The sequence below is a fragment of the Pantherophis guttatus genome, chromosome 13 (assembly GCF_059756535.1).
Source record: "Pantherophis guttatus breed Tessera chromosome 13, ASM5975653v1, whole genome shotgun sequence".
Taxonomy (NCBI): Eukaryota; Metazoa; Chordata; class Lepidosauria; order Squamata; family Colubridae; genus Pantherophis; species Pantherophis guttatus.
The window spans coordinates 9,270,784-9,412,733 of record NC_142075.1 but is presented as its reverse complement, the minus strand read 5'-3'; the positions used below and the strand labels follow the sequence as shown (position 1 = coordinate 9,412,733).

At 43.5% G+C, this 141,950-nt stretch overlaps 6 protein-coding genes across 12 annotated transcripts; 3 read left to right on the top strand and 3 right to left on the bottom strand.

Annotated features, from left to right (window-relative positions):
- Positions 1–20: 20 nt before the first annotated feature.
- Positions 21–26,590, top strand: UBAP1L (ubiquitin associated protein 1 like). The gene is made up of 6 exons (XM_034424747.3): positions 21–207; positions 1,957–2,110; positions 6,588–7,376; positions 14,940–15,149; positions 23,193–23,294; positions 25,105–26,590. The coding sequence occupies exons 2-6, from the start codon at positions 1,979–1,981 to the stop codon at positions 25,237–25,239; spliced, it is 1,368 nt and encodes a 455-aa protein (XP_034280638.2). The 5' UTR covers positions 21–207; positions 1,957–1,978; the 3' UTR covers positions 25,240–26,590.
- A 3,240-nt stretch (positions 26,591–29,830) lies between these two features.
- KBTBD13 (kelch repeat and BTB domain containing 13) lies at positions 29,831–31,569 on the bottom strand. Its single transcript, XM_034424644.2, has one exon. The coding sequence runs from the start codon at positions 31,450–31,452 to the stop codon at positions 30,091–30,093; it is 1,362 nt and encodes a 453-aa protein (XP_034280535.2). The 5' UTR covers positions 31,453–31,569; the 3' UTR covers positions 29,831–30,090.
- Positions 31,570–35,882: 4,313 nt separating this feature from the next.
- On the top strand, positions 35,883–65,939 carry RASL12 (RAS like family 12). 3 transcript variants are annotated; one of them, XM_087878315.1, is made up of 6 exons: positions 35,883–35,983; positions 48,998–49,124; positions 50,435–50,491; positions 57,778–57,851; positions 60,374–60,564; positions 64,466–65,939. In XM_087878315.1, exons 2-6 carry the CDS (start codon positions 49,007–49,009, stop codon positions 64,827–64,829), a joined length of 804 nt encoding a protein of 267 aa, XP_087734441.1. In that variant the 5' UTR covers positions 35,883–35,983; positions 48,998–49,006; the 3' UTR covers positions 64,830–65,939. The 3 variants fall into 3 exon arrangements, with proteins under 3 accessions (XP_087734441.1, XP_034280641.2, XP_034280640.2); XM_034424750.3 differs by lacking the exon at positions 35,883–35,983 and adding an exon at positions 40,387–40,750; XM_034424749.3 differs by lacking the exons at positions 35,883–35,983; positions 48,998–49,124 and adding an exon at positions 49,147–49,339.
- A 2,771-nt stretch (positions 65,940–68,710) lies between these two features.
- On the bottom strand, positions 68,711–80,920 carry SLC51B (SLC51 subunit beta). 3 transcript variants are annotated; one of them, XM_034424752.3, is made up of 6 exons: positions 80,763–80,920; positions 79,598–79,622; positions 75,411–75,510; positions 73,095–73,235; positions 71,417–71,507; positions 68,711–70,415 (listed from the first exon to the last, which is right to left on the bottom strand). In XM_034424752.3, exons 3-6 carry the CDS (start codon positions 75,448–75,450, stop codon positions 70,196–70,198), a joined length of 492 nt encoding a protein of 163 aa, XP_034280643.2. In that variant the 5' UTR covers positions 75,451–75,510; positions 79,598–79,622; positions 80,763–80,920; the 3' UTR covers positions 68,711–70,195. The 3 variants fall into 3 exon arrangements, with proteins under 3 accessions (XP_034280643.2, XP_034280644.2, XP_087734440.1); XM_034424753.3 differs by lacking the exon at positions 79,598–79,622; XM_087878314.1 differs by lacking the exons at positions 75,411–75,510; positions 79,598–79,622; positions 80,763–80,920 and having other exon boundaries at positions 73,095–73,305.
- A 3,495-nt stretch (positions 80,921–84,415) lies between these two features.
- On the top strand, positions 84,416–96,203 carry MTFMT (mitochondrial methionyl-tRNA formyltransferase). Of its 2 annotated transcripts, none has more exons than XM_087877940.1 (9): positions 84,416–84,687; positions 87,380–87,597; positions 88,498–88,620; positions 89,859–89,961; positions 91,709–91,784; positions 92,136–92,227; positions 93,350–93,431; positions 94,495–94,577; positions 95,655–96,203. In XM_087877940.1, exons 1-9 carry the CDS (start codon positions 84,436–84,438, stop codon positions 95,868–95,870), a joined length of 1,245 nt encoding a protein of 414 aa, XP_087734066.1. In that variant the 5' UTR covers positions 84,416–84,435; the 3' UTR covers positions 95,871–96,203. The 2 variants fall into 2 exon arrangements, with proteins under 2 accessions (XP_087734066.1, XP_060550762.2); XM_060694779.2 differs by having other exon boundaries at positions 84,493–84,687; positions 87,385–87,597.
- Positions 96,020–128,912, bottom strand: CILP (cartilage intermediate layer protein). Of its 2 annotated transcripts, XM_087877938.1 has the most exons (9): positions 128,746–128,912; positions 126,288–126,471; positions 121,032–121,115; positions 111,219–111,488; positions 109,800–109,985; positions 107,581–107,895; positions 105,072–105,180; positions 103,336–103,493; positions 96,020–101,995 (listed from the first exon to the last, which is right to left on the bottom strand). In XM_087877938.1, the coding sequence occupies exons 1-9, from the start codon at positions 128,806–128,808 to the stop codon at positions 99,681–99,683; spliced, it is 3,684 nt and encodes a 1,227-aa protein (XP_087734064.1). In that variant the 5' UTR covers positions 128,809–128,912; the 3' UTR covers positions 96,020–99,680. The 2 variants fall into 2 exon arrangements, with proteins under 2 accessions (XP_087734064.1, XP_087734065.1); XM_087877939.1 differs by lacking the exon at positions 111,219–111,488 and having other exon boundaries at positions 128,746–128,879.
- Between the last annotated feature and the right edge of the window lie 13,038 nt (positions 128,913–141,950).

Genomic DNA, 141,950 nt, shown 5'->3' with positions numbered 1-141,950 from the left:
TGAGACAGTCGTTTTCACAGGGCACAGTGACCTATATATGGATTTTAGAGCTGATTAGGCTGCTTACCCCATTGGAAAACCTGACGACAAACGCTTATTCAACCAGCTCTAATCACTAGGCTTGGCCAGGGCTCCCTCTGCAACAGCAGAGGTGACTGCCAGCAAGACGTCTTCCACTGGCAAGTGCCTTTCTAATTCCTTGCTAAGGTGAGTTTACCTAAGAAATAAATGTGTGTAACCTGGAGAGTTAAGTGTTAAGCTGAAGAAATAGTTAAAAGGTTCGTAGGTGGGTTTCTTGTTTACAGACAGAGATATAAATCTAACATTTCTTTAAAGAATATTTTTTTTAGCTCAGGGATTCCAGTCCTTACAAAAGAATTTAATGTACTTCTTTTTTTATCAATAGTTCATGTACTGAGCACTAGGACCCTTAGTAATTCCTTTCTCCATTTAATAGATTTCTTTCTAATTTTTTTGCTTGTATGTTCCTTGTTTTTTAAAAAAATATTAATATTTTTTTAATTAAAAATAATTGTAGCTGTGATAACACTTAAAGTTGGCATTTTAAATTGCAACCAGAGATAAATATCTCATGCCTAATATTCCAGTTGTGATCAATTCTGGGATCATAAACTTTCTAGACAGTATTGGTACCAGACAGTTCATGAACTCTTATCTTTTTCCATCTAGGAGTTGCTAATTCAGATTTTCATCTTATATCCTTAATTCAAACTGGCAGAACAAAAGGATTGTATTGCCGTCATCATTTTAATTGGCACTTTTAAATTACCCATATTCAGCTGTTAAAATTACTTTGGGGCAGCTTTTTCTTAACTTGATGCCTTCCGCATCGCTCGTTAGGTGTTATGGGAACTGTAGTGCTGAATTGGGAGGAAATATGACGAATTCTGTTCTATGTTGCTTTACAGATCAGAGCTGAAAATACTACTTGTTAAATGTTTTACAAAGGAAAGTTGTCAGTTGTAAAACAATTATAATATTTAATAGATACCTGGAAACAGATTTCTGGAAATCGACAGTTTGGTTTCATTGCCTTGAATCTTCTATAACTTCCATCTGAAGTCATTAATTATCTTAACTGATTTTAATGCCTAAAAGATTCCTTAAGATGACTGTCGATTAACTCAAGACAGATCTTGCGCACCATGTGCATCTGAATTAGATCAATATATGGAGTTCTCTGGACTTAAGAAGAACAGGTTTCCTTGTCTTAGTTTCTCTTTGTGTTGCAGAAATGACTGCAGAGTGTGGCACATTAGTGTCTCTACTCTGGAATTGTATGCCAGGAGCCTAGAATTTGGGAATGTCTAATCTTGGCTTGTTAACAAATACAGATAACTTGCAGATGGGAAGGAGCTTGTACACAATTTCCTTTTCCAACTTTTACACAAACCAAATCGAGAAGGCAGAAACGTTAAGTAATAGATGATCTGGAATACAGTTGTGCTTGTACTTTCAGTTCCATATTTCTGATGGGAAGCAGACCCCGATACCATAAAATACGTATTTTTTTAATTTCACGTCTATATTGAAATTTACAATTAAACTCCTGGCGAAAGCAAGCAGATTGATGGTGGCTGTCCTCCCTTAGCTGACTCTTAAGACAGGGCAAAATAAGAACGTGATTCATCACTTCCTGCTTAGTTTGTTCAGTTCCTCACCTTCCCATGACACTCGGGCTTAATAAGCTTTTTGTGTTAGAGCAACACATGGCTAATGTTCTGGGAACGCAACAGTGCCACATACGGAACGAGTTAACAAAAATATACGTGCAGCACATGGTAGCTGGCTACGGTCCCCCTGGCTTTCACGTTAGGACTAAGTGATTTAATCTCTGCATTAGGCATCTGGCAGTAAGTCCTTCGAAATACCCCATAGCAATTAAACAGGGTCTTAAAAAGTCCTGAGAACACCTTTTGGTTTCTTTTTTATTAGAATAACATAAGTCGGGGACGTAATGAGCTCCTTGGAAGGTGTACCGTTCAGAGTGACCGTAAGCTTTGTGGACGATCCTGTGGGAGATGCCAACTTAGCCGACCAGCCGGAGATTGAGCTGCCCGAGTGTGCAGAGGTCTTAACGTGCACAATGGTAAACAGATTAATTGCTGTAATACCTTTCAATTACTACACTGATGGGCCATTCACCCTCTTCCTACACCCGAGCAACAAATATTCGCCATTATTACAAACAAATTTTTTTCCCCTATACTAACTAGAAGTGGAAATCTCAGTGGGTGTCTGGATTCTCGCTGTAATTTGCAGAACAAGCTTGAGTCACAGTTTGTGGGGTTGAAAAAGCTAGTTGGTGTTGGCTTGCCTTAAAATCAAGGAAAGAGAACTGAATTACCAGAGGGGGAATTGGACACGAATCTGTGCAAAAATATATTATTCACTTAGCAGAAATATTGTATTTCGGCTAATCCTAAAAATGCAATTGCTAGATCACTATCAACGCAGTACGTTTTCTTGTTTTTTCTCTATTGTACATGCAAGTCCATCTGCAAAGGATTAACTGTCTCCTGAGCCTTTTTGAAGTGTATTTCCATAACAATCCCCATAGCAGTTTCAAAATAAAATGCCTTTATATCTATTTGTCTCTCTCTCCATCCATCCACCCATCCTAGCCTACAGTTATTCTCAAAAGATTTCTGACACAGTACAAATAAACCTCGACTTATGACCATAATTGAGCCCAAAATTCCTGTTGCTAAGGAAGACAGTTGTTCAGTGACTTTTGCCCCATTTTACGACATTTCTTGCCGCAGTTGTTAAGTGAATCACTGCAGTTGTTAGCTTAATAACATGGTTGTTAAGTGAAGCTGGCTTCCCCATTGACTTTGCTTGTCAGAAGGTTGCAAAAGGGGATCACTGACTCCAGGACACTGCAACTATCATAAATATGAGCCAGTTGCCAAGCATCCAAATTTTGATCACAAAACCATGGATTGTAAGTGTGAAAGTAGTCATAAGTCACTTTTTTCAGTGCAGCTCTAAGTTTGAACAATCACTAAATGATTGTTGTAAGTTGAGGGCTACCTTTAGCAATAGCACTTAGTACGTAGACTTATATATCACTTCCTAGTGTTTTACAGCCCTCTCTAAGCGGTTTACAGAGTCAGCATCTAGCCTCCAAGAATCTGGGTCCTCATTTTACCAACTTTGGAAGGATGGAAGGCTGAGTCAACCTTGAACCGGTCAGAATCGAACTGCTGGCTGTCGGCAGACTTAGCCTGCATTACTGCATCCTAACCACTGCGCCACCATGGCTCCTATATAGAGGCAATCTTCAGTAACTTAGAACTTTGGGTTTGGACATTTCAATATATTTATTTATTTATTTATTTATTTATTTATTTATTTATTTATTTATTTATTTATTTATTATATTTCTATACCGCCTTTCTCCCGTAGGACTCAAGGCGGTGTACAGTCAAGAAAAATATAGACACACAAACATCATAAAATTGCTAATTAAAATTATTACTTAGTTTGGTCAATTAAATAAAACCCAGAATTAGATCACATTTAAAAAATCATTTTTCTTTCTCCTATTGTGTTGTGCAGGGGTGAAATGCTCCCGGTTCGGACCGGATTGCCCGATCCGGTAGCAATGGCGGCGGGTGATTCAGAGAACCGGTAGCAAAATCCCTGCCCACCCCCATGCCGAGCTGAGCCGCGTGATCATCAGAGGCTTTTTTTTTTTTTACTTTTAAAAGCATTTTTTCTAAAACCTCCTCGGCCGAAGAAGTTGTAGAAAAAATGCTTTTAAAAGTTTTTTTAAAAAAAGCATCTGATGATCGCGCAGCTCAGCTGGGATCGTCAGAGCCCTTTTAAAAGCATTTTTTCTACAACCTCTTGGGCCAAAGAGGTTGTAGAAAAAATGCTTTTAAACGTAAAAAAAAAAAAAAAAAGTTGGCAACGCCCACCCAGTCACATTATTCCCCACCAAACCATGCCCACAGAACCGGTAGTAACAAATTTTACATTTCACCACTGGTGTTGTGTCTTCAGGGCATTCCCACCAGCAGAGAGCATCATTGCATTTTTGGAATATGACTTCTTCAGAAATCATCTAAACAGCCTTTTTTGCTGCTATACGGCAGCGTACATTTTCAGAACGCCTCTCCTTATTGTCACTTTGTGTGTGCATTTGCTTAGGTTTCTCAAGCTTCCTATTTAAAACACTCAAATCGATAGATGCCCAAACTAGGGAAAGAACTGGCGTTTTGCGTGGCCCAATCTATTTTGTGTGTTGAACTATGCAGGTGAATTTGCAGCTGGAAAATGTTTATTTATCTTCAAAGCCCCAACCCAAAGAAATTAATCATCAGTTCAAGTTAAAAATCGACGTTGAAAGTATCGAGTGAGACTTTATTTGAAGGCAGAATTGAAACATTTGGGATTTGCTTCTCTATAATAAACTGCAGTCAGATGAGCAAAATTTGACTAAAACAGTACAAAGAAGAAACCAAAGTGGTTAAAGTTCAGTGATAACAGCTGGAACCCTTATTAATATTAATTTACCATACATAGCTTTCCTGAAGAAAAAGCCACCTTCTTTTTTGAAAGAAGGTTGAGTAAAGTTGGAAGGGGGGAAAATTACGTAGCTGCGTTAATATTCAAATTCTGGGAGCTTGGCAACGATGGGGGGAAAACTGACAGGTTTCTAAATGAAGCAGATTTATTTATTATCATAAAAATGCAGTGTCAGTATGATGATTTGATCCTGTGTTAGTGTTTTGGTTTTTCATATCTACAGTATTGGTTTTCCGCTAACAGAATTTAATTTAGTCCACCTTAAATTAGGTTATGATTTGTTTACAATCATTTGCTTTAAGTTTGACTTAGGTGGGACATACCCTACAGTTCAACATTCATTTAACTCATTTGATTCCTACCTACTTAAGACATATACATACAGAAAGAATCATTTTCAGATTGATTTTAGATATCTCCTCTACACTGAAGTGGTGGATTATTAGTTTTTGTTTTCTCCACTATTGATTAATTGCATTATTTTACTGTTTTTTTTATTTTTAATGTCTTTAGAAAGTTTTAATATTTTCAGTAACATTCTAATCTGCCAAAAGAATTTAAGATATTGGATGAATTAGAACCATCATCATCTAAAGGCTCGACTTACAACAATTAATTTACTGTAAATTCAGATTTACAACAGTGTGTAATTTATGACCGTTTTTCGCACGAGCGACCCTTGCAAGATCTCCATGGCCACATGATCAAACTTCAGATGCTTGGCAACCGACTCTGATATTTATGACAGCTGCAGTATCCCAGGATCATGTGATCCTTTTTTGTGACCTTCTGGCAAGCAAAATCCATGGGGAAGCCAGAGTCATTTAACAACCGTGTTACTAATCAACTGCAGTGATTCACTTAACTGTGGCAAGAAAGATTGGGGGCAAAATTCACTTAACAAATGTCTCACTAAGAAACATAAATTTTGGGCTCAATTATGGTCGTACGTCGAGGATTACCTGTACTTGTAAGCAGGGGTGGGATACTACCGGTTTGGACCGGTTCTGGCGAACCGGTAGCTCCGACGATCAGCTGGGAGCGAACGGGTTCCCCCCGATGATCAGATGGGCCAGTGATGAAATGTAAAATTTGTTACTACCGGTTTTGTGTGTGTGGCTTGGTGGTGGTGGTGAGGGGTTTAATGTGCGTGGGCATGGCCAACTTTTTTTTTAAAAAAACTTTTAAATCCATTTTTTCTACAACCTCTTCAGCTGAAGAGGTTGTAAAAAAACGCTTTTAAAAGCCTCTGATGATCAGGCAACTCAGCTGGGATCGTCAAAGCCTTTTAAAAGCATTTTTTCTACAGCCTCTTTGGCCGAAGAGGTTGCAGAAAAAATGCTTTTAAAAGCCTCTGACGATCCTAGCTGAGCTGCACGATCATCAAAGGCTTTTTTTTTTTACTTTTAAAAGCATTTTTAAATTTTTTTAAAAAGCCTCTGATGATCGCGCGGCTCAGCTGGGCATGGGCGGGGAGGGCAGGGATTTTTGCTACCGGTTCTCCAAACCACCCGCCACCATCGCTACCAGATCAGGTGATCCAGTTTGAACTGGAAGAATTTCACCCCTGAGATAGGCCCGCCCACCCACGCTATTTTCCTACCTTTATCTTCTCAGCTGATTCACATGGCAGAGCAGATTGCCGCGCCTCAGCTTTGTTTTTCCTCCGAAGAAATGCGGAAGTGAAGATTTCTTCAAACTGTACATGTGTGTGCGGTGCGTGTCAGGCTTGCACGCGAAGCGCGCGATCACTGAACCGGTTGATAGTAGAATGTAAGGTACATTTTGGTCTCAGCCAAAATGGTTCCTTTAAGGTGTTTTTTTTTTTTTCTTATCAAAGTCATATTTTCAAGATGACCCCAATGGGTTTGATGGACATAGGATAGTTTAGGATTTGGCTCAAGGAAAGAGAAGCTCCAGACGTTGTGACATTGGATATCGGAATGACATGATATATTCTGTCTCATCTTCTCTACGTCCTTAGCTTGGCTGGGAAGATGCTAACATTTCATCTTCTTGCCTTTCAACAGCATGATTTTTCACTCGAGAAAAAGGTCCTTTACTGGATCGACTCGGCCTCACGGCAAGAGATTCCCTGGTTTAACGTGACCGCCAATACGTACCCCACGGCCCCTCCTTGTTGGCTTCTGTTGGTGGACACTAAAGAAAACGTGGCTGGAAGCCACAAGGCCACCAATTGCAAAACCAAAGAAAGAACACGTGTCCGAAGCTGTCTGAATCTGGGCACCAGCTTTGAGAGGCGCCACTTCCCTGGCAGCAGAGAGAAGACGATGAAAAGCGAGGATTTAGACCAGGGTCCTGAGGAGCAGAAAGGTTCAGACGGCAAGGAGTCTTCCTCAGCCACCTCTGAAGAACCTGACAATGAAGAGCCTTTAGCGCCAATGCCCAGCGTTCTACCTCAGCATTTTGATCTTCCCCAAAACAGGCCAAAGACTTCCCCAGGGCATCTAACTGCCGCGTCGGAAAGCAGCTGCCCGAGGTCCCTTTTGGGCAAGCAGAGGCAATCCACACATTTTTTAAACAACATGAAGAACGAGTTGGAAGGTGCCAAGAAGAAGCTCTTGGCCGTCATGCATCCCTTAAACCGAACGTCCGTGGACTCTGCCTTGGTTTCGAACGCTTTCTCTCTCCACCAGCACTCCAGAAGCAGCAGGAAGTTCCGATTCGGAGCCGGTTCCCCTCCTCGCTTAGCACAAACTTTAATCCCATCCCCACCACCTACTTCCTGTGGTAAGCCAAGTCGGCTTCATTCCGCAGGGCTTGTCCGTCCCATCCAACACCATAAACCTACCGTGGCAGTAAGTAACAATCTTTCCTTTCTTTTCTCCCCCCCCTTCTTCCTGAGTCATGGTGTTATACAATCACAGGATCTGGGAGCCAAACATCAGAACCTGGAAGGTCTTTTAGTCCAACCCCCTGCTCAAACAGGAGAACCTGTACCAGTGATGGCTAAACTTTTTGCTGTCGCGTGCCAAAAGTGGGGGGAGCACGGGGGTCACGTGCATCTGCCCACACCCATAATGCAATTCCCCCCGCGTGCCCTGCTCCATGTGCATGCATGCATCACCTCCCCACTCCCCCTCGCGCATGCATGCATGACCCAGGGGTGGGTTCTAAATTTTTTAATACCGGTTCTGTGGGCATGGCTTGATAGTCATGTGACAATTCTTTAGGATTTAGCAGAGGTACTGGTCTACCAGGCTTTTAACTGCTTGCAGAGCTGTACCGATCTACCCATTTATTTTTGCAGGCACTGATCTACTCATGTATTTTTGCAGGCACCGGTCTACTCTTTTGTTTTCTTTTAACACTGATCAGCTGTAGGGCGGCCCTTTGAAGCCCTGCCGCAAGAGTTTAAACCGTTTTTTTCCCTCTAGCCATCAGCTGGGGCTCAGGAGGCAGCAATAGATTGGGGGCCTGGCAGGCCTCTCTGAAGCCTCCTGGGAACAAAAACAGGCCATGAGGGGGCTGCTCCGCTTCCCCCCACGCTCCCCCACCCCCTGAGCATGCATACGTGCCCCCAAGCACATGTGTCAAGCCCCCACGCCTGAGATCTGAAAATCAGCTGGCCACCAGGAGACGTGTGCACATGCGCGGTGGAGCTGAGCTGGTCGATGGCTCGCATGTCAGCAGAGAGGGCTCCGCGTGTGGCATGCGTGCCATAGGTTTGCCATCACAGACCTATACCATTTCAGACAAGCAGCTGTCCAGTCTCTTCTTAAAAACCTTCAGTGATGGAGCACCCATGATTTCTGGTGGCAAGCTGTTCCACTGGTTAATTGTCCTCCCTGTTAGGAAGTTTCTTCTCAATTCCAGGTTGCTTCTCTCCTTGATTAGTTTCCGACCATTGTTTCTTGTCTTGCCTTCTGGTGCTTTTGAAAAAATCAGTTGATCCCCACCCCCCACCCCCTTCTTTGTGGCAGCCTCTCAAATATTGCAATACTGTTATCATGTCGCCCCAATTCTTCTTTTCTCTAGACTAGCAAAACCCAAATGCATTAACGTTTCAAAACAATGCTTTAAAGCATTGCTTTAAATGCTTGACCCCATCCTTGCAGTTTTAAATTTATAATTGGTTTTAACTGGGTTATTTTAAATTGATGGCCAACATTATTTAATGTTTTTTAAATTGCTTTTAAATTTTATATGTTGTGTTTTTACCGTGGCTGTTCACCGCCCTGAGTCCTGTTGGAGAAGGGCGGTATACAAATTAAATAAATAAATAAATAAATAAATAAATAAATAAATAAATAAATAAATAAATAACATACATACATACATACATACATACATACATACATACATACATACATACACACACACACACACACACACACATACATACATACATACGATGTGAGAGAAATGTATAGGGCATTCTGGATTACATCCAGTGTTCATAAACACTGTGTGCATGAATGAGCCAGCTCATAATCCAGATACTAGGTTGAGACTGTGGCTAAATCACAGCCTGATTTAGCATCGCTCCTGTTGTGCAAAGACATGGTTAACTAGAATCAAAACATCTGCTTCAGAGGTGGGTTTCATCAGGTTCTGACCAATTCTGGAGAACCGGTAGCGGAAATTTTGAGTAGTTCGGAGAACCAGTAAATACCACCTCTGACTGGCCCCGCCCCCATCTGTTCTCTGCCTCCCAAGTCCCAGCTGATCGGGAGGAAATGGGGATTTTGCCAGTAACCTTCCCCTGGAGTGGGATGGGAATGGAGATTTTACAGTATCCTTCCCCTGCCATGCCCACCAAGCCATGCCACGCCCACCAAGCCACGCCCACAGAACCGGTAGTAAAAAAATTTGAAACCCACCACTGGTTTGTTTGTACTAAAAATGGACCTGCTTAAAACTGAAAGTGCCAATGTGAAAACCAGTGATTCCCAGGCTAGAGAGGATCATTGCTTAAACATCTCAGCTGCCCAAGGGAGACACCAAATGTCCATGAACTTGGCAGCGCAGGAGGAAGAAACTTAAAAGCTGCAGGGGAGACACATGAAAATTCTGCTCTCTTTGCACTGATATGGGCCATCAGCCACTGGGTTATGGCTTCATTCTTCTCTGCGATATAATTTTTTTTTTTTTAAAGTGATGTATGGGAGCTTTCTGAAAAGTCTAGCCAAGAGCTGAGTAAGGATTAAGTGTCTGAAGATCTATAGTTTACTGCCTAGCTTGAATATGGTATCTGTATTGTATTGTACTAAAAAGGGTTCAGTGTTAACTGACTTGGATGTAGCTTAAAGGCAGAGATGGGCAACCTTTGTGGACCAGTGGGCAACTAGAGCATTTCAATCTCACAAAATGACTGTTGGGTGTGACTGATCACAAAATACCCATTTAATAAAAATGAACCAGTCAGTGGTAGGTTTCAAAATTTTTTACTACCGGTTCTGTGGGTGTGGCTTGGTGGGCATGGCTTGGCTTGGTGGGTGTGGCTTGATGGGTGTAGCATGGGAAGGATACTGTAAAATCTCCATTCCCACCCCACTCCAGGGGAAGGATACTGTAAAATCTCCATTCCCTCCCCAATCCACAGGATGGTTACTGCAAAATCCCCATTTCCTCCTGACCAGCTGGGACTCAGGAGGCAGAGAATAGATGGGGGCGGGGCCAGTCAGAATTTTTACTATTGGTTCTCCGAACTACTCAAAATTTCCACTACCGATTCTCCAGAACTGGTCAGAACCTGCTGAAACCCACCTCTGGACTAGATAGGATACATTACAAATTTTTGTCTTTTCCTACTGTGTGATAATCAACCCACAATATGCATATATGATGAAGCATATAAAATGAAGCAGTCTGAATTATATATTGAAGTCATATATAGGCCACCCAAGGCCAGGTGGTGCTCACTTGGGATCTGACTTTAATTTCTTTTCATTTATTTTAAGAAATAATAAAACGAAACAAAGCAAAACAAATCAGGAACTTGGTATGCTGGAAAGCAAGAGACCATTCTCAAGCAACATTTGTACAGATAGTCCTCAACTTATGACCACAATTGAACCCATACAGTATCCTTCCCCTGCCATACCCACCATGCCATGCCATGCCCGCCAAACCACGTTCACAGAACCGGAATTTTGAAACCCACCACTGATCTAGTCCCTATTAATGTCATTCAAGAAGAATCTTCCCCAGGGAAGGAATATCGTTTCTTGGTCTTTTCCTTCCTGTTTTTTAAGCCGTTAATGAAGAGTTGATACTGCTGATGAGTCATCTTTATCCCTGAGCCTTTATCCTTCTCAATTTCCAAAACTCCATAAACAAGATCAGTTCCAAAGCTTCAAAGAGGCTTTGCATTTGGATGACTTTTTCAGCATCTTGAAAAAGAAATGAAGAGCTGATTCGGCAACAGCTTCCTTGTTGACTTATCCTTATCTCCTTGGTTCCTCCAACCCAGATAACAAGGCTTATTCTTAAATTATGCCCGGAAACTATTCATGCAACACATCAAATAGGAATTGGCTTGACAACCTTAAGATGGTCTTGATTTTAGCTCCATCTACCTTAACATCTGTATAACATTTGAGACTTTTACCCAACTCACCCAACCCAACCAACTCACCCAAAAACTCTCTCTATACACTAAACATTATTTTGGAACTTAGAATAATAGGGTTGGAAGGTACTTTGGAGGTCTTAACCTATATTATTCCAGACAAATGGCTGTCCAATCTCTTCTTGAAAGCCTCCAGTGATAAAGCACCCACAACTTCCACTGATTAATTGTTCTCTCTATCAGGAAATTTCTCCTTAGTTCTAGGTTGGATCCAGGGGTGAAATGCTACTGGATCAGACCGGATCAGCCGATCCGGTAGTGATGATGGCCGATAGTTCGGAGAACCGGTAGCAATGGCAGCTGGAGGCTCCGCCTACCCTGGAGCCGCCGCCTGCTCGCCACCTGCCTCAACCAGGTTGGGGAATGCACCATTCCCTGATACCAGCCTTGCCCTGGAGCCGCTGCCTGCTCACCCTTCGCCACGCGGTGTATCCTACTGCTCACCTTTCTCCCGCGGCTGGCTGTCAGGGAAGGCAAGCGCCCAAAAGTTACCGGAGTCGCTCACTCTCCTTGAATGTGCCGCCACCATCGCCACTCTGGTCCATGCGCCGGCTGTGCAAGTGCACACCGTTTATTTAATTCACTCATGAGCAGCAGGTTGGGTGTGTGCTTGCGCAGCCGGCGCGTGGACCAGGGCAGCGATGATGGCGGCACATTCAAGAAGGAGATTGAGTGACTCCGGTAACTTTTGGGCACTTGCCTTCCCTGACAGCCAGCCGCGGGAGAAAGGTAAGGACAAACCGCTTGGCGATGAAAGAGCGGGCAGGGGCTCCGGGGCAAGGCTGGTATCAGGGAATGGTGCATTCCCCGACCTAGTTGAGGCAGGCGGCAAGCAGGTGGCGGCTCCAGGGCCCCAGGGAATGGCGCATCCCTGGGCCCACGGCCCAAAGTGAAGAGAGAGCGGGTGGCGAGTGGGTGGCAGAATAGAAATTTAAAAAGTTTTCCTAAGGGGTTCTGTGGGCGTGGCTTGGTGGGAGGGGGTCTTGTGACTGAATGGGCGTGGCTGTGTGACATCGAGTTGGCCATGCCCACTCAGTCACAGGACACCCCACACACACCAAGCCACGCCCACAGAACCGGTAGGGGAAAATTTTAGATTTCACCCCTGGTTGGATCTCTCTTTACTGATCTTCCACTCGTTACTTCTTGTCCTGTCCTCAGATGCTCTGGAGAATAAGTCAACCCCCCACTCTTCTCTGGGACAGCCTCTCAACTATTGGAAGATTGCTACGATATCACCCCTAGTCCTTCTCTTCGTTAGACTGGACATAGCGAGTTTCCTATTTTTCTGCTCATATTATTATGACATTTAATATCCCCAAGGAAAATAGCTTATTTCTCTGTAGGATAGTTGGAAGGAGGCAAGAATTAAACTAGGGTGACTTAAGGTAATATAAACATCACTCGTGTGTGCCAAACTATATGATGAAATTCTTTTGGACTCTTTATCAGTTTAGCATGGAGAATGAACGGAATGGAATGTTTTAATTCTCTGTAAGCCCCATCATTCAGAAGTTTTTGTTTTTCGTTTTGTCGAGGTTTTGTTTTGTGTGGTTTTATTTGATGAGGGTTTGGCTGCATTGCTTGTTGTTACTTCGAAACGTGGGGCTGTATAAGATTTACAGAAAAGTCCTGTACATCTTGAAATGCGACAGCTGAAGCCCAGTTAAACCCAACTTATAAATAAACATAAACGAATGAATGTTTCGGTCCTATAATGTAAATAATATATATGAAATGTATTTGAGAGAGAGGGAAGGAGGGAGAGAATCCAAACTCTTGTAGAGTGTTTGCATTTTAAGGTTTGATTTGTGCAAAGGTCCTTGGCCTGCCTTTCTTCGACCAACGCTGTTTTGCAAATAGTTGCTCTCTGTAAAATTCTTCCACTGCTTTATCCCTAGTGAGTGTTAGAAATTTGAAATATGTTATCAAGGAAATCCATTTGGCTGTGTGTGTTTCTGATCATATAGACAGAAAAGGGGAAAAGCTTGGGAATTTATCTCATCCACAAAATTACTCTTAGATGTTGGTTGAATTGCTTATTCCTCTTTCTTGCCCCTTTTTCATATCAAAATCAAAGTACTGTATTTTTCGCAGTATAAGATGCGCCTTTTCCCCCCAAAAAAGAGGGTGAAAATCTGGGTGCATCTTACACTCTGAATGTAGCCCCGCCCAGCTTCCCAAACGGAGGTTTCGGAGGCTGAAAAAAGCATCAGAAACGAAGCTTCAGAAAAGAAGCCCCCAAACAGAGCTTCAGAGGCTTTTTTTCTGAAGCTGTTTTGGAGGCTTTCAGAGGCAGAGAAAAAAGCAAAAAAAGGCAAGGCACAGAGCTCACAACCAAGGAACCTGTTGCTAAAATTCACCTCTGAGCTGATTGGGGATATTCCGGGAGGCCGATCTAATGCCAATCAGCTTTTTTCTTATTTTCCTCCCCAAAAACTAAGGTGCCTCCTATACTCTGAAAAATACAGTACTCTTAACTCAAATCCACATGTCAGCAACCCATTGCTGCAAATCAGGTACATATTTGTCCTTCCAATATTTTAAAATAATTATTTTTGGCTGTCTCCCATGCGTAAAAGAACCGTATTTCTCAATGTCTTGACAGATTCCAAATGCTGAGGGGGTACAGCCAAGCAAAACATTGCCATTCTTTAATCAACCCAGATCAATCTAAATTCGTGTTAGCAATCCTATGGATCGAAGTCCAAAATGTAACAATAATCAGACAAATCCGACTATATCAGTTAATGTTCCAGATGTCTCCATTGCAATTCCAGCAATAACTCTTAAACATTTTTAGAGGTATTCATATCAAATGAAATAGAGTTTACTATTATATTACCTGCATGTTTTATAACCGGGGTGAAATCCAGCAGGTTCTGACAGGTTCTGGAGAACCGGTAGTGGAAATTTTGAGCAGTTTGGAGAACTGGCAAATACCACCTCTGGCTGGCCCCAGAGTGGGGTGGGAATGGAGATTTTGCAGTGTCCTTCTCCTGGAGTGGGGTAGGAATGGAGATTTTGCAGTATCTTTCCTTTGCCATGCCCACCAAGCCACGCCCACCAAGCCACGCCCCCAGAACCGGTAGTAAAAAAAATTGGATTTCACCACTGTTTATAACCCTTGCCGTATAAAATTCAGCAACGATGGGGACCCAATTTGTTCTTTGGGCTCGGGTCAAGTCAGTTTGATGGGGTTTAGGAGCATGTGAGAAGGGTTCCTAAAAAGAGCTTGGATGAAATTAGATTAATGGGTGTAGAAAAAAAAAAACAGTTACGGAAGGATTTCACCCCCGTCTGAAAACTGCACCAAGGGAAAAGTTTTCCAAAACCACATCAACCATATCTTTGAATGATATGAAGATGTTGTTTTAAGTTAAAAGCGTCAGTGTTTTATTTCCCAAGACTCAGATTCCCTGTCTTCATTATTGTTTTACCAACCTTTGTCATCTCCATGGAAACAAAATAATCTTTATTCCAAATCAGGATAGTTCTGAATCAGCTTCAGAAAAACAGAAATGAAAACAGGATGTTAATAGGTGTGGGGGTGGGGGGAAGATCATTCTAACTGTGGGAATTTTCCTGGCTCGCTTTATGGCTGGGGCTACATTAATTTTAATATGACAAAAAGACTTGAAGCGTTTTCTTGGCGTCCCCACAATGGCTGCACATATTCCAGAGGGGAACAACATCCTTCTGAAAAGTCTCGTGAAAGAGCAGATGGCTCATAAAGATTTCTCCAAGTTAACTGATGTTAAACGCTCTGTTTTGTTTTATTTTTCAGTCTCTCAGTCCGTATTCCTGCCTCCCACCCCCACCAGAGACCCGGCAACCTCTTAGTCCCCACAGAGCTCACCGGGACTCCAACGCCGACCTGCTCTCGGTGCTGAGCCAAGAGGAACGCGAACTGATTGAACCGATGGTCGCCTTGGGTTATCCGATCCGCCGAGCGATCCTCGCTCTCCAGAAGACCGGGAGGCAAAGCTTAGGACAGGTCAGGCAGAGCTAGGAACTGGTTCTCTTCCCAAACAGGGGACATCTTTGTTGGTGCCAGAGAAGAGGTGTCCTCTCCAGGTGATACAACACGATTTCCAGAGCTCTGTCCTGGGTGCACCTGATTGCCAAACGTGGAAAGAACCATGAAGATCAGAGGATTTGGGGTTCAGTTTCCCCTCTCCAAATAAGATGGGGCCAAATTCTGCTCCCCCCCAAAAGCTGAAGGTGTTTCCAACTCTCTAGGTCTAGGTAAAGAACTTCCTCAGAAAGTATTGAAGCGGGAAAACCCACTTTCCCAAATGCAGGAGACAAGACCACAAAAGTTGGAGAACACAGGTTTATTTGCTAGCAAAGGTTCGGAGCTTTCACATGTCAGATTCCGAACCCCGGGCTATGCCCAAGGTGTACCTTTTATACATTTTGCAATTCTAGCCACGCCAGAGGCGTTACGCTTCTGGCTCTATTTCCATATATATGGATACTATCTTACACAGTCTGTTACTTTCCGTGAACACTTCTGCTAATATGTTTCTTAATATAAGTTCGTTACAGGGATGATATAGAACAGAGGTCATTAAGCTCATCGGTACATTTAACAAGTTCCTTATTTCTGTTCCTTGTACTTTCCTGAGGTTTGCAACATAACTTCTGCTCCAACATCAGTATCTCAGAAAACAATATAATACTGTGCATGATACAATACTTAGATTAATATAGGTATAATATAAGACTCTTCTGTCTCAGTATGACTATACCAGGGGTCGGCAACCTTAAATACTCAAAGAGCCACAAAGGTCCTAACTGGAAGCCCCCATTCAATTCTGGAGCCGACCAGAAGTCCGGTTCCCCCATCATAGAGTCTCCTCCTAGCACAGCGTCCTTTTTTCCTCTGCTGACCGGAACTCCAATTCCCCCACCATAGAGTCTCCTCCTAGCGTGGCGTCCTTTTTCCTCTACCTGTCCTAACCGAAAGCCCTATCAATTGTGGAGCCAACCAGTGACAGGGAGCTGCAGCAGAGGGATGAAAGAGCCACATGCGGCTCCAGAGCCACGGGTTGCTGACCTCTGAACTATACATTATGTGCTAGTACGGTGGGCCCATCGGTTTCATGTATTTTCTCTCTCTGGTACCTCCTTCCTTGCCAACTCAAATTCTGGAGAGACAGATGGCTCTCTCTTTTTTTCTTACAAACTGGAGTTTTACTGCAGACTCTTGAAATTGAGCTGAGGTTTGTGCATGGCTTTAGGGCAGAGGGGAGAATGTTGTTTATTTTTCCCCTATGGTGCCATAATTTGGAGGGGGGGAGAGCTCTGAAGTCCCATGGGAGTATGGCTTCTGTTGTGATAACCCTAAAGACTCCAGGAACAACAGTCGCTGGCTCCTTGTTGAAAGATTTGATGGAGCAGTTCTTAGCCACGGAAACGCAACTTGGGTTAGTCGAGTTTTCTTCAGCCTTGTGCTAAAATACAACCTGAGCTGCTTCGAAATAACAGCAGCACCCCATGCATGGTAGAGATGTAACGCAACTGGGAGTAGGGAAGATAGTCAACAAAGTTAAGATGGCAACCACACAATTCAAGCTCTGCCCCCTTTTACATCCCCTCCGTGTAAAGAAAAAAAACAAAGAGTGGGGCTTTGATTGTGTGATCATGGCCAACATCTTGACTTTTTTGACACCTTCCCACAGCCGTTTCTGGTTTGCCACTCAAAGCATAGCAAACCAGAGTCATTGGCTGGGACGGGTGGCTATAGAAATTGAATGAATGAATGAATGAATGAATGAATGAATGAATGAATGAATGCCTCGAGATCGAAAAAAATCAGTAGGTCATTACATTCTGGTAGTGCAGCTTTATGTACATCTGTATTTGCCAGGCATGCGTACTGCACAACCCCCAGTCAGGGGTGAAATGCTCCCGGTTCGGATCGGATCACCCGATCCGGTAGTGATTGTGGCGGGTGGTTTGGAGAACCGGTAGTGATTGCGGCACGAGGCTCCGCCCACCTGCCCCGTTGTCGTTACTTCCTGGTTTTAACCAGAAAGTAATGTGTTTTGTACCCTCTGCGCAGAAGGCTTTGCTTTTTTTTTTGCTTTTAAAAGGTAAAAAAAAAAAAGGCTCTGACGATCACAGCTGAGCTGCGCGATCGTCAGAGCCTTTTTTTTTTACCTTTTAAAAGCATTTTTTTACAACCTATTCACCCGAATAGGTGGTAAAAAAAATGCTTTTAAAAGTAAAAAAAAAAAAAGATTGTGCGCCACAGCTGATCACCACCACCACCACCCCCGCACGCTGTTCTGTTTACCCCATGCCTCCTTTTGGTGTGCACCGCCTGCGCCCGCACACCTCGCATTTGGTGCATGGTGCACACCGCACACATGCAGTGCGTGTTTGGCGCAAAGCAAGTGTGCGTAGCCAGCGAACCGGTAGTAAACCGGTTCAGATTTCACCACTGCAGTGGTGGGTTCCTCCCGGTTCGGCAGAGCCAGTAGCGGTGACGATATGATGTCACCGAACCGGTTCTCTTTGTTCGAGAGCTGCCCGCCCCGTGTTACCTTTTATTTGGCCCCGCCCCCAATCTATTCGCTGCCTCCCAAGTCCCAGCTGATTGGCTAGAAGAAAAAAAACTGTTTAAACTCTTGCCGCGGGGCTTCAAAGGGCTGCCCTACAGCTGATCAGTGTTAAAAGGCAGTGGTGGTAGACCAGTGCACTCAAAAAACAAATAGGTAGACCGGTGCCTCCAAAAACAAATGGGTAGACCGGTGCCTCCAAGAACAAATGAGTAGACCGGTACAGCTCTGCAAGCAGTTAAAAGCCTGGTAGACCAGTAGCTCTGCTAAATCCCAAAGAATTGTCACATGACCATCAAACCACACCCACAAAATAAGCCACGCCCACAGAACCAGTAGTAAAAAAAATTAGAACCCACCCCTGCATCACTGGTTAGGGTAGTTTGCAACAATCAATATATGACCAACAATAAAATAAGCAACATTAGACAAATAACATAGTCAGAAGCATAACCATTAAACGTTTTGAAAGGCTCTGGGTCTGGGAATTGAGAGTAGGTGAAGACTATCAATGATCTTTCATTCAAGGGAGCAGCTTTTATTTACAAATAAATACTTACTTACAAATACTAACTTGTAAATAAACCTGCATCTAAAAGTCAGCTTCCCCAAATCTTGCCTTCACCAGGGTCATCGTTGCGATTGCATGATTTACGTTTATGCTTATTGTTCGTGTTAACAACTTCTAATTTTTCGTGTAGAAATTTCACCCAGCATGTCATTATAGAACTGAAAGTTTCATTTTTCCTTCTGCTGCCACTGCAACAAAAGGAAAATGATTCAAGGTTAAAACATTTTGACCCTCTCACCATTTGCACGCCCCTCAAAAGGATACCCATCCCTCTTAATGAAAAACAAATATGAAAGCAAGGTTGCGATTAAACGGATAAAAGCCAAGCTAACTGAATAGTTGTATGCTTTAGCTGTATTAAAATTTCTCCTTAGCCTTCGAATAATTATTCCTCTCCAACATCAACATCATTTATTTTCCACGGTTCATAACTGGAAACTCTTTATTTTTATTAGCTTCCATTTGAACTCCATGTTTATCCCTCTCGACAGCCATTGAGTTTAAGGCTGATTTTTAATCCCCAATTCCCAAAATGAGACCCTTGTGCACTTGCTCCCAATTTGGGACTGAGGGCAGAATTGTGATCTCGGGGCCTATTGCTGGGTCCCTTCACTAGCTGTACCCATTTCAGACCTGGAAGAACGTACTGTTTCCACGAAAATGGGTTTTTAAAAATAGGACGGAGGCTTTCGCTGGCCAATCACGGATTCCCAAGGGATCAAAGGCTGCTGTGGTATTTAAAATGCTTTGGAGAACTATGCAGTCAGTTCTCCAAGAATAAAGTCAAAAATAATTCTAGGCTTTTCCATGACAGAGTCCATTTCTCAGACTCGTAAGAAGGGGACTTTTGTGTCTCCCGAGATGCTGAGTTAAGCTATCTTAGATCTGGAGAGTCATCTAATCAGCCAAGCAGTCTTAGTCCCAAAGGTGCTTTTTCAAGAGGCAACTGGACTTTCTTTGTTTTTTCCTTGAAGACGTTTCGCTTCTCATCCAAGAAGCTTCTTCAGCTCTGACTGGACGGTGGGAAACGGAAGGATTTATACTCCTTGCAGACAGCTGGTCATTTGCATCCTTTTTAGAAAGTCATTGAGGACACTTGGAGATTTGACCAGCTGTCTGTAAGGAGTATAAATCCTTCTGTTCCCCATCATCCAGTCAGAGCTGAAGAAGCTTCTTGGATGAGAAGCAAAACGTCTTCAAGGAAAAACCAGAAAGTCCAGTTGCCTCTTGAAAAAGCACCTTTGGGACAACCATGACCTGGATGACTGAGAATCTCCATAGACAAACAGCCTTAGCTTTCTCCAAGATCTTCGCCCTGAAAAACTGGACAAAATCTGTAAAGATTTTGCATGTGCATTACAGGAAGCAGTGATTAGATTTATATCTGCAAATATGCCAGTCTTCAGATTCCCCACACTTCAGTAGACATATTTTAGACCTTAGTCCATGTGGGTGAACCTTGCCAAACATGGCTTATTCAACAACTGAAGATTAATTTGACAGATGAGCACAGCCTGTAATGTATGAATAGCCAAGCTCTTTCAGCTATTGTGATACAACTGGACCACTAAAAGTTGTATTAGAAAGCTTCTGCATGCATCTTCCTATGGTTGCTTTAGTTTTCCCCCACCCCCACCTGTTAAAATTTTACACAAAGGCCAAATGTTTACTTTACATGACCCCCGATGGTGAAATCCTGGAGCTTTGCTTCAGAAATTCAAGGCTTAGAAATTTTTTCTCCCATTGCCAGCCGTGAATTGTATAACCCTGATTCTGCCTGTTCGGATATTCTGCATTCAAGATATATAATACCCTGTTTTCCCCCCAAAATAAGACATCCCCTGATAATAAGCCCAATCGGGTTTTTGAGAGCATGGCAATAAAGCCAAGCGCTTATTTCAGGGTTCAAAAAAATATAAGACAGGGTCTTATTTTCGGGGAAACACAGGAATTTCAAAGATATAATGCACTTCATGGTTTTTTTTTTCCTGCTAAAACAAGATGAAAGAGACTGATAACACCTTAAAGTCTAGAAAGAAATTTATTAGTTGACCGTTGCAATGGTATGCATGAACTCTTGCTCTAAATCTTGTTTCAAGTTATTCTCTTAATCCGAGGAAGAAGCCAAGGGCAACTCACTCCCAAAATGATTGCCAACAAAACCGTAGGGCATAGCCAAGCAGTCCACACAGTCTTGAAGGCCAAAAAAAAAAGAGGAAAGACGTGTTTTATATACATAATATACATTCTATATACCGTATTTTTCAGAGTATAAGACGCACCGGAGTATAGGACGCGCCTACCTTTTTTGGTGATGAAAAGAAGAAAAAGAAATCTCCCTCTGCCTCTGAGCAATTTTGCCTCGTTGCAGCAAACAGCAAACAGCCTGCTTTACTTTCATTTTCATTTTCAGCATAGCTCGATTAGCACAAGGAAAAAAAAAATCTGCTCCAGCAATTTACCTCCTTGCAGCAAGCAGCCGAGCCCTGCGCAAAACAGCTGAGAACAAATCAGCTGAGAGTGGGGAGGCCGATCCAATCAACTTGTGCTAATTAGGCTGTGCTGAAGCTGAAAGGAGCTGTTTCTACTTGCTGTTTGCTTGCAAGGAGGTAACTGCTACGAGGCAGAGGCCAAAGGGTGGGGGCCAGTGGGTGAGCGGGGCTATATTCGGTGTATAAGATGCACCTAAATTTTCATCCCCTTTTAAGGGGGGGAAAGGTGCATCTTATACTCCGAAAAATACGGTACATTCTATATACAATAGAAGCATGGGTGAAATCCACTTACCTTCGCTACCGTTTCACAAATGTGAGCGCGCCTCCTCCGCGCATGCGCAGAGGGTCAAAAACAGGACTTGATGATGACATGGGGGTGGGTGAGTAGAGCCTCCCACCGCCGGCGCTACCAGTTCACTCGAACCAGATAGAACCAGCTGAATTTCACCACTGAATAGAAGAGAAGATTTGTAGCACGAGGTTGAATTGTGGGGTCCTTGGTGCTCTCTGAACCTTTTTTTTTTTTGCAGACATTTAATTACCAAACTAGGTAATATCATCAGTGCTAAAATAGACAGCAAACCTCAATCCCCTTCTAGTAGTGATGATATTATCTAGTTTGGTAATAAAATATCTGCAAGGGAAGACACCAAGCTTATAGAGCACCAAGGATCCTACAATACATATAGACTCCAGCACTGTTGCATAGGAACTAATCAGAAATATTTTTAAAATGTGAAAGTGATCACTAGTGACACTAGAAAAGAGCTGTTGAGTGTGACATAGGGGGTTCTGCATCTGTGCTCCCCAAATTCTTGATTGCCACATGATGGACTCTTCTTTCTCCACAGTGGTGGCTTTGAATGCAGTCTCACCTTTTCAGAGTTAGTCTTAAAAAGACAATTCCCTTTTTTTTAAAAGAAAAAACCTTCTATGTGCACCAGTGGAAGAGAATTTATTTTGCAGAGAAAGTGGTTACCCCACATTTTCTTGAGAAGAGCTCAGCGCAGCCCATCTAGTTCTCCCTTTCTCATTTTGTATTCATAAAAAATATCCCAAGGGAAGTGACGCTGCCATGAAGCAGATTTCTGGAAAGTGAGGAATTTTGATGACATTGTAATTGAAACGAAACTATAATGGAGGAGAATTCTGCTTATTGGAAGAATCGGAATTCAAATAATCTTAAAAAGATACGCAGGCAGAAAAGGGGACCTTACCATTCCCCCAGGTCAATGCTTCAACTGCTTTTAGACTCGGGAAGTTTGTTCTTAATTCAACTGGAATCTGCTTTCCTATGGCTGCAATCGTGGTCACCTTTTACCTACTTCCTAAGCTTGGTCAACCGGTCAGCTTGGAATTCTCCAAATATGTTGGGCTGTGATTCCCATTATTTTCATCATGCAACCGATATAATTACTTGGGTTGGGAAGTGTCAATCACAAGGAATCGGGACCATAGTTAAGTTGCATTTCAGAAGATAAGGGGTCAACAGAATTCAAGAGGGGTTGGATGTAGATCATTTCTAGGAACGTAAGGACTCTAAGCTAATGACTCATTTAACTTCATCTCCCTCCTGTTCTGCCCCAGCTACAGACCCCAAAGAACGCAGCACACACAGAGTCCATTCAAACTTTAGTTTACTAAATAAACCAGTTTTTTTACAACAACGGCTGTTAATTAACTGCATTAACAGCCCCCAAGAATTCAAAGAATAATACTGAAAGCTTACTGTGGTTGGCAGAATGCCCAGAAGCAATTTGCAGGAAGCTGATAAGCAAGACAAGACTGGAAGGTATGTGAACTAAGTTGTTCCCTGCAAATTGCTTCAGTCGGCGTTCCTCCTTAAATAGGCTAAGGGAGTAGCCAATTAGCCCCAAGCCTTACTCTCGGGGAGACCTCCTCCTGAGGAGCCACTCCTGCCTTTTGGCAGCTCTGCGTGCCCGTGCATCGAGAAGAGGCGCCTCCTCTTCATCCTCTTCACTTATGGGAGCTTCTGGAGGTTCTGAAGGCCCTGGCTGAATCCCCACTTCTGGCACCAACTCTTCTCCAGACTCCTCATTGTCCGTCTTGAGTGCCAGCTGCACAGGCTGCTGGCGCAGCACCACACCAGCCTCCTCGCTGTCCGAATCAGCTACTAGCTGCACAGGCCACGTACGGGCCACAACACCTCCAGCTCTGTCTGCTATTCTGTAGGAAGGCTGCCATCACTAGTTTGCTTGCATGGATCTGGTTGCCCTTTGCAAGTGATGATCCCAGGGTTCCAGATCATATTACTGGTTCTACAAAGTAAGGGAGGGGTTGTGTTGGGAAAGGTCCTGGTTTAGGAAGTTGGATTGGTGCCTTTTTGCTGAAATCGTGCTCGGTTAATTAACAGCACTTCAATGTCTTCTGCTTTCCCGTAACAGTTTCTCAGTTATCTCAGTGCCTGCGACAGACTTCTGAAACAGGGTTACGACGAGGCCCAGGTTATAGAAGCCATGGAAATGTTCCAGAACTCAGAGAAAAAGGTGAGAGCCCAACTTCTGTTGAAAAGTTAACCAAATGAATGAGGGGAAAAAATAGCTGTCTCCACCTGCGTTGGGTTTTTTTTTTTGTATGTGTGTGAATGTTATTAGCAGTTGATAGAGAGCATTAAAAACTAATATGAAGAGGAAACAGAGAGCGAGAGAAATAAAGACAGGAGGGAGGAAGGGAAAGAAAGGGAAGGGAAGGGAAGGAAGGAAGGAAAGAAGGAAGATCAGAAGAACTGAAGAAGCTTCTCAGATGAGAAGTGAAATGTTTTCAACATTTCAACCTAAGAAAATCCACTTAGCTTTTGGCTCAAAACACCTTTGAGAACAACCCTGACCTGGATGATTGAGTATCTACAGGACAACTACCATATTTTTCAGACTATAAGGCACACCTAAATTTAGAAGAGGAAAACCACAACAAAAAAAATTTTGGCCTCTGCGCACCCCATTTTTGGGTCATTTTTTGGCCCTTTTGCAGCCTTTTTTCAGCCTCCTTTCAAGGCTTTTTTCGGCCTGTTTTCGGCCCATTTTTTAGACTTTTTTGGCCTGTTTTTGAGGCTTTTTTCAGCCCATTTTCAAGGCTTTTTTCGGCCCGTTTTTAAGGCTTTTTGGGCCATTTTCGAGGCTTTTTTTTGGCTCTTTTTTTTTTTTTTTTAGAAAAAACTGGTCAAAAAAGCCTCAAAACGGGCTGAAAAAAGCCTCAAAAATGGCCCCAAAAGCCTCAAAAACGACCCCAAAAAAGCCTCGAATACAGCCTGGAAAAAGCCTCAAAAACAGCCTGAAAAAAAGCCTCAAAATGGGCTGAAAAAAGGCTTGAAAATGGCCCGGAAAAAGCCTCAAAAATGGCCCGAAAAAAGCCCCAAAAACGGCCCAAAAACAGGCCTGAAAAAGGCTGAAAAAAGGTCTGAAAACAGGGCATGCGGAGGCCAAAAAACAGCTAGCGGGTGAGCGCGGCTTTGGCAATATTCGGTCTATGAAAAATACGGTACTTCCAAATGTAATGAAGCCAAGGAGGCTGCAGGTGGTTGGAGAAATAACAGTCTGGAGATGTCCCCGCGTTTAAAGCAGGTTCTTTTTTTAAGGGAATGCTAGAAACATAATGCAGGAATTTGGAAGTAGGGGAAGGGAAACACAACGCAACTTGCTGAAAGCCAATTGCCAGCATCTCTTCCTTTTAGCCATGATGTGGCTTATGCTTTTCCATGTTTGCTTATTGATGGTTCACTGATGTTAGAGATCAGTTCCCTGCTCAAAAAAAAAAATATGGTTGTCATTTAGCAACTGGTCTTTCAATACAGATTGGTATTCTGGGAGAGATACAGTCTCCTGTGTAATATTCGATTTTTGTGTTGTTGTTTTTTATAAGAAAAAGCTCCTTTTTATTGAACCATTCCTGGATAAGCATGGGGACATACAAGCCAGCATGAATGACTTGTTTAGAATCCTGAAGGCTCTAGTCCTCATGATTTTATAAAACTGGGTTTCTCTCTTATGGGGGTTTCACAGCACTCGTGGAAATGCACACTTCATTCCCACAGTGGTTTCACCAGTAGTGAAATACATTTTTTTTTAACTACCGGTTCTGTGGGCGTGGCTTGGTGGGCGTGGCGTGGCTTGGTGGGGGTGGCAGGGGAAGGATATTGCAAAATCTCCATTCCCACCCCACTCTGGTGCCAGACAGAGGTGGTATTTGCCGGTTCTCCGAACTACTCAAAATTTCTGCTACCGGTTCTCCAGAACCTGTCAGAACCTGCTGGATTTCATCCCTGGGTCTCACACTTCCTGTGCTTCCTTCCCATCGCAGGCATCAGAATTCCTTCGCCTCTTAGCCCAATTCAACGACATGGGTTTCCAACAAGCTGACATCAAAGAAGTCCTCCTGTTGTGTGAAAACCACCGAGATAGGGCCCTGGAGGAGCTCATGACACAAAACCAATGAAAACGGCCCAGCATCCTCCCCTTCCCTCCCTGCCTCTCTCCTCCCCTTCCCAAACAAGCCTTTAAATATTGTACTTTCTCAAACCTTTATCTTATGATTCTCTTTAATCACCATTTGGAAAGCTCACCTTTGTGATTTGTTCTAATCTTTTTTTTTTTTTTAAAGCTCCTTGTTATCCCTGGATAAACATGGGGATGTACAAGCCAGCATGAACGACTTGATTCTAGTTGGTTCATATGGTGCCTGAAAGGCTTTGTTTATTATTATTATTATTTACTTTATTCATTAAACATGAAACTCGGTCAAATGAACATTAAAAAATGCATCACAAATACCAAATACAATGACTGGTGCTAATGGTTGATACAGGTTGCTGCCAGCATCCTAGGTATCAACCAAGTACCTTCTTAAGATGTACGATGTTCCAAGTAGCGCAGTTTTTTGCAGTTCCGCTGGTGTTATTGCAGGAAGCTGCAATTTCTTGATGTGTTTTGTAAAATTCTTGGACATCAGTGCCCCGATGACAATGGGTATCACTGTGACATGTTTCACCCATAGCCGTGTAGTTTCGATGGCCAGGTCGCGATATTTCATGATTTTTTTCCACTTCTTTTTCTTCGACTCTGGCGTCTCCTGGTACCGCGATGTCAGTAAATTGTACGTTTCGGTTTTCGACAACTGTGATATCTGGCGTGTTGTGTTCCAAGTGACGATCTGTCTGTATTCGAAAGTCCCACAAGATCTTCACCTTCTCATTTTCTATAACTTTTTCCACTTTATGTTCCCATGACTTTTTGGATATGACTTCATCATCATCATCATCATCATCATCATTACAATAGCAATAGCAGTAGCACTTAGACTTATATACCACTTTACAGTGCTTTACAGCCTTCTCTAAGCAGTTTACAGAGTCAGCCTATTACCCCCAACAATTTTGGGTCCTCATTTTACCCACCTCGGAAGGAGGGAAGGCTGAGTCAATCTTGAGCCTTTATCAAACATTTTATCAAACATTTCAAGCTGACACTTTAACATTTTAAATTTTTTTTTAAAAAAAGCAAGTAAGGAATAAATTCAGGTAAGTACAGTAGTAGTAATCTTTCCTGAAACGACCAATTAAAATAGAGCTGGAAGAGACCCTGGAGATCTTCTAGACCAACCTCCTGCTCAAGCAGGAGATCTATGCAATTTCAGACAAGGGACTGCCCAGTGATGAAGCACCAGATGTGGTTCTTACAAGTGCAACCTTCTCCCTGTGATATTAATGATTCCACCAATGTAGGTGAAATGGGATGCTTTGATCGATTTTTATTTATTTATTAAATTTATATGCCACTTATCTCACCAATAAGGAGACTCTAGTCATTTAACAACACTGCGATATTTTTCCAGTTTCTTGGGCAGTGCTCACGCTGGGCACTTAATTTTGGTATTTAGAATCACAGGGTTAGAAGAGACCTCAGAGGTCTTCTAGATCAACCCCCTGCTCAAAGCAGGAAACCTTACACCATCCTGGTCAAATGGTTGCCCAGTCTATTCTTGAAAACCTCCAGTGATGGAGCACACACAGCTCCAGGAGGCAAGCTGTTCCATTGTTCTCACCGTCAGAAAGGCTAGACCAGCCTCTTCGATAGGGTAGACCAGGGGTCAGCAACCTGCAGCTCTGGAGCCGCATGTGGCTCTTTCACTCCTCTGCTGCGGCTCCCTGTCTCTCAAAATATGCGTCACAACCACCAATGTGTGACACCCGCCGGCACGCAATTTATTGAGTTTTTCAACCCCTGGTAGGCCAACCATGGATAAACCCAAGAAAAGAAAAGTTTCAGAAGAAAACAGAACGTTTAATTCAACTACATATGCTAGTTTTATAGCCACTCAAGAAATAGTCAGGCACGGGAAGGGTTTTGTGGCTCCCGGTGTTTTCTTTTCTGTGGGAAACGGGTCCAAATGGCTCTGAGTGTTTAAGGTTGCAGACCCCTAGGCTAGAAACCTATTTCTACTGCAAGTCTGCCTTAAAAGGTTCCCATGGAAGCGTCACATGCCATGATTAGATCCCTCTTATCTCTGATTAGCCTACGATTCCAGCTTTTGCCCTCGCATTAGACGCTGATTAGAATTAGAGCCACGTTCTTTTAAACCAGGCCGTCCGGATCGAAACAAAATCATTTAGTGCAAAAGAAGAAACCCTGTTAAAAACCCATCTCCAAATTGGCTCAACCTGCACTTATTTTGAAGCCATTAGTCCCCTACCAAGGATCTATTTATAGCCTGTCTCAGCTTTAATTGCTGAGAATATAAATTCTATAAACACATACACAGGACTTGTTTATATCACCACAGGAAACGGGTTGCTAGCTGAAGGAACAAATCTGGCAAGAGGTCCTCAGCACCATGGAAGGGCAAGCGTTGTTCCTCTCTAAAGCAATGAGACTTAAATACTTCGCGTTGAACTGAAGTCCGACGCTGCATTCAAACAGAATAAAAAGCAGCTTAACTTCCCTTAAAGTTTAGCCGGTTTCTTCCCGGTACACTTTTAATTTTTTATTATTATTTTTTAAATTAACCTTTTACATTTCCTGTTGAAATGCCTGAGCTCTCAAAGCAGGATGTTAATGTTGGTGCAATTCAGTAATGAGATAACCCAGGGCAGTTCATCCATCTCACTTTTCAGCAGATGCAGAAGGTCATGGAGAAGGTCAGAGGTTCAATCCCACAGGTAGAGTCGGGAAAGTTTCCTGCCCGTGACTGAAAAACAGCTGTTTCCTCTACTGAGACAGAGAGATCTGTGGTCTGCAGAAGGCACTTTCTCCCCGACTTTAAAGACTTTCATCCTTCCGTTTGGAGAACATATCAAGAGAGGTTTAGCCTGTCTAGGAAGAAAGGGTTCTGACTTGGGCTTCCCCAGCAGCACGAAGCCGAGTCCTCGTCCCGATAAACCTCTTTTATTTAATTTATAGTGAATTCTCCTCCAACAAAGTCTTTCAAGATAGTTCACAATTACCGACCTTTATCAGACTTGGAGAGTGGCCAGGCCGATATCTTTCAGACGCTCGTAATACTTCGCAAGAATGCAGGAATGAACTAATCGTCTCCTGCAAACTCCACTCCCCTTTCGCTCCTCTTTTATTCCCTCTGGGAGGGGCCGTTCATCGTCCACCTGTGGCCTTACTCCCAAGTCGACCCTTGTTCTTTAGCTGTCCCCTTCGTGTGGCAACTCTGCGCATGCGCACACTGGGAACAGGCTCCAGCTGTTCGTCTGCCTCACTGATGCCTGACTCTGAAGGCAGCTGACAACTAGCATATGGCCCTGGTCCCCTCTCTGCCTCCGACACAGAGCCCTCCCCAGACTCCAGGACTGGCCCATGTTCCTCCCCAACATCCTCACTGTCCGAATCTGCTGCCAGATCCGCTGGCCACTGGCGGGCCACAACAGAAAGGTCTCTTCTCTGTAAAACCTATTTAGCAAGGTGGAGGCCTCACTCTCAGTGCCCTTCAGGGGTGGAATGTATTTTGGGCAGGCAAAATTCTCAGGATCAACCCCCTAGCATCGTCGTCAGCATCTGGAAATGTTCCTTCTTGAAGCCCAAGAAACGTTCAGGGAGAGGGAGTGGCACCGTGAGTATGATGTATCCTAAGGTATTTCCTATGCAACATCTCCCCTGGGTTTGGCACTATGTGGTAGATGGAGATGGAGTAGTTACCAGCAGAGCTTTCTCAGTACCCTACCGTAATGTTGTAATGAACCTGGCTATCGCCTTAAGCCAAAAAAAATACTTAAAATTCAGATAGGCCAGGAAAAGAGAACTTTGCATCTCCCCAAATATTAAACGGTTAATTTTTGCTTCATTTTTTTTTTTTTTATGATTTAGAGAGATGCGCAAATCCAGCCTATTTGTTTAATTTCTCATTCATTATTATGCCTACCTAGAAAATGGATGAATTTAACAAGCAAATTAAATGTATTGCCTGAACCCAGCCAGTGTTAGCCAGCTTCTGTTTACCAGGTGATGGGACTAAACAAACCTGGGCAAAATTTCAGGAAACATTATCCCAAACATATTATCTCTCTCTCTCTCTCTCTCTCTCTCTCTCTCTCTCACACACACACACACACACACACACACACACCTTTCTCTTCAAACCCTTCCTTCCTTCCTTCCTTCCTTCCTTCCTTCCTTCCTTCCTTCCTTCCTTCCTTCCCTCCCTCCCTCCCTCCCTCTCTCTCTCTCTCTCTCTCTCTCTCACACACACACACACACACACACACACACACACTTGGACCTTTTCCTTCCTTCCTTCCTTCCTTCTCTCTGTCTCTGTCTCTCTCTGTCTTTCTCTCCCTCCCTCCCCCCTCCCCCCCTCTCTCTCACACACACACTTGCACCTTTTCCTTCAAACCATCCCTTCCTTCCTTCCTCCATTCATTTTCTCTCTCTCTCTCTCTATCTATCTGTCTCTCTCCATATTTTTTTCCTGGGCATCCCTGGACTTCTGATGGATTATTAGCCTTTTCTGCTTATAGGTCAGAACCATCTACTACCTCTACTGAGACCTGACCTATCAGAATAATCTTGTTGCCACAAACGGGTAGATGAAAAGTTCATTGCTCACCGTTCATAAAGCCTCAAAGCCATCTACAGTACCAGGAAGATAAGACGGTGGTTCATGCAATGGCTGAAGCTTGCCCCAAGCACCTTCTTGAGACGTTCTTCACTTTGCATGAACCATCAAGATCTCATAACTGTTAGATCACAGGAAGTCTGGAACAATTAAAAAGCGGACTATCCAGGTAAAGTCCAGATGTGATGTCAGACGGCCACCACCCAATAATCCATGGAGTTGCCACGTTTACGTTGCGATACTGTGATCTGTTCTCGGAAACCTGAGAAGAAAGGTTTGCAGAGATCCACTTCTTGGGAAGCCAGCTTTCTCCTTTTTGAACTTCCACGTGCTGTCCTCTATGGTGTACAGTAAGGTCAGCATCTTGTTGACCGTATAAATCGTGTCCCCCTTGATGATGGCGGTGAAGAGCGCTCCTTTGCTGTTCATGTACTGGCCAGGTAAAGAAGTCCATTGCATCGTGGTGAGATTGAAGCGGTCTATCATACATCGCAGGAAGTCATCAAAAGGCCCATTGCGCATGATGTAGAGATTGTCCCTGTGAGACACCATACAGTGGCCGTAACTCTGAGGCCGAGTCAGAGTCGAGATGGGAAGCCATTCATCCTTCTGGGGCAGATACTCATAGACAATGGTGGTGTCCAGAGGCTTCCACAAACAAACAAAGATCCTCCCCATGGCTTGGGCACAGGGTACGGCCGCTGCTGGCTGAGGCAAATCTGACAGGAAGTCCCACTTGTTGGTGGACAGGTTGAATTTCTCTACTGACTTCAGCGGTATCTTCTCAAATTCACCACCAATAGCATAAAGAGTATCTTCCAGGGCTGTCAAGGTGATATCGTACCGAAGTTGCTGAGGGCTAGGAAATTCACTCCAGACGTTGGTTACTGGATCGTAGCAAAAGCTTTGGTCCACAATCTGCTTGTTGTACCCGTAGACCCCACCCACGATGTAAATTTTGTTATCCAGGGTCGTCATGCCAGCTAGAAAGGTGCTAGCGGTGAGCGGCAAGTAAGAAAGAGTCCTCCAGGTGTTGGTTTCCTCATCCAGGTAGCAAACGGAGCGCGAGACGTCCTCCAGGAACTCAAAGGTGGGTGTGTGAGCTCCCACAGCCACAAAGCTACTAGGGAGAAGAGACTCGACATAATCCAAAAGATCTGGAGAAAGGCAGTCCAGATATTCCTCCAGATCGGAATAACTATCCCTGATGTAGAGGGCAGCTTTGTGAAAAAGGTCCAGAAGGCCAAACATTGCCGCAGCTTGGTACAGGATGATGCAGTTGTCAGAATCGATGGACGCAATCAGATACTTGGCCAGGGCTGTCACCTGCAGGAAGGAGGCACATTCCACCGCCTTGAGGTTCTCCTCACAGCTCAGCAGAGGATGGTCCCCTTCCAGAACTTTTAACAGGACGCAAAATCCAGCGGCGCTCAAATTCCTGATCCGGATCTCCTTTTGAGTGCTTTCCTTCATGCCGGACTGGAAGAGAGCACGGAAATATTCACTGTGTTCCACCAGGAGTTCCTTGTCCACTGAGAAAAAGGTGTCTTCCACCTGGATCCGGACGCGATCCACGAGCTGGGACTGCATGGCCCTGTCTTCTTTAACAGGATCGTTTTTCTCCCTAAGTCCATCCACCCCAGCGTGTGTGGCTGGGGGCAAAGCAGCAGTCCCTGTTAAACTTCTAACCTCCTGTGTTGGCTTCGAACGGCTAAGGTATGCTTGCACGCTCTATATATAAATACTTCCCTTCTAAAGATAACCGGCCTCCATGTGACCAGAGGAGACAGCAACACGAGCAGGATCAGATCCTTCCAATGCCATTTGCAAGTTGATAGCAGTAGCATTTTTTCGGTTCTGTGCGAAAGAAGAGCAGCTAAAACAAAACAAAGCAATACCCTCTTCGGATCAGACAGATCTTCAGAGGCCACTTTCAACCTAGGTGATGGCAGCGCTGAGCACGATGGCCCTCACTGCCCTCTAGAATGGGGGTGCCCCGTTTTCTATGGGGGTACAAGGGCCCTTGGCTTGTGGATGGAATGCCAGAGGTCACACTCTGAAAATGCAGGCAGTGTTTGATGGAGGGTGGGGGTGGGACAGGACAAATACTACATTTGATTCCAGTTGGTTTATGTCCTAGCTAAGGTTGACTTAAATTTCTTTTCCTATCCAGCCACCTATTTAATGATCTCTTCTCCCTTTCAGGTCAAAACTTGCCGATTTGATACAGCTTTTGAAGATCAGTGGGGGCTGCACCTTGAGCGGAAGGAATTGAGGACGCAAGACCTTCTCTTGTAGGCTTTTGCCATTGGAGGGGGGCCTTCAAGAATTGTGTAGCAGGGGTGAAATCCAGCAGGTTCTGACAGGTTCTGGAGAACCGATAGCGGACATTTTCAGCAGTTCGGAGAACAGGCAAATACCACCTCTGGCTGGCCCCAGAGAGGGGTGGGAATGGAGATTTTGCAGTATCCTTCCCCTGGAGTGGGGTGGGAATGGGGATTTTGCAGTATCTTTCCCCTGGAGTGGGGAGGGAATGGAGATTTTGCAGTATCCTTCCCCTGGAGTGGGGAGGGAATCGGGATTTTGCAGTATCCTTCCCTCAGGAGTGGGGAGGGAATGGGAATTTTGCAATATCTTTCCCCTGGAGTGGGGTGGGAATGGAGATTTTGCAGTATCCTTCCCCCAGGAGTGGGGAGGGAATGGAGATTTTGCAATATCTTTCCCCCAGGAGTGGGGAGGGAATGGGAATTTTGCAATATCTTTCCCCTGGAGTGGGGTGGAAATGGAGATTTTGCAGTATCCTTCCCCTGGAGTGGGGTGGGAATGGAGATTTTGCAGTATCCTTCCCCTGGAGTGGGGAGGGAATGGAGATTTTGCAGTATCCTTCCCCTAGAGTGGGGAGGGAATGGGGATTTTGCAGTATCTTTCCCCTGGAGTGGGGAGGGAATGGGGATTTTGCAATATCCTTTCCCCAGGAGTGGGGCGGGGATGGGGATTTTGCAGTATCATTCCCCTGGAGGGGGGAGGGAATGGAGATTTTGCAGTATCCTTCCCCTACCACGCCCACCAAGCCAAGCCATGCCCACCAAGCCACGCCCACAGAACCAGTAGTAAAAAAAAATTGGATTTCACCACTGTTGTGTAGGGCCGTGTTTCCCAACTTGGCAACCAAGACCGATGGACTTCGATTCCCAGAATTCCCCAGTCAGCCATTAAGAGGAGTCGAAGTCCATCCATCTTAAAGTTGCCGCGGCAAAGAAACATTTAGCCAGAGGAATCTAAGATTACATCAAGGGCTGAGTGAATCTGCCTTCCTGCTGATAACAGAAGATTCAGGAGCACCAAGGATTGCAAGGACTTTGCAATCAGTTCCACGGAGGCTTATTCTCCAGAACTGATTTTGTTTTTTTAAAAAATATTAGCTATTTTAGCAGTTGAGCAAGAAAAAAAGTCTTGTTGAGAGCCACAGTCGCTCAGTCAAAGCTCTTCTTTTTTTATGTATTTCATACCCAACTTGGTTACACCATCATGGCCCATCCTGACCTTCCCTCCCAACATCCTGTAGAGGCCCCGGTAGAAGACAAGGGAATGACTTTGTCTTCTACAGGGTCAGGAGGAAGAGCTGCTACCAAGGCAGCGGTCAGATAAACAATGCTGAGCGAAGCCTGGGCCAAGAAAATAATATAAATTGGGAAAACTCGTCTCAGGCAGTTCACAGTTCGTACAATGATAAAGGGAAGGAGGGAGGAAGCCCATTCAGACTTGGAAGGTTCTGTTATTGTGATGATGATTGTTAAGGATATTGTTGTTGTGTTACCAACCAGCAGAGTAAATGCACAAGGAAAGGTTGTTGAGAGCAATGAATAAGAGATATGCAAACTGGTTTATCAAAAGCTTACTTTATAGTAGAAAAACAGTCTCATAGTCATTAAACAAATTCCAAGTCTTTTGTCAGTTAAATCAGACCAGTAGTTACAGAATCTTCTTACCAAACAAACATTAGTTGGTTAGAATAACAAACTCACTCTGGTTCACAAACCACGATGGTAGCAGATCCATCAAACGATGATTACAGATAGCAACTCCTCTCAATGGTAGCATATCATACTCTGGTAGCATATCATATCAGCTTCATCATCAATGGCAGCATATCATAGCAGCTTCATCATCAAACTGAATACGTCACAATACCTTGCTTAAATACTCTCACAACCAATGATTACCTAATTACAGCATGACTCAGCATTACAATGAATCAGCAAGAAAACTTTAAAGTAACATAATACATTTACAGATTAAAGTTACAGAACGCATATATTACCTGGACAACTTGTTAGGCTCAAACCATATCCTAACAATGATGATGATGATGATGATGATGATGATGATATCCATTCAGTCGTGTCTGACTTTTGGCAATTGTGTGGGGCAGGTCTCTCCACATCTTCCAATCTTGCACCACTTCTTTGAGTCTGTAGAAATTCTCAGTCATCCGGAAACAAGGAAGTCTAGTCGCCTCCTGAAAAAATACCTTTGGGACATACCGTGTTTCCCCCCAAATAAGACCAGGTCTTATATTAATTTTTGCTCCAAAAGACACATTATGGCTTATTTTTCGTTTAGGTTTTCTTTTGGGGGAAATACAGTACTAAACGCCTCCATCCAGGGGTGAAATCCAGCAGGTTCTGACAGGTTCTGGCGAACCAGTAGCAGAAATTTTGAGCAGTTCAGAGAACCAGCAAATACCACCTCTGGCTGGCCCCAGAATGGGGTGGGAATGGAGATTTTGCAATATCCTTCCCCCAGGAGTGGGGAGGGAATGGAGATTTTGCATTATCCTTCCCCTGCCACACCCACCAAGCCATGCCCACCAAGCCACACCATGCCCACCAAACCATGCCCACAGAACCATCAGGAAAAAAAAAAGGGATTTCACCACTGCCTCCATCTGGTTGACGATCTTAACTGGGACTTATTTTTGGGATAGGGCTTATATTACAAGCATCCTAAAAAATCATGCTAGGGCTTATTTTCCGGTTGGGCCTTATTTTCAGGGAAACAGGGTACTTCTTTGAGTTGTTCTATGCTCTGGCAGGTGCCCACTTTGATGGTCTCCAGTCATCGTTTTCTTTGGTGGCCTGTTTTCCTTTTACCGCTAACCAGTGGTGGGTTGCCCCCAGTTCAGACCGGTTCACAAGAACCGGTAGTAAAACCGGCGGGAGGTCCTGCCCACTGCCCCAGATGTCGTCATCAGTGATCTGCACATGTGCAGAAGTGCTCAATCCCGTTGCGAACCGGTGGTAAAGTTAAGTAGAACCCACCCCTGCAGCTAACGTTTCCAAACATAACTCCTTTCTCTGTTACTGTGGTTCCTGCCTAAAAGTAGACCTGGAAAAAATCTTTCCAATGTACAAGAGCAGAGATTTCTAGACCAAAATTCTCTCCTGCAAACCCTTGTTTCTCAACCCTTAGAAAGTAGAAGATAGCACAAAGCAGACACCTAAAGGCTAGGGTTGACCTGGCTGAACCAGCTGTCTTTCAGCCTCTTGTGCCGTGATCCATTTCGCTAGTGAAGAATCTTGGCTTAAAGAAAAAAGAAAAAATCAAGAAATCAGAACTTGCAAACTTTTCTGCCCATTCGCTCGATCCAGATTTTGCTGAGGGTGCAAATGAACCAACTGTGCTCCGTTTCCCCCACACACACACACACACACCCAACACTGTTTCCCCCGTCTTTCCCCAAACTCGCATTGCATGGAAAAGATAAAGTGTTCCTGATTCACCTCTTTCATACGAGAAAGTTTGATGGTTGCAACCTGACCACAGGCCTGTGTAAATCTCCCGATGTTTGGCCTCCTGTTTAGAAGGATGGACGTTTGCCAGAACCCAAGTTTACAAAAATTAAAGTGCAGTATAAAGTGAAGACCTGTAATTTTCTCATTTCCCATTTGGATCGGCTTCCACGTATGTTGTTTCCTCTGAAACCCATCGAATTTCCTTGCTCCTTTATTACAGGTGTGTGCGTGTGTGTGTTTGTGCACGCAGTAGCTGATGTGCATGGAGCCGGAGTCAGATGATCCAAAGAAGCCACTACCCAGGTCAAAAGCTGCCCTTTAAAAAGGTAAGTGCTGCTGAACGCATGAAGTTGGGTGTTCAGAGGTGAAAGGATTCTAGCAAGAATTTTTTTGGCATTGGATCCGCAGTTATTGCCCCAAGGCAGAATGAACACATAAAGTCCAAATAGAAACTTCCTTCTCTCCTCCTTCCCTCCCTCCCTCCCTCCTCTATTTCTCCCTCTCTTCCTCCCTCCCTCTCTTCCCCTCCTCCCTCTCTCCTTTCTTTCTCCCTCTCTCTTCCTCCCTCCCCCTCCCTTCCCTTCCTCCCTCCCCCTCCCTCCTTTCTTTCTCCCTCTCTCTTCCTACCTACCTCCCACTTCCTTCCCTCCTCCCTCCCTCCCCTATTTCTCCCTCTTTTCCTCCCTCCCTCTCTCCCCCTCCCTCCCCTCCTCCCTCTCTCCTTTCTTTCTTCCTGTCTTCGTCCCTTCCTCCCCCTCCCTCCCCTCCTCCCTCTCTTTCTTTCTCCCTCTCTCTTCCTCCCTCCCCCTCCCTCCCCTCCCTCCCCCTCCCTCCTTTCTTTCTTCCTCTCTGTTCCTCCCTCCCTCCCACTTCCTTCCCTCCTCCCTCCCTCCTCTATTTCTCCCTCTCTTCCTCCCTCCCTCTCTCCCCCTCCCTCCCCTCCTCCCTATCTCCTTTCTTTCTCCCTCTCTCTTCCTCCCTCCCCCTCCCTCCTTTCTTTCTTCCTCTCTGTTCCTCCCTCCCTCCCACTTCCTTCCCTCCTCCCTCCCTCCCTCCTCTATTTCTCCCTCTCTCCCTCCCTCCCTCTCTCCCCCTCCCTTCCCTCCTCCCTCTCTCCTTTCTTTCTCCCTCTCTCTTCCTCCCTCCCCCTCCCTTCCCTCCATCCCTCCCCCTCCCTCCTTTCTTTCTCCCTCTCTCTTCCTCCCTCCCTCCCCTCCCTCCCCTCCCTCCCCTCCCTCCTTTCTTTCTCCTTCTCTCTTCTTCCCTCCCGCCCACTTCCTTCCCTCCTCCCTCCCTCTATTTCACCCTGTCTTTCTCCCTTCCTCCCCCTTCCTCCCCTCTTCTCTCTCTCCTTTCTTTCTCCCTCTCTCTTCCTCCCTCCCTCCCTCCCTTCTCCCTCTCTCTTCCTCCCTCCCTCCCTCCCTACCTCCCCCTTCCTTCCTCCCTCCCTCCCTCCCTCCCTTCTTTTTAACTTTTAAAAAATCTACCCTACAAATTTGGCTGCAATATTTCTTTTTTGGCTCATGTGCCTCCTGGAACGATCACGAGCGGAATTTTGGAGGGCCCTTGCATCTGTATCATAGATTCGTGTTGAAAACAAGAAAAGCACAATCCAGAATCCAGTATTATTATGCACACACACACACACACAAAACCTTCCTGCCAACCTGATTTGAACTTCTAACGTTTCATGTCTTTGTGTGCATTGGCATGCGTGCAGAAAGCTGCCAGGCTGCAAAGCAATGCAAGAGTCTTCAACATGTTTTTTTATTTAGAAGAAAGTTTGGAGTTTCACACGCCCAGTCCTTTTCTGCAACATTTCTCCTCTCCCTACCCATCGCGAATATAACAAATGCCATTAGAGAACCAGCATCATTACTGGAAAGGCATGCCATAAATCCTACAGTAATAATTATAGTTAGTAAACTTACTCGAAGTCTTGTCATAAGTCTACTATCCTTAGCCTGGGAATTATGGCAGTTCACACACATCTCGTTTTAATCATTCTCAGCAGAAAGACTTCTCTAATTGATCAACAGGACTGCCTGTCATTTTTAAACAGGCCAAGGGCAGAAGGGAAAAAATATATACAAGTTGGTCTGAAGCACACTGGATTGGATTCCCCTTTAAACATCTGCCCTTTCCATGGAAAAGCTCCGCGTGCTTGCCATGGCTTCTACCAAGGGATTATCGCAAAGGACCATTCAGCCTAGCTAGGTTCATACAAACAGCCAAGCAAAAGAACAAGGAAAAGGCATAGTGGGTGTCCCACGAGTGCTTTTTTCAAGAGCAACTGGACTTCCTTTGTTTTTTTCCTTGAAGACATTTCTCTTCTCATCCAAGAAGCTTCTTCAGTTCTGACTGAACTGAAGTCAGAACTGAAGAAGCTTCTTGGATGAGAAGTGAAACCTTTTCAAGCAAAAAACAAAACAAAAAACCCAAGCAAAGTCCAGTTGCCTTTTGAAAAAAAAAACAAAAACCATGGGACAACCATGATCTGAATGACTGGGAATCTCCACAGGCACAGTCGATGGATTCATGCAATTTCTGAGCAATCATGTCATTTGCTAGGGTGTGGATTAATGGGTTAATTAATCCACTATAGTGGTTTCTCCACTGTGATTTATGTTTCAGTGTCTAAGGCAGGGGTGAAATCCAGCAGGTTCTGACAGGTTCTGGAGAACCAGTAGCAGAAATTTTGAGCAGTTCGGAGAACCGGCAAATACCATCTCTGGCTGGCCCCAGAGTGGGGTGGGAATGGAGATTTTGCAATATCCTTTTCCCAGAAGTGGGGTGGGAATGGAGATTTTGCAGTATCCTTCTCCTGCCATGCCCACCAAGCCACACCTACCAAGCCACACCACGCCCACCAAGCCACACCCACAGAACCGGTAGTAAAAAAAATTTGGATTTCCCCACTGGTCTAAGTTGAATCCAGTCTGTTATGGTTCATTCAATACAACACAATTAAACAAACAGCAGCTTGATGTGTTGTTGGCTGAATCCTACCTCTTACCCAGAATGGCGAGAAATTAATCTGGGTTCTTCTATCAGAGACTGTGGTCAAATGTTTTTGACAAGACCTTCCATTGGCGCAGGATTGAGGTCATCTCAAGACCTTTAGGGGAACCTCTTGGACACCACGTTTCTTCCTTTGATTGTCGATGTTTGGAGGGGTTCTGGGTTATATGCAAGAGTTCAGGATCCTGCATCCATCCCTGGTATCACAACTCAAAGATCCAGGCTGGGGTGGACGGTGAAACTAGAAAGATGCCAAGTTAGGGGGTCAGTCCAGGTCACTAGCGATTGTCTGACGATGCCAAATATGGTGCCAGCAGTGCCTCTTGAAAGAGATGCTTCTGGATGCCTATATTTATCCCAAGAGCAGGATTATACTAGCATTCGCCCAAAGTCTCTTTCCCACAGAGAAACCCGCAGCCCTTGCCCATAGGGGGGGCAGTTTTTAAACTGGTGGCTATTTACAGACGCCTCGCATCCTGGACATAAATTGTTTCAACTCCTACCCTCAAAACGAGCAATGTAGCACTGCACTCCAGAATAACTAGACACAAGGACAGTTTTTTCCCGAACGCCATCACTCTGCTAAACAAATAGTTCCCTCAACACTGTCAAACTAATTATTAAATCTGCACTACTATTAATCTTCTCATCGTTCCCATCACCCATCTCCTTTCACTTATGACTGTATGACTGTAACGTTGTTGCTTGTATCCTTATGATTTATATTGACTGTTTCCTAATATGATTTGATTGCTCATTTGTACCCTATGACTATCATTAAGTGTTGTACCTTATGATTCTTGACGAATGTATCTTTTCTTTTTATGTACACTGAGAGCGTATGCACCAAAGACAAATTCCTTGTGTGTCCAATCACACATGGCCAATAAAGAATTCTATTCTATTCTATTCTATTCTATTCTATTCTATTCTATTCTATTCTATTCTATTCTATTCTATTCTACTCTACTCTACTCTACTCTACTCTACTCTACTCTACTCTACTCTACTCTACTCTATTCTATTCTATAGATAGATGATAGATAGATAGATAGATAGATAGATAGATAGATAGATAGATAGATGATAGATAGATAGATAGATAGATAGATAGATAGATAGATATAGACACAAGAACAGTTTTTCCCCGAATGCCATCACTCTGCTAAACAAATAATTCCTTCAACACTGTCAAACTATTCACGAAGTCCACATTACTATTAGTATTAGTCTTCTCACCGTTCCTATCACCCATCTCCTCCCACTTATGACTGCATGACTGTAACTTTGTTGCTTGTATCCTTACGATTTATATTGATTGTTTTCTAATAGGATTTGATTGCTTATTTCTACCCTATGACTAAGTGTTGTACCTTATGATTCTTGATGAATGTGTCTTTTCTTTTATGTACACTGAGAGCATATGCACCAAAGACAAATTCCTTGTGTGTCCAATCACACTTGGCCAATAAAGAATTCTATTCTGTTCTGTTCTGTTCTATTTAGACCCTCAGCTAAAGGAGACCCAGGACAAATTTGCAACTCATTCCCCCCCCTCCCAGTTGAAGAGTAAAGCCAGGAAGCATCCTTGCATATTGGCTTTTTCTGCTTTCTCCCCCCTTGTCTCTGGGCATCCTTGACGTTCCCCTCACCCCCTCCAGCGGGAAAGGCCTTCGCTCTTGCCCTGCCCTCTTGTTGATGGGAAAACGTGTCCATCCCAGGCCAAAAACACCGCAGCAGCTTTCCTTACAAGGAATTTGGCTGGAGCTCAGCTGGCAAATACTGCCAGGGGAAGGGACTTCTCCCTCTCTCAGCCTCATTCATTCAAGGCAGATCCAGACGACCGGCAGCTGTCCAGAGCGAGCGGTTGCCTCTTGGTTGTCCGCTGCAGAGTCCTGGCTTCAGGCTTGCTTCTTTCCACCACCACCTCTCCACGTCGGTCCCCAGAGTTTTAGAGAGAGCTTTTCTGCCAGCTGGACACCGATTTAGCCCGGATGGATGAATGGATGGATGTCTAACCTGGGCTGAATTTCTCCAGCGTTCTTTGATGGGGCTCCTGTTGTAAACTGAAGGTGAGTTAGTTCATGGCAGTTAAAGCTGAGGAGGAAATATTTCCCTTTTGAAGGTAGCAGTGGGCATGTTACTCACATCCTGGACATAAATTGTTTCAACGTCTACCCTCAAAAAGACGCTATAGGGCACTGCACACCAGAACAACAAGACACAAGGACAGTTTTTTCCCCGAATGCCATCACTCTGCTTAACAATTAATTTCCACAACACTGTCAAATAATTTACTAAGCCTGTATTACTATTATTCTTCTCTTCCTTATCTTTTCCTTATCTTTCCTTTATCTTTTATCTTCCTATCTTTTTCCACTTAGTACTATAACCATGTCGCTTGTATCTTTCAATTTATATTGTTTTTACTTGTTTCCTAGTACGATTTGATACCTTGTTAGTAACCTTGACTATCACTAAGTGTTGTATCTTTTTATTCATGAGGAATGTATTTTATTCTTCGTATGTACACAGAGAGTATATACACCAAAGACAAATTCCTTGTGTGTCTAATCACACTTGAACAATAAAGAATTCTATTCTATTCTATTCTATTCTATTCTATTCTATTCTATTCTATTCTATTCTATTCTATTCTATTCTATTCTATTCTATTTCTCCTCCTCTTCCTGCTCTGATTCTATTCGATTCGATTCGATTCGATTCGATTCTACCCTACCCTACCCTACCCTACCCTACCCTACCCTACCCTACCCTACCCTACCCTACCCTACCCTACCCTATTCTATTCTATTCTATTCTATTCTATTCTATTCTATTCTATTCTATTCTATTCTATTCTATTCTATTCTATGTTTCCCCTGACTTTGAAATGTGGAAAGCCAACCCTGTTGCTTGGGGTTCTTCTGACTCATTCTGCTCACTCGAGCCATGGGCATCAGCTCCATCCTTGTAGCTGGTGCAGCATCCCAACCAAAGGAACCAAAAAGGGTGGGGTGGGGGATTCTTTTTGGCTCTGTCTTGAATGATACCTCACTCCCTCCCCCAGGGTTGACTAAGCTTACTCAATTAACATTGCCTCCTAGGTTTTGCACAACACGCTCAGCTACAAACTAACAATGAATCTGGATTCTTCTAATATACAAGAGCTGGGCTGAGGTCAACCCAGAAAATATAGGGGCATATCCTACAGTAGTAAATCTTTACAGGCTGCGTTTTTGCCCAGCAGGCTTGCCCGTGTTTACATTGGCTCAATAAATCCTGTTTTCCGGATGTGCATGACATCCCTAAACCATCAACAGACTAAGTTTGCACAAGATGCCAGCCTCAATGAGATTGGCTAGTTTGTGGTTCAACATGTTGTGAGAATTCAGCCAATCTTTATTTGATGGGAAGGAGTAAGACTCTACTTTCGACCCAAGAAGCAAAGAAAAATATGTTATAATATCGAGATAATATTAGGGATACAACTGGACTTTTTTTTTTTTTTTGTATCTATATCACGTTTCTGGTCTCAATATTACCTCCATTTAATTCCAATTTACAGGCCTGTGGGAAATCCATGCTGGGTTCACATTTTATTCTAAAGTCCTTATCTTACTTTGGGTACTGTGCAAACTCAGCTGTGATGGTTTGTGAATTTGTGTGAGCCTGACCAGCTTTTTAAAAGAGGAAAGGAGCCAAGGTCCCTGTCCTGAGACTTGCAGAAGATCCATCTCCAACATTTGAGAGGTTCACATGGATCAGTTTAATAAAGACAAGAAACAGTTCTAGGAATGTTCAACCCAGAGTCATTCTGGGTTTTGTCCATCTTTTCTTCATTGGGCCACTGACTGCAATAGACCCAAAATAGACATCCAATTAAATGTTCTTTTTCTGATCTAAATTTAGATTTTAATCTAAAAAGAAGCTTTGTTTCAAGTTTTTCTGATGGGGGGATCTGCTCCCAGTCTACCTTTGAATTTCTTGGGTGTGGTTCTTGTAGGTATTAAACGAGAGAATGAAACAGAGGTGGTTTAGTGGGAAAGATGCTTGACTGGGAGAGGGGAGACCCAGATGCTAGTTCCTTCTTAGTCATGAGTTGACTTTGGACCAGTCAATCCCTAAGCCTATGCAGTCCAGTGGAGAAGGTGCTGGACTAAGAATAGAACAGAATAACAGAGTTGGAGGCCTTCTAGTTCAACCCCCTGCTTAGGCAGGAAACCCTACACCACTTCAGACAAATGATTATCCAACAGCTTCTTAAAAACCTCCAGTGTTGGAGCTTTCACAACTTCTGAAAGCAAGTTGTTCCACTGGTTAATTGTTCCAACTGTCAGGAAATTTCTCCTTAGTTCTAAGTTGCTTCTCTCCTTGATTGGTTTCCACCCATTGCTTCTTGTCCTGCCTTCAGGTGCTTTGGAGAATAGCTTGACTCCCTCTTCTTTGGGGCAGCCCCTGAGATAGTGGAAGACTGCTATCATGTCACCCATAGTCCTTTTCATCAAAGTAGATACACCCAGTTCCTGCAACCGTTCTTCATATGTTTTAGCCTCCAGTCCCCTAATCATCTTTGTTGCTCTTCTCTGCACTCTTTCTAGAGTCTCCAGAACTTTTTTACATCATGGCGACCAAAACTGAATCCAGTATTCCAAGTGTTGGCCTTACCAAGTGGTATTAACCCTTCACGTGATCTTGAATCTATCCCTCTGTTTATGCAGCCTAGAACTGTGTTGGCTTTTTTGGCAGCTGCTGCACACTACTGGCTCATATCTAAATAGTTGTCCACGAGGACTCCAAGATCCCTCTCACAGTTACTACTATTGAGCAAGGTACCACCTATACTGTACCTGTGCATTTGGTTTTTCTTGCCTAAATGTAGAACCTTACTTTTTTCACCCTTGAATTTCACTTTGTTAGATAGAGCAGGTAGATTCAGCTTCTAGCTCCTCTTCACCTACAGAAGCTCCTCCTCAGAGGAGTTGAAACCAGATGTTCTTTTAACTCAGCTTACCTGGATGGATGTTGTTTGTGGAATGAAAACATGCTCTATTGTGCTTAGGTCGAAGTGCTAAATAAAAGTACGATGCTATGAAGTTGATAAATCTTTGGGGGCTGTGTTTGCAAAGATCCCCTTAAATCTTGGCTTCAGAGGTGGGTTTCAACAGGTTCTGACCAGTTCTGGAGAACCGGTAGCGGAAATTTTGAGTAGTTCGGAGAACCGATAAATACCATCTCTGACTGGCCCAGCCCCCATCTGTTCTCTGCCTCCCGAGTCCCAGTTGATCGGGAGGAAATGCAGTAACCTTCCCCTGGATTGGAGAGGGAATGGAGATTTTACAGTATTCTTCCCCTGCCACAGCCATCAAGCCACGCCCACCAAGCCACGCCCACAGAACCGGTAGTAAAAAAAATTGAAACCCACCACTGCTTGGCTTCCCCAACTACAGTCAAATTAACCCAACTGGTAAAAAGATAACACAACTCACCAAACTATCAGCTCACTCAGATCTGCATTACACACTAAGACGAGGGTGTCCAACCTTGCCAACTTTAAGATTTGTGGACTTCAACTCCCAGAATTCTGGGAGTTGAAGTCCACAGGTCTTAATAGCTGCCAAGGTTGGAGACCCCTGCACTAAGCCATAGTTAACCCTTTTAGACTAGCATGCTGTACAAACTAGCTTTTATTTAACGCTGCAGGACTCTTATCTTTGATCTTCAGTAGCACATTACTTGAGTTACACGAAGCCCAGCTGTCTCTTGCTACTTGGGGGGACCTTCCCCCTCTTCTCCTCTCTTCTGGCCTATCTTGCTTACAGTTCAAAAGCCATTCTGACTTTTCTCCTGTGAACAAAATTGTGTTTATCCTAACTCAGGGCTCTCTGAATCAAAAGCAGATGTGCTAAAAGGCTTAAAGCAGAAAAGATGCACATCAGTAGCTCAGCTCCAAACAGATCCCTCCACCCCATTCCAGACCTGGATTAACAGACCCTGGAAGTTAAGTTTGACCCCAGAGTTCAGCAATGCATAGAGCTCTATTTTGTGTTTTTATTTTAAATATGCCTACACTGTCTTTTAGGGGACACGGTGGCTCAGTGGCTAAGGCACTGAGCTTGTCGATCGAAAGGTTGGCAGTTCAGCGGTTCGAATCCCTAGTGCCGCGTAACGGGATGAGCTCTCGTTACGTGTCCCAGCTTCTGCCAACCTAGCAGTTCGAAAGCATGTAAAAAAAAATGCAAGTAGAAAAATAGGGACCACCTTTGGTGGGAAGGGAACAGTGTTCCGTGCACCTTTGGCGTTTAGTCAGGCCAGCCACATGACCATGGAGACGTCTTCGGACAGCGCTGGCTCTTCGGCTTTGAAACAGAGATGAACACCGCCCCCTAGAGTTGGGAACGACTAGCAGATATGTGCGAGGGGAACCTTTACCTTTACCTTACACTGTCTTTAAAAGAAGCAGCTCATGCCTTGTCCTACTTGTTTACAGCAATAGAATTCCATACAATCAAACCATAAAATTACAAAAGAGCAAACAATGATACAATTTACAAGTCCTAGTGATTAAAATAAGCAGCCTCACTGTTCTGAAATAAAAAATTGGATTGCTGCGGAATTCCACCGAGAGATGATGAAGCAAACCATGCATCTGGGCATGTCCTGATCACCTTCTACCTGATGAAAATGCTCTGATTCGCAAGAATGATGGATTCATTCTGTTCTCTTCTCTCCAGAGGCACTCCATCTTTGTCAACCAGATGGAGTTGATGGGGAGAAGCGCCATTTTTCTCAGAATAACAGAGTCAGGAGGGACCTTGGAGGTCTTCTAGTCCAACCTGCTGCAGGAAACCATATACCAATTCAGACAAATGCTGTCCGCTCTCTTCTTAAAAGCTTCCAGTGATGGAGCACCCACAACTTCTGAAGCCAAGCTGTTCCACAGCTTAATTGTTCTTACTGTCAGGAAATTTGTCCTTAGTTCTAGGTTGCTTCTTCCTCGATTAGTTTCCCTCCATTACTCCTTGTGTTGCTTTCTAGTACTTTGGGGAATGCAGGATGTGTGTGGACACCCGGGGAGGGCGAAAAACAGGCCTATCGGAAGTTCGGGAAGGCCTGAAATGAAAAACAGGCCTACCGGAAGTTTGGGAAGGCCTGAAACGAAAAACAGGCCTACCGGAAGTTCGGGAAGGCCTGAAACAGGCCCGTTTCCAGCCTCCAGAGGGGCTCTGGAGCCTGGGGAGGTCGTTTTTGCCCTCCCGGAGGCTCAAAGAAAGCCTCCAGAGCCTGGGGAGGGCAAAAATGCCCCCCCGTGGTGCAGACTAGGCCACGCCCACCATGGTCACGTCCACCCAGCAACTAGGCAGAAAACCCCTTGCTAAAAGTTTTGAAGCCCACCCCTGGTGGTTTCTTCAGCTTCAAGAGGACAAAGTGAAAGAAGCTTTGAGAGAGGCAGGTTTTCCAAAGCCAGACAACTGCTTCCTTTCAGCTGAGCTGGCAGCATGCCCCGTGTCATCCTGTCATTTGCAGAGTTTGGCTTACTGTATCGGGTGGTCTATAAACTAAGACTAATAGCTAGGTGTACTGCTTTATTTGAAGGCACAACTAGATAAATTTTCCTCAGTGTTGTGTAAATTACCTTTGTTTTAGGCTGCATTAACAGAAGGGTAGAATCAAGATCATGTGAAATGTTAATGCCACTTTATAACGCCTTTGTAAAGCCACACTTGGAATCCTGCATCCAGTTTTGGTTGCCACAATGTAAAAAAGATGTTGAGAATTTAGTCTAGAACAGTGTTTCTCAACCTTGGAAGCTTGAAGATGGGTGGACTTCAACTCCCAGAATCCCCCAGCCAGCTGGCTGGGGGATTCTGGGAGTTGAAGTCCACCCATCTTCAAGCTACCAAGGTTGAGAAACGCTGGTTTAGAAAGAGTGCAGAGAAGATCAACAAAGATGATTAGGGGACTGGAGCAGTAGTAGGATTCAAATAATTTAACAACCGCTTCTCTGCCGTAATGACCAGCTAGGCAGGTGTGGCTCAGTGGTCATGTGACTGTGTGGGCGTGGCCAACTCAACATCACTCACGTCGATGGGTGCTTCGCCTTAGCTGTTACAATGTAATAAGGGTTAACCGGAGAGGCAGTTTCTGTAAGCAGGGCAAAAAAAGATTAGGCTAGAAACAACACCAGAATGTTTCCTTCCTGCCTTCCTTACAGGATTAGCCCTGTAAAGTGGAAAAAAAAAAACAAAATAAGATTTCTTCCAACAACCGGTTCTCCGAACTGATTAGAAAGTTAACAACCGGTTCTCCCGAATAGGTGCGAACTGGCTGAATCCCACCACTGGACTGGAGGCTAAAACATATAAAGAACGGCTGCTGGAATAGGGTATGTCTAGTTTAATGAAAAGAAGGACTAGGGGAGACATGATAGCAGCATTCTAATATCTCAGGGGTTGCCCCAAAGAAGAGGGAGTCAAGCTATTCTCCAAAGCCCCTGAGGGCAGAACAAGAAGCAATGGGTGGAAACTAATCAAGGAGAGAAGCAACTTAGAACTAAGGAGAAATTTCCTGACAGTGAGAACAATTAATCAGTGGAACAACTTCCCTCCAGAAGTGGTGAATGCTCCAACACTGGAAATTTTTAAGAAGATGTTGGATAACCATTTGTCTGAAGTGGTGTAGGGTTTCCTGCCTAAGCAGGGGGTTGGACTAGAAGACCTCCAAGGTCCCTTCCAATGCTGTTATTCCATTCCATTCTAATTTATATTGCTAAGTCTTTCTATTGCTGTGTTTAGGTTTTTTTTAAAAAAACCCTATAATTTTGTCTTCAAGTCATTGGTTATGTTCAGGAATTCTGACTCATTTCTGGCTAGGGAGGGGCAAACTCTAACCCAAATTGCTGAGACTTTAGTTAACACTAAATTCCATCAATCATGTATTTCGTGGCTGAATTCCTCCATCATGTTAAGCCAATTTTGTTCAACTCTTAAGATGTTTTTTTTAGTAAGTGAATCCAGCAGTAAGCCCAACTTGCTCGCCAGGACTGTCTGGGGGCAGTGCCACTCCATCCAAAACCAGACATGGAAAAATTTCTGCCAAAATCAGAATTGTCTCTGAATTAGAAGTGCTAATGCGCTGTTTTAATCTGTGCAGTGGATACTGACAACAAAAGAAAAAAATATATCAGGATAACAAAGTTGGAAGGGGCCTTGGAGGTCTTCTAGTCCAACCCCCTGTTCAAGCACGAGGCCCTATACCATTCCAGACAAGTGGCTATCTAGTGGCTATCTGAAAGCCTCTGGTGATGGGGCACCCACAACTTTTGAAGACAAGTCTTTCCACTGATTAATTGTTCTCACTGTTCAGAAATTTCTCCTTAGTTCCAGGTTGCTTCTCTCCTTGATTAGTTTCCACCCATTGCTTCTTGTCCTACCCTCAGGTGCTTTGGAGAATAGCTTGACCCATCTTCTCTAAAACAGCCTCAAATATTGGAAGACTGCTATCATGTCTTATAATGCAATCCTAAATTGCATTAACAGAGGGATACAATCAAGATCAAGTGAGGTACTAATACCACTCTATAAAGCCCTAGTAAGACCACACCTAGAGTACTGCATCAAGTTTTGGGTACCACACTATAGAAAAATTGTTGAGACTCTAGAAAGAGTGCAGAAAAGAGCAACCAGGATGATTAGGGGACTGGAGGCTAAAACATACGAAGAACAGTTGCAGGAACTGGGCATGGCTAGTCTAGTGAAGAGAAGGAGCAGGGGAGACAGGATAGCAGTCTTCCAATACTTGAGGAGCTGCCACAGAGAGGAGGGGGTCAAGCTATTTTCCAAGGCATCCGAAGGCCAGACAAAGAACAATGGATGGAAACTGAACAAGGGGAGATTCAACCTGGAAATGAGGAGAAAATTTCCTGACAGTGAGAACAATCAACCCATGGAACAGAAGTTGTCTTCGGAAGTTGTGGGAGCTTCATCACGTGAGACTTTCAAGAAGAGATTGGACTGCCATTTGTCCCTTCCAACTTTGTTAATCTGTAATCTGTCATCCCTAGTCCTTCTCTTCGTTAAACTAGATATACCGAGTTCCTGCAACTATATATTTTATCCTCCAGTCCCCTAATGAGCTTTGTTCTTCTTCTCTGCACTCTTTCTATAGCCTCAACATCTCATTTGTATCATGGTGACCAAAACTGAACACAATACTCCTAGTCTCATCTGACTAAATATAAAGTGGTACTAACACTTCACATGAACTTGATACTATTTTCCTTCAATGCAGAATTATTCATTGTTGGGTTTTATTTGTAGAGTTGAAAGATGTCTTCCATGTTTGGCAAACCTCGAACTGTCCCCTGGGCGAATGAACGCCACCTCCCACACCTTCTGCAGGAGTGCAACGTGGCCATCCTGGGCTGCCAAGGATCTGGGAAATCAGGTTAGGAGACAACTCCATTCCTTCTGCGGCAGCATCGCAGTTCTCATGGGCTATTCTGAAGATGGTTCTTTGTAGCTGTGACTATCCTTATCCACTATTTTGCAATTTTCGACATTTGGAAGGAAATGCAATATGTCTTGAGAAAACCAGGTTGAGGGGGAGTCCAGAAGTCCAGGAGAAGACACTGCTTCATCATCTACTCTTAAGTAGACTTGGTATCTGCTTACCAATTATTTACTTAATCATGGTTTGCTCAATTAACTTGATTGTTTGGGCTGATAAAACACACTGGTAAATGTGTCTGTGGAGATTCTCAGTCATCCTGGTCGTAATTATCTGTAAGGTGCTTTTTCCAAAAGCACTTTTTCTTTTTCCAAAAGGAGGAGAGAGGAGGAGGAGGAGGAGGAGGAGGAGGAGAAGGAGGAGGAGGAGGAGAAAAAGAAGAAGAAGGAGAAGAAGGAGGAGGAGGAGGAGAAGAAGGAGGAGGAGGAGGAGGAGGAGGAGGAGGAGGAGGAGGAGGAGGAGGAGGAGAAGGAGAAGGAAAAGAAGAAGAAGAAGGGGAAGGGGAAAGGGGAAGGAGGAGGAGAAGGAGAAGGAGAAGAGAAAGAGGAAGGGGAAGGGGAAGGAGCAGGAAGAGGAGGAGGAGGAGGAGAAGGAGGAGAAGGAGAAGGAGGAGAAGAAGAAGAAGAAGAAGAAGAAGAAGAAGAAGAAGAAGAAGAAGAAGAAGAAGAAGAAGAAGAAGAAGAAGAAGAAGAAGAAGAAGAAGAAGAAGAAGGGGAAGGGGAAGGAGGAGCAGGAGCAGGAGAAGGAGAAGGAGAAGGAGAAGGAGAAGGAGAAGGAGAAGGAGTAGTTTTGCTTCTCAACCAAGAAGCTTCATCAGTTGCGATGGTTAGGGGATGAAAGGATAAGTACTCTTCTTCTTCCTCAAGGAAAAACATCCCAGTTGCTTTTTGAAAAAGCACCTTTGACACACTGGTTAAGGTTAAAAACCAACATCCTTAATTAAACCCAGAAGGAAACTGGCAACCAGTACAGCTTGCAGAGCAGAGGTGTAATTTCTGCAGTTCTAGGAATTAGAGAATAACAGCGTTGGAAGGGACCTTGGAGGTCTTCTAATCCAACTCCCCTGCTCATAACTGCCCATACAGTCACATTTTTGCACCACCTGAAGCTTCTGGATATTCTTTTAAGGGGCTTTGCCAAGAAAGAATCTCAAATTAGTTGAAGGAGAAACTGATTTAGCAAAAAGTCCTACAATTGGAGATGACCCTTGCAGAAGAAATATGATAACCTTCTCTCTTTCCTTGCAGCGCTAACGGTGAAGTTTCTTACCAAGAGGTTTATAAGCGAATACGACCCTAATCTGGGTAAGTCTGAATGTGTCTCCTTCATGCTTCCAATGTTGCCCTTTTGCAATCTCAACTCGGTCAGGATTCCCTGATGAGTTTTCCATGCCGACTAAACAGCTTTAGACCAGCTTAGCTTCTGATCCCAGATCAAGTCAACCAGAGCCCGCCACCTGTTTGGGAAAACCACTTGCAATCCAGGTTTAATCCAGATAACACACGCTTCAAAGGTTCGTGCATCCCCATGAACAGATACTGGAAGTTGGGATACCAAAGAGAGATTTTTCAGGTCGATTATCGGTCAGCTAGGATAATCCTGCTTTGGGTTGCAAGAAATGGCTCAGATCCCAGAGGCCACCAGCAACCACCCACCTACCTGACACAAAGCAAAACGCAGGGAGGGTGGAAGGAAAAGGGATCTCCCAGCAAGCAGACAAATGGATCCCCTTTTTTGGGTCTCTGGAAAATGTCAGCCCTCTTCAGGAGGGTTTTTTTTTTCTTTTTTTTTTAATTCCAAACATGCTGCAAGGGTATTTTAAGTTCTTCCAAGTTCTGCTTGCAAATATGCTTCATGGCTGTTTCAAAACAAGCTGCCAAATTTAGAGCACATACCAAGGAAAATCGAGATGGAAAACAATGATTGCCTAGGAGGGCAAGCAGAGGCTTCTGGACTTAAACAAAAAAAAAAAACCTTCCAGAAAGTTAATGAGCTGTGATGCAGATCCCTTGTCAACCCACAAATCCCCCTTGAAATGGCAAGGAGCCAAGACCTTAAAAGATTTTTTTTTTTTGCTGTCCTTCTCTTCAGCCTGGATTTGCTTCCTGGATTTCTCAATCAGAATAGAGCTGGAAGGGACCTTGAAGGTCTTCTAGTCCAGCTCCCTGCTCAAGCAGGAGACTCTATACCCGTGATGGCGAACCTATGGAGAGCCATATCTGTGGGCACGCAACAGTTGCCCTAGCTCAGCTGCAGCGTGCCGGCCAGCTGATTTTTGGGTCTTCCACGCCCACTGGAGGAGCCTCCAGAGAGCCTCCGGGGAGGGGGGAGGCCGTTTTCACCCTCCCCAGGCTCCAAGAAAGCCTCTGGAGCCTGGGGAGGGCGAAAAACAGGCCTACCGGGCCCACCCGTAACCTTTTTGCCATCACATGCCAAAAGCAGGAGGAGTGTGGGAGGTGGGCACCCGCGCATGCGCGAGTGGGTGGGGCGCAGGAGAGGCATTGAGTTATAGGTATGGACACGCGCATGTGCAACACCCCCCCCCCGTGAGACCCCCGCTTTTGGCACGTAATGGCAAACAGGTTAGCCCTCACTGCCCTATACCAAAGGTCTTCAAACTTGACAGCTTTAAGACTTGTGGGCTTCAACTCCCAGAATTACTGAGCTAAAATGACTGGAGGAGGAATTCTGGGAGTTGAAGTCCACAAGTCTTAAAGCTGTCAAGTTTGAAGACCCCTGCCCTATACCATTTCAGACAGCTAGCTGTCCAGTCTCTTCTTCCAGCCCAACCCCCTGCTGAAGCAGATTTCAGAAGAGGGGCTTTCCAGGCTCTTCTTCAAAACCTCCAGAGACGGAGCAACCACAACTTCTGAAGGCAACTTCTGTTCCTCTGGTTAATTGTCCTCACTGTTAGGAAGTTTCTCCTTACTTCCAGGTTGCTTCTCTTCCTGATTAGTTTCCATCCATTGTTTCTTGTCCTGCCTTCTGGTGCTTTGGAAAATAAGTTGACCCCCTCTTCTTCTTTGTGGCAGTCCCTTAAATACTGGAATACTGCTATCATGTCACCCTTGGTCCTTCTTTTCTCCAGATTAGCCAAACCCAAAATCTTGCAACCGTTCTTCATATGTTTTAGACTCCTTCGTTGTTCTTCTCTGCACATTTTTTTCCCAAAGTCTCAACATCTTTTTTTGTAATGTGGTGATCAAAGCTGGATGCAGTCTTCCAGCTGTGGTCTTACTCAGGGTTTTTAATGGATGGAAAACCAGAGATTTAAGTGGTAGCATTTTTAGTCTTAGCTAAACGGACACTGGAACCACAATGCTTTGCCTGGAATTCTAAAACTCTGGAAAAATGTTTGTATTGGGTTATACTTCATGGGTTTTATCACTTGCATCTCTCTCTGTTAAACATTCTGAAATGAAGGTTTGATTTAAAGGAGACACTAAGTATGAGATGTCAGAATTTGCTTTTTGGAGGCGGACTGGGTGTGTGAACCAGTGGTGAAATCCAATTTTTTTTATTACCAGTTCTGTGGGCATGGCTTGGTGGGTGTAGTGTGGCTTGGTGGGCATGGCTTGCTGGGTGTGGCAGGGGAAGGATACTGCAAAATCTACATTCCCTCCCCACTCCAGGGGAAGGATATTGCAAAATCAGGAGCCTGGTGGTGCAGTGGACTAAACTACTGTTAAAGTAGTATTTAGTTGCCAGCTGCCTGCAATTACTGCGAGTTCAAATCTCACCAGGCTCAAGGTTGACTCAGCCTTCCATCCTTCTGAGGTAGGTAAAATGAGGACCCGGATTGTGGGGGCAATAAGCTGACTTTGTATAAAATAGAACACCGCTTGGGGGTGGGGGCAAAAGCCCTACTAAGCAGGTATATACAAAAGTATGAAGGCTATTGCTTAACGCATTGTAAACCGCTCTGAGTCTCCGGAAAAGGGTGGCATATAAATCGAACCAATAAATAAATAAATAAATAATAAATAAAATCTCCATTCCCACCCCACTCTGGAGCCAGCCAGAGGTGGTATTTGCCAGTTCTCCACACTACTCAAAATTTCCGCTACCGGTTCTCCAAACTGCTCAAAATTTCCGCTACTGGTTCTCCAGAACCTGTCAGAACCTGCTGGATTTCATCCCTGGTGTGAACTGAGCCAAAGTGTTGTTTTAAAATCCAGTCCCGCTTAATGGGATCTCAGATTTATCGTCCAATTTTATTGGACCATTGTGAAATGGGAACTGGTGGGTTGAGTCACTCAGAAAGTTTAGAAAAGAATTAGTAGCACCACCCCCTAGAGTCGGGAACAACTAGCACATATGTGCGAGGGGAACCTTTACCTTTACCTTTTATAACTAACATTATTGGGACTATCTTTGCTTTCTTTTGCCACGGTTGTTTCCATTGTCCTTGTATTTTCTGATTTTCTCCAGTTCCTACCCCCAGCCTAAACAAAGAGAAAATGAGAGACTGGTTGGATTCGCATCACAGATTTCACTTCTTCCCTGAATTTATGTATTTTCTTCTTTAGCAAAATAAACCGAGCCAACCAGCCAAAGTGGATTTGTCCCAAAGGCTAAGCCACAAGCAACCCAACCATGGTTACAATTAATCAAGTTTAGCTGGTTGGGAAAAATTACCTCATTGTCTTTAATATGATCGAGGAGATCCATGATCCATGAAGAGAAGGTGACATAGATCATGGGAATTGTGGCCACCAACCTGATTTATTTTATTTTTTTTACTCCTCTCTGTGTGTATGTGGGTTGTGCAAACCCATCCCTTGAAAGAAAGAGAACTTTGATTGAGTAATCTTGGCAACTTGTCTTGGAACCTTGTTGTTCTTTTAGAACTCCGTGAGGTTCAGTGTCACTATTTTTTTTTCTGTAGGTTATAAGTTTAGCCCCTGGCCTCTCAAAATAGGGTTTAAAAGACCCTGGTCTGAAACCTTAGAACAATAGAATAACAGAGTTGGAAGGAACCTTGGAGGTCTTCTAGTCCAAGCCCCTGCTTAGGTAGGAAACCCTACACCATTTCAGACAAATGGTTATCCAACATGTTAAAAAGATGTGGAGACTCTAGAAAGAGTGCAGAGAAGAGCAACAAAGATGATTAGGGGACCGGAGGCTAAAACATATGAAGAACGGTTGCAGGAACTGGGTATGTCTAGTTTGATGAAGAGACGGACTAGGGGAGACATGATAGCAGTCTTCCAATATCTCAGGGGCTGCCCCAAAGAAGAATGGATCAATCTATTCTTCAAAGCATTTGAGGATAGAACAAGAAACAATGAGTGGAAACTAATCAAGGAGAGAAGCAACTTAGAACTAAGGAGAAATTTCCTGACAGTGAGAACAATTAATCAGTGGAACAACTTGCCTGCAGAAGTTGTGGATGCTTCAACACTGGAAGTTTTTAAGAAGATGTTGGATAACCATTTATCTGAAGTGGTGTAGGATTTCCTGTCTGGGCAGGGGGGTTGGACTAGAAGACCTCCAAGGTCCCTTCCAACTCTGTTATTCTATTCTAAATCTTCTTAAAAACTTCCAGTGTTGGAGCATTCACAACTTCTGCAGGCAAGTTGTTCTTGAGAACCTCCTTCTATTAATGTGAACAACACTAAGTCAGGTGGTTGTGATGTTCAGATGGACCATTTCCTGAGTCCCCCAAAGAGACTGTAGAACAGTAGCAACCATCATACCACCTTGCAGTCTTTCCATCCTCAGACAAACCACAGTTTGAAATCCTGGAGGGCTCCACCAACAAGTTAGACCAAGGTTATGACTTGATCTACAGCCTCTCTTTCCGTTTGTTTTCTGTTTATCGGTGCATCCAGGGAGAGCTATGAGCAAGGAGTCAGACTGAAGCTAGGAACTTCATCAATCAGCGACAAAGAAGCTGGGGTATAATTGTTTTGGAAATTCTTGGCAGGTAGCTCTTTTGAGTCATATCCAGAAGTTGAAGAACGACAGAGGAGGCTTTCAGGGAAGGCACGGAAGAATAAATTCTGGATCTTTTTTTTTTTTTCCCAAGGATGTTTTCCATTCATTTTGCCTACTGAGATTTCTTCTCAAAAGCTGTGGCTTTCATTGAAAAGGCTTCAGTGATCGCAATACAGTAGTGGATAAAATTGTGGAAACCTTTTGGGAAAAGTGTATTTTCTAAAACTAGCTAATAACACCACTTTTTTGTAGTAGTAGTAGTACCCTAAAATTATATATCAATGGAAAGATAATTTAATTGAGAATGTAATGCAATAAGTTTTATGAAGGATTTGCTGTTAGAATAGCAGTTACAGTATAAAGAAAAAAAGTGAAACACGTAGAAAAAACGAGATATACAAAAATTATCACCATAGAAAAAACGAGATATACAAAAATGATCCCCATGTCAGTTAATACTTAGTTGGGTAACCTTTAGCATGAATTACAGCCTTACAACGTCTTCCCATGGAATGAACCAAGTCTTTTAGTTCTGCAGCTCTTATAATGTGAAACCAAGATTGAAGGATTGCTTCTATTAACTGGGTTTTATTGCTGGGTCGCTTCTGACTAACAAATTTCTTTAGTCGGCTCCCTAGATTTTCAATTGGGTGAAGGTCTGGGCTATTCCCAGGCCATTCCAGCAGTGGAATAGGATTATCTTGAAACTCCCCCCAAAAAAGTGGTGTTGTTAGCCATCAGACCTCAAAAATACACTTTTCCCAAAAGGTTTCCACAATTTTGGCCACTACTGTAATTACTGCATACAAAATGAAGAGCCTTGGTAGTACAGTGGTCTAAGACACCCTGTTATTAAGCTGGTTATTAAGACCAGCTGCCTGCAATTACTGCAGGTTCGAATCTCGCCAAAGCTCAAGGTTGACTCAGCCTTCCATCCTTTCTAAGGTAGGTAAAATGAGGACCCAGTTGTGGGGGCAATAAGGTGACTTTGTATAAATATACAAAAGGATGAAGGCTATTGCTGAGCACATTGTAAGCCGCCCTGAGTCTCCGGAGAAGGGCGGCATATAAATCAAATTAAAAAAAAAACAAACAAACAAAAAACTATGCAGGCAATATCTAAACAAGCGGTATTCAGTGAGAAGTAGCAATCTAATTCCCATGTTCCTTCCCCCCCCCCTTTGAACAATCAGTGCAAAAGTGACCAGATGAGGGACAAGCATGTGATAGTCAGTTTAGCATTGCCTTTTTATTATTTTAATGTTTAAAAATAGGTTGCAGGATAAGGTCTCTTACTGTCTGCCTCCTTTGCATAGATATGAGCTGAGCATAATTTCCAAGGAATTTGCTTGAATAGTTGGAGAGATATCTCAAGGGCTTCTGGATTCAACAGAACGTGTATGAAATTTGTTCGTTTCAGTCCAGTGGCAATCTAGCAGAATGGTGCAGTGACTTAGAGGTAGACCTCTCGCCTCACAATCGGGAGCCTGTGAGTTCAATGTTACCTAGGTAAAGGTAAAAGGTAAAGGTTCCCCTAGCACATATGTGGTAGTCATTCCCGACTCTAGGGGGCGGTGCTCATCTCCGCTTCAAAGCTGAAGAGCCAGCACTGTCCGAAGACGTCTCCGTGGTCATGTGGCCAGCATGGCTCAACGCCAAAGGTGCACGGAACGCTGTTACCTTCCCACCAAAAGTGGTCCCTATTTTTCTACTTGCATTTTTTACATGCTTTCGAACTGCTAGGTTGGCAGAAGCTGGGACAAATAATGGGAGCTCACCCCGTTATGCAGCACTAGGGATTTGAACCGCTGAACTGCCAAACTTTTGATCGACAAGCTCAGCATCTTAGCCACTGAGCCACCGCGTCCCTCCTAGCTAGCAGAGTGTTTAATGTCCGGATGCCCTTCCTGTCGCCAATGCGGAGCTTTGTTGAGCAGATATATTCTCATTGTGCCCAGAGAGAGAAATACTTACCTAGGTAGAGCAGATATTTCTCTCTCTGGGCACAATGAGAATATATCTGCAGAACAAAGCTCCGCATTGGTGACAGGAAGGGCATCCGGACATTAAAATGCTCCGCTAGCTCCATTTGGTTACCCAGACTCCACCCTGCAAGGGATTATGGGTCATTAAATGATAATGATGATGAGTCCAGTAGCAATCTAAAAGGCCTGTTGCTCTACATGAGGAAGGTGAGACACAATCAGCACCTCCTTTGAGGGTCCCAGCTTAATTTAGGGCAGGGGTCAGCAACCCGCAGCTCTGGAGCCACATGTGGCTCTTTCATCCCTCTGCTGCGGCTCCCTGTCATTCAAAATATGCATCACAACCGCCAATGTGCAACACCCGCCGGCACGCAATTGATTGAGCTTTTCAACCCCCAGTAGGCCAACCATGGGTAAATCCAAGAAAAAAAAAGTTTCGGAAGAAAACAGAATGTTTAATTCAAGTACATATGCTACTTTTGTGGCTGCTCAGGAAATAGTCAGTCACGGGAGGAGTTTTGTGGCTCCCGGTGTTTTCTTTTCTGTGGGAAACGGGTCCAAATGGCTCTTTGAGTGTTTAAGGTTTCAGACCCCTGGTTTAGGGTTACAAAAATACTGGCTTCTCCCCAAACGATCTACCAACTTTCAAAACATTTGCTTTGCAGAAGACACTTACGCTTCGGAAGAGATAGTAGACCAACACCCTGTCTTGCTCAAGGTGATGGATACAGCCGATCAGGTATGTCAATGACAGCTCAACCACCCAGTCCAAAAGTATCTTTAAAGGGTTAAAATCATGGCAAGCGGACCAAAATTTGTGATTCTGAGATGTTTCATTACTCATCCAAGTAACTTCATCGGTCAAATTTATTTTTAAAAAAAGAAGTTACTTGGATGAGTAACAAAACATCTCCGACTCACAAACTTTAGTCCACTTGCCATGATTTTAAGCTGATCAGATAACGGCACTAAGAACAAAATACCATTGAACAAGTTGCAATGAAATCTCGGCATTTCCAAATACGGTCTTCATACCACAGGTGGAAGGATCAGGTAACATTTTACCAGCTACAAATGAGAAGAGACCCATCAGCAAGAGCCCCTTCTATCAGTAGAGGATCATTTCTAGGCAAATCCAATCAGTTCTCCTGATGTTTGATTTTGGTTAGATCCTCACTTCTTTGGGAAAATAAGATTTAATTGCAAGAGCAATAGCACTTAGATTTATAAAGCACTTCACAGTGCTTTATAGGCAGTGGTGGGTTTCAAAATTTTTTACTACCGGTTCTGTGGGTGTGGCTTGGTGAGCGTGGCATGGCTTGGTAGGCATGGCTTGGTGGGCATGGCAGGGGAAGGATGCTGTAAAATCTCCATTCCCACCCCACTCCAGGGGAAGGTTACTGCAAAATCCCCATTTCCTCCCAATCAGCTGGGACCTGGGAGGCAGAGAATAGACGGGGGCAGGACCAGTCAGAATTTTTACTACCGGGCCTCCGAACTACTCAAAATTTCTGCTACTGGTTCTCCAGAACTGATCAGAACCTGCTGAAACCCACCTCTGGTTCACGTAAAATACAGCTACCCTGTTTCCCCCAAAATAAGACATCCCCTGATAATAAGCCCAATCAGGCTTTTGAGTGCATGGCAATAAGGCCAAGTGCTTATTTCAGGGTTCAAAAAATATAAGACAGGGTCTTTTTTTCAGGGAAACACGATAGTTGTGATTCAGTAATCTGTATCTACCTTACCTCCTTTGCCAATCGCCTGAGTGATTTGCAAACTTGAATGTATATAAGGTTAAAAAATGTGGAGTTTTGTAGAAAGGGACCAGGATCCATGAAGTTTTGCCCCAAAATTGCAAGTAGTGACGGGATCCAAATGGTGTCTTCTTTCTCATTTGACTTTGACAAGGCAAGGAGCAAGACTCACCTTTTTTAAATTTTTTATATTATTTGCTTTTTTTCCCCCTCTCCAGATCAGTTTAAATAGAAATAAGCCCTGCATTCCTCTTTGGAGTTTGGTAGTTTCATGTTGTCTTCTGCCAGAGTCTAGAATATTTCTCAGGATATTTTTAAAAGAACATCACCAGGACAGAGTCAAATAGACGGAGTCGTGTTTCGTTTAACATTGAAAACAAAGTTTCTTTTAATGAAAACTAAAGCAGAGTTGCAGCTTGAAAGGTTAAAGGCCAGAGAAGGCATGTGACTCTCCTCCCCTCTTATTGGAAGATCAAAATACACTGATCTGAGATAAGATCGAAAGTTATGCTTGGCCCGAGGCAACCGGCTTCACTCCTTTCATCAAAACTCACAATGGCTTTTTAATATACTGCCAAAGGCAGCGTCCAACTGTTTTGGATCCAAAGGGGCTTTGAAATAATAGATGCCTGGAGATAGGGCTTCCTTCAGTCTTGTTACATTTCTCTCCCCGGTTCTATTTTACCTTTATTCCTGCCAAGATGGATGTGTTGTTTGCTGTTAGATAAGAGAGATAGAATGGAATGGAATGGAATGGAATGGAATGGAATGGAATAGAATAGAATAGAATAGAATAGAATAGAATAGAATAGAATAGAATAGAATAGAATAGAATAGAATAGAATAGAATAGAATAGAGAATGGGGAAGGGAAGGGAAGGGAAGGGAAGGGAAGGGAAGGGAAGGGAAGGGACGGGTAGAACAGAACAGAACAGAACAGAATAGAATTCTTTATTGGCCAAGTGTGATTGGACGCACAAGGCATTTGTCTTGGTGCATAGGCTCTCAGTGTACATAAAAGAAAAGATACATTTGTCAAGAATCATAAGGTACAATGCTTAATGATAGTCATAGGGAACAAATAAGCAATCAAATCACATTAGAAACAGTTAATATGTATTGTAAGGATACCAGCAACAAGGTTACAGTCATAAGTGGTGGGTTGTTCTCGGTTCGGTCCGGTTCTATCAAACTGGTAGTAAAACCAGGGTGATATGCGCATGCACAGAAGCTTCTGCGCATGTGCAGAAGCACAAGCGCGCGCACGAGTGAAGCAAGCTCGCACGCACTGTCCCATTGCAAACCGGTAGTAAAGATAAGTAGAACCCACCCCTGGAGGAGATGGGTGAAAGGAATGATGAGAAGATTAATAGTAATGCAGACTTAGTAAATAGTTTGACAGTGTTGACGGTGTTGATTATTTCTTCAGCAGAGAGATGGCGTTCGGGAAAAAAACTGTTCTGGTGCTGGGCCTTCTAACCGATTCCCACATGTTTCTCTTTCAGGACATACCAGTGGGCTGTGAGAGGTATCTGAACTGGGCCCATGCCTTTCTGGTAGTCTACAGCATTGAAAACCGAAAGAGCTTTGAAGGATGTCAGCAGTACCTGGATCTCATTGCTCTCCACTTGAAGAATACGTTCCACGAATCTCCAGTTCTCCTGATAGGGAACAAGCTGGATATGGAACAGTACAGGTAAGAAAAGGCTAAGAGCTCAGCCAAAGGAGGGGATGGATTGATTCATATCATTGGGGAAAGGGAGCATCCTGTAGGAGAAGAGCAAGGGATGGAGTTAAGCACATCATCAGCTTAGAATCATTACATTGCCACAAACGGCCCAAGTCCAATCCCTCTTGAATTCCATTGACCCTTAGCTGGCATTAATTTAGTACTAGAGTTGACTAGATTATTGTTAGGTGCAAAGGATCAGGCCCATATGTTAAGTTGCAATTCAGACATTTAATCACTCAAGACTGCATATAAGAATCTAGTCAACTAAAGTTCTGTTCTAAATTGGCACCAGATAATGGTCAACAGTTGAGTTGAGTTGAGTTGACTTGACTTGACTTGACTTGACTTTATTGTCATTGCACATGGTACAACGAAATTAAATGCTGTCTTCAGTGTACATTATAACTATAAAAATAAAAACATAAACATACATCCTTTACATATAATTTTATATAATTGAAATTGAAAACCCGATATTGCACTATACTGTAGAATTCTTTGACCAGAGATATCACCAACCTGGCTCCTTCCAAACTCTATGGGGGACTTCAATTCCCATCATTCTCAGCCAGCATGGAGAGGAAGGGAGAGAAGAGAGATGGCTGTAACAAGTACAGCAACTCCTCTTCATTAGAATTAGATTATTTCTTGAGACCAGACTTTACTTTGGTGCGTCAGATGAACTGAAAAATAAAATGGTAGAAATAGGGAATGCAACCCAGGATTTTGCTACCATGTACATTTAATCTCTTTTGGAATCTTCTGTGATGGTTCGTGCTATAGCAGCTCTCTTATTTTCGTATCCTGTTTCATTATTTTAATCTTCTTACCACTAGATTGGAACATAAGCCTCTCAAAGTCGTGCTGGATTGGAATGTCCTCTAAGCTCCAGTAAATACACACGCACAACAGTGGTGAAATGTAAAATTTGTTACTACTGGTTCTGTGAGCGTGGCCTGGTGGGGGGTAATGTGACTGAGTGGGCGTGGCCAACTTTTTTTTTTTTAAGCATTTTTTCTACAACCTCTTTGGCCGAAGAGGTTGTAAAAAAATGCTTTTAAAAGGCTCTGACAATCAGGCAACTCAGCTGGGATCGCCAGAGGCTTTTAAAAGCATTTTTTCTACAACCTCTTCAGCTGAAGAGGTTGTTAAAAAAATGCTTTTAAAAGCTTCTGACGATCCCAGCTGAGCCGCGCGATCAACAGAAGCTTTTTTTTTTTTTTTTACTTTAAAAAGCATTTTTTCGGCCAAAGAGATTGTAGAAAAAAATGCTTTTAAAAATAAAAATAAAAAGCCTCTGATGATTGCATGGGTCAGTTGAGCATAGGGAGGGGGAGCAGGGATTTTTGCTACCGGTTCTCCGAACCACCCGCCGCCATCGCTACCGGATCAGGCGATCCGGTCCAAACCGGGAGCATTTCACCCCTGACGCACAGGCTACAAGGCAATCCCGGTGTGCCTTGGGCTCACCAGACCCAAATTGGCTGAGCAAATGCATGGCTAACAGCTATAGAAGAACATGCCCCTTTAGATGTCCTGTATTGGCTTGGATTGCTTGCTTGGGAAGAGCAAATGTTAGCAATGGCACTTAGATTTATACAGGTAGTCCTTGACTTACAACAGTTCCTTTAGTGACTCTTCAGAGTTATAAGGGCACTGAAAAAAGTGACTTATGACCGTTTTTCATACTTACAACGGTTGCAGCGTCTCTTTGGTCACGTGACTTATATTTGGATGCTTGACAACTGATTCGTATTTATGACGGTTGCAGTGTGCTGTGGCCCACCAGCGGCCAGCAGGGCTGGCAGCAGATTCGGACAGTGAGGAGGTTGGGGAGGAACATGGGCCAGTCCTGGAGTCTGGGGAAAGCTCTGATGAGGGCTCTGCATCAGAGGCAGAGAGGGGGCCAGGGCCGTCCGACAGTTATCAGCTACCTTCGGAATTGGAGATAAGTGGGGCTGAAGAACAGCTGGGGCCTGTTCCCAATGTGCGCATGCGCAGAGCTGCCAGGAGAAGGGAACAGTTAAGGAACAAGGGCTGACTCAGGAGTTGTTCTGATCTAGGCTTTCTAATATAGTAAAAAAGCACACAATTAGACCCACCCACCCCCTTTTTTTAATTTTATTAACTGCTGTGAATTCCTTTCATTCACAGCACATGCTGAATCACCAGGAGTTTATAAATAGTCCAACAGAAGTCTGCCACAGTCCTTCGGATAAGGCTGGTAAACACCCACCTTTATCTTCTTTGACACGCTGCCAAAGACCTAATTGGCAATTATCCTGGCAAGGCCACATGGAAACACAAAGTCAAAAATGGAGTTTTCAAAGTACAAACCAACATCATCCACAATGTTGCTTTCCTGCAAAGGTTCACGTGCCTTTGCTCCTCCTTTATGTCTTATGGGAGGGGCCAATCATTTCCAAGCCTTACTCCCGAGTCGTCCCTTTTGTTTTAACTGTTCTTGCCTTCTGGCAGCTCTGCGCATGTGCGCACTGGGAACAAGCTCCCCCTATTCCTCTGCATCTCTGATGTCTGACTCTGGAGGCTCCGGAGTCCGCACACAACTCCCAGATGGCTCTGGCCCCATCTCTGCCTCCGACGCAGAGCCCTCATCCGAGCCTTCCCCAGACTCCAGGACTGGCCCATGTTCCTCCCCAGCCTCCTCACTGTCCGACTCTGCTGCCAGCTCTGCAGGCTGCTGGCGAACCACAGCAGGAGTAAAGGCACAGGTGGATGGTGAATGGCCCCTCCCAAAGGGAATAAAGAGGAGCGAAAGAGGAGTGGAGTTTGCAGGAGACAATTAGTTCATTTCATTAGTGTGAAGATCTGTTCATGACTCTCAGACACTCCTTGCCAAGTCTTTTCTTGTACAGCATTGCGGTTGGAAGATATAGGCCTGGCAGCTCTCCAAGCCTGATAAGGTCCGTGGTTGTAAATTTACCCATAAAGACTTTTTGCCGGGACTTTGCTGGATGTGAATGAGAGGAATTCACATTAGCTTAATAAAAAGGGGTTTTGTCGGGACAAGGAATCTGCTGCGTGCTTTTGCGAAGCCTAGGTCAGAACACAGTGTCCCGGGATCACTTGATCCCTTTTGCGACCTTCTGACAAGCAAAGTCCATGGAGAAGCCCAATTCACTTAACAGCCATATTACTAAGATAACATTTTGAAGTGGGATCGTGCTCTTTCCTTTCACGTCAGTCATAGAAACTCAAGGATTTTGCATAGGTAGGTGAACCCCAAAACACAGTCTTCTTATCAACTAAAGAAAGAATAAGCCAGGCATTGCTAAACTATAACTTCATTTTCTAGTGCTTTGCATCTGGCAACTAATACAGGGGAAGGCTGCTGGGGGTTCACAGGGGTTCGGGGAAACCTCGAGCTAAGATTCTGTGCAGTTCGGAGAACCCCCAAATCCCACTCCTGGCTGGCCCCGCCCCGCCCGGCCCGCCCGGCCCCTCCCAGGAGTCCCCACATGGCCTGTTTTGGATGCAGATAAGTGCAGGACATGCGCGGAGGCTCGGGGAGAGTGAAAAACGGGTCTACCAGAAATTCGGGAAGGCTGGAAATGGGCCTGCTTCCAGCCTCCAGAGGGCCTCCGGAGCCTGGGGAGGCCGTTTTCACCCTCCTGGAGGCTCAAGGAAAGCCTCCGGAGCCCAGGGAGGGCAAAAAGCCCTCCCCCATCATGGTGCAGGAGGCCAACTAGGCCACGCCCACCCTGGCCACACCCACCCAGCAACCGGGCAGAGAACCCCTTGCTAAAATTTTTGAAACCCACCCCTGAACTAATAGACATGGCCTGTCAGTTCTTTGTGTTGCCTCTTTTCATATGGGATATTCTCTCCCGGTTTCTTCTCCCAGACAGGTCACCAAAGCCGAAGGGATGTCTCTTGCCACCAAGTACGGCTCCTCCTTCCATGAAGTCTCAGCATGCCTGGAGTTCGAGTCTGTGCAGCACATTTTCCACGAGGCAGTACGGGAAGTGAGGAGAGAGTCGGACAGACCTCTGGCAGTCCGGCCCTTGTTCATCATTGAAGAGAAGCCCTCGGCTCACCTGGTCCCAACCGCCACCATTGCCTCCACCTACAATTCCCTCTCCACTGTCAACTACAAAGAGGTCCCTTCAGTTGCCCGGGCCAAGCTGGTCACGGTCAAATCCTCAAGAGCTCAAAGCAAGAGGAAGGCTCCAGCGTTGACTTTGCTGAAGGGGTTTAAGATATTCTAAGCAAGGATTCTGCACGGCAGTTCCAAGGTAGAACAAGGAACGCAGCTGTGGCTGGGATGGGTTCTTGAATCCCCATGCAAGGATGGGGCCATTTTGAATAGCCATCTCCTGGCCTTTCCTGCAGCCCACGTGGCCTGGCTAAGAATGCAGCAAAGCATTTTGGGAAAAGACCATGAATTGACGGTGGACAAACTACGGATGAAACCACCAGGTGGGGAAGGTGGTTCTAAAACCCTTTTTCTTGGTCATAAACATGTGGAGGACTCTGCCACGTGTTGCTTGAGCAATCGATGGAAGAATCCCATGGAAAGAGTTTGCTTTTGAGGTCTTTTCTTGGGACTGAGTAGAGATTTGGGAAGCCAGAGGAGCTACAACCAGCCAAAGAAGGATTCTACCATGAAAGAGAAGACATAGAATATCAGAATTGGAAGGGTCCTTTGAGGTCTTCTAGTCCAGCCCCCTGCTCAAGCAGAAGACCCTATACCATCCCAGACAGGTGGTTGTCTCTTCTTAAAAGCCCCCAGTGATGGAGCACCCACAACTTCTGGAGACAAGCTGTTCCACTGATTAACTTTTCTAATTGTCAGGAAATTTCTCCTTAGTTCTAGGTTGCTTCTCTCTTCGATTAGCTTCCATCCGTTGTTTCTTGCCTTGCCTTTGAGTGCTTTGGAATTCTGGACGTTTGAAAATTTGGACATTCATACCCACTCCATGTTTTCCATGTCCCTAAGTGGTTAAGATCAACCACACTCCGCATCACGATTTCACCAAGGGTCTTTTCTTAATTCCTACTTTAAGTTCTCTTCCATCAATAACAGGAAGATGGTTGGAAAAACAAAAACCGCAGAATTGTTCAACCAGAGGAAGAAATAATAATATACGACCCTTCTCTTTTCCCCCTCTATGTTTGGAGGAGCACTTTGTAGAAAGAAAATAAAGGGGAAAGCACAACATGGACAAATTCACACAGAAGCACAAGCAAAGGGAATATGACTGCGAGCACCAATAATGGGTTTTATGATGATCCCCCTTGGATTGACAAAACGTAGATTGTGTAGATGCACATCGCCCTCTAGCGTTCCTGGACAGATAATGAAACATTTAAAGTCCTTTGTCCTTTGTGCTAATTTTTCCTAATCAATTCGAATTGATTAGTCAGATAAATCAGATTAACAGAATTGGAAATGACCTTGTAGGCCATTCAGTCCAACCCCCCACCCACCCACCCAAGCAGGAAACCCTACACCATTTCTGACAAATGGCAATCCAATCCAGTCTCTTCTTGAAAGCTTCCAGTCATGAAGCTCCCACAACTTCTGAAGGCAACTTCTGTTCCATGGGTTGATTGTTCTCAACTGTTAGAAAATTTCTCCTTGTTTCTAGGTTGAATCTCTCCTTGATCAGTTTCCATCCATTATTCCTTGTCTGGCCTTCAGGTGTTTTGCAAAATAGCTTGTCCCCCTCCTCTCTGTGGCAGCCCCTCAAATATTGGAAGACTGCTATTACATCTCCCCTGGTCCTTCTCTTCACTAGACTAGCCATGCCCAGTTCCTGCAACCGTTCATCGTATGTTTTAGCCTCCAGTCCCCTCATCATCCTGGTTGCTCTTCTCTGCACTCTTTCTAGAGTCTCAACATCTTGTTTATAGTGTGGTGACCAAAACTGGATGCAGTACTCTAGATGTGGTCTTACTAAGGCTTTATAGAGTGGTATTAGTATTTCACTTGATCTTGATGATATCCCTCTGTTAATGCAATTTAGGATTGCTTTGGCTTTTTTGGATGCCACCACATACTGCTGGCCCATATTTAACTGGTTGTCCACTAAGACTCCAAGATCCCTCTCACAGTTACTGCAATTAAGCCTGGTTTCACCCAGTCTATAGAGTCCTAATCATTTGTCTAATCAATGCGAAAAAACTGCCTGCATTGAATCACGATCCATGGTTAGGCATTGGGTTCACTATTGTAGCATCCATGATTTGCACAAATCCTGTCTTGGGCACAGCAGGCTCAGTCCCTCCTGCCAATCTAAAATGTCTCCTCCGAACCCCAAACCTGCCTGCCGCACCCCAACTGCCAAGCCTCCTTACTTTTGTGGTAAATGTCAACTAGACCCCAGCTAATTAAACAAAGGCTAGCTAAACCGATGGCTCATGGACAGATTCCATCAGAGTCAGAAAGATAAAAGGACACCTTATTAAAACATGCAAGGAAGGGAGAAGCAAGACAGCTGCCACAAATTGGGAGGATCACAGGTGTGGCATGGCAATAAAGCCCACCTCTTCTGGTGGTGGTCGGGGTGATGCAGAGGAACCCTGGCACGATCAAGGGCTGTGTGTGGCATCCTTCAGATTTTGAAATACTGTATCCCTAGCAATAGCAATAGCACTTAGATTTATAGACTGCTTCACGGTGCTTTTACAGCCCTCTCTAAGCAGTTTACAGAGTCAGCCTCTTGCCCCTGACCATCTGGGTCCTCATTTTACCCACCTCGGAAGGACGGAAGGCTGAGTCAACCTTGAGCCCGGTGGGATTTGAACTGCCAAATTTCAGGCAGTCAGCAGAAGGAGCCTGCAGTACTGCATTCTAACCACTGCACCAACGCAGCTACAGACACATTACTTACCGTATTTTTCGGAGTATAAAACGCACCTACCTTTTTTGTTGAGGAAAAGAAGAAAAAGAAATCTCCCTCTGCCTCTGCCTAATTTTGCCTCATTGCAGCAAACAGCCTACTTTACTTTCATTTTCGTTTTTAGCATAGCTTGATTAGCACAAGGAAAAAAAATCTGCTCCAGCAATTTACCTCCTTGCAGCAAGCAGCAGAGCCCTGTGTAAAACAGCTGAGAGCAAATCAGCTGAGAGTGGGGTGGCCGATCCAATCAACTTGTGCTAATTAGGCTGTGCTGAAGCTGAAAGGAGCTGTTTTTTCTTGCTGTTTGCTTGCAAGGAGGTAACTGCTGCGAGGCAGAGGCCAAAGGGTGGGGGCCAGTGGGTGGGCGGGACTATATTCGGTGTATAAGACGCACCTAATTTTTCACGTCCTTTTAGGGGGGAAAAAGGTGCGTCTTACATTCCGAAAAATACAGTATTTTCCATTGAATGTATTGGTGGTTTTCGTTGGAAAGAATGTCATTCGACCACCTACAGAGAGATCTACAGGTCTTGAAAAAGCCTTTTTAATGGACTTTGGCTTGGACTGGTGGTAAAAATATTCCTTTGGTTTCCTTGGAAGTCGCCGCGATGCTCACATAACTGCTTGAGTTCTCCTTAGTGGACCAGAGAAAAAACAAACCCTAAAACTTGTTTGATCTGATCTACTTCAGCCCTAAAATTAGGAGTAGGGGAGTTTCTATGGAGATTGTCAGTCATCCAGATCATGGTTGTCCCAAAGGTGTTTTTTTCAAGAGGCAAATGGACTTTCTTTGTTTTTCCTTGAAGACGTTTTGCTTCTCATCCAAGACGCTTCTCCAGCTCTGAAGAAGCTTCTTGGATGAGAAGCAAAATACCTTCAAAGAAAAACCAGAAAGTCCTGTTGCCTCTTGAAAAAAGCACCTTTAGGAACAGGGGAGATTACAATCAACCAATATAAATTTAGTCATGGGGCAGATACAATCTCAGGAAACATGAGACATCCTTCTTCTTCTTTTCTTTCCTTTCCTTTTGTTGTTTTACACATATGAAACAGCCTATAGCAGCCAGGTTAATTGTTCCAAAAAGAATTTGGAGGGTTGATGTTGAGACATCTGGAGAATATCTGGATTATTGCTTAGCGCATTGTAAGCCGCCCTGAGTCTCCGGAGAAGGGCGGCATATAAATCAAATTAAAAAAAAAAAAATAGGCTGAAGTGCATCACAGAAAAGACAAAGGAATCTCTCTGGTTTTCATCGGAAAGATTGGCATTGTATTACATAAAGATAGATGTAGAGAAGTAGCAGCCTTTAAAAGCCTTTTAATGGACTTTGGCTTGAACTGATGGTGAAAATATTAACTTGGTTTCCTTGGAAGTCCCAGTGCTGCTCAAATATCATCCAAAGTTCTCATCATAGCCTAGCCTCCCCCCCTCCTCCTCCCCATCCCTTTTCCTTGTTTCAAATTTTGGAGGCTTCCAACTGTCTCAAATTATTATCTTCTATAAGGCAGCTAATATTGGCATAACAGAACCACCAAGGGCGTCCACAGAAAAGGTCCAAATCAGTGGTGAAATTCAATTTTTTTTTACTACCAGTTCTGTGGGTGTGGCTTGGTGGATGTGGCAGGGGAAGGATACTGCAAAATCCTCATTCCCTTCCCACTCCTGGAGGAAGGATATTGCAAAATCTCCATTCCCACCCCATTGCTGGGGGAAGGATATTGCAAAATCCCCATTCCCTCCCCACTCCTGGGGGAAGGATATTGCAAAATCCCCATTCCCTCCCCACTCCTGGGGGAAGGATATTGCAAAATCTCCATTCCCACCCCACTTTGGGGGAAGGATATTGCAAAATCTTCATTCCTACTCCACTCTGGGGCCAGTCAGAGATGGTATTTGCCAGTTCTCCGAACTACTCAAAATTTCTGCTACCGGTTCTCCAGAATCTGTCAGAACCTGCTGGATTTCACCCCTGGTCCAAATACATCCAGATGATCAATTGATCAAATCCCACCCTTTTTTTAACATGCAATCACAAATGATCCAGGGCAAAATCAAAATCAGGAGACCTTGAACATCTTTCCAGATAATCTGACAGATTTTTTTTTTTGTAGGTCAACGCAACATAGCAAGGCAACAACCTTCACACAATATCCTTAATTGGTTCTTGAATTAGCCCTTTTTCTGGTTCACCCACTACTCAACTCATCGAGGTAGGTTGGCATCGGGGGTCTCCCCATGGATGGTCAAGCCAAGATGGCAACCCCAACTGTGCGACTGAAGTTCTGGCTGTTTTGAGGGGCCTGTCACAGCTTTGTTTGACCCCCGTGAATGCTCCAGTGACACTACACTAGGACACAAAACAAAACCAATCAGGGTTAACGCTAACAGGAACCAACTGACCAGGCTTAGCATGTTGTGTGAAGGAAGCCACTAGGCCAATCTAGTTCAACATATCACAGATGAATTGGTAGATGAATTGGTGGATGAATTGATGAATTGTTGAATTGATGAATTGTTGAATTGACGAATTGACGAATTGACGAATTGACGAATTGACGAATTGACGAATTGATCTTGTACAACTCAAAGGCAGTCAGTATGTGTTTGCTTTTTGCTGGCTTTTCGATTCCGCTTATTGAATTTGGCTTTGAGACCTGCAGTCCAAAAATAGTCAATAGTCCAGAAATCCTCCCAGGTTTCAAAAAAGCCAAAATATGGATATTAGGTGCTATGCTTCTGCTTCGTTGGCATCAGCATAGAGGGGTGAGGTTTTCCCATCTTTCCAGCGTACCATCACGTCTCCCGTGACTGGTGTTTTGGGAAGCAAATTGTCTCCAGCTTGATCCAGATTCTCTTTGTTTAGCAACACAAATGCTTGCTTCGCTTCTGCCTCATCCAGCAGGGTGACTTCGTAGCCTTCTTTGCGTAGGAGAAGGACCTTCTGGTTTCTGTGGAGTGGAGAAAAAAATAATGTTTTTTTCGACCAACTATTTCCGAGTGTTGCCCTCCAGATATGATAGCAGGCAGTTAGAGGGACCTAAAAGTCACTCAAAATAAGTGTGCAAAGACATGAACCCTGCTTGGAGAAACCAAGATGGAATTAACCAGGGCTCACCTAAGCCTAATCATACCACAAATGTAATATTGTCTTGCTCTTTGTGTCCATGGAGATTCTCAGTTATCCAGGTCACGGTTGTCCCAAAAATGCTTTTTCAAAAGGCATCTGAACTTTGTTTTGTTTTGTTTTGTTTTTCCTTGAAGACATTTCGCTTCTCATCCAAGAAGCTTCAGAGCTGAAGAAGCTTCTTGGATGAGAAACGAAACATCTTCAAAGTAAAAGTAAAAAACAACGTCCAGTTGCCTATTGAAAAAAAACATTTTTGGGGCATGCCCTTTATGTATGTTGTGTGTCTTGGAGTTAGTTTTTGATTCCTGGCAACTGCCTGGGCTAATCCCTGCAATATTTCAGAAGTGGCTTGCCATTGCTTCCTTCCTAGGGCTGAGAGAAAGTGACTGGCCCAAGGTCACCCAGCTGGCTTTGTGTCCAAGGCAGGACTAGAACTCCCATTGAATTTCATTTTGTTAGATAGCGCCCAATGTTCAAGTCTGTCAAGATCCTTCTGTATCTTGAGCCTATCTTCTGGAGTGTTGGCTATTCCTGCCAGCTTGGTGTCATCTGCAAATCTGATGAGTTCCCCATCGATCTTGGATAGATAGGACTTGGAACTTTATTTGCACAATGGACAAATTTTGCTAAATTTAACCGTGGTGGGTTTTGAGCCTTTGTTTGTTCCACCATTCTAATGGCTTTGAATAGTTTAATACACTGAGCAAACTCAGAATTGGATTCGTTTGGCCACTAAGGAGTCCTGTATTTAGAGGTAGAGAGACACACTGGGTGCCAAACCAAGGCCTGATATTACCACTCCGAAATATGACTTCTTCATACCTGTTGGCCCTAATATTTGCTCCCAAGAGCACAACACCAATCAGCAGAACGAGAATTGAAAGGCCCAGGATAGAGTAATTCCATGCAGATGCTGAAAGAGAAAATAAGAAGGAATTTGTGTTGATGGGTTAAATGTCCTTGCTTATTGTCCAGGTGCTCAAGGGGACTTATATAATCTTCTCATCTCCAGTTTTGTCCCACCTTTTTAGAGCATCTGTGGAAGGCAAGGTAAAGGTAAGGGTTCCCCTGCACATGTGTGCTAGTTGCTCCTGACTCTAGGGGGCAGTGCTCATCTCTGTTTCAAAGCCGAAGAACCAGCGCTGTCCGAAGACGTCTCCGTGGTCATGTGGCTGGCATGACTCAATGCCAAAGGCACACAGAACGCTGTTAGCTTCCCACTAAAGGTGGTCCCTATTTTTCTACTTGCATTTTTTACGTGCTTTCGAACTGTTGGGTTGGCAGAAGCTGGGACAAGTAATGGGAGCTCACCCCGTTACACAGCACTAGGGATTCGAACCGCTGAACTGCCGACCTTTTGATCAACAAGCTCACCATCTTAGCCACTGAGCCATTGAGTCCCTGTGGAATCAAGGAATGAATCACAAAAGTCAAGATGGCAGCTGCAATGACAACCTTCTGGGGTGAACCTTCAATTACACATCTGCAGCTACCGTGTTGACTATTTGACTTGCTCCTTATAAAGGAACACATAGTTAAAGTCGGTAAAGGAATAACAGAGTAACATAGTTGGAAGGGACCTTGGAGGTCTTCAAGTCCAGCCCCCTGTCATCCTATACCATTCCTGACAAATGGCTGTCTAATCTCTTCTTAAAAACCTCCAGTGATGGAGCACTCACAGCTTCTGGAGACAAATCATTCCACTGGTTACTTGTTCTTTATTCACTGGTTAATTGTTAGCAGATAAGAGACACCCAATGACATTTCAGTCCTGGGAAAGGAGGGAGTGCGTGAAGAAGATTCAAAAGAACAGCACCCTGATTCCACTTAGTGTAAGAGGGGGCAGAGGGAAACTCTATTAGGCTTTCAAGGTTGTGTTATTATACCCTACAACAATAACATAGAATTCTTGTATTCCTTCTGCTGGCTCTTTCCTGACTTGTCCTGATGAAGGCATGGATTTCTCCTTGGTAGTTCCTTGATTAAGGAAGTAGCAATAGCAATAGCACTTAGACTTATATTTATTTTATTTTATAAAATTTGTATGCCGCCCTATCTCCAAGGACTCAGGGCGGCTCACAACGACAATCGACCAAGCGAAGATATCAGCCTGACAGCTCTCCAAGTCTGATAAAGGTCTGTAGTTGTGAAATCTCTTGAAAGACTGTTGGCCAGGACTTTGCTGGAGAGGAATTTCCCTTTAAACTAAATAAAAGGGGTTTTATCGGGACGAGGATTCGGCTTCGTGCTTTTGGGAAGCCTAGGTCAGAACAAGCTCAGAGGGCACCAAGGACTCCACATTTCAACCCTGAGCTACAGAGATTCTTTTCTAGGAAAGTTCCTTCATTTTCATGCCTTTTTAAAGGCATGAAGGCATAAAGGAGACTTATGGGAGACACCATGCCCCCCGTAAGTCTCCCACTCCAGTTCCAAAGCCTGAAGTAAGAGGACTCGGCCTAATCCAAGCAAATTCTGAGGTTAAAGCCTTGGTAGAACTTACGGTCTTCTCTTCGGAAAAGCCACAGCATCTCCTGCAGCATCTCTGGAGAGATGGTGTCTTCGGAAGGTTTGTCAAGGCCTTCTGAGTCCTTCTGGGGCAGGGAGCTCATGATAGCCAGGACGCCCAGGTCCGTGTTCAACGCTAGGTTAGAAATCAGGAGACAGTGAGTATTGATGGCACTACTATGAACACACATAACATGCCAGCCTAGGCTAAAACATGACAGGGTAGGACGGGGAAATCCAGCTGTTACCTTTGCAGATTGTTCCAAACAAGCTAATCTCTTTAAGACATCACTGCTTTTATTTAATTGAATATTGCCAGTGGTGGGATTCAAAATTTTTTACTAGTGGTTCTGTGAACGTGGCTTGATGGGCGTGGCATGGCTTGATGGGCGTGGCAGGGGAAAGTTACTGCAAAATCCCCATTCCCTCCCCACTCTAGGGGAAGGATATTGCAAAATGTCCATTCCCTCCCCAGGGGAAGATTGACTGCAAAATCCCCATTTCCTCCCGATCAGCTGGGACTTGGGAGGCAGAGAATAGATGGGGGCGGGGTCAATCAGAGGTGGTATTTACTGGTTCTCCGAACTACTCAAAATTTCCACTACCGGTTCTCCAGAACTGGTCAGAACCTGCTGAATACTGCTTCTGAATGAGGCTACTGAAACCTGGCAGGCTAAAGTAAGAGTGATCTGCTTTTGAGCTCTGAATTATCATCTTAATAAAACTTTTGTCAGTATATTCATGAACTGGAATAGGACATAGCAACAGGTCAGCCAGTGAGGGCTGTTTGGTAACTGAAACATAATATTTGTTGTATGGGGCCATAAGAGACAGTTTGGAGCCTGGGCGTGGCTTAACTGTCCTGTATAAGCTTGAGGGCACTAGTTTCTCTCTTCTCCATTTTGCCTTCTCCGTTTTGTACTTCCATATTGTGCTGTGTTTGTACTTGCTATTTCTCTTCTCTACAACGTGGGAAAACCTACAAGGGTGTATTGTATGCCTTATGTGTTGTTATGTATATATTCTTTATGTATATAAAGAAGTTTTGAATCTTGCTTTATAGTCTGCTTATGCGTGCTGCAACAAACTCTGACAAACTCTCTCCTTTGATAAGGAGCCTTGTGAATCTATCTAGGATTTATGAATTTGCACATTTTCATCTTTTTTTCTCCCTGTGGGTCTTAGAAAGCATGGATTCCATAAAGGCTGTATGATTCTCTTAATTGAGATTTGGGTGGGGATCCATTTGCTCTTGGAAAGTATTCCTACTTAATCATCCCATGAAATGTGCATTCCAGACTAAACGATAAAGCCATTTACTAGAAGATGAGAGGGCGAGCTGACCTTCTTTTCAAAGAAAAGCGGAAAACATGAGTTTAGAAGAGAAAAGACAGAAAAGAAAACTTGGCAGAGAAATGTGCATTTAGACCAATTGTAGTTAATATTAGAACCAATTTTGTCTTTGACTCCTTGACCACTGAGAGAATGACAACAACAACAACAAAAATGAATTCTGGACTTCTGCCTTTACATAACGCATTTCACTCATTTCCTAAACTAATCCATTCACTGGATTTGCAAATAGAGTAAATCGTTAAGTTGGCTGGGTTGGTACAACAGAATAAGACCCCAAGAAGCTAAGCAAGATTTAAACCAGAGGTCTTCAAACTTGGCAATGTTAAGACTTGTGGACTTCAACACTGTCAAACTATTTACTAAGTCTGCACTACTATTAATCTTCTCATCGTTCCCATCACCCATCTCCTCCCACTTATGACTGTATGACTGTAACCTTGTTGCTGGTATCTTTACGATTTATATTGATATTGTTTCCTGATTGCTTATTTGTAACCTATGACTATCATTAAGTGTTGTACCTTATGATTCTTGATGAACGTATCTTTTCTTTTATGTACACTGAGAGCTTATGCACCAAAGACAAATTCCCTGTGTGTCCAATCACACTTGGCCAATAAAAAATTCTATTCTATTCTATTCTATTCTATTCTATTCTATTCTATTCTATTCTATTCTATTCTATTCTATTCTATTCTATTCTATTCTATTCCAGGGGAAGGATATTGCAAAATCTCCATTCCCACCCCGCTCTGGGACCAGCCAGAGGTGGTATTTGCCAATTCTCCGAACTACTCAAAATTTCCGCTACCTGTTCTCCAGAACCTGTCAGAACCTGCTGGATTTCACCCCTGCAAGATACGGTTACTGTAGCCTATCTCAGTAGGCAGGGGGCTGGTTTCCTGATCTGGTCTACTTCGTAGGGCTGACACTTAATTCAAAACAGTGAACTCACCATATACCAGGAAGCATAAAGTTGTCCAAAATATCCCCATGATGGTTGGAAACACCCTTCAAAGGGGAAACTCTTCTTTCAAAGGATCCTTCGGTGGAAGCTAGGAAACAAGAAACCAAGATATTTAGTCCTGAGATCGGTCTGCCTTGCGCCATAGGTTAGTGGTTCTTGACTTAATTATTCCTTTTCCAGGTATCAAATAATGCCATCATCCCAACAACAACAGCAACAACAAATGAAACACACACAGACACAGGCACACAGTTTTTAGGCAAGCATCTCAGCAGTGAGTAATCCAAATTGGATGCTCAAAATAAGGAATTAAAATTGGTCCGTTGCCTCCACAATATAACAGAAGCAGAAGGAGAAGGAGATGGAGGAGGAGGAGGAGAAGGAGAGGTGGAGGAGGAGGAGAGGAGGAGGAGGAGGAGAAGAGGTGGTGGAGGAGAAGGAGAGGAGGAGGAGAGGAGGAGGAGGAGAAGAGGAGGAGGAGAAGAGGGGAGGAGGAGAGGAGGAGGAGGAGAAGAGGTGGTGGAGGAGGAGAAGAGGAGGAGGAGAAGAGGGGAGGAGGAGAAGAGGTGGTGGAGGAGGAGAAGAGGAGGAGGAGGAGAGGAGGAGGAGGAGAAGAGGGGGAGGAGGAAAGGAGGAGGAGGAGGAGAAGAGGTGGAGGAGGAGGAGGAGAAGAGGTGGTGGAGGAGAGGAGGAGGTAGAGAAAGAGGAGGAGGATCCAAGAGAGGCAGTAAATACAGATTCCCTTGTAAAAATTACAATTTTAATAGCATGATTTTTTAAATTTTTAAATCATATAAAATACCCAATAAAATAAAGCAATATGAAAGAGACCAGTAGCCTTCCTCTGAGGAGTCAAACAGATCAGTCTGGGGCAAACAGCATTGTATTGACACAACACAACCCCACCCACCCTTTCTACCCATGCATTACACAATGTCATAAGCAATCCTCTTAATTATTCTCTTATTTGGGGGATGGGGCTCCATTTGTTTTTGCAGTCCAATGCTGCATTCGTTGTGTTGTTGTTGCTGCTGTTGTGTTGAAAGCCTGCAGGCCGCCATGCTGGAGTCAAATTTAAACTTAGAGCTAACTGTTGAAATAGGCTGCAATTAAAGCTACCTTTTATTTACTTTTCCTTTTTTTTTTAACAGTGTTATAAATCTTGCTAGATTGTATTGGTTCAATACAGTGATGTTTATACAATATGATTAGCGATGATCCACATTCCGTTAGGTAGCTTAAAGCATTGAAAACAGAAAGAAAAGAAAAAAATATCAATATTATATAGGAAGTTAGCACCCACCCCTTTCCTAGAAGAATGAAATATTTTAGGAAATATTAAAAAGGCAGAATATATTTCCCTGGATGAGAAATGGAGAAACATGTTTTAAAGACAAAGCAGCTTCCTGCCTCCCCCACCCTTTTTTTCAGCCAAGCTCACTCATTCCCCCCACCTTTGTCAATGGACCATCATCTGCAACACAATAGGACCCATCTAGCAACAGAAACTCACCACATGGCACCTGGGAAGATTACATCAGCCAGCAAGGCTAGCTAAGACCCCCAACCCCTGGGAGTCTGACAACCAATCAGGATACTCTTTCGGGGCCCCAGGAAGTTCAAAGCCAGAGAGGGCATAAAACCCGGGGACTCACTGTGTCTCATCCCCTTTTCTGTTCATGAACTCAAACCATGTGATCCTGTCCACCATTAAACCATCTTTCCAAGCAGTCTCCATGTTTCCAGTGTCTTTTTTCCCCGCTTAGAACTGAACCTAGAAGGATAATTCTTCTAACAATTAATTGTAATTTAGGATGTCCATATTGCAGGCATAAACAATCCAGCAATCTTTGAAGTGATTCGTGGCATGATCATTTAATAGAAAACATAGCTTCTCCTTTTCAGGCAGACATTAAACTCTCTATCTATTACAGAAAGGACGGTGCCAAAATCCACCAGCAAAAGTTTCATCTGGGCTGAAGGAGTGGGACATCCAGAGAAGTGTCAAAAAAAATAATAATCAAAAACGGTGGTGATGGAAGTGCTATCAAAGCCCTGCGCCTTTTACAGCGCGTGTCACATGTAAAAATTAGGTGGGGTTTCAATCATACAGCCAGAGCTTCCATCTTAACTTTGTCAACCCCACATGGACGGTCATGGCTGTGTAAATTCAATCCTCATTGTTAGTGGCTTATCATGGCATGTGGGCAGATTCAATAAACAGGAGCTCACTTGACCTTTTCCTTGGGGTGCCAGGCACAGGATGGGAGCAGGATTGGGGGGAAAAAACAGGATTGGCCAATCCCTGGCAGTTCACCCCTTATTGGCTGACAAATCTGTGCCCTCAGAATAACAAAGGGACCTTGGAGGTCTTCTAGTCCAACTGCTGAAGCAGGAGACCCTACCCCATTTCATACATGTGACTACCCAGTCTATTCTTAAAAACCTCCAGTGATGGACCACCGACAACTTCTGAAGGCAAGCTGTTCCACGGGTTAATTGTTCTCACTGTTAGGAAATTTCTCCTTAGTTCAAAGTTGTTTCTCTCCTTGATATGTTTCCACCCATTGTTTCTTGTCTTGCCTTTGGAGAATAGGTGGAGACCCTCTTCTTTGTGGCAGCCCCTCAAATATTGGAACACTGCTGTCATGTCACCTCATCCTTCTTTTCATAAGATTAGACATACCCAGTTCCTGCAACCGTTCTTCATATGTTTTAGCCTCCAGTCCCCTAAGCATCTTTGTTGCTCTTCTCTGCACTCTTTCTAGAGTCTCAATATCTTTTTTACACCGTGGCGACCAAAACTGGATGCAACAGTCCAAGTGTGGTCTTACCAAGGCATTATAAAGTGGTATTAACACTTCACTCAGCTACCGCTCACCCTGATTGGCAGGCAGTTTCCTACATGGCCTGAGCACACAGCATTCTGGAAAAGTCTGAAATGGTTAGACTCTTAATTGGGCTTTAAATTAGAACTAGAAGATTTTGGAGAGAAAAGGTCTGAGGAGGTGGGTGAACCTGAACATGAGGTTTTAAAAAAAATCCCTTACACATGCAGAGTCAACACGGACAGAAGCTTGCAGTGGAATATTTAACCAGTGAAAATTCTTAGGACTGTCTTTATGCTCTGTGTGCAAAAAAAGTGGCAAGCTCTAAGTCCTATAGATCTTTGTAAAATCACTTTTTTTTTGAGAGGGGGGAGGGAGGGCGGGGAGAAAGTTTTAAAGTCTTGTAGAACTTTCACCCAGTTAATTAACTCCATTGGCAAGGGGGCACATTGAATTTAGCCCATACCCAAACCAACTGCAGGATGGTTTAGCACAATCAATGTGCCAACCTTTTCTCTGTGTTGTAACAGAGAAGGAGAAGGAGAAAGAGAAGGGGAAGGGGAAGGGGAAAGGGAAGAAGAGGAAGAGGAAGAGGAAGAGGAAGGAGGAGGAGGAGGAGGAGGAGGAGGAGGAGAAGGAGAAAGGGAAGGGGAAGGGGAAAGGGAAGAAGAGGAAGACGGAGAGGAAGGAGGAGGAGGAGAAGGAGAGCGGGAAGGAGAAGGAGAAGGAAGTGTGAAGGAGATAGACAAGAAAGAGTGAGTGGAGAAGGAGAGTGTTGAAGTTGTTTTTCTGGCAATTGCTTTAGAAGCAATTCTTTCTGCAGCTGGCCAATCCCTCCTCACTGCTCTGAGTGCGAATTCTGCCTGGGATGCCTTTCAAGCACCCTTCCCCCAGTCTCAGTCTTGCTGCCTTGGCATGAAGCCAAAGGTCCTGTCTGTTAGTGGCCTCTGTAATCACTTTCTTTCTTGCTACATTCCTCTCCTTTACCTTTTTTACAATTCAAAGTTCAGATTGCATGACTGAAGGAGGTACAAGATGTTCTCTTTCTTTCTTTTTTTTTTCCTGTAAGTATAGCTCTAATTCATGCATTACTTCATTGCATTTTTATAGCACTGTCATCTGCAAGGATGATGTTTAGAATACCTTTTACTCTGAATATCAACCCCACCGGTTTACCTCTACAGCCCATAAGTTCATATTCAGTGTAACACAGCACAGTCAGGTAAAGAGCTGAAAAGACAGCATACATTATGCTAAATGGCAGTATACAACATAATTTATTTTAATTTTGGTGGGGTTTTTCCCCCACTGGCTGAGCATGTAAGGCAGACTACAGATTTGACTTACGTCTGATTCAGTATATTGCAGAAACCTGAAAAAAAAAAAATCAAGCAAGGTTGGTTGTATGAATGCACCCAAATATTATTAGACTTGATCTGCCCTGCCTCCCTACATTTTCCTGAGGGGCAAACTTCCTTTCCATACAGTATCTGATCCTGCTCTGGAGCTTCTTCCTAGACAGACTTAACTTATGTTCTCAATGTCTTTCCTTCTTTAATGGACTTTTTGAATGGAGTGGAAAGACCCACATACACCAGAAAAAAAAAAAAAAAGAAAGAAAGAAAGAAAGAAAGAAAGAAAGAAAGAAAGAAAGAAAGAAAGAAAGAAAGGAAGGAAGGAAGGAAGGAGAAGGGAGGAGGAGGAAGGAGGAGAAAGGAAAGAAAGAAAGAGGAAGGAAGGAGAAGGAAGGAGGAGGAAGGTAGGGGAGGAGGAAGAAAGGAAGGAAGGAAGGAGAAGGAAGAAGAAAGAGAAGGAAGGAAGGAGGAAGGAAGGAAGGAAGGAAGGAGAAGGAAGGAGGAGGAAGGAGGAGAAAGGAAAGAAAGAAAGAGGAAGGAAGGAGGAGGAAGGAAGGAAGGGGAGGAGGAAGAAAGGAAGGAAGGAAGGAGAAGGAAGAAGAAAGAGAAGGAAGGAAGGAAGGAAGGAAGGAAGGAAGGAAGGAAGGAAGGAAGGAAGGAAGGAAGGAGGGAGGGAGGGAAGGATATTTGGTTAATCTTCTTTTAGTACCCAAAACCCAAAAGAAGATTAACCAAATATTAAAAGTGAAATTTTTCCCTTGGAAAATCTGAAGCTGGTGAACAGTGCTTACTAGGTGCTTACATGGTCTTTCAATCATTTAGCTGATGCTTATGAATATGCCTTGTACCTATTCCTTCTCTAAAGAGCATGTACCGAAGCACACCGATGCGTGTGCAAGCAAACACAGAGGTATGCCCTAGGGATGAATCTGAATTTGAATGGAGACAGATTCCACCAAAGTGACAGAGTCACAGACCCAGAAGCGAAAGGAGAGGAAACCAAAAGTATTTCCAAGCATGAGCAGTGAACCCAAAAGCTCTCCTCCTCAGCACTTTTCACACATCTGGCACAAAAGTTACGCTTCCCTCCCCCCCATTCTAAAATCCAGTCATTGTTTTCCTGGCCCCCATAAACCCATAAAGAAAAAAAAACTTACCAAAAGACGCGTAGCTTGGCCCAGATGAATGGAAGACAGCAAGATCCTGTGCAGCATTCAGAACATCTGGCAGGTTGGGAGAACCATGGCATTCACCCTTTCAGATACTGCAACTGACAGGATGCGGTCATCCGTTGCCCTCCCTTGCAGCTAAGAGAACTTGTAACTCAGGGAAAAAGCATTTTGAAAATCTCTGAACCCGTCACGCCCATCAACTTTCCGCCAAAGGTGAGTGAACTTTTCCCCAATTGGAGCCTCTTGGCTGCTTGTCAAAAGCGAAACTCGTGATTCTGTCTTGGTCCAGAAAATGCCCCATGCAGAAAAGGCCATCCCTCTTCTCATTCATTTTCTTGAATGAACCCGAATGCCATTATTACCAATGATGTTTTTCCTCACCAGTCTATAGCTAGACATGTAGTCTTCCCTGTGAGACTTATTTCCATTTCTCTTTTAAGATGCTCCAGAACAAGCTGCTAGATTTTATGTGGCAAAAATGTCTCCATTTAATAATAATAATAACTTTATTGTCATTGATTGTACGTGCATACACAGTATACTCATACAACAAAATTCACTTAACACCCAAGGATCAGGTCCAACACACATAACAATCTCCAAACACCCCACCACCCACCACAATTCCCCACCCCTAAACCACCAAACATCCACACAACAGACCAAGTCATGCTGTCCAATAGCTCACTGATGGTAGCCCTTGAGTTCATTGTTGAGTGCAATTATAGCTCTGGGATAAAAACTATTCAGAAAATGTGTGGTCCGAGTTTTAATTGTTCTATATCTTCTGCCAGAAGGCAACAGTCCAAAAAGATTGTAAGCAGGATGGGAAGAGTCTCTGAGAATGTTATGCAACTTCCTCAAACAGCGAGATGCGAAGATGTCGTCCAGGGCTGGTAGCTGGAGTCTGATGATATTCTGGGCAGTTTTAATGATTCACTGTAGAGCTTTTTTGTCCGCTACAGAGCTGCTCGCATACCATGCAAGAATGCCGTATGTCAGGACACTCTCAATTGTGCTGTGATAGTAGGACAGAAGTAGATGCTGAGATAGATTTATCTTCCTGAGCATTCTCAGGAAGTACAGCTTCTTCTGTGCCTTCTTCACAAGCATTTCTTTAGACACATGCACTCTCTTTCTATCATCTTTCTATCTCTACCTCTACTTCTGTTTATCTTTATCTGTTTATCCATCCATCCATCCATCATTTTCCATGGATGCATGGCAGTGGTGAAATCCAAATTTTTTTACTACCAGTTATGTGGGCATGGCTTGGTGGGTGTGGTGTGGCTTGGTGGGTGTGGCTTGGTGGGCATGGCAGGGAAAGGATACTGCAAAATCTCCATTCTCTCCCCGCTCCTGGGGGAAGGATATTGCAAAATCTCCATTCCCACCCCACTCTGGGGCCAGCCAGAGGTGGTATTTGCCGGTTCTCCGAACTGCTCAAAATTTCCGCTACGGGTTCTCCAGAACCTGTCAGAACCTGCTGGATTTCACCCCTGAATAAAGGCTATAATAAGGCCTTCCTTTAAAAAACTGGAAGCTGGACAGAAAAATTTCCCTGCTATGCTTTTCATGACTTGATAGGATGAGGCCACTGTGCAAATAGCAATAGCACTTAGACCCATAGACCGCTTCATGGTACTTTACAGCCCTAAGCGGTTTACAGAGTCAGCATATTGTCCCCAACAATCTGGGTCCTCATTTTATCCACCTCGGAAGGATGGAAGGCTGAGTCAACCTTCAAACGCTCAAAACAACCCCCAAAGATTATATATATCCTTTTGCTGAGTGCCTTTATTTCTGATTCATATTGCCAAAGGGGTGGTTGTGACATCAGCATAGAGATACATATATTCAACAGCACAGTTGCGGTAAGTCTTTTTCCCTGATGCACTTCGCATTTAGATCCATTTCTCCTTTTATTTTTCTCAGGTTCAACAATCAGAGCCTGCTACCAATTCTGCCCTGCATTTCATTATCACTTGAGTAAGCAGAAGGAATCCTGCCAAGAACATCTCTGGTGGTTTTATTTCAGTCCACTTTTGCCCTTGGTATGCCTCAGAAGAAAGTGCAATCTGCATTTAGTATATTTACTTTGGTTTATCAGTCCTTGAAACTGTTCTGTTTGCAGGGTCTTTAACCTAGGCTCCTGGTTACAGAGTAACCAATCACATATGCATCATACTCAGTAGTTTTTATGTCTGAGGATGCATGTCTATAAGGATCGTATTTCAGGTCTCGTCTTCTGACATTATCTTTTTTTTTTTTAAAGAAATCTACATGAATTCATTTGTTTCTTTTATTAGTTTATAACCCAAGAGACATTGGCATTCTATAATGGAGATAAGCAACAGTTTTGAACTATAGTTTTATAATGTATTTATAGGTTGCCAGGTAATTTAAAACAATTTCAAAACACAGTTCAGGCCCTTTTTTTATGCTTAAGATTACATATAGTTCCCAAAGATCTGCAGTGTGATCATTTTCTTTTAGAAAATAATGTTTTAAAAAAGCAGAGATAATAAAATCATAAAGTTTGCAGCTATTACTCTGGTTCTCAATGCCTTATCGGCATGAAATTTTAAAAAGCAGGTTATAAACGGAGCTACAACTTAAATGCAGGATTAAACACAGGATATAAATCTTTATAATATCTACCCCTCTTCAAGATTCACCATAATCATTACTGCCATCTATCTAAATCAGGGGTCTGCAACCTGTGGCTCTGGAGCCGAATGTGGCTCTTTCACCCCTCTGCTGCGGCTCCCTGTCTCTCAAAATATGCATCATAACTGCCAATGTGCGACACCCATCGGAATATGATTTATTGAGCTTTTCAACCCCTGGTAGGCCAAATCCAAGAAATGAAAAGTTTCAGAAGAAAACAGAACATTTAATTCAACTACATATGCTAGTTTTGTGGCCGCTCAAGAAATAGTCAGGCACCGGAAGGGTTTTGTGGCTCCCAGTGTTTTCTTTTCTGTGGGAAACAGGTCCAAATGGCTCTTTGAGTGTTTAAGGTTGCAGACCCCTGATCTAAATCAAAGCAATTTCTTTTTAAACTGGGGGTAGGGGTGGATCAAACCCTTTCTTGATGCAGAAAATCAAATTAAAAAAAAAAAATCCAAATGCTGCAAACTATCCCTGCAGGTTGTTAAGCTTTTAGGAAGGAATAGCAGGCAGCATCTCCTCCCAGCAAGCATTGTATGTTCAGTTCTAAAGCTCTCCCTGTTGAATTTCTGCCTGCAGTGCAATGCAAGCAGTTGGACAGAGGCATTGACATTGACATGTTGCAAAGAGGCATTAACACTCCAGCTGCCTTCCCACCATTCTGCTAACCAATGGCAAGTCTGCAGGCTAAACCAGTTTCCCGTTTAACCCTGGTTAGTTCATTGGTGGCTCATTGTATTTATTGGGTGAACAATAGCAACTGCTGCATAATCTTTGTGGGAATCCAAAAAAGAGGTGGGGGGGGGCTTCAGTCACTAGTTCAAGCGAGTTGTCTGAACGCGCAACCCGACAAGCCTTCCCTAGCAAAGGCTCCCAGAGGTCGCCATGGATACGGCGACTCTCCGGTTGCTATGGCTACGCGGCAAAGCCCCGGGGCTCGAGGCAATCCCAGAAGCCCCCGCGGCGAGCTCGCTTGGGTTCAGGAATGGTCGCTCACTCTCATCTACGTCATCAGGGCGCGACGTCCAGCCAGAGAGATTGCGGAAGCGGGATCCGGGGCGGCGATGAGCGCGCGGTTCCTGCGAGCCTGGCGGGGCGGGTGGGGCCGGGGCCGCGGGAGGGGCCACGGGACCCCCCCGGGGGAGGCCCCGAGGCGCGAGAAGCCCCCCTGGCGAGTCCTCTTCTTTGGCACCGACCACTTCTCCGCAGAGATCCTCCGAGCGCTCCAGGCAGCCCGGTGGGTCTTTCGCGGGGGGGGGGGAGGGGGGAGGGAGGGAATGAGAAAGGTTGTGGGGGGGAATGTTGAGGGTCACTCCAAGCTTAGTGCCTCCCCCAAACCTCAGCAGCTGTGAGGACTTCAACTCCCAGAATCCCCCAGTCAATCATGGCTGGCTGGGGGATTCTGGGAGTTGAAGTCCACCCCACCCCAAAAGTGCTTTTCCAAAAGGCAACTGGACTTTCTTGGTTTTTTGTTTTTGTTTTTCCTTGCAAGCTTCCAAGAAGAACTGAAGAAGCTTCTTGGATGAGAAGCAAAATGTCTTTCAAGGGAAAGAAAAGTCCAGTTGCTCTTTTGGAAAAAGCACTTTTGGGACAACCATGACCTGGATCAATGGTGGGTTTCAAATTTTTTTTACTACCGGTTCTGTGGGCGTGGCTTGGTGGGCGTGACAGGGGAAGGATACAGTAAAATCTCCATTCCCTCCCCAATTCAGGGGTAGGTTACTGCAAAATCCCCATTTCCTCCCGATCAGCTGGGACTTGGGAGGCAGAGAATAGATGGGGTTGAGGCCAGTCAGAATTTTTACTACCGGTTCTCCGAACTACGCAAAATTTCTGGTACGGTTCTCCAGAACTGGTCAGAACCTGCTGAAACCCACCTCTGACCTGGATGACTGAGAAATCTCCATAGACACAAAGAGCAAGCCAATATTATATTTGTCGCCTGCTTAGATGACAAATGGTTAATTCTATTAACCAGGTTAATCCAGGTTAATTCCATCTTGGTTTCCAGCCTCTTGACAGTTGCTGACAGTTGGGAAGCAGTGCTGCAAACAGTTGAGTGGAGTCAACACAATAAGAGTGTCATAAAACCTGCTTAGCTTAATAAACCAAAATCCCCCCCCCCTTTTAATTCGTAAACCAGTTTATAAATGGAGAGCAAATGAGATGCATCAATAGGAAGATCCAGGGATTGGGTGCCAAATCTACAGCAGGCAGTAACCCCTGACCAACCTTGGCTGGTTCCTAGCAGCCCAGCAGGGTTGAATTTGGCTACAATAGGAGATGGAAGAACATCAGCAAATGCACGACTTTAAGCTGGGATGGGAAGAAAACAATAGCAAATCGCTTACAGCTTTTTGCTATTGTTGATTTGGGAGGTAAGCTTGGCCCAAAGGAGATGCTAACCTTGGCGGTTCCAGGTGACTAACTTTTTGACAGGGCTCACACTTATGGATAAACCACATTATTGGTTGGATTTTTGAGTTGGTGTTTCACCCAATTAGGCAAAAAAGCCTTATAAACCATAGTATTTTCCTGAATTAATCCACCCACCCGGTTGTGATTTTGTTGCACTAGTTAAGCACACAAGTTAAGAGATGGATGATTGATTGCATAAGAAAATCTTTGCCTGGCTGTATTTGAATCATAGGAGGGAATTCTGGATGCTGACTTAGACATGACAGAGCTGCTTATCCATTAATCCCACTATTGGCTAATTTAATTGTCATGGACAAGAAGGTTTCCTTTTCTTCAACAGCCTTGATTCTGTTCAGTTGAAGATGCTTGATATAGAACTTAAAATCTTCACAGTCATAATGCATGCTGTAAATATGACCTGAAAACCCTCATATCCCTGAAAAGCAAAGGCAATATGTCAGTGGCAGAATTATAAGCCACTGACAAGGTCATAGGATAGCACAGATAGGAACAGAACTGAAATTCAATATGGGGAACACTTGCTTTGAATATAGAAACTCCATTAAGCCCTGGGTCTGAGTAATGGCTAATGTAAGGTTCCCTACATTTACAAGTAAATTCATAAAGGTTCCTAAAATAAGCACTTCATTGTGATAAAATACAGCTTCCCATCTTTCTTTGGCAATCCAATTAAAATAGTAGATTTAATATTTAAGTCTTTTTAAAGGATCTCCATGGGTTGCTATAGTTGTGGAGGTGGTCAGAAATATTAAGTATCTGGGGGTGCAGATAACTAACAGTTGGCCTCTTCATATGTTATCCTTAGTGAAGTGTTCAAACCAGCATTTGCATTTCCTGCATCAGATGAGAGCTCATCTTTCTCTTTTTGTCCGGACCACTTTCTGAAGAGGCATGGTTGAGACTGTTTTAACAAACTGCGTCAACTAAATTGAAACAAGCTTGGACAGCAAACCACTGCCAAAATCTAAAACCCGAGCCACAAATATTTTCTATTATTTCAAAACTGCATCACTGTTAGATTTGATGGCAGCAGTGCCTCGGATAGAAAGTCCATACAAAGAGTGGTGAGGACAGCAGAGAAGATTATAGGAATCTCGCTTCTCGTTATTCAGGATACTGCTTATAAGCGCTATGTGCTTAGAGTTTGAAGCATTGTTAGAGACCCCACACACTCACGGTCTGTTTCTGTTGCTCCCCTCTTGGAGGAGGTTTCGAAGTCTTTCTAGCAGGACTACCAGATTCTATAACAGCTTCGTTCCCTAGGCCATCCGTCTGGTAAACTCACAAGATTCGTTTTTCTTGCCATGTACATGTATACATCCAAATTAGACTGTGATGTTTCTCTGTGTCATATAGGTCTGTGTATGTGGTTATATGTGTAATGGGTATCTTTTGAGAGCTGAATGCAATAAAATTTCATTTTAATGTATGCGAATTAGTGTACATTTAAAGTGACAAAGTTTTTATTCTATTCTATTCTCCCCTGCAAGGGCAGAGTGCCAAGGCCAGACCAGCTTGTGGATCACCTGGAGGTGGTGACCCTGCCCCCCAGTCACTCAAAGGTACTCCCTGTGAAGAAGTATGCGGAGCAGTTTCAGCTCCCCGTCCACATCTGGCCTGATGTAGGTTCATGTGAGAGTTTTGACATTGGCGTGGTGGCATCGTTTGGACGTTTGCTTAGCGAGGACCTCATCCGAAAGTTCCCCTAGTAAGAATTATCACACACACAAAAACACACTTTCTGAGTGTATTTATCACGCAACTTTTTCTGGCTTTTACATTAAAGGAAAGGTTCCTTCTATAATGTTTCTATAATGATTCTATAATCAAACATTCTATAATGTTTGATTGTATACAGGGGTGGAAAGGCCAAGTTCTTTATGACAATTCCTGCATAGGTATCTAATTTGTTGTATTGTTTGTGCTATCATCTAATGGCTTTCCCTGGCAGCTTATCACCTCCTCATTTCTGATTTTGTCAACCCAATTTATATGTAACAGCCACCTGTAAATCCACATTTCAAATGGCTTTCTGTCAGAAACCAACTCTCCACTCCGTAGAGCAGGATAGAAAAGATGCAACATCTGACAAGCCTGATTTTCAGTCTTAGGCTTATGTCATGACTGCAGACCTTTTCTCATTTTGAAGAATGCTGTTCGAGTTTTCTCTATCCTTGTCTTTACTTCAAGATTTAACAAGATTTAAAAATGATAAAAATGAGGTAATTGATTGGTTACAGCAAGATACCCAAATCATCATGGGCTGTGAATTACAGGAGTTATAATCCAAAGATCTGGCTGGCTGGAAAGAATTGCATTGTCAATTTTCTTGCTTTGTAAAATCATGTATTCTTATAGTTTTTTTTACACATTTTCCTTTTTTGTGTTTTAGTTATATTGAACACTGAAATGTCAGTAAAAATTACTCCTCACTTCTACATGACATTATATGTTGTGCTTGTTACATTTCTGAATTTTTAACTTGATCGTTTTATCCTTAAAAATGTCTGGGAGTCATTTTGAAGTCCAATGGTATAAAAATATAATAAATAAAAAATGTTACCGGATTGTTGTCATCTTGTTCTAATTACCCAATATTTTGACCCAGTGGCATGCTGAATGTCCACCCCAGCTATCTTCCGCGGTGGCGTGGCCCTGCACCCATCATCCACACCGTGCTCCATGGAGATACAGTAACCGGGGTCACAATTATGCAGATCAGGCCTAAGAGGTACGTTGGCTGTTTCATTCAGCATCCAGTCTGCAAAGACCTGGTTGTGAGAATTACTGGTATTAAGTAAGAATTTGTAAGAAACTGTAAGAATTATTACTAAGGATGATTAATTATGTAATAATAATGAAAATATAATTATGTGGATGCTCTATCCCGGGAGGTTTTTTTAAAAAAAGTTTTTATTTTTATTTTTCATCAACATATTTAAATGTACGGTCTCTTATCCATCATTAATCGTTATTCATTCATCTTATTTTTTTACTTTCATTTGTTAATTGTTCGGGCCTGTTCTTTTACCATTTCCTCTCCTTTATTTTACCACAACCTTTCCTCTTCCTCTTCCCTTCTCTTCCTCCTTCTATCTCTTTCTACTTTCCTCATTCCTCCTCTCCCTGGAGGTTTTTAAGAAGAGACTAGTCCAGTGATGGCTAATCTTTTTGTCATTGTGTGCCAAAAGCGGTGGTTGCGGAGGGAGGGGTCGCGTGCGTGCGTGCCCACACCCATAATTCAATGCACCCCGCACATGCGTGCGCAACCCCCCCATGGTCCCCCCGCTTTTGGCACATAATGGCAAAAAGGTTAGCGGTGGGCCCAGTAGGCCTGTTTTCCGCCCTCCCCAGGCTCCAGAGGCTTTTTTGGAGCCTGGGGAGGGCGAAAACAGCCTTCCCCACCCTCCCGGAGGCCCTCTGGAGGCTGGAAACAGCCCGTTTCCCGACTTCCAGTGGGCCCAGAAGGCCCGAAAATCAGCTGCCGGTGCGCGCATGTGAGTTGGACCTGTGCTAGGGCAATGCTTGCGTGCTCACAGATATGGCTCCGCGTGCCACAGGTTCGCCATCATGGGACTAGTCAGTCACTTCTAGTCAGGGGGCTGGATTAGAAGACCTCCAAGGTCCCTTCCAGCTCTATTCTATTCTAACATATTCTAAGCAGTAGAACAGCTTTCACTTCTGAAATTGTGTGCGCAGCATCACTGGAGGTTTTCAAGAAAAGATGGGACAATCTTTTGCCCAAAATGGTTTGAAGATTCCTGCACAAAGCATGAGGTTGGACTAGAAGACCTCAAAGGTTCCTTCCAATCCTTTGATTCTAATATTCAAAGCCCATTACTAACAGCCTTTTTAAAACAAACGTTTCAATGCAGCAGTCCTGGTCTCCATTCAGTCTCTCCACTATTAGGTTTTTAGATGCTATGTAGAATCTGACAAAATGCTTCATGCAATATGTTCTTTTCCCAGGTTTGATGTGGGCCCAATTATTAAACAAGAAGAATTTGCCGTTCCACCCCGTTGCTCAGCAAAAAAACTGGAGCCCCTGTTATCCAAAGAAGGTGCAAACATGGTAAATGAACTCCCTTGTTTAATGACATTTTTCTCCAGTGAAAACAATTATGGGAGATACAGATAAATGCCAAAAGCGTTTTCTCAGTTGGAAAGCACCTGTTCTGAGTCCATGGTAATTTCAAACAGTCGTTAAGTGACTGTTAAGGCCTATCTGTAATAACATCTGAGTCTCTCTCTCTCCCTCTCTCCTTCTCTCTCTCTCTCTCTCTCTCTCTCTCTCTCTCCCTCCCTCCCTCCCTCCCTCCCTCCCTCCCTCTCTCTCTCCTTAAGTAAACTGCATAAATCAGTGTTTTTCAAAGTTCGCAACTTTAGAGTGTATGGCCCTCAACTCTTGGAATTCCCCAGCCAGCCTTGGTATAAACCAGGTGTCAGGGTAATGATGATTTAAAGCTGACCAGCCCTTTAAGACTGAGGATGAATCAGCAGGGTTATTGCCCTTTAAGAAGCTGTCTATATAAAGGAGGCCATTAGAGGGCGTCTCTTTCTCTCTCCTCGTGTATCATTCACTCTCCTAGTCGCGTTTATCTGCATTGTAGTTCTCTGTGTAGAGTTGAAGATTAATTGATTGCCTGGCTTTGCTTAGCACGTGTATGTATATATATATATGACTTGTATATAAGCCACTGTTTGTAAAGACAAAACTTCTGTATCCTGTATTTTGCTCCTGGGTAGTCACAAAACATTGTGTAAATAATGCTGTATTGCTGTAAACAGGGGTGTCAAACTCAAGGCCCGCGGGCCGCATCCAGCCTGCAATGTGATCGGATCCGTCCCGTGGGGCTGTCCTGGGAAATGTAAGGGGCTGTCCTGCATCGCTTTGGCCTGGTCTACCCAATGGGAAGAGGAAACATCGGGCCAGCATGGCTTCGGCCCAGTCTACCCAAGAGGAAACATGCCAGCAGTTTGGGGAGTGGCATCAAGCTGGCCATGTTCACCCACCCACTGGCCACACCCACCCAGTCAGCCACACCCAGTGAGTGGCATCAAGCTGGCCATGCCCACCCAGTCGGCCATGCCAGTCCGCCCCCCCCCCCCCGAAGTCAACCACAGCCCTGATGTGGCCCTCGATGAAATTGAATTTGACACCCCTGGTATAAACCATTCTGATAGATTTGTAAAACCCTTCTTTTCATACAGCTGAGCGCCCCCAGGACCTGGATAGTTCCTGAAGCTATTTCACTGGTTATAACCATCTAAAGTGCAAAAGTCTACAAATTCCATTTCCAGTAGAGGGTTTGAACCTCATAGAATAAGATCTGGCTACCACAGAACTCGTAGAATAAAATCTGGCTCGGATCAGTCCTAGTAAGGATGGAACTGGTCACTTCCTGCCTCTTGGCGATCAGTGCTTATGACAGTGTTGGCGAACCTTTTCGGTACTGAATGCTGAAATGGGAATGTGCGTGCGCCCATGCCAGAAACTGGAAGAGCAGCCACCCGGTGTGCATGCGTGCCGCGGGAAGACCAGGTGGCCCGTGCGCATGCACACACCGGAAACTGGAAAAGCAGCCGCCTGGTGTGCGCGCACCGGACGGCTGCTTTTCCAGTGCTCCCGCGCATGTGAAGACCAGCTGGCCGGCGCCCCAGAACCCGGAAGAGCAGTAGGCGACAGCTCGCGTGCCTGGAGAGATGGCTCTGTGTGCCACTTCCAGCACGTGTGCCTTAGGTTCGTCATCACGGGTTTATGAGAAGGAGAATCTCTTCATTTGGACTTAACACACATTCTGGATTTTTTTTTTTCTCAGCTGATTGCCGTTTTGCACAACTTACCAGAAAGTTTAAGCAAGAAGAAAGAGCAACCTAAAGAAGGAGTGACACAGGGTATTTATCGCAAGTTCCATGTGTAATGTAGATATTAACTAGCTGCAATATGAGCCTTTGCTAAGTAGACCATTGTAACACATTTTCCGTGATTCTCCCTGCTTCCTTCCTCCCTTTTAAACAATACTTTGTAATGAAGTTGAAAGCTTGGCAGCTGAGGGTTAATTTTTGAGGGTGTCAGAGAAGCCCAATGTCCCTTAATTTAAAGATGGAAGAAGAGGGAGCACCCATTACTTTGTCAACCGAAAAGTATCGCTCCTAAACGTTACTGGGACATTGGAAAAGATCATTTAAATTGTTTAAAAACACGGGACGAAAAGAGATCGGTTTTCTTTTTATTTTCCTCTAAAGCTCCGAAAGTCACTATTGCAATGAGCTGCATTCAGTGGGAAGAACAAACTGCTGAGCAGATACTCAGGCTACATCGTGCCTTAGGAGCCATGGTAAGGTCAGCCTCTCGGAGAACAGGTTGCTTATCAATCATACATTTAAATTCAGAAGCAGCTTTTTGCAAAAACAATCTTGATTTTTCAGCCCTTGGATGAAACTGGGTTGGTGGTGGGAACGGAACTATATTATGGAATTACAGTGTAATTTTTTTTTAAATAGGGAAATATTGCAGAATATTTTTTTTTTTGATGTGATGGATTTTTTAAGGAATAAAATGGAGCATATATAAAAAATATGCCCTACAAATGAGTAAGAGGAGCTTAAGTTCCCCTTACTGAATTCTGAGTCCCCTCTCAGAATTTAACCTGGCAAAGGCAAAATGCAAATTCTTTTGGTTCTATTATGGTTCCTTTCCAATTAAAATACAGTTAAAATACAGTATCTAGTGCATGGGTCTAGTCCACCGCGTCACGTTGCCGTCACGTGATGTTTCACAACGTTTTTCCCATTCGCAGAGCGGGGGTGGGATGGGGTGCGGGATGCCAGTTTGACCCCCCTGATCTAGTAGATTAGCTTCCTACTTAAAGTATTTTTCGGACTATAAGACTCACCGGAGTATAAGACATACCAAGGTTTTGAAGAGATAACAAGAAAAAAATTGTTTTTGACCTCCCCAGGCCCCAGGAGCACTCTTCAGGCCTCCCAAACCCTCTGCGCATCCCGTTTTTGCAAAAAATGGGCCCGTTTATGGCTTCCCAAACCCCCCACATGTCACAATTTTGCCCTCTCCAGTCCCCAGGACTGTTTTTCGAAAAACAGCCTGTTTTTCGTGAAAATGGGGAGCGTGGGGTGGGATTTTTGTAGGCCAAAAATGGCTGTATTTGGTATATTAGACGCACCAATATTTTCACTCTCTTTTAAGGAGGAAAAAGTGTATCTTATACTCTGAAAAATATGGTAAACCAAATTCATTTCAGTGAAAAATATTCACATTTGTCTTTCCTCGGATTGGGAGGAAAAACTGGTCTGGTTCTTGTAACTGACCCTGAAAGAAATCATTAAATTAAATTTGACATAAGTGGGAGTTAGATTCTATTCGAAGTGAAGAAGAAGAATTTAACAGAAATGTATGTGATCTACAACTATATAACTCATACAGTGCTGTATGTTTTTAGATGCCTCTAAAGACGCTGTGGATGGGTTCTAGTGTAAAACTATTGGACTTCGAAGAAGAGGAAATGCTACCAGATTTTACTGGTACTTATGAGAGACCTCTAGCACTCTGATCGACAGCATTTGAATACTGGCAGTGTCTAAATAACGACAAGACGGTCTGTGAAACAAAACTGAACACTTTCTGACTTCCCATTTTGCAAATCCTCCCTTTTTTTTTCTTGTTGGAATCAGACTACTTGAGTGCATTCTTCTTTCTAGGAACATTAAATCCCTTGTCTTTATTTATTTACTTATTATTTATTTATTTATTTATTTATTGGTTCGATTTATATGCCTCCCTTCTCCGGAGACTCAGGGCGGCTTACAATGCGTTAAGCAATAGCCTTCATACTTTTTTGTATATACCTGCTTAGTAGTATAGATTTATAGTAGTATAAATCTTAGACTGATGTAGGAAAATGTTGAATGAGAAGAATGACTCTCTGTTTGGTGCCTACAAAGAGAAGTGAGGAATATTCTCTTTTGGTTGCCCTCTGTGACAACGTATAGGACATTAGTAATAACAATTGAGAATAGAATAGAATAGAATAGAATAGAATAGAATAGAATAGAATAGAATAGAATAGAATAGAATAATGGAATGAAGAAAGAATAGAATAGAATAGAATAGAATTAGAATAGAATAGAATAGAATAGAATAGAATAGAATAGAATAGAATAGAATAACAATAACAATAACAATAACAATAGAACAGAATTCAAAATAGAATAGAATAGAATAGAATAGAATAGAATAGAATAGAATAGAATAGAATAGAATAACAATAACAATAGAACAGAATTCAAAATAGAATAGAATAGGAACAGAACGGAACGGAACGGAACAGAATACACTAGCACTAGTCCTTACCCTGTTTCACAGCCCTCTAAGTGGTTCACAGAGCCAGCCTATTGCCCCCAACAATCTGGGTCCTCATTTCCCCGATCTTGGAAGGATGGAAGGCTGAGTCAACCTTGAGTTGCTCAGAATCGAACTGCTGGAGTGAGCAGTGAGTTAGCCAAAATATGATTTTAATAACACTTTGGATCTTGGATTTTACTGTTGCAGAGGCAAGAACGACCTAACTGTTTATACATTCTACAGATAAGGTTGTCGCTGAAAAAGAAGCAACTCCAGGGTTGGTGCTGTACCACAAACAATTAAAGATCCTGATCATCCGATGCAAGGTAGGTTTGTGTGTGTGTACATGTGATATTCTTACTCCTGTTTAAGACAGACGGGGTCCCAAAATGTGTGCTGTTTCCATTTCATCTGAGAGATGAGGGAAGAGAATGCCAGTCAAATGCAACTTTTATTACATTTTTTTTGTTACATTGTCCCTCCTCACTACTGTTAGTATTAAACTCTTTTATCAACTCAGTCCCTGAGTCTTCTCTGAAGAGCGTCCATAAGTTTTCTAAGTTGCCCTTTACAAATCAAAATGCATTTTTTTTTAAAAATTGGAATTTAACAACGTCAGGATGCTGGATCCTATTGTTGTGCCCGCCAGCGGCCTGTGGAGACCTGGCAGCAGAGTTGGACAGTGAGGAGGCTGGGGAGGACCATGGGCCAGTCCTGGAGTCTGGGGAAGGCTTGGACGAGGGCTCTGCGTCGGAGGCAGAGTGGGGGCCAGGGCCATCTGGGAGTTATGTGCCACCTCCGGAGCCTCCAGAGTCGGACATCAGCAAGGCAGAGGAACAGGGAGAGCCTGTTCCCAGTGTGTACATGCGCAGAGCTGCCAGAAGGCGAACAGTTAAGACAAAAGGGACGACTCGGGAGTAGGATGATTGGCTCTTCCCATAAGACATAAAGGAGGAGCAAAGGTACATGAGCCTTTGCAGGAAGCAACTTTGTTTGTTCCGGTCAGTTTAAATTTTGAAGCTCCATTTTGACTCTATGCTCCGTGTGGCCTTGCAAAGCTTATTGCCAATTAGGTCTTTGGCAGTATGTCAAAGGAGATAAAGGTGGGTACTTATCAGCCTTATCTCGAAGGACTGTGGCAGACTTCTGTCAGACTCTTTACAAACTATTTGTGACTCATTACGGGCTGTGAATGAACAGAATTCACAGCCGTTGAAATAAAAAGAGGGTTTTGGGGATTAATTGTGTGCTTTTTACTGTCTCAGGAAGCCTAGATCAGAACACCTATATTAGTTTCCACCTAAACTTCTTGCAATGGAATCACTTCTGGTGGGTTTGCAGAGTTTGCTAAGCTTTTGGTGTGTGCGCATATGTGTGTGTTCTCTCCCCTCTTCCCTTTCTAGGAAGGTTGGGTTGGAGTCAGATCTATTATACATAAAAAGAAATTGACGGCAACCGACTTCTACAACGGCTACCTACATTCTTGGCCACAGAACAATTCTCAAACGGCTCTCAAGAACTGCCGGTTTCAAACACTGAAGCTGACCACCGTGAAAAAGAAGCCGAAAGGTTCACCGAATGCGCAGAATAATTGTGATACAGTTTTCAGCAACGCGTGAAAGTACCAACTCTGTATGAAGAGCCAAATTGGAAGCGTCTCAGCTCGTCCCAGATTTGACCAATGGAAAACAGTGATGGGAGAAAATAAACCATTGTAAAGGCAGTGTTGTGCAGCTAATATTGTGGAATGGATAACACAAAAGACTAGTAACCTGGAGAGTGTGTTTATTCTTTGTATTTAAAGCTTCAAAACACTCTCAGCCTCGCATGTCTGATTTTTCTCAGGAGCCGTACTTTCCAGTTCTGGATCCAACTTTTACCAACTTAAAAATACAATTGAGCAGTTAAGGACACACGTGTTATATTATTGAACAATAAATGGTTTTTGTACATGTTTGCGTAGGCGTATCACACAAATCATTGCAACGGCTGATATTTTAGAATGCTGACTTGTGTAATATAATTGGTTCCACGTAGGAATCTGTTCCTAATGCCCTTCAGAATCCAGAATCATCAAGGTGAGAATTCCCGATACGTAAACTTTATTGAAGAAAAGCTAACAAGAATTGTAACCAGTGGGGATACACAAGTGTAAACACACAGGGCCCTCACCCACATCTCCTTTTGCAACTTTTTCCTGCCCTATCTAATGGACTGCCTTTAGTTGCAACGGTTTTTGCAGAAGTCAAAGCTGCTATTACATTGTTTTTCACTTACACCCACAGTCACCGTTGCAATAAACCCCATCCAGTGAGAAAGGCAAACTCCTGAACGAATGGTACTGTGCCTTCAATAACCCTGGTATAATTAGATCTCATTTTCCACCCTCTGGTAATGGTATGTGTGAATGACCTTGGGGCGGGGAACTGTCAGATAAGAGGCAGCTCAGCCCTCAGAAGGAATGGGGAGTGGCCGAAAGTCTCAAAAGGGACCCTCCCTAGTTTCTTGAGCCGTAAAGGAGAAGGGGAAGAAATGGACTTTCAGACTTGCAAAACTGTGTGAAAGTAACCTAACTATAGCAAAGTAGAATTAGTTGATTTGGGTGTGTCTGGACTGCCTTACAAAGCTGGTACCTCCCTACTCTAGGAGTCTCCAAACTTGGCAACTTTTTAAGATTTTAATTTTAACTTTTAAGACTTGTGGGCTATTGTAACCAGCTTGCCCTCCGTTGACAACTTGTATATTGCACAGATCAGAAAGAGGGTTGAGAATATCTACAGATCCCTCACAACCTGGACATGAGCTGTTTCAACTCCTCTCCCCCACCCTACCTCCGGGACGCAGCTACAGAACATTGCATGCCAAAACAACTAGGCACAGAGACGGTTTTTTTCCTGCATGCCATCCCTTTGCTGAACACACAATTCCCACAGCGCTGTCTTATGTCCAAGTATATTTACCCATGTAGTATGGCTGCATTAACAAAATAGAATAACAAGAGTCGGAAGGGAACTTGGAGGTCTTATAATTCAATCCCCTGTTCAGGGAACTCCCTGCTCAGAAAGCCTGCTCAGGAAGCCCTATACCATTTCAGACAAATGGTTGCCAAAACTCTAGTTAAAAACTTAGTGTTGGAGCATTCACAACTTCTGGAAGCAAGTCGTTCCACTGATTAGTTGTTCTAACTGTCAAGAAGTTTCTCCTTAGTTCTAGATTGCTTCTCTCCTTGATTAGTTCCCACCCATTGCTTCTTGTCCTGCCTTTAGGTGCTTTGGAGAACAGTTTGCCTCCCTCTTCTTTGGGGCAGCCCCTGAGATATTGGAAGACTGCTATCATGTCTCCCCTAGTCCCTTTTTTCATTAAACTAGACATACCCAGTTCCTGCAACCGTTCTTCATATGTTTTAGCCTCCAGTCCCCTAATCCTCTTGGTTGCTCTTCTCTGCACTCTTTCTAGAGTCTCCATATCTCTTTTACATTGTGGCGACCAAAACTGAATGCAATATTCCAAGTGTGGCCTTACCAAGGCCTTAGAAAGTGGTATTAACACTTCACGTGATCTTGATTCTATCCCTCTGTTTATGCAGCCCAGAACTGTGTAGGCTTTCTTGGCAGCTGCTGCACACTGCCGGCTCATATCTAAATGGTTGTCCACTAGGACTCCAAGATCCCTCTCACAGTTACTGCTACTGAGCCAGGTACCATCTATACTGTACCTGTCCATTTAGTTTTTCTTGCCTAAATATAGAACCTTACTTTTATCTTTCTCATCTGTTCCATTACCTTGTCTTATTGATATCATTATCGCGATTATTATTTGTTGTTTTGCATGTACACTGAGCTTCTGCAAACAAATGTTCTGCAAACATTTTAACTCCCCCCAAGTTAAAATTTAGCAAAACAAATCTTTATCTGGCAAGCAGTTTGCGTATATTCCTGTATTTTGTGTATTCTCTCTCCCATCCCTTCTGCTAATTTTCTATAACATTTAATCATTTACAGAAATGCAGGCCCATAATTATATAAATAGATCATTAATGCTTTAGCTTTTTTTTTTTAGGAATAGGCCAGCAATATTTTTAAACATAATATTTTAAAACTGGTGTTGGTTCAGAACAGTAAATTTTAACTCGGAAGGCATTTACCGGTGGCCTGGGCTGGGGACCGATGTCTATTAGCAGATATGTGGCCAGGTGAAAGCACTTGCAAAACATTTTTAAAAAATAATAAAAGAGATGGAAATTTATTGTCTTTTAATTTTATTGCTGGATTCAAGAATTTCTTTCAGGAAATAAATCTTAAATGCTGCTGGCATTCAACTTGTTAAGCCAAAGCCAAAGCCAAAAGAAATAGCACTGTGGTTTAACATACTGTGCAAACTCAGCCAATGGTGGTTTATGCAACATAAACCTTGTTTAGCATACCGTTGATGAGAATCCAAGCCTAGAAATGCTATGATTCCCCAGAAATCTTGGCTTTTAATACCCCAAAGGCAAATGACTCGATTCAATTTTATACAGGTATTATTAGCTACCAGCTGCCTATTTTTTTTTTTTTGAAGTATAATTTAAATGCCTCCAATCTGGTACAGGTAATCCTCGATTTATGATCACAATTGGGGCCAGAATTTCTACTGCTAAGCAATCTGTTGTTAAGTGAGATACACCCGATTTTATGACTTTTTTTTTGCCATGGTGGTTCAGTGAATCACTGGAGTTCTTTGGCGAATCATATAATCATTAAGTGAATCCAGCTTCGTCCCTGGATTTTGTGGTTGGAAGCCAGCTGGCAGGATCGCAAATGGTGATCACATGGTCCCCCACCCACCCCCTCCCGGATGCTACAACCATTGTAAATATACTCTGGTTGCCAAGTGCCCAAATTTTGCTCGCATGAATGAGGGGGATGCTGCTACAGTCGTAAATGCAAGGACTTTTGCCAGTGCCATCATAACTTTTAGTGGCCTCTAATGAATGGGTTTAAAATTGAGAACTAGCTGTATTTTCCTGGCATGAGGGACCAACTTCCATGCTACTTGGGAATTAATATGATGGAAGTCAACACACCTGGATGGTACCAGATGGGGAAACCTGTTTGATCCATTATTGGCTCTTTGAAAATGCTTCTTGCATGTCTCTGAAGGCCAATGAAACACCATGAAAGATATGTAAAGCATTACATAAGCAGAACCTTCCCATACCCCTCAATATTGGCAAGGATTATCTAGCTTTTTTTCTTTCTTCTTTTACTTGCTTGTCTTTTTACTATATTTTCTTTTCTTCGGATGTATTTCTTATTGCATGTGTAAACTCATTGAATAAAAACTCAAAAAGTATTGGTATGATGTGGGGTCTTTTCTAGTTCATGAATTAATAGGCGGGGGCTGGGATTCTCACAGAGCTGCCCATTGAGAAGCAAGGGTACCAAAGCTTATTGGACTTTTTGAGGGACTCTAACTACAGGACTTTCACTTCGTCTTCTTGCGCCAGTCCTCTCTCTAGAAGGGCTTGCTGGAAACCTGCTGGGCACGTTCCTTAAGGACTGGAACACGTTTTCTCGCGTGTCTCTTTCGTGACAGTTGAACGTTAACGCAATGCCCACGTTGCTCTTCATAACTCTGGAAGAGCTGTCAGAGGTCCCATCGAAACATCGTCCCAGAGCTATTTCTTTGGCTGTCCGAGGATCTTGATCGGTCACGGTATAGATCCCATAGTTGTGTCCAAGCGGATCGAGAGGAGCCAACATTGTATATTCGCTGGAGTCATTGTTCATGGCCATGGGGAGGTGGTTTACCAGATATTCGTGCAACATGTTGTTCACATTCTCCCTGTAACAGCTGCCCTGAGGGATAATCTTCACCAGCGTCCGATCAACGCGTTCTTGGTCGTACAACATGCCACTGCACTTGAACTCTAGACACGCCGTTGAAAGGTTAGGATGGCCCATAGCACGGATGCTCCTCACATCCCTGATGCCGTACAATTGGCCAACAGTCCGTGGATGGGTGCCCCCTGTGTTGCGAGATCTCACAATCAATTCAAGGGGCCCGTTGATCCTCACTTTAATATAACATGCCCTGAATTCCATTGGTTTGGGCCACCAAGCCAAGTAGTCTTCCGTCCAGTTCATGGGGTCATCCTCATTAAAAGGAACGGTGTTGTAGTCGTATTTGTCTCCTTCGACTCTGTAAAACCTGAAGTGAGCCGCGGAGGGGAGAGCAACTTCACACTCGTGCAGCTTTTCATAAGGGTATACGGGACCATTGCTCTCTCCAGCGATGTTGGGAGTAGGCTTGGCCACGTTGATCCTGAAGGCCGTTTTCTTCACGTTGGGGTCCAGATGATCTGTTCTCCTGTACTTGAGCTTGCTGAGGTACGGTTGTGGCACTCCCACAGTAAAAGGGTTAAGCTGGGGGGAGGAAGCAACCGCTTCAAGTTCTTCTCCTCCAAGACTAGCCATGATGTAGGCACTGTAAGCATCTGGATTTTGGTCATCACAGAAAGCTGGGACGCAAACACCACTAGAGCCAGTGACGGCACTATCAAAGCGCCCCCAAGCTCTGGGGTTAGTAGAGTATCCTGGGGTTGGTTCTAAGTTGATAACAGAAACCACCACACCTGCAACCTGTTCACTGGATAGGTATCTCTCGCTTCGGTAAGCACGTACCTTGATGTAGCACCGTCTGTTTTCGGGGACGTCCAAGTTGAACAGCCTCCTTTCTCGTATCTCCATGTTGCCCACCAGAAACGTCCTCTCCTCTCGCTTTCCACGCCTGCTGTGGTCCAGTTCGAAATCCCCTTCTTCCTCCCACAAACCCGTTTGTGGATTCAGAGACCAAAGTTTCATCCCTTGTAGATGTTCTGTCATTTTGATCTGAGCAGAGTCCAGGTGGACCTTCACTTGACCCGCGTTGAGCCATTCTGTGGCCGTTTCGTCCATGAAATCCATAGAAAACATGCCATACGTCCTCAGAGGAAGCATGTCCCCTTCGGCATCTACAAAATTCAAGTCAGACTGTGCAGTGGCTGCACCGGAGACATTTCTGGGGTCCAGGAAAGTCACGCTGGCTTTCACTTTCCCTGCGTAGAGTTCTCCGTTCAGTTTGTAAAATGTATTTGGAGGGATTTCAAGTTCAGCGATCGGATCTTCTCCCTCCATTTCTCCCAAGGAAATCATGTTGGTCTCTGTGGATTCTAGTGTGATCGGTGGCTTTTTCCTTAACATCCTGACCTCGTGGAAGACTGCCCCGCCATTTCTGTTAAAAGGCAACACTTTGGTGGTGTTTACAAATTTTTGCATGCGGTCCACAAAGGTGAGGACCAGTCTCTCGGTGTCTGGGGGCACTTGCACAGAAAAAGTGCCCTTGTAGCCCGTCATGCTGATCCTGTTGCTCCCCATGTAGATGTGACCAAACCTCATGGGCTCTCCCGTATCAGACGCCACAGCTCTTCCTCGCACAGTGACCTTGACCTCGGTGCACTTCTGGCAGCCACATTCCACCGTGACCTTGATGGGAAGTGTGTAGCCGGCACATGTTATATCCCGTGTTTCCATCTTGGAGACCCCACAGCAGTAAGTGATGGTGTCCTTGCACCAGAAACCTTCACGTAACGTTCCGGAGCATGTCGTAGGCAAACATCTACCAACATCGTAGTAGAAAGAATTGGTTGAGTTTTGAAAGCAATCATGGGGCAGTTGGATATGATAACTCTCGGGCCTGGAGTCACAGGATGCTCGGTTCTTTCCTGTTAAAATAAATTCCATAGGTTACTTATCAAGTTGTGGCCATCTCACTGGTAAGAGTGGTCTTAAACCAGGGATGGTCTACCTTTTCATTGGTGGTAAGGTCACTTTTTACAAAGATCACAATACGGAGCAGGAGGAACCTGCAAATGGGCAACTTCATACAGTGAGGGGACACCGGGACTTGTTCTAGATAAGAGAAATATGGCATCTTGGATTTTTCTAGACTTCTTTCTAAGATAGAGAAAAGGGCATCTTGGATTTTTTTTTACTTTTTTCTAGACAGACAAAAGGGCATCTTGGGTTTTTCTTTTTCTGGATAAAGGGAAAAGGGTGTCCAGGATTTTTCTAGACTTTTTTCCTAGATAGAGGAAAAACATCTTGGATTGTTCTTTTTTCTAGATAGACAAAAAAGGGCATCTTGGATTTTTCTAGACTCCCCCCCCCTTTTTTTTTTTAGATAGTGAAAAGGGCATCTTGGATTTTTCTAAACTTTTTTCCTAGATAGAGAAAAAGGGCGTCTTGGATTTTTACCCCGTTAATAAAAATGCTAAACCCAGGTGGAGGAGCGGAGTGACAGTTTCTTTATAATCCTGCCTCAAAAGAGCAAAAATCCTTTCGTCCACTTTGATTTAACCCTGGTTTGAGTTATAAGAAAAGCCCTCACAAAAGTAGAAAATGCAGGTGGTCCTCGAGTTATGACCACAATTGAGCCCAAAATTTCTGCCGCTGAGAGAGACCGTTGTTAAAGTGAATTTTGCCTGATTTTACAACCTTTCTTGCCTTTCTTCTCTCCTTGCTTAGTTTCCATCCGTTGTTTCTTCTCTTGTCTTCTGGTGCTTTGGAAAATAGCTTGACCCTCCCTCTTCTTTATGGCAACTGTAATAATAATACCTACCACCATCACCAGCCATTCCAGATCTGAGTATTTTACGGATCCCTGGGCCACATCTTGCCTTTTGCCTGTCCCTGCCCAGCCTGTGTGAACTGCTTTTATCCCCGCCCCCAATTTATGCATTTACATCAGGGGTAGATTCTACTTACCTTTACTACTGGTTCGCAACGGGGCCGCACATGCGCAAATCGTCATTTATAATGTCCGGGCGGGTGGGCAGAGCCTCCCGCCGATTTTACTACTGGTTCTATCAAACCGGACAGAACCAGGAGAAACCCACCACTGATATACATGCATGCGTGCTTAAACACCTTCAAAGCTCTATTGGTTTGGCTCTACACAAATGTCCAGTTTCTCATTTGGCCACTTGGGGAAAATTAATTGCTCATCTCTGACCTATCCTACTTCTTGCTCCCTCCGAGGTCTTCCCCCCCCAAAACAACTCACCTATGAGAGAAAGGGTTGCGCTTTGGGACTTGACCGAACCTGCTTCGTTGCTGGTTTTACAAAAATATCGTCCGGTTTGGTTCATCTTCAAATTCTTCAAAATCAAGTTGCTTTTATATTTATAAAGGGCAGGGTCCAGCAGAGTATCATTGTGGAACCTATAAGAAAGATCAGAACGGTAACTCAGAAACGAAACTATCTTCTGTCTAGGGCAGGGGTGGGCTTCAAAAATTTTAGCAAGGGGTTTTCTGCCTGGTCGCTGGGTGGGTGTGGCCATGGTGGGCGTGGCTTAGTCACAGTGGTGGGATTCAGCCAGTTCGCACCACTTCGGGAGAACCGGTTGTTAACTTTCTGAGCAGTTTGGTGAACTGGTTGTTGGAAGAAATTATTAGGGCAGAGAACCGGTTGTTAAATTATTTGAATCCCACTACTGCCTAGTCGGCCTGCACCACCATGTGAGTGAGGGGGTGTTTTTGCCCTCCCCAGGCTCCAGAGGCTTTCCTTGAGCCTCTGGGAGGGCGAAAACGGCCTCCCCAGACTCTGGAGGCCAGAAACGGGCCCATTCCCGAACTTCCAGCAGGCCCGTTTTTTCGCCTTCCCCGAGTCTCCACATGCGTCCTGCACTTACCTGCATCCAAAATGGGCCGCATGGGGACTCCTGGGAGGGGAGGGGCAGGCGGGGCCAGCCAGGAGTGGGATTTGAGGGTTCTCCGAACTGCACAGAACCTTAGCTAGAGGTTCTCCTGAACCCCTGCAAACCCCCAGCAGCCCACCCCTGGTCTTGGGGTCTACAGCAGGTGTTTCTCAGATACCTCCCCCCCCCAATTGTTCTGAATTTGGAAGAAATGGCTGCGAAAAACAGTTGTCTCACCAGGCAAGTTGAGCTACAAAGTTAACTTAAGGCAGTTTGTCTCAACCTGGTCAACTTTACAAGGTTGGGCGTAACTGCAGCTAACTCAGGAAGTGGGGGTAGAGGATTGGGGGTGTCTCCATCCCCTGCTTTCTGCAACAATGCATTGCAACAGTATTGTAAATGCAGATTTCTTCCAGGTTTTGCCATCTAGTGAGGTTATCCGAGAAGGACTTCCACAAAGAAGACAGGGACCGACTTATTTTCCAAAGCACAAGAAGGCAAAATAAGAAACAGTGGTTGGAAACTAATCAGGGAGAGAAGCAACCTGGAACTAAGGAGAAATTTCCTGACGGTGAGAACAATCAATCAGTGGAATGGTTTGCCTTCAGGGCTTGTAGGTGCTCCATCGCTGGAAGCCTTTAACAGAAACTGGACATTCATTGGTCTGAAATGATATAGGGTTTCCTGCTTGAGCAGCGGGTTAGACTGGAAGGGGTGTCGGCAACCTGTGGCTCCGGAGCCGTATGCAGCTCTTTTGTCCCCATGCTGTGGCTCCCTGTTGGCTGAACCCACCACTGGCTGGTCCCGCTCCTCACCCTCCTCTCCCAGTCACTCCTTGCCTGGCGTGAGAAGATAAGGGTGACGGCAGGGGATGGAGATTCTCTCCATATTCCAGAGCAGGAGCGAGGCGCTCCTGTACTTGCTGACTATATATAGTCAGATGCCACTGGCTCTTTTTATGAGAGAGAGAGAAAGAGAGAGAGAGAGAGAGAGAGAGAGAGAGAGAGAGAGAGAGAGAGAGAGAGAGCTTTAGTCCGCTGCTCCACCAAGGCTCCACCAATCAGCCTATCTTTCCTCCTGTAACCCCATTTTAGTGTCTTACCACCAATATCTGCCAGGTGATGGATTTCCAGTGGCGTGACAACAGAATGACACACTCTGACCCTCTCTTCTGGCTTTGTTTTCTGGATGCATCGTCATGTATGGTTTTTCTGAAAGAGGGAAAAAAAAAAACATTTGAACCTTTCCTCACCAATTGCAATGGCCAGATTTGCTACCTTCCGTGTTTTGACTCATCCGGAAGATCCTGTAAGAATCTCAGGGGTGCCATTCAGCAGGTTCTGACAGGTTCTGGAGAACCGGTAGCGGAAATTTTGAGTAGTTCGGAAAACCGGCAAATACCACCTCTGGCTGGCCCCAGAGTGGGGTGGGAATGGAGATTTTGCAATATCCTTCCCCCAGGAGTGGGGAGAGAATAGGGATTTTGCAATATCCTTCCCCTGGAGTGGGGTGGGAATGGAGATTTTGCAATATCCTTCCCCCAGGAGTAGGGAGGGAATTGGAATTTTGCAGTATCCTTCCCCTGCCACGTCCACCAAGCCACACCCACAGAACCGGTAGTAAACAAATTTGAATTTCACCACTGTGTAAGATGGATGTACAGCATGCTAACCTCAACCCCTTACAGAAACATGGACTTCAGTGCCTAGAATTTCCCCGCCGGTGGGATCATTGCTGAGAATTTTTGAGTCGAAGTCCAACACATCGACATGGAATCCAGTCTGGGAAAAGTTGACTCGATTCGATGGGCAGCTGAATCTTGCTTCAGATAAAGGTAACAAACCTACCCGAAAGTCCTTCCTCCTCTTATTTTTACCCCCTCAAAGACAACAAGCCTTGTGAGATGGGTTGGGACTGAGAAAGAGATCTTCTGACAGATCTGCTCTCTGCTATTAGAACATAGAAAGTAGATAAATCAAATTGGAAGGACATTGGAGGTCTTCTAGTCCAGAATTCCCAGAATTCCCCAGTTGGGAGTTGAAGTCCGCCAGGCTTAAAGTTGCCAAGGTTAGAGACCCCTGTTCTAATCTAATCTTTTTTTTTTTTTTTAATTTGATTTATATGCCGCCCTTCTCCAGAGACTCAGGGTGGCTTACAGTGCGTTAAGCAATAGCCTTCATACTTTTGTATATTTATACAAAGTCAGCTTATTGCCCCCACAATCTGGGTCCTCATTTTACCTACCTTAGAAAGGATGGAAGGCTGAGTCGACCTTGAGCCCGGCGAGATTCGAATTTACTTTAATTGCAGACAGCTGGTGTTAAATTACAGTGCCTTTGTCTGCAGAGCTATCCAGGCTCTGTAGACTCCCTGCTCAAGCAGGATATCTTATACTATTCCTGACAAATGGCTGTCCAGTCTCTTCTTGAAAAGCTCCAGCGATGGAGCTCCCACAACTTCTGGAGGTAGGCCATTCCGGTGATTGATCGTTCTCATTGTCAATAAATTTCCCCTTAGTTGTAGGTTGATCTCTTTAATGATCTTCCACCCATTTCTTCTTGTCCTGTCCTCTTATGCTTTGGAAAATAAAATAAAATCTTCTCTGCCCCTCAAGTACTAGAAGTCTGCTATCGTAACACCCATGGTCCTTTTGTTTTACATAATCAGGGCGCATAAGAGCCGAGGTGGCGCAGTGGTTAGAGTGCAGTATTGCAGTCTACTTCAGCTGACTGCTAGCTGCACTTCAGCAGTTCAAATCTCACCAGGCTCAAGGTTGACTCAGCCTTCCATCCTTCCGAGGTGGGTAAAATGAGGACCCAGATTGTTGGGGGCAACAGGCTGACTCTGTAAACTGCTTAGAGAGGGCTGTAAAGCACTGTGAAGCAGTATATAAGTTTAAGTGCTATTGCTATTCCTTCCTTCCTTCCTTCCTTCCTTCCTTCCTTCCTTCCTTCCTTCCTTCCTTCCTTCCTTCCTTCCTGTACAGTGGTTAGAATGCAGTATTGCATGCTATTTCTGCCAGCTGCCAGCAGTTCAATCCTGACTGGCTCAAGGTTGACTCAGCCTTCCATCCTTCCGAGGTGGGTAAAATGAGGACCCGGATTGTTGGGGGCAAGAGGCTGACTCTGTAAACCGCTTAGAGAGGGCTGTAAAGCACTGTGAAGCAGTATATAAGTTTAAGTGCTATTGCTGTTCCTTCCTTCCTTCCTTCCTTCCTTCCTTCCTTCCTTCCTTCCTTCCTTCCTTCCTTCCTGTACAGTGGTTAGAATGCAGTATTGCATGCTAATTCTGCCAGCTGCCAGCAGTTCAATCCTGACTGGCTCAAGGTTGACTCAGCCTTCCATCCTTCCGAGGTGGGTAAAATGAGGATCCTGATTGTTGGGGGCAAGATGCTGACTCTGTAAACTGCTTAGAGAGGGCTGTAAGCACTATGAAGCAGTATTTAAGTCTAAGTGCTATTGCTATAAGCGTGCACTGTGAGAGCAATTCTGATTACATATCAGAATGCTGATATGCTCATGCATGATAGTTATCACAGTCCAATCCTACGGAACCGCAAGACTCATGAAGTCTATTCTGCCGCTGAATTGGGGCCCAATTGGATTCCTTACCTGCTCTTTTCAAGTAGATACGGACAGCCGAGTAATTTTCAGCACTCTCTGACAAAGTGATCACAGCCGTCGCATACTTGGATTTTTTAACTTGCAGGGTGGTTTTTCCATCGGGGCACACGCCAGGGATCTCGAAGGCCCCATTGTGGCCTGACTCTGTTAAGAACTTCGATGGCTTCGCTTGCAGATAGAGGTGGGCTCCAGCTGCCGGGGCGCCATCTTGAAGGGCAACGGTGCCATGGAGTAAATGTTCTTGACAGAAACATGCGCTGCAGTCGGCATTCGCCCAACCCCTGGAGCACATCATGTTGCAAACTGAAAGGTGTAAGAAAAGCATGAGTGACTCCAGATTATTATTATTATTGTTATTTTTGTCTCTTTCTCTCTAAAATCAGACAGATGAGGAGGAAGAGGAAACAAACAAGTCATTTTTCACTCTGGACAGGGGCGAAATGTAAAATTTGTTATTACCGGTTCTGTGGCATGGCTTGGTGGGGGGAAGGGGGTGTAATGTGACTGGGTGGGCATGGCCAACTTTTTTTTTTTTTAACTTTTCAAAGCATTTTTTCTACAACCTCTTCAGCCGAAGAGGTTGCAAAAAAATGCTTTGAAAAGCCTCTGATGATCCTGCGGCTCAGCTGGGATCGTCAGAGGCTTTTCAAGGCATTTTTTTTTACCACCTCTTCGGCTGAAGAGGTTGCAGAAAAAAATGCTTTGAAAAGCCTTTGACGATCCCAGCTGAGCCACACAATCATCAGAGGCTTTTTTTTTTTTTACTTTTAAAAGCATTTTTTTCTACAACCTCTTCGGCTGAAGAGGTTGCAGAAAAAAATGCTTTGAAAAGCCTTTGACGATCCCAGCTGAGCCGCAGGATCATCAGAGGCTTTTTTTTTTTTTACTTTTAAAAGCATTTTTTCGGCCAAAGAGGTTGTAGAAAAAATGCTTTTAAAAGTTTTTTTTTAAAAAAAGCGTCTGATGATCGTATGGCTCAGCTGGGCATGGTGGGGGGGGGGCAGGGATTTTTGCTACCGGTTCCCCGAACCACCCACCTCCATCGCTACCAGATTGGGTGATCCGGTCCGAACCGGGAGCATTTCACCCCTGCTTCTGGATGCGGGTTTTCCAAACCTCACCAAAATGCCAAAAAGATCTCAGCAATTTAGCAGGCTAAATCAGTGTTTCTCAACCTCATCCACTTTAAGATGTGTGGACTTCAACTCCCAGAATCCCCCAGCCAGCTGTTCTACAATTCTGGGAGTTGAAGTCCACGCATCTTAAAGTGGATGAGGTTGAGAAACACGGAGCTAAACCAGAGTTTAATTTGTGTGTATTGTTTAATGGACTTCTAAGTTGGCCATGCCCACCAAGTCACATGACCACCTAGCCATGCCCACCCAGCCAGTCTGGCCGCCCCAACAGTCCTGAGGGACTTTGAATTGTTTAAAAAGTTTGAGGACCCCTGCCCTATACAGACCTTTCTCATGGTACAAGTCAGTGGTGGGTTTCAAAATTTTTTACTACGGGTTCTGTGGGTGTGGCTTGGTGGGCATGGCAGGGGAAGGATACTGTAAAATCTCCATTCCACCCCACTCCAGGGGAAGGTTACTGCAAAAATCCCCATTTCCTCCTGATCAGCTGGGAGTCGGGAGGCAGAGAATAGATGGGGGCGGGACCAGTCAGAATTTTTACTACCGGTTCTCCAGAACTGGTCAGAACCTGGTGAAACTCACCTCTGGTACAAGTACAACTGGGGCAACCTCTTTTCTGCTGGATCTCCAAGATGTTGTTTTTTTTTTTAATTTGATTTATATGCCGCCCTTCTCCAGAGACTCAGGGCAGCTTACAATGCATTAAGCAATAGCCTTCTTACTTTTGTATATTTATACAAAGTCAGCTTATTGCCCCCACAAACTGGGTCCTCAATTTACCTACCTTAGAAAGGATGGAAGGCTGAGTCAACCTTGAGCCTGGCAAGATTCGAACTTACTTTAATTGCAGACAGCTGGTTTTAAATTACAGTGCCTTGTCCGCAGAGCTATCCAGGCTCTGCGGATCTTATCTCCAGCCCCTGAGAGAGGCAGGCTTAAGCCCTCTTTCACTTGTGTAGTCAAAGCTGCTTCCCCCTTTTTCTACAGCAGCCCCTTCCCTGCTTTAGATGCCGCTGGCTCCATGCGTATTGCTGAACTTAATTGCACGGCCATCAGGTTCTTAGCAAATACCTTTGCAAGGGGGTCCCAGGCAAGCCCTCTCTTCCTCGCTGATGTCCTTGCAGCGCGGATCCATGAAAGTATCCGCAAGGCACATCCTTCTCCGAGTCTGCACACCGGCTCGGTCACATTTTCCAGAACAGGAGCTCCACGTTGACCACGATGACCAGACGGACTTGGAATTGCCAGCCAAAGACCCTGGAAGGGAGACACAGCCAGCAGCCATCTTAGGAGGTTGAGCAAGATGAGTCTGAGAAGACTTGAAAAGACTTATTATTATTATTATTATTATTATTATTATTATTATTATTATTATTATTATTAGTAGTAGTAGTAGTAGTAGTAGTAGTAGTAGTAGTAGTAGTAGTATTGGTTAATCTTTAGTGAGATTCACAGCCTTTGAGGCTGGTTAATAGCTCAGCAGCTCGAGTCCTAACCAAGGACCTAGGAACTGTTAAGGTATCGTCGGAGGATGTAAGCTGTTCCGAGTAAGGTGGTTTTTTGTAGAGTCAAAATGTTCAAGTCCGGCAAATTTAGAATTTCTAAATAGCGGGGTAGCCCTTTGGGTATTGCTCCGAGGGCTCCAATTACAATCGGGACAACACATGATTTCTTTTTCCACAGTCGCTCAACTTCAATTTGTAAGTCCCGGTACTTTGTGATTTTTTCTTGCTGCTTATCTTCAATCCGTGCATCACCAGGTATTGCAATGTCAATGAACCATCCTTTTTTCTTTTCAACTATTGTTATGTCAGGTGTGTTGTGGACCAAGTACCTGTCAGTCTGAATCCTAAAGTCCCACAAGATCTTGAGTTTCTCATTCTCTAAAACTTTCTCAATCTGATGTTCCCAGTGGTTTTTGCTGTACTCAAATCCAAACTTCTGGCACAATTTCCAGTGAATGATATTATTATTATTATTATTATTATTATTATTATTATTATTATTATTATTATTATTATTATTATTATTTAATCTGTAGTGAGATTCACAGCCTTTGAGGCTGGTTAATAGCTCAGCAGCTCGAGTCCTAACCAAGGACCTAGGAACTGTTAAGGTATCGTCGGAGGATGTAAGCTGTTCCGAGTAAGGTGGTTTTTTGTAGAGTCAAAATGTTCAAGTCCGATAAATTTAGATTATTATTATTATTATTATTATTATTATTATTATTATTATTATTATTATCATCATCATCATCATCATCATCATCATCATCATCATCATCATCATCTTAATAACCATGTTACTAACTGAATAATTGCAGCGATTCACTGAACAACTGTGCCAAGAAAGGTCGTAAAATGGGGCAAAAAACTCACTTAACCGATGCCTCACTCAGCAACGAAAACGTTGGGCTCAAACTGTGGCCGTAAACCGAGGACTCCCTGTATTTGCCCAACCCCCTCCTGAAAAATTAAATACCGCTCTTACCCGAAGGACAGAGAAAACGCACTGCATAATTGAAGCACGTTTGCCCCAGGGGCTGCTCCTTATTCAGGCACCAGAATCCCTCGTGGACACTGGAGTGAACCACCTGGCCCGAACTGGTGGCGGGGACCCAGTCGGTGGTCCGGGCTTCGATCTGGATGGGACTTGGACACACCCTGTTCCGGTAATAGAAGCGAATGGCATCTAAGCGCTCGTAATCCCCGTTCCCACCGGGATGATCAATGTTGAACCAGCTGGTCCACGTTTCTTGGTCTGAAGAAGAAAGAGAAAGATTCTATTCCTCTGCATAAACAGAGGAATACAATCAAGATCACGTGAAGTGTTTATACCACTTATAAGGCCTTGGTAAGGCCATGCTTGGAATACTGCATTCAGTTTTGGTCACCACAATGTAAAAAAGATGTGGAGACTCTGGAAAGAGTGCAGAGAAGAGCCACAAAGATGATTAGGGGACTGGAGGCTCAAACATATGAAGGACGGTTGCAGGAACTGGGTATGTCTAGTTTAATGAGGAGAAGGACTAGGGGAGACATGATAGCAGTCTTCCAATATCTCAGGAGCTGCCACAAAGAAGAGGGAGTCAATCTATTCTCCAAAGCACCTGAGGGCAGGACAAGAAGCAATGGGTGGAAACTAATCAAGAAGAGAAGCAACTTAGAACTAAGGAGAAATTTCCTGACAGTTAGAACAATTAACCAGTGGAACAACTTGCCTCCAGAAGTTGTGAATGCTCCAACACTGGAAATTTTTAAGAAGATGTTGGATAATCATTTGTTTGAAGTGGTGTAGGGTTTCTTGCCCGGGCAGGGGGTTGGACTAGAAGACCTCCAAGGTCCCTTCCAACTCTGTTATTCTATTCTATTCTATTCTATTCTATTCTATTCTATTCTATTCTATTCTATTCTATTCTATTCTATTCTATTCTATTCTATTCAGGCGAACTGCATATTGTATGGCCACAGAAAGGGATATTGTCATCAGTAGTGATATCCAGCCGGTTCTATCCGGTTCGGGCGAATCGGTAGCGGTGGCTGCAGGAGACGCCGCCCACCTACCCGGACATCATCACATCCCATTTTTGAGGCTCTGTGCATGTGTGGAGGTGGCATGCGCATGCTCACATTTGCGAACCGGTAATGAAGGTAAGTGAATACCATGCCTGATTGTAATCCTTACTATTGTAGGAAGGAAAATCCGGGTCCAGTTCCAAGCCGGGAATAAAATGGAGGCTGCTTTTTGCCAAGTGAAACATTTTACTGAGTTGTAAGATAAAATAAAGAAACAAAATACAAAAGTAAATAGGAAAGCAGTGGGAGAAAGCTGGGAGTAAGAGAAGCGAGGAAGGGTTGGGAAAAAGAAAGAGAAGCGTTGACTTCCAACTCTCTCTGTTGCAGTAGAATAAAGCCTTAACATCAAACCACAACTTTTTGGAGGCTTTTTTTCCATCATAATATAAACTAACCGTTTCTCATTTATCAATCTAATCGGTAAAACCCAAAATCAAAGTTTTACTCTTTTCCACTTCAAGCACAAAGTTCAGAAGCGGTCTCCAGGGGGAAACAAAAGCATTAATATTATTTTCTTTAATCAAAATAGTCAATTTTGCCATTTCAGCCAACTCCATCAGCTTCTGCAGCCATTCGCCCATCCTGGGAATTGAAGTGTCCTTCCATTTTTGTGCATATAATAATCGTGCTCAACAGTGATGAAATCCTATTTTTTTTTACTACCGGTTCTGTGGGCATGGCTTGGTGGGCATGATGTGGCTTGGTGGGCGTGGCTTAGTGGACATGGCAGGGGAGGCATACTGCAAAATCCCCATTCCCTCCCCACTCCAGGGGAAGGATACTGCAAAATCCCCATTCCCTCCCCACTCCTGGGGGAAGGATATTGCAAAATCTCCATTCACACTGCACTCTGGGGCCAGCCAGAGGTGGTATTTGCTGGTTTTCCAAACTACTCAAAATTTCCACTATCGGTTCTCCAGAACCTGCTGGATTTCACCCCTGGTGCTCAACATATCAAAGTTTCAATTATTTTTTCTCCAAGTCTTTTTCTATTAGACCCAAAAGGGAAGTTTCTGGTTTCATCTTTATCTTCATTTCCAGAATTTTCTGTATTAAAATATGAATCATGTTCCAATTGTTTTTTTTTTTTTTGCTTCATCACATGTCCACCATAAACGATAGAAAGTCCCTTCTTTACTTTTACACTTCCAACATTCATTTGACATGCCTTCATACATCTTTGATAGCTTATCTGGCATTAAATTTATTTTTATTTTATTTTTATTTTATTCTGAATTTGTATACCGCCCTTCTCCCTGAGGACTCAGGGCGGTGAACAGCCAAGTAAAAACATCAAATACAAATATTAAAATACAGTTAAAATATACATATATAAATTTGGCCCCATTAATTAAAAACAATAAACAAAACACTTAAAAACACTTAAAAAAATTAGGCCAGCCTGGCTTGCTGGAAAAGGAAGGTTTTAAGGGCACGGCAGAAGGCACCGAGGTCTTGGATTCTCCTTATCTCTGGAGGCAATTGATTCCAGAGGGTAGGTGCCCCCACAGAGAAGGCCAGCAATACATCATCTTATAAATTTTTTCTTTTAAATTATCCAGGTTCAGTTCCAAGCCGGGAATAAAATGGAGACTGCTTAAGATAGAAAGGTGCTTTTTCAGGAGGCAACAGGACTTTCTTGGGTTTTTTTCCCTTTGAAGACGTTTCACTTATCATCCAAGAAGCTTCTTCAGCTCTGACAGGATGGTGGGGAATGGAAGGATTTATATTCCTTGCAGACAGCTGGAGATTTGCATCCTTTTAGAGGGTCGTTGAAGCACTTGGAAGTTTATCTGTGTCCTCAGGATCACCTGAATGGTGCTCCTGGTTCCTGTAATATGCAATTTTTCTAGAAATATGTTCATGTTCCCACACCATTCCAAGAATGTCCATCCCAAATTGTATAGCTCAGTCATCCAGGTCATGGTTGTCCCAAAGATGCTTTTTTCAGGAGGCAACTGGACTTTCTTATTTTTTCTTTTGAAGACGTTTCGCCTCTCATCCAAGAAGATTCTTCAGCTCTGAATGGATGGTGGAGAATGGAAGGGTTTGCAAATTTTCTGGAAATCCATTCATACTCCCACACCATTCGAAGGGTGAAATCCTTCCATTCTCCAACATGAATGGAGTTCAGAGGTGGGTTTCAGCAAGTTCTGACCAGTTCTGGAGAACCGGTAGCGGAAATTTTGAGCAGTTCGGAGAACCGGTAGTAAAAATTCTGACTGGCCCCGCCCCCATCTCTTCTCTGCCTCCCGAGGCTCAGATGATCGGGAGGAAATGGGGATTTTGCAGTAACCTTCCCCTGGAGTGGGGAGGGAATGGAGATTTTACAGTATCCTTCCCCCTGGAGTGGGGACGGAATGGAGATTTTACAGTATCCTTCCCCTGCCATGCCCAACATGCCCAACAACCCACAGAACTGGTAGTAAAAAAAATTTGAAACCCACCACTGATGGAGTTAGGAGAAGCTCTCTTTTGTCCATAGCATTTTGTGTTTAAGGATAGCCTGCATATTTCACTCAGAATGGGGATTAAGGCTACACATAGCTTTTAAAAATATCTGTTATTTTAAACACTTTGTGTTTGCGGCAATTAACCTAACATTAATCTTCAGAGTAAACTACTTGGTAAAACTGAGATTCCCTGTTGTGATTTACGATGTCAGGAAATCTCTGACTTATAAACTGTTGACAACTACTGTAGACTTGGCTTTAGCTTTTAACAAAAAGAGACGATCTGTTTCTAGGGGTGTTAGCCAGAACGAATTAAGCTTTAGCAAGGATTAATCTTGTTGCAATATTTTCAGGATCAGACTCAATAAAGATAATAGGAGTTAGAGCTTTAAATATATTTCTTTTTAATTATGATAGGCATTCTATATTCACTGAATATTCAAGGTAGAAGCAGCGAGAATGGTGAGGGTGGCTCCTTATATATACAAGGGGTGGAGCTAGGAATGGGAGTGGTAAGTTATGAATACATTAAAGTCCAAAGAATAAGTTAACCTCTGATGTTCCATATATACATTATTTACACATTAGAGAATAAGGCATTTACATCTGACAAATCCCCCTCTAAATGCCGGTTCGTTACACAACACCAATTACATTCTGATTCAGGACAATATAATATATATAATTTAGAAGTTAAATATTTGTGTTGTTTAGAAGGTAAGGGTTTTGTTAATATGTCAGCTAATTGTTCAGAAGTATCGCAATGTATTGCTTTAATGAATCCGTCTTGGGACAGTTGTCTCACATGCTTAAACTTTATATCAATATGCCTGGACCTTTGTCCAATTGCATCGGATCTGGATATTTCAATGGCCGCTTTATTGTCTTCATGCATAATAAATGGTAAAGTGGGTTTCTTCCAAACATCAGTGATCAGATCATTGAACCATACAAGGTTATTTGCAGCCTTGGACAAACAAACATATTCCGCTTCTGTGGTAGAAGTGGCTACTAGTTCTTGCTTACCAGAATACCAGTAAACTGGACAATCATTCAATAGAAAAACATAACCAGAAGTACTCTTTCTGCATGATGTATCACCAGCCCAATCTGCATCAGCATAACAAGTAATTTTTGGTTCTCTGTCATTATTGGGTTCCAACATTAAACAAAAATCTAATGTACCCTTCAGATATCTTAGAATTCTTTTGACAGCTTCCCAATGATACAAGGTTGGTTTACTAACATATCTTGACAATAGATTGAGAGGTAATGCAATATCTGGCCTAGTCCAATTAGATATATAGAGGAGTGAACCTATAACTGATCTGTAAAATGTGTTGTCTTTAAACTCAGGGGAAGATTCATCAGTGTTTCTAAGAAAATCAGTTTGCATAGGGGTGTCACAGGTTTTGGCATTATTTAAGTTACATTTGTTTAGGAGTTCGATGATTTTATCTTTCTGTGTAAGTTTGAATCCCCTTTTAGTTTTGTTAATTTGCACACCAAGGTATTTATTCACTTTACCCAGGGATTTCAGTGAGAAGTGTTCATTTAACTTATTTACAAAGATTTCCCTGCTCTCTTTATGCTTTCCAATGTATAAAATATCGTCCACGTAAATTAATACAAATTCAATATGATCATTACTCTTTTTTACAAAGAAACAGTTATCGGCAGTGGTGGCGTTGAAATCCATGGTCTTAAGTACTTTTACCAAGCAATCGTACCATCTTTTGCCGGATTGCTTTAATCCGTACAGACTCTTATTTAATAACCAAATTTCGTTCTTATTAGTGTATTGACTGTGTGGTGCTCTTACATATATTTCCTTATCTAATTTTGCATGTAAGTATGCGGTCTGTATGTCATATTGGAATACGTCCAGATTGAGTGCAGATGCTACTACAAGGGCTGTTTTGACACTCTCTGTTCTCACTGTGGGTGAATATGTATCAGTATAGTCTTCTGGATATTTTTGTGCATAGCCTTGTGCAACTAGTCTAGCCTTGTATAAGGTATTGCCTCCTTCTAAGTTCTTAATTTTATAAATCCACCTGGTACCTATAATTGTTTTATCCTTAGGTGCGATCGCAGGTGTGAATACATTCAATCCTTGTAAACTTTCCATCTCTTTTTCCATAGCTAGTTCCCATTTTTCTCTTTCTTCATGTGGAAGTTTCAATACTTCTTCATATGTATTAGGTGTTATTTGTTCTCCATTCATATGCATTATGTAATCTTTGTATTTATTTGGTATTTGGTTTCTATTGTTTCTAATAGTTCTTTCAGGCTTGCTATGGTTATCATGCAAATATCTAGCTTCCTTTTTTGTTAATGTGTCTGTCTTTATTTTATGCTGACTATTAGTCCAAGTTTTGGTTTTGTTCTTACTTTTGTTAATATTTTGATTTTCTGTTGTTCCTTCCTCGCAAGATATCGTATCTTTACATTTATTAGGAAATATTTCATTAAGGTGCAATTTTGACCAATTGGCCTGTTCATGGAACACAGCTGTTCTGGATACTATAAATTTGTTATTACTATCAATGAATCTGTACCCTTTGGTTCCAGTTTCGTATCCCATGAATCTTAATCTCCTGGATACGTTTTCTCCCTTTCTCCTCAATTGTTTAGGTATGTGTACGTCTGCAGTGACTCCAAATATGTGCATGTGTGATAATTTGGGTTTTCTATTGTACATCACCTCATATGGTGTCTTATTCACAATACTGGACCAGGTTCTATTTTGAGTGTAATTTGAATAATGTAATGCCTCTGACCAAAATTGTTTGCCTAAACCAGCATCCTCTAATGTGCACCTAATCATGGTTTGTAGTGTGGAATTTTTCCTCTCTGCAACTCCATTTTGAAATGCAGAAAAAGGATTGGACGTGAAATGTAACATTCCTCTATCCTTTAACCATTGGGAGAATTCTTTAGACATGAACTCACATCCCCTATCAGTCATAATTTGCTTTATTCTGATATTATGTTGTGTTTCTATACGTTTGTAGAATTCCTTAAATTTCTGAAATGTTTCATCCTTGTGCTTTAATGTGTAAACAAAACCATATCGGCTGTAGTCATCCACTATTGTTAGGAAGTAACGTTTTCTATAGGTAATTGAGGGACTTAATGGACCAACTAAGTCCATATGTACCAAATCAAAAATATTGTTAGTTGATCTGTTAGATTTTTTTGGTCTGGGACTGGTTTTTAGTTTGGTGGATTTACATACTGAGCATTCCAAATAATTTTCACAATTTTTTATTTTGACACCTTCTGCGTGTTCAGTCATTTTTTGTACTACAGGAAAGCTTGCATGTCCTAACTTCCTGTGTAAGATGTGAGCACACTCATCATGAATTGGTTTACCTATTTTTGGTTTCTTTTCCTTGTATGTATTTTTGTGATCATGAGTTATTCTACACTCATCATTGTCACTGTTACTGACATTTTCATCATCTGCTTCAATACAATCTTCCATATTTGAATCAATGTTATGTAAACATCTTTCTTTAGTTATCAGATAGGGTAGACCTCCTTTTATCATTACAGTACCTACATTTGTTTTGTTCTTTTCTATAGTTGCTTTCCCCTTTGAGAAAACTATATTGATATCAGATTCTCTGCTTAATTTTATGGCACTTAGTATGTTGTGAGGTATTTCTGGGATTAATAATACCCCCTCTATTTTCCCTAGACCAGGCAAGGTCACATTTCCTTTGCCTAGTACTTGAACCTTTTCTTGATTAGCTACCTTTATCACAAATTTATCTTCTATAAATGAAGATAATATACTTTTGTTGTTGGTGGTGTGATTTGTTGCACCAGAATCAATAAGCCAATTGTTATTCTCATCCTGCTGTGTTCTGGTGCTGTCTTGTTTATTTAGCCCATTCAGTGACCCAGATTTCCTCTCCTTTGAATTTTCTCTACCCCCTCTACCTTCTTTGTAATTTGGTGGACTTCTATATTTGTGTCTATCTGTGGAAGATTGTCTGTAATTATATTTGCTCTTATATTCTGGCCTATGTCTCTCTCTTGAGACTTTGGGGCAGTCTCTTCTACTATGTTCCCTGGATCCACAATTGTAGCATCTAAAGGCCTCATTATGTTTATCTTGAAAGACTACTTTCCTAAAAGGTTTGTGGTCTGTTTGGTTACTGGATCGATTTTTTCTTGAATTGTCTTCTGCTATCAATTTGTTAGATAGGCTTTCTATGGATAAATATCCCAAATTAATGGTATCTAAGTGTGACATAAAGCTATCCCATGATGGATCAAGTGAATTGATAATAACACTTTTCATTGTTTGATCTGAAATCACTTCCCCCCTCAATTGTAGCTCAGCTCTTATTTTGTTTAGATTTATCAAATGCTCACTTATAGAAACCCCTGGTTTTACTCTAGAGGAAAAGAAATCCTTAGACATTCTTGTGGTTGTAGCTACGCTATCGCTGTGAAATAGATTAAACATGCATTGAATTATTTCTGATACTGTTAGGTTTGGTTTGATGCTATGATACATTGCAGGAGACACGCTAGATATTATTATGAAAAATGCTCTATGATGTAAACAATCTATTTTTAAGGTCCAAGGTCTTCTTGGAGGGCTAGTTATAAAGAATAGTAAATTTTCTTTCATGAAAATAACCTGAAGCTGTTGATACCACTCTTGTAAATTAATGCCATCAATTCTAAGTTTTGGGAAGTCACTGGGTAAGTTACCTACATTATTCTGTCCATTACTTACAACCTGGGGCAGTCCGTGATCTCTCAAGTGCAGGAAATTACAGAACGGCATTGGGATGCTTGCAATGAGTCTGCGCGGTTCTCTGACCAGTTCAAGTCCTTCTGGGTCGTCTACGTAGTTTCGCACATGCGCGTTGCTCATTTCTTCTTTGGTGGCGTCGTGGAAGGTTCTCTCCCTTTCAGCTCTCTCGATCCGCTCCTCCTCAGATGAGTCGGTCTCTGGCTCGGTTTTTGGGGTTCTGGTGGTGGCGACGGTTCTTTTCTTCTTTTTGTGTGCGTTGGCATTCGATCTTGTCTGTGGTGTAGGGCGAAATCGGCATGGCTCTCTGGGCTCGGGCGTCGTCGCTTTCGAAGTCAGGATGGGAGCGTGCAGGTCTTGAGTCGCCGGTTTGATTTCTTGCTTCTTCGTAGATGTCTTGGTAATTTTCAGTCTTGGCCCAAAAGCAGCAAAAAGCGTTTTCATTGCTGATTTTACTTGAGATTTTGTTAAATCGTCTTCACTTTCTGATTTTGAATCATCTGAAGAGTTTGAGACTTCTTTCTCACTTTCTTCGTCTGATAGTGTTTTTCGCGCCAGAAATTTTGAACTGAGCGTTTTGATTGGCTCTGCTCCATTCTCTTTTGAAGTTCGTTGAAACCAAGATGGCTGCTATTCAAAATTTCGCGCGGGATCACATCTTTTCTTTTTAACAACTATTTTCTCAGTAGTCATCTCACTTACGGTTTTTTGATCTTTGGGTTTTTCTTTAATGACGTTTTTCTCTCTCGCTGCTCCGCTGTTCTTCAGCATCTCCTGGAGGTCCGCGATGAGATTTTCATCATTCTTTTGGCTTTTTAGTATCTTTAATATCTCTGACCTGAGTTCGTTATTTTCTATTTCGATTTCTTTCTGGTCATTATTTTCACTCATTAGTTCTTCTTCTTCAGTGGTGTATTCTTCGGATTCTCTCGAAATCGCATTGGTGGATTCGTTGGTCATCTCTTGATCAGTTTCTATTTCTTTGCTGTAGGCCCTGGTGTTGGGCCTATCTTTCTTGGACATTTTTAATTACTTATTGAGTCAATTAACCATCCTCTGCTACCAGCTTGTTGCAATATTTTCAGGATCAGACTCAATAAAGATAATAGGAGTTAGAGCTTTAAATATATTTCTTTTTAATTATGATAGGCATTCTATATTCACTGAATATTCAAGGTAGAAGCAGCGAGAATGGTGAGGGTGGCTCCTTATATATACAAGGGGTGGAGCTAGGAATGGGAGTGGTAAGTTATGAATACATTAAAGTCCAAAGAATAAGTTAACCTCTGATGTTCCATATATACATTATTTACACATTAGAGAATAAGGCATTTACATCTGACAAATCTGTTTTCCATTATCGAAGGGCACAGAGACAGACTGACAGGATCTTTCATAAATTAACCCACTTTAATTTGTTGTTTAAAACCTAATAACAAGCATATGGCATCTTAATTCTTTCTTAAAACAGAACTGCACGGAGTGGAAAATGACTTACTGTCTGAATTGTGTTTGGTCAAAAGACTGTAGGGCTTTCGTCCATTGGAGATCCAGCTCACTGATTGTTTTAAAATCCGTTCACCTTAGGGAGGGGATAAACAGAAACAAACAAAAAAAAATGCTGTAAAAAAAAAAGAATAGGCTGTTTTTAAATTCTGGCTCCCCCCCCCCAAATGCTGAGGCCAAGAAATTAGGGTGAGCCCAACGAGTAGGCTGAATGAGATATGTCACTTGCTGTCCATTTTGGCACACTGAATATTGTTTAATCAATGTTGTTGTTTTTAGAGTTGTTTTAATTCTGGTTTTATTTTGGCTTTCTGTGTTTCTTTTGTTTTTGTTTTTTAGCTCACTCGAATATATTCTGAATTGTGAAAATGAGATGTTGGGATATAAATTGCTTAAATAAACAAACTAACCTTAAAACACTGGAAGTTTTAAAGAAGAGATTGGATAACCATTTGTCTGAAGTGGTGTAGGCTTTCCTACCTAAGCAAGGGGTTGGACTAGAAGACCTCCAAGGTCCCTTCCAAATATTCTATTCTATTCTATTCTATTCTATTCTATTCTATTCTATTCTATTCTATTCTATTCTATTCTATTCTATTCTATTCTATTCCATTCCATTCCATTCCATTCCATTCTATTATGTCAAGGACTATCTGTAGCCACACCAGGCCATGTAATGTCAGGGAGAGTTGCTTTGTACCACAGCTAATAGCAGTCTCAGCAACTGTACAGCAGCAAGGGAAGATTTTATGAAAAAATATTATAAAATAGAAATTAATAACATAAAACCTAAAGGGTAGGGTCACCCTCGGGTCACCCTAAACCTAAACCTGCTTGTTTTCTCCAAGAATGGCCCCTGGATTTGAAACGCCGGTCAACCATTCGACCGGATGGTATAAGCTCTCTTGCCTTGAGCAGGGGGCTGGACTGGAAGATCTCTGAGGCCCCTTCCAACTCTCTCATTCTATGTTCTATGCCAGGGGTCTGCACCCTTAAACAATCAAAGAGCCATTTGGACCTGTTTCCCACAGAAAAGAAAACATCGGGAGCCACAAAGCCTGGGTGGGTGTGGCCAACTCGATGTCACTCACTCCCACCCAGTCACATGACACCAGCCACACCTACCCAAGTTTTGTGGCAAAAAGGTTAGCCATCATTGCTCTATACCATTTCAGATAAATGGTTGTCCAATCTCTTTTTTAAAACCTCCAGTGTTGGAGCACCCACAACTTCTGAAGGCAACTTCTGTTCCATTGGTTGATTGTTCTCACTGTCAGAAAGTTCCTCCTCATTTCTAGGTTGAATCTCTCCTTGATTAGTTTCTATCTATTGCTTCTTGTAATGATTTAAAATTGAGGACCTGTATACTGCACGACTTCGCAACTAACAACAACAACAAATACTCCACGAGTCAAAAAGAGGGCTGTGAAAATATCTACAGACCCCTCACATCCTGGACATAAACTGTTTCAACTTCTACCCTCAAAATGATGCTATAGAGCACTGCACACCAGAACAACTAGACACAAGGACAGTTTTTTCCCCAAATGCCATCACTCTGCTAAACAACTAATTCCCACAACACTGTCAAATTAATTACTAAGACTGTATTACTATTCTTCTTCTCATCCTTACTAGTACCTGTCTCTTCCCACTTATGGCTATATCCATGTTGCTTGTATCTTTACAACTTATATTGTTTTATTGTTTCCTAGTATGATTTGATTGCTTATTAGTATCCTACACTAAGTGTTGTATCTTATGATTCTTGATGAATATATTTTATTTTTTCTTTATGTACACTGAGAGCATACACACCAAAGACAAATTCCTTGTGTGTCCAATTACACTTGGCCAATAAAGAATTCTATTCTATTCTGTTCTGTTCTGTTCTGTTCTGTTCTGTTCTGTTCTGTTCTGTTCTATTCTATTCTATCTTCGAGACTGCCTTCTGCCACCAAGAGCCTCCCACCGGCCAGTACGCTCCCACAGAGAGGGGCTCCTCGGGGTGTCGTCGGTCAAACAGTGTCGGCTGGCAGCCCCCAGGGGGAGAGCCTTCTCTGTGGGGGCACCTGCCCTATGGAACGAATTGCCCCTGGAGATAAGGAGGATTCCAGATCTACGCACCTTCCGCCGCGCCCTCAAGACTTTTCTATTCCAACAAGCCGGGCTGGCCTAACTCTTTTAATTGAGTAATTTAGTTCTTAATTTGATTTTAAATTGGGGGTGTTTTAATTGTCGTGGGCCAATACTATTTAATTTGTTTTAAACTATTTTTAAATTTTGTATTCTATGTATTTTTATCTTCGGCTGTTCACCACCCTGAGTCCTTCGGGAGAAGGGCAGTATATAAATTTGAACAATAAATAAATAAATAAATAAATAAATAAATAAATAAATAAATAAAGAAATAAATAAATAAATAAATAAATAAAGAAATAAATAAAGAAATAAATAAATAAATAAATAAATAAATAAATAATATTCTATTCATATCCTGCATATATTTTAACCTTAGAGCCTTGGTATTAGAGCCTTGGTAGTACAGTGGTCTAAGGCACCCTGTTATTAAGCTGGTTATTAAGACCAGCTGCCTGCAATTACTGCAGGTTCGAATCTCGCCAAGGCTCAAGGTTGACTCAGCCTTCCATCCTTTCTAAGGTAGGTGAAATGAGGACCCAGTTTGTGGGGGCAATAAGCTGACTTTGTATAAATATACAAAAGGATGAAGGCTATTGCTGAGCACATTGTAAGCCGCCCTGAGTCTCCGGAGAAGGGCGGCATATAAATCAAATTAAAACAAAAACAAAACAAAAACCTAGCCATGCATTTATCCATATAGTGATAATATTCAGATATACTGTCCCAAAGGTGCTTTTTCAAGAGGCAACTGGACTTTCTGGTTTTTCTTTGAAGATGTTTCGCTTCTCTTGAGAACTGAAGCCTCTTCTTGGATGAGAAGCGAAACGTCTTCAAGGAAAAACAAAGAAAATCCAGTGGCCTCTTGAAAAAGCACCTTGGGGACAACCATGACCTGGATGACTGAAAATCTCCACAGATATTCAGATATATTCATACAGCTTTCTTGGTAGCCCAAGGGAAGGGGTTTGGCATTCTGTATTTTTTCTGGAAAGAACTCAGTTGAAAACTATTTTTCCCATCATTGACGCTAGAAAAAGGCATTTTATTATTGACCAAAAACTTTACAGTTCAGTCTGTTTATCTCATTTTCTCCAAATAGATAGGAGGGTTTTGCTCCAGTAGCTCAGATGAGAGTTAGATTTTGGATAGTAGGGAAGCACTGGGCAGGAACAGATCCAGTTGCAAATCCTGCAGCTATAAAAGTGTACAAAACACTTGGATTAATCTTTACAGAAAAATGTCATGCATCTGGCGTCTAAGACTTGTTTGGCGTAGACATTGTAACCCAGTCACAAAGAACGAAACTCACAGGTCAGTTTTAAGCTCTCTTTTCCTAAACCCTGCAAATGTTTGAGAAGATAGGTGTCAGCCAATAATTTTAATAATGATGTAATCATGACTAGTAATTAATTAAAATAATAATCAACCGAACCTAGTCAAAGCGGAAAGGCTGTGATGGCCATATTTTCTTGGAAAAAACAAAGGACTTGGGAAAAAAAGGAGCAAATTTGAAACAGGTTCATATAAGACTAAACAAAAAATTGTTTATGTTTATAACTTTGCTTTACAAAGGGAAATTCGGGAGCAAAGCCTGGAAACATTTTACAAAATTGTGTATTCTAATAAAAACTTCTAAAATCAAACAGATGTAAATTTACTTTAAAAAGGCAATTCGTCTTCCCTATTTTTCACATTCTAATATGAAAGACTGTGCATTAAATTGTACTATTTGTATGGTAAAAGTTCAACGACCAAAATAAAAGACAAAAGTCCTTTTTAACTAAAGAGACATACTATAGATTATATTCAAACAACATGTTTAACTAAATTAATAAAAATGTGACATGAACTCCAAATATTAAACTTGGTTAACTTTCCTTATGGGTGGTCTTAATAACATAAAAATGAAAAGATGGGAAAATATGCTTCCAGATGATTTTGATTAAAGAAGACATTGAAGGATTGGGCTAATTTTATACTAATACAATATTAATAATTTACAGATTTCCCCCCCCCCTTCCTTTCTTTTTTGGGCCTTTATCTATTCATTTCATTCATTGTACCATAATCTATACTAAAATATATAGAAACATATTGGCTTCTCTTTTGGTGACAATATATCGCATGAACCCAGCATTTCTGGCTTATTTGTGGTTTGTTGTGAATCAGAAAATAAATTAAATGTACTGTTTGGAAACAAAAAGTTATATTCTCAATGTTACCAAACCATGAAAAATCAATGCAGTAACCACTCAGGAATGTGGATTTAAAAGTTTATCTGAAAAAATCATACGTTGGGTTTGCACGTAACCCTAGAGAGACTCAGCACAGTTGGGTTGAACATATTGTAGGAAACCAATCATTTCTCTTGGCATATTTGTGCTTCAGTGTGAGTTGAAATGGATTTCTTCTTAAACATGGCTCAGATAACAGAATAACAGAGTTGGAAGCGACCTTAGAGGTCTTCTAGTCCAACCCCCTGTTCAGGCAGGAAACCCTATACCCATGATGGCGAACCTATGGTACACGTGCCGGAAGTGCCATGCAGAGCCATCTCTCTGGGCACGCAAGCCATCGCCTGGTGCTCTTCCAGTTTCCGGGTGCCGACCAGCTGGTATTCACACATGAGGGACCACCAGAAATAGGCAGAGTAGCTGCCCGGTGCACATGCGCACGCCAGGTGGCTGGTCTTCTGATTTCCGGCATGTGCATGCCCACCAGCCACCTGGTCCTCCGGTTTCTGGTGCGTATGCACGCATGAACTCCATGCGTGAAACGGAAACCAGAAGATCATCTCCCTGGCACACGTGTGCGAAACGGGGCAGCTCTCTTATGGTTTCCAGCACACGCACACGCGCTTTCCCATTTTGGCAGGCGGTGCCAAAAAGGTTCGCCAACATTGCCCTATACCATTTCACTCAAATGGTCGTCCTATCTCTTCTTCAAAACCTCCAGTGTTGGAGCATCCACAACTTCTGGAGGCAAGTCGTTCCACGGCTTAATTGTTCTAACTGTCAGGAAAATTCCTCCTTAGTTCTAGGTTGGGTTGGCTCTGTGACACAAGATGAAGTGTGTAGCAACCCTGAGGAAGATCAGCCACGCTCACCAGAAATGCAGGCAACTGCAAGGAAAAGGAAGGCAGGCAGAAGCTGTCTCTGTAATTCAATCATCCTTTGAACTCCAGAACAGGATTCTCCGATGCTAATTTCCAAGCGGGTCAAATTTGCATTTGGATCATCACGCACTCTGGTTTTAAAATCTCCTTGGATTTCCACAAATGGAAGAACAACCTGGGAAGAAGAAAACAAGACACATTTTACATCAATATGGACTCGATCTGGACAGTGTCAGGATTCCATGTAACACCCCCAACGAAATCAAACTCCGAGTCTTGAAGTTCCTCAAAGGTAACTTTTATAAGGGATGTCATATTGGCACATCTAGGAAAACCTGAATCTGAAAGCTTCCGGGTTTTCCTCACCTACAAGAAAGTTCAAGACCTTGCCCACATCTCCCACATGTCCACCACAGCTCCAATTAGTTCTTTCCCGAGCAGAAGACATCCTCCAATTTCTTCTTTGCACAGCTGCCGGACACCATGGCCTTGAACTTCTCTTAGAGAAGTTTGTTATGGCTATCTCTACTTCATTCTCTCCCAACTTCCCACGATATGATTGTGGCAGGCCTGGATCCTCAAGGCATACAGGTAATATGGCTTCCAGGCATGACAGATGGATTTTGTCCCCACCTTCCTTTGACCACTGTCTTGGGAGCAAGCAAATTGAACAATGTTGTCATGACCAGAGAAACGTCTCCCTGAGCATCTCAGTTGAAGATGGTACCAACTCTAATATTAGAAAAGTAGTTGTCCAACCCTGCTTTAACTTATGGGAACAAGGGGGAATGTTTTCCCCATATCCTCTTGGCATTAACTGCTTATTTACATTTCTATTATTTACAGACCTCTCGCATCTTGGACATAAATTGTTTCAATTCCTACCCTCAAAATGACGCTATAGAGCACTGCACACCAGAACAACTAGACACAAAGACAGTTTTTCCCCAAACGCCATCACTCTGCTAAACAAATAATTCCCTCAACACTGTCAAACTAGTTACTAAGTCTGCATTATTATTAATCTCATCGTTCTCATCACCCATCTCCTCCAACTTATGATTGCATGACTGTAAGTTTGTTGCTGGTATCCTTACAATTTATATTGATTGTTTTCTAATAGGATTTGATTGCTTATTTGTACCCTATGACTATTATTAAGTGTTGTATCTTATGATTCTTGATGAATGTATCTTGTACATGTATTATGTACACTAAGAGCATATGCACCAAAGACAAATTCCTTGTGTGTCCAATCACACTTGACCAATAAAGAATTCTATTCTATTCTATTCTGTTCTGTTCTGTTCTGTTCTGTTCTGTTCTATTCTATTCTATTCTATTCTATTCTATTCTATTCTATTCTATTCTATTCTATTCTATTCTATTCTATTCTATTCTATTCTATTCTATTCTATTCTATCCAGACTGGAATATATCTAGAATTGTAGAATCAAGTCAAAAAGGCACAGATGAACTTCAAAGTACCAAATTAAACATATAGAATAAAATAGAATAGAATAGAATTCTTGATTGGCCAAATGTGATTGGACACACAAGGAATTTGTCTTTGGTGTATATGCTCTCAGTGTACATAAGGAGAATAAAATACATTCATCAAGAATAAAAAGATACAACACTTAGTGATAGTCAAGGTTACTAATAAGCTATCAAATTGTACTAAGAAACAAATAAAACAATATAATTGAAAGATACAAGCAACATAGTTATAGTCATAAGTGGGAAGAGATAGATACTAGTAAGGAATTTCTCCTCAATGTACCATTTGTTTCTCTTTGGCTAATCTTTCTATTGTTTTTTTTGCACCTTAACAGTGTACTCCTCCTCAGAAATAAGGATCAGGGATTTTGGAGGCATTTATTCCCAGATATGTCTTTACAGAACTGCAGATCAGATTTAACCATATTTTTAACTATGATGTGTACTGCGAAAAATATGAATTGCACCTTAATGGGAAGAATAAAATTAAGCTACCTTCAGGACAGGAACAAACTAGAAACATTTCCCCCCCCCCCCAATCCTGGTTAGCAATCTCATACATTTCCCATTTAAGATATAGTTAAAAAAAACAATTTCAGCTGCTCCGAGATGCCTTCAAACTGTCTTCCCATCTAAAATAATCCCTGCAAATCCTAACCGGTCTGCCCAGGCGGATAAAGCACTACACAAAAAGTCATATATTTTGTTCAGCATTACATGTAGAAATACGTCTGCGCCTCCCCAAACACCTTCCTTAATAAACACTCGGTTAACAAAATAAGGTTATACTCTGCTTTTGTTTGCAACATAAAAAAAACCCGTTACACGATTACACCATCCTCTATACACCAAGTAACACCAGAAATCTTAGCCTTCACGGTTGCAAATTGTGCTGTTTCTTTCGGTCGAAATCTGGGAATTCTAAGGGTTAGAAAGTGTTTAAGCTTACCAGGGTGTTTTTTTTTTTTAAAGTCTTTTCTGAAGTCCTGTTCAAGGCATCCGCTTTCAGCATTTCCTAACGGCGGAGGGTCCCTTTTATAGCTCTGCATGGAGTTCAGGGGCTGGCACTGAGCCACACAGATGGAAAACCCAGTCCGACCGCTAGGAAACCAGAGCTTGTAAGGGAGAGAAATGTGGAGTCAGGGATTTTTTTTTTTTTTTTTTTGCACAATGAAAACAAACTGCCCCCCCGTCGGTTCCCACGCTGGGAAGCCCACCCTTAGGAAGAATGCCGCCCACCAAGTTGGAAAGATTATAAAATATTCAATGGATGTCAAGTTCTGGAAAAAGAAAAATATGTTTGGAGGAATTGCTTGGAAGTGAGGGGTCCTTGGAGCTCTCTGAGCTTGGTTCTTTTCTTGCAGATGTTTCATTATTCGAAATAGCTAACATCATTAGTGCTTGGCGACTAGCACTGATAATGTTACCTTGTCTGGGTAATGAAACGTCCGTAAGAAAATCACCAAGCTCAGAGAGCATCAAGGACCCCACTGTCATCTCCTCCTCCTCCTCTCCACAAACCCCACTTCCTTCTAGCACTGAGCACTGGAAGTGGCTCAGACAGACAACTTCCTGCTCCCCTGGGGTGTAAGAAGAGTGAGGAAGTCTAGCACAGTCAGGCTATTAAGATCGTGTTAATGTGAATGATGCAGGAATAGTACAGGGTCAGCTATATGAACACTGAAGGACCCTCTTTATTCACATTATTATAAGAAAGAAATGTGCTGTTTAGAAATTACACTAAGTCAGCTAAATTCCGTTCTTGGTAATATATCTTCTGAGGGGCCTAGTTGTCAAGAATGCAAGGACATCCATATGAAACAAAAGTTACTTATTATCCAAAGCAGCCATGAATCTACGCATCAGCAATCACAGAACTGAGGAAGGTTGTTTAGCTAAGATAATCTTATGAACTAGAAAATAATGAATGAATTTAGTAATTAGAAAGTGTCAATTATAATGTAACAAATGTATGTTAACCATATATGGAAAACTGCTGTGCTCACAAAATCCTTTGTCTTGCAGATGTATAAAAGCAGTTGTATCAGAGCTCTTCTTGGTTTAGAATTGCAGATACAAATCTGATTCTGAAACTGCGCAATAAACTGTCTCTGGCTGACCAGGAATGTTGTTTGGTCCCATCATTCCATAACAGTGTCATTAGAGCCAATCTCAGTGAAAATTGTTTTATCCTTTCAATAAAGTTGATTTTCTGGTCTGGTCTACTTGATGGGGCTGACTCTCATACCCTCGTACAACGTCCCTAAAGCATATGAGTTCCTGCTTGCTTCTCAGCCTTTTAAAAGTACTATTAAGATTGATTGATCGATTGGTTCCTCTGGCAGTCTCTGATATTCCTAAGAACTTCTCCAGGACTATACTTGAAGGACTCTTATCTGTTTGTCAGCATTCAGATTTCACAGCTGTAAAAAAAAAAAACATTGTGCTAACTTTTCCAGTCTTTGCTTTTCACCGTGATGTCCTTCCTGGCCTTGTCTAAATTGATGATGGCCTTCCTCTGTAGGATGGAAGACCTGATTTCAGCTGCTTGGATAAAACAGGTCTCTGTAGACCTGATTTTTTTTTTTTAAAGCAAATTCAGCCAGTAGTCCCTCTCGGTAATGTATCAGCAAGATTTTGGAGGCAAGAATCTAATTTGGGAAACAGACCAAGTTCAGAGCGACTCCTGTTTTTTAAGCTTTCCAACTCGGCAACGAGATGAGCCAAGACAAAGGGAAAATTGTTTGCTAAGTTGACACAGACACATAATAGCTAGCCTCTAATTGCCTACATTTGCACAGTAGAAGAACAAAAACAGATGAGATCATTGGATTTTACTGAAATAACAAAAAAGAAAAAATGTTGGCTTCTTTGCCATTAAAAAAGATATCCCTATGGCCTCCGAAAGGCAGACTCGCTCCTGTTCAGGGAAACAACTGTATCTTAAGCATCTGTTCTTATGTTCTAACTTCTCTAAGTGGCAATAAAGGTGCAGCTGAAAAGCTGTGACATGATAGCAGTGTTCCAACATTTGAGGGGCTGTGACAAAGAAGAGGGGAGGGGGTCAACCTATTCTCCGAAGCCCCTGAAGGCAGGACAAGAAGCAACGGATGGAAAGTAATCAAGGAGAGAAGCCATCTAGAACTATGGAGACATTTCCTGAAAGCGAGAACAATTAACCAGTGGAACAGCCTGCACATCAGAAGTTGTGGGTGCTTCATCACTGTAGGTCAGAGGTGTCAAAATTCAAGGCCCGCCGGCCAGATCCAGCCAGTGGGACTGCCCTGGGAACAGCGAAGGACTGGCCCACTGTGCCTCTGCCAGCAAAAACAGAGCTCATGAGGGCCGTGTGCGGCCCTCCCGAACTCTGTTTTCAGCTGCAATGGCCTCCTGCAACCCTCTGCCAGCAAAAATGGAGCTCATTGACCATGTGCAATATCCACAGTGGTGAAATCCAAATTTTTTTATGTTCTGTGGGCATGGCTTGGTGGGCATGGTGTGGCTTGGTGGGCGTGGCTGGGGAAAGATACTGCAAAATTCCCAGCCCACTCCAGGGGAAGGATACTGCAAAATCCCCATTCCCACCCCACTCTGGGGCCAGCCAGAGGTGGTATTTGCCAGTTCTCCGAACAACTCAAAATTTCCAGTAGCAGTTCTCCAGAACCTGTCAGAACTTGCTGGATTTCAACCCTGAATATCCGTCTTCTCCCACTATATCCGTGATGGCGAAACTATGGCACACAGACCCATTTTTCCAGGCACGCGAGCTGTTGCCCAACTCACCTGTAGCTGTGCATGCATGCACGCCCCAGCTGATGTTCGGGACTCCGGTGCTCGTGCGTGCAATTTAGGGGACCCAGCAGGTCTCCTGCGCATGTGCGTGTGTGTGTGCATGCACTCAAGAGTACTGGTGCACAGCGTACGCATGTGCAAATGGTGTTCACACATGTGCATTGTGCATACGAAAACCACACACATGCACAGATGGTGCGATTGCATGCACAACACACGGTGGGGGTGCAGGCGAAAGCTGCGCGCATGTGCAGATGGTTTAGTTGTGCACAGAGCGCATGGGGACAAGGCACGTGTTAGTGCAAATGGCATGCGCACGGGCAAAGCTTGCGAAGCACGTACCTGTTTGGCACTCGGTGAGTAAAAGGTTCGTCACCCCTGCTCTATATTATATCCAGTTCCTCCTTCTTCTGTTCAGAAGAACCCATTACCAAATGGACATGTTCTCCATGCAACTGGGCACTTAGAGCTCAGGCAAGCAAGAAGACACCATCCCAACCAAGACTGAGTCACTTCTTCCCTCCTTTACATAAGAGAACATTTGATTCAGGTTGGACGGGGCAGACCCATGACCTGTGACCTCTGCATGCATGACATCATCAGTTTTCTCTAATAATCTTTTCCCCTCCCTGCATTGAACGATGTTGGTAGTCTGCGGTTCCTTCCTAAATAGAGCAGAGCAGCTTTAATTCAATTTCGTTGAGGAAGAAATGTTCTTTTCTCTGGCCAAGAACCCATCTGGCACATTTGTACTGGGGAGAATGGTTTACGTTGACTTTACAAAAGGGTGAATGGAACCTACATATCATTTCCTGTAGAAGGATCTCCAGGAAGCAGATGGGAACTGTTCTTTCTTCCTTCACAGTTAACTAAGCTTCAGCGTAGCCTTCCAGAGCTAGGAGTCCTCCAAAGGCATTGGACCATAACTCCCATCATCCTGTCAGTGTTAACAGAATAACAGAATAATAGAGTTGGAAGGGATGTTGGAGGTCTTCTAGTCCAACCCCCTGCTCAAGCAGAAAACCCTATAACATTTCAGACAAATGGTTATCCAATCTCTTCTTTAAAACTTCCAGTGTTGGAGCACTCACAACTTCTGAAGACAAGCCGTTCTCCTGATTAATTGTCCTCACTGTCTGGAAATTCCTCCTTAGTTCTAGGTTGCTCCTCTCCTTGATTAGTTTCCATCCATTACTTCTTGTTCTGCCTTCGGGCACCTTGGAGAAAAAGTTATTCGGAATAATGAATAGTGTAGTCCCGCTTAGCTAGAAGATACCTACCTACCTAGTCAGTATTTTAGACTTTCCTTTCATAGAGTGTTCTGACGCCTTTCAGATATCTGGACTACAAACCCTAGTTTTGTGAGTCTTGTGTTCCAGAAGATCTAGAGTAGGGATGAGCAGCTACCAGCCCTGGACGACATCTTCGAATCTGGCTGTTTGAGGAAGTTGCATAACATTCTCAGAGACTCTTCCCATCCTGCTTACAATCTTTTTGGACTGTTGCCTTCTGGCAGAAGATACAGAACAATTAAAACTCAGACCACACGTTTTCTGAATAGTTTTTATCCCAGAGTTATAATTGGACTCAACAATGAACTAAAGGGCCACCATCAGTGAGCTGTTGGACAGCATGACTTGGTCTGTTGTGTGGATGTTTGGGTGGTTTAGGGGTGGGGAATTGTGGTGGGTGGGAGTGTGTTTGGGGATTGTTTGGTGTGTTGGACCTGGTCTTTGGTGGTTAAGTGAATTTTGTTGTATGGGTATACTGTGTATACACGTACAATGACAATAAAGTTACTATTATTATTATTATTATTTATTGGTTAATCTTTGAGATTCACAGCCTTTGAGGCTGGTTAATAGCTCAGCAGCTCGAGTCCTAACCAAGAACCTAGGAACTGTTAAGGTATCGTCGGAGGATGTAAGCTGTTCCGAGTAAGGTGGTTTTTTGTAGAGTCAAAATGTTCAAGTCCGGCAAATTTAGGATTTCTAAATAGCGGGGTAGCCCTTTGGGTATTGCTCCAAGGGCTCCAATTACAATCGGGACAACACACGATTTCTTTTTCCACAGTCGCTCAACTTCAATTTGTAAGTCCCGGTACTTTGTGATTTTTTCTTGCTGCTTATCTTCAATTCGTGCATCACCAGGTATTGCAATTATTATTATTATTATTATTATTATTATTATTATTATTATTATTATTATTATTATTATTATTATTATTATTATTATTAAATCTATTTACCTTCCTTTCCGGTTCGGGAGTGCGTGCTCCATGTGCGCATATCATGTGAGATTTTGGACCCTCTGCGCATGTGCAAAGCCTTCTGCGCATGAGCAGAGGGTCAAAAACTGGTTACTTTCTGGTTAAAACCAGGAAGTAACAACATCCGGCCGGGTGGGCGGAGCCTCGTGCTGCCACCGCTACCGGTTCGCCAAACCACACGTCACCACCACTACCGGTACACCCAAACCAGTACGAACCGGTAGCATTATTGTTTTGTTGTAAACAATCTCCTTGGCAGTAGGTTTCTTGCAGGACCTTATTTTCTTCTTTTCACTTGAAATGCAAGTCAAAGAGTTAATAAAGACATACAGTATATATGTATCCCAACGAAGGGGAGGGAAGACCCAGTCACGAAGCCTTCATTTTTTTTTATTATTATTAAAATATAAACACAGATATAAAGACAATACAATACAATACAGTACAAGACAAACAAAAAACCCACCACCTACAAACCCACCTAACATTCTACATATACGTTTTTGTCATCAACAGAATATATGTCGTTGAGCTTATATATTTTAATAAAGAGTAATTATTAAATATCTAATTCCAACATTATAACTTTACAGTACAAATTTAGATTTCTTATGATTTCATCTCCTTATGTAAGTCTTTACCCTAATTTCTGTCCTCTACATTTTTACTGATTTTCCTTTCCAGCCATTGATACCATTGGTGCCATACAAGATAGTATTCACTTTCTTCCTTTTCCTGGAGTTCCAGCGTCAATCTGTCCATTTCAGCACACTCTGTTATCTTTGTGATGATTTTGTCTTTGGATGGGAGTTGGTCTAATTTCTCCCGCCTCCAAAATTTGGTATGTCCTTTTTGGTTCGTTCCTGCTGCACTTAGCAACTCCAATATTTTTTTTTTCTCTCGTGGTGCAAAAGTTCAGGAGAATCCCGATGGGATCATACTGACAGTAAGGCCAGACATGTCTTGACAGTACATACAAGATTCATTTCCAAGTGAGAAGCCTTCAACGGCAGCTTTGCTTAATGTGAACTCTGATCTGTTAGCAACTACTCCCTGGTGGGTGTAGCACCTGCAGGCAACTTTGGGGTGGGCCAGCTGGGAGGTGGTGCAGTCTAGTAGTTGGGAGATTGGAATTTGGCAAGAGAAACTACAGTCCAGTTTCATGCTCAGCTCTTGATCCTGATGCGGTGGCCTTGAGTCAATTACCACTCCTTAGCTAAAGCTCTACTAGGGACATGGTGGCTCAGTGTCTAAGATGCTGAGCTTGTCGATCAAAAGTTTGGCAGTTCAGCGGGTTGAATCCCTAGTGCCGCCTAATGGGGTGAGTTCCCGTCACATGTCCCAGCTTCTGCCAGCCTCCAAGGTTCCTTCCAGCCCTATGAATCTATGATTATATCCTGCCTCCATAACAGACATCTGGGGGCAGAATTCACATTAAGGGTTTTATAGTAAAGGTAAAGGTAAAGGTTCCCCTTATGCTAGTCGTTCCCGACTTTAGGGGGCGGTGCTCATCTCCGTTTCAAAGCCGAAGAGCCAGCCCTGTCCAAAGCGCGTCTCCGTGGTCATGTGGCCGGCATGACTAAATGCCAAAGGCGCACGGAACGCTGTTACCTTCCCACCAAAGGTGGTCCCTATTTTTCTACTTGCATTTTTTTACGTGCTTTCGAACTGCTACGATAGCAGAAGCTGGGACAAGTAACAGGAGCTCACCCCGTTACGCCGCACTAGGGATTCAAACTGCTGAACTGCCGACCTTTTGATTGATAAGCTCAGCATCTTAGCCACCGAGCCACCGTGTCCCTTAGGTTTTATAGAAGGTACAAAACTGGTTCTGGACTCATACAAGACCTCATGCAAAAACACCAAAACATCCATTGAAAAATGGTGCTGATCTATTGTTTCCTTCCAGTGGTGGGATTCAAATTTTTTTTACTACTGGTTCTGTGGGCGTGGCTTGGTGGGCATGGCATGGCTTGGTGGGCGTGGCAGGGGAAGGATACTGTAAACTCTCCACTCCAGCTCCACTCCAGGTTACTGCAAAATCCCCATTTCCTCCCGATCAACTGGGACTCGGGAGGCAGAGAATAGATGGGGGCCAAGCCAGTCAGAAGTGGTATTTACCGGTTCTCTGAACTACTCAAACCTTCTGCTACCGGTTCTCCAGAACTGGTCAGAACCTGCCAAATACCACTTCTGTTTCCATCTAAGTTTAATGAATTTCAGGGACTTTGAGTGCCACATTTTCTGCTGTGCTCATTAATTCAGCCTAGAATAGGGATGTCAAACTTAAGGCCCAGAGGCCAGATCTGGCCTGTGGGGTATTTAGATCTGGTCCACGGGACCACTCTGGAAACAGCAAGGACCAGCCCACGGTGCCTCTGCCAGCAGAAACAGGTTCCTGAGCTCTGTTTTTGGCTGTGAAGGCCTCCTGCAATCCTCTGCCAGTGAAAACGGAGCTCGGGAGGGCCACACATGGCTCCAGCCAAGCTCCATTTTCACTGGCAGAGGGTTGCAGGAGGCCGTCGCAGTGAAAAACGGAGCTTGGGAGCCCGTTTTCTCTGGCAGAGAGCTCGGGCCACCACAGGCGCCTCCGACACGAGTGACGTTGAGCTTGCCATGCCCACCCTGCCCTCCCGCTGCCTCTCCCCCAAGGTCAAACACAACCGTGATTCAGTCCTCAGTGAAATCAGGTTTGACACCCCTGGCCTAGAAAGTAGAAGTCAAGAAAGGCCTTTCAGAAGGTGCTTTAGAAAGAGACTGCAAACTTTTATGGGCAAGGGTTTCGAGCAAAACCATCCAGGCAGCTTGCAAAGAGAGAGATGCTCTGCCGTGTTCATTTTTGGCCTGCCCCAGCTACTCCCCCAACGATGATGTCATTTCAGCCTGTATTTTGCTTTGCTTGCCTATCTAAGTCTGGGCGGCAAGTGAATATTTGAATCACGGAAGGCAGGAGAAGGAATCTGTGGGGGCTGAAGTTGTTGATCAGTGTGGAAATTCACATCTGCCAAGTCCGTTGAGCGCAGCTGGGAAACACTTTTGGCAGATGGGAGTTGTGGTGGGGGTGGAAACTGGAACCTTGTGTTCCCTTCTCTATGAAATGATTTCAACCTTCTCTTTGTGTTGCTCAGCTAACACCATGCCAACCAAAGCAACTGTTGTGGGGGAATAAACACATTATATATATATATATATATATATATATATATATATATATATATATATATGTATGTATGTATGTATGTATGTATGTATGTATGTATGTATGTATGTATGTATATATATCCTTTTCTCTCCAGCGAAACGTAAGGCTGGAATGCTTTTTCATTCATTTTGACAAAAATTGAAAAATGGTTAAGATGATTTAGCATGGTGTCATGCAACTTTTGCCAGATTGTCCTTTAAGAAACATATCCAGAATATGGCTGCCAAGGTTAACAGCAGAAATAACATCCTACAAAAACTATGCGGAACAATTTGGGGAGCTTCAGCCCCAACTCTCCGATGTGCAGCCCTCGGGCTTTGCTACTCTGCATCGGAAATACTGTGCACCTGTATGGATAAACAGCTCACATACAGGACTTATTGATGTTCAACTTAACCATACGATGAGGCTAATTACTGGGTGCATAAAATCTACACCTAGTTACTGGTTACCAGTTCTTAGTCACATACTCCCCCCGCACTTACGACGACAAGAAGCTCTCATTCGGGAGTATAGTAAGATCCTATTAAATTCGTCTCTACCCATACATGGATACATTCCTGATCTCTTAAGATGCCGATTAAAATCAAGAAATCCACCAATCTTGACAGCGCGTAAGTTGATGGCCTATCATCAGAACACCACACAAAAGTGGATGGAGGCGTGGAATAGCTGTTCCCCCCAAGATGTCTCCGAACATATCAGTCCTAGTAGTATACCTCCAGGATTTAGTCTACCCCGACACATATGGGTGACATATAATAGAATTAGAACAACTCATGGGGTGTGTGCTGACTCCCTGTATAAATGGGGAAAGACACCTTCAGCACAATGTGATTGCGGGGCCCCTCGACAGACTATCCAGCAGATAGTGAGGGAATGCCCTAACAGAAGGTATCCAGGAGATTCTAGGGACTTCCTCTGCATAACAACGGCAGCTACTGACTGGATCTCCAAACTCGACATTAAACTTTGAAATGTTATTTCTGTTTTCCTTTTAGGTTTTCTTACTGTTTTTTTTATTGTTTTAATTGTTTTTAACCTGTAAAAATGAAGTGTTTTAATACTGTGTGTAACCAACCATACGCTAAATAAATAAATAAATAAATGCCAGATTGTGCCCTCCAGACAGTGGGGAAATCCAATTTTTTTTACTACTGGTTCTGTGGGCGTGGCTTGGTGGGCATGGTGCAGCTTGGTGGATGTGGCAAGGGAAGGATATTGCAAAATCTCCATTCCCTCCCCAGTCTGGGCCCAGCCAGAGGTGGTATTTGCCAGTTCTCCGAACTACTCAAAATTTCCGCTACCGGTTCTCCAGAACCTGTCAGAACCTGCTGGATAAAAAATTTCCAGATTTTTTATGTTATAGTTCCCATCCTCCCCAGGGGTAAAATGTAAAAATTTTTGCTACCGGTTCTGTGGGTGTGGCTTGGTGGGCGTGGCTTGGTAGGGGTCATGTGACTGGCTGGGCGTGGCCACTTTAAAAAAAAACTTTTTAAGCATTCTTTACTACCTATTCGCCTAAACCGGTAGTAAAAAAATGCTTTAAAAAAGTTTTTTAAAAGGTTCCGATGATCGTGCGAACCGATAGCATTTCACCCCTGGATCAGCCTCAAAACCACTCGACATACAACAGTTCATTTAGTGACCGTTCAAACTTACAACAGCACTGAAAAAAGCGACTTATGACCATATTTAACACGGAGGATTTTCAGGGTCCCTGTGATCAGATCTCAGGGGCTTGGCAACTCACTCATATTTATGACGGTTGATCCCATGTGCCGGGATCATTTGATCCCCTTTTGCAACCTTCTGACAAGCAAAATCAATGGGGAAGCCAGATTCACTTAATAACCATGTTCCTAACTTAACAACTGCAGCGATTCGCTTAACAACAGTGGCAAGAAAGGTCGCAAAAAGGGGCAAAAATGACTTCACCACTATCTCAGAAATTTTGGGCTCAGTTGTGGTCATGTCAAGCACTCCCTGTGTATGTTGTTTGCTTTGTGACGATAGGCACCATGTGCTTAACAGTAACTTAATGCAAGTAACATTATTTGACGCAGACAGGGGTGGGTTCTAAAATTTTTCACTACCAGTTCTGTGGGCGTGGCTTATTTTGTGGGCGTGGCTTGATGGCCATGTGACAATTATTTAGGATTTAGCAGAGGTACTGGTCTACCAGGCTTTTAACTGCTTGCAGAGCTGTACCGGTCTACTCATTTGTTTTTGCAAGGCACTGATCTACTCATGTATTTTTGCAGGCACCAGTCTACTCATTTGTTTTCTTTTAACACTGATCAGCTGTAGGGCGGCCCTTTGAAGCCCCGCGGCAAGAGTTTAAACAGTTTTTTTCCCTCTAGCCATCAGCTGGGACTCAGGAGGCAGCAATAGATTGGGGGTGGGACCAAAAAGAAGGTAAGAATAACACGGCGGGGGGGGGGGGGCAGAACCGGTTCGCTGATGTCATATCGTCACCGCTACCAGCTCGGCGGAACCAGGAGGAACCCACCACTGGATGCAGACTACAGAAACCATCACAAGGGCATGTCAGTATGGTGGCAGATGAAGTGTCACAATGCAAACCACACCTCTTTTGAACATGTAGTCAATGTTAATGCACACAACCAAGGGGCAGGGCTTGTATCACAGCGCACACTCTGACCCTCTCTTCTGGCTTTGTTTTCTGGATGCATCGTCATGTATGGTTTTTCTGAAAGAGGGAAAAAAAAAACATTTGAACCTTTCCTCACCAATTGCAACGGCCAGATTTGCTGCCTTCCGTGTTTTGACTCATCCGGAAGATCCTGTAAGAATCTCAGGGGTGCATTCAGCAGGTTCTGACAGGTTCTGGAGAACCGGTAGCGGAAATTTTGAGTAGTTCGGAGAACCAGCAAATGCCACCTCTGGCTGGCCCAAGAGTGGGGTGGGAAGGGAGATTTTGCAATATCCTTCCCCCAGGAGTGGGGAGGGAATGGGGATCTTGCAGTATCCTTCCCCTGCCATGCCCACCAGGTCACGCCCACCAAGCCACACCCACAGATCCGGTAGTAAAAAAAAATGAATCTCACCACTGGGTTATTTATTTATTGGTTCGATTTATATGCCACCCTTTTCCGGAGACTCAGGGCGGCTTACAATGCTTTTAAGCAATAGCCTTCATACTTTTGTATATACCTGCTTAGTAGGGCTTTCGCCTGCCCCTAAGCGCCGGTGTTCTTTTTTATACAAAGTCAGCTTATTGCCCCCACAATCCAGGTCCTCATTTTACCTACCTTGAAAGGATGGAAGGCTGAGTCAACCTTGAGCCTGGTGAGATTTGAACTTGCAGTAATTGCAGGCAGCTGGTGCTGCTTAACAGCACTTTAATCTGCTGCGCCACCAAGGTTATCATGGGCAAGGGCCATGCGACCATTACAGTCCTTTCCACCCAGACAAATTGGCTGATTTACAAACAACTCCTTCCCCCTCTTCACTGCCAGGTCCCTGACCCTCACTTTCCACCTTCTCAGAAACCTCCACTTGGTGTCAAGTCTTCCATCCAGCATTGCTCACCTCTGGACAGACCTGTTCTGACCCAGCTCCCCAAACATGACAAGCCCTCTGCAGTTGAAGCAATGATTGCTTTATTGGGAGCGCCAGCAGCCCCAGCAAAAAGTTTCTCTTTCACCTCAGGCTAACAAGTCAATCTGGCAGGGGAGAATAGTTGTCTGCAGGATCTATTCATCTCTGCCCCCTGCCTTTTATCCCCAGAGCTAGGGTGGGGTTTCACTAGCAGCGGTGACTCTTCCTTCCCAAGGACCGGCTCATAGATTTCCACTGCTCTCCTCTCCTCTGCCTTCTGGGCATCCACGCATCAGGCACTGGACGCAGCTGTTCCTCCTCTTCCTCATCAGCCATCTCCAGACTTGGAGGCTGTTGACTCTCCATCTGAGAACTGACAGACGGCCCAGGTCTGTCTCTCTCTTTCTGCCAGCTCCATTCTCTCTTCCCCCTCAGAGCTCTCAGGTTGCCTAGATGCTGACCCTGACTCCTATGCCTCCTCCTCCTCCGATTCAGCTGCTGGATGGGCTGGTGGCCGACAGGCCACAATAAGACCCCTAGAGCAGAAGAACAATCTAGAGTATAACTGGAGTGGCCGGAAAACCTAGAGGCCCAGAAGCAGAGGCAAACGGAAAGAGCTAGTCCAGCCCGAGGAAACTCCAGTTACAGGGCTATCAATGCTGGAACCAGAAAGCCTGAATAGAGCTTTGGGCTGTAAGAATTTGAAGTGGGTCAGAAGAACTGGATCCACCAAGGGGCCTGAATTTTGGCCCCAAATTTGCCTCCCATCAGTATACTGGCTGAATGTTGGGAGTGGTCTTCCCTGCACCAAGGGACCTGGAGAGACCAAGGTCAGGTCTACCCCCTACGTTTTGGAATGAGGATTTTGCGTTTGTGTCCATAATGCCAACTTGAGTTCTGGACGTTTCACGGAATGGACAGGCAGGCTGCGTAGGATAAAGACGGAGGCGAAAGCTACACGACTTTGAAGTTGAGGTTCAATTTGCTGCCAGAAGGGGATGATAGAGAAGACCACAGCAGCTACAGCTGTTGAATAAAAATTTGGTGTTGGGGGGGCAGGAGGGAGACTGAATGAAAGAATGGCGAAACCAACTTTGGATGGGAATGCTTGGAACTCTTGACGACTGCAGAGACTTGGAAGTCTATGGACTTCAGATGGCCAGAATGCCAGAAAACGAAAGGAAAGAAGAACAAGGAATGGTTTATGAACTCTGTCCCTCCTTTTCTCTTCTCCATGCTTTTCTTTGCCTCAGCAACTTTGGGACTTCCAGCAGCACTACCTGAACCAAGGAGAGCTGTGGACAAAGAACAGTTCTTAAATGGTGGT

Bases quoted from the DNA above. Each gene is read 5' to 3' on its own strand.
- RASL12 (XM_034424749.3), top strand. From the start codon at position 49,186: ATGGTTCTTTGTAGCTGTGACTATCCTTATCCACTATTTTGCAATTTT. The intron at 50,492-57,777 runs GTAAGTCTGAAT...TTTGCTTTGCAG, and splicing joins CGAATACGACCCTAATCTGG to AAGACACTTACGCTTCGGAA. The intron at 57,852-60,373 runs GTATGTCAATGA...TTTCTCTTTCAG, and splicing joins TGATGGATACAGCCGATCAG to GACATACCAGTGGGCTGTGA.
- UBAP1L (XM_034424747.3), top strand. From the start codon at position 1,979: ATGAGCTCCTTGGAAGGTGTACCGTTCAGAGTGACCGTAAGCTTTGTG. The intron at 2,111-6,587 runs GTAAACAGATTA...GCCTTTCAACAG, and splicing joins AGGTCTTAACGTGCACAATG to CATGATTTTTCACTCGAGAA. The intron at 7,377-14,939 runs GTAAGTAACAAT...TTTATTTTTCAG, and splicing joins ACCATAAACCTACCGTGGCA to TCTCTCAGTCCGTATTCCTG.
- MTFMT (XM_087877940.1), top strand. From the start codon at position 84,436: ATGGTCGCTCACTCTCATCTACGTCATCAGGGCGCGACGTCCAGCCAG. The intron at 87,598-88,497 runs GTAAGAATTATC...ATTTTGACCCAG, and splicing joins CTCATCCGAAAGTTCCCCTA to TGGCATGCTGAATGTCCACC. The intron at 91,785-92,135 runs GTATTTATCGCA...TTTCCTCTAAAG, and splicing joins TAAAGAAGGAGTGACACAGG to CTCCGAAAGTCACTATTGCA.
- KBTBD13 (XM_034424644.2), bottom strand. From the start codon at position 31,452: ATGCAGTCCCAGCTCGTGGATCGCGTCCGGATCCAGGTGGAAGACACC.
- CILP (XM_087877938.1), bottom strand. From the start codon at position 128,808: ATGCTGAAAGCGGATGCCTTGAACAGGACTTCAGAAAAGACTTTAAAA. The intron at 121,116-126,287 runs GTGAGCGTGGCT...CCCCTCCCTAAG, and splicing joins TGCAGTTGCCTGCATTTCTG to GTGAACGGATTTTAAAACAA. The intron at 109,986-111,218 runs GTAAGAGCGGTA...TCTCCCTTCCAG, and splicing joins GCGTTTTCTCTGTCCTTCGG to GGTCTTTGGCTGGCAATTCC.
- SLC51B (XM_087878314.1), bottom strand. From the start codon at position 73,290: ATGTGTGTTCATAGTAGTGCCATCAATACTCACTGTCTCCTGATTTCT. The intron at 71,508-73,094 runs GTAAGTTCTACC...TTTCTCTTTCAG, and splicing joins GCTTTTCCGAAGAGAAGACC to CATCTGCATGGAATTACTCT. The intron at 70,416-71,416 runs GTATGAAGAAGT...TCCACTCCACAG, and splicing joins GCAAATATTAGGGCCAACAG to AAACCAGAAGGTCCTTCTCC.